The sequence below is a fragment of the Vulpes vulpes genome, chromosome 2 (assembly GCF_048418805.1).
Source record: "Vulpes vulpes isolate BD-2025 chromosome 2, VulVul3, whole genome shotgun sequence".
In the NCBI taxonomy this organism is placed as follows: Eukaryota; Metazoa; Chordata; class Mammalia; order Carnivora; family Canidae; genus Vulpes; species Vulpes vulpes.
Window position 1 is genome coordinate 21,026,309 of NC_132781.1, and position 137,238 is coordinate 21,163,546.

At 49.7% G+C, this 137,238-nt stretch overlaps 9 protein-coding genes across 56 annotated transcripts in view; all 9 read left to right on the forward strand.

The window, feature by feature from the left end:
- The first annotated feature begins 1,057 nt into the window (after positions 1 to 1,057).
- KRT9 (keratin 9) lies at positions 1,058 to 8,378 on the forward strand. The gene is made up of 9 exons (XM_072747213.1): positions 1,058 to 1,651; positions 3,573 to 3,655; positions 3,774 to 3,930; positions 4,207 to 4,368; positions 5,124 to 5,249; positions 5,408 to 5,631; positions 5,994 to 6,157; positions 6,305 to 7,258; positions 8,359 to 8,378. The coding sequence occupies exons 1-9, from the start codon at positions 1,058 to 1,060 to the stop codon at positions 8,376 to 8,378; spliced, it is 2,484 nt and encodes an 827-aa protein (XP_072603314.1).
- Positions 8,379 to 37,977: 29,599 nt separating this feature from the next.
- KRT19 (keratin 19) lies at positions 37,978 to 42,327 on the forward strand. The gene is made up of 6 exons (XM_025987124.2): positions 37,978 to 38,695; positions 40,628 to 40,710; positions 40,949 to 41,105; positions 41,411 to 41,572; positions 41,682 to 41,807; positions 41,937 to 42,327. Exons 1-6 carry the CDS (start codon positions 38,279 to 38,281, stop codon positions 42,189 to 42,191), a joined length of 1,200 nt encoding a protein of 399 aa, XP_025842909.1. The 5' UTR covers positions 37,978 to 38,278; the 3' UTR covers positions 42,192 to 42,327.
- Positions 42,328 to 46,969: 4,642 nt separating this feature from the next.
- KRT15 (keratin 15) lies at positions 46,970 to 51,384 on the forward strand. The gene is made up of 8 exons (XM_025987125.2): positions 46,970 to 47,697; positions 48,577 to 48,659; positions 48,785 to 48,941; positions 49,406 to 49,567; positions 49,653 to 49,778; positions 49,944 to 50,164; positions 50,486 to 50,511; positions 51,027 to 51,384. Exons 1-8 carry the CDS (start codon positions 47,158 to 47,160, stop codon positions 51,116 to 51,118), a joined length of 1,407 nt encoding a protein of 468 aa, XP_025842910.2. The 5' UTR covers positions 46,970 to 47,157; the 3' UTR covers positions 51,119 to 51,384.
- Positions 51,385 to 58,228: 6,844 nt separating this feature from the next.
- On the forward strand, positions 58,229 to 62,588 carry LOC112910765 (keratin, type I cytoskeletal 13). Its single transcript, XM_025987043.2, has 8 exons — positions 58,229 to 58,926; positions 59,978 to 60,060; positions 60,245 to 60,401; positions 60,579 to 60,740; positions 60,829 to 60,954; positions 61,046 to 61,266; positions 61,934 to 61,959; positions 62,262 to 62,588. Exons 1-8 carry the CDS (start codon positions 58,408 to 58,410, stop codon positions 62,324 to 62,326), a joined length of 1,359 nt encoding a protein of 452 aa, XP_025842828.1. The 5' UTR covers positions 58,229 to 58,407; the 3' UTR covers positions 62,327 to 62,588.
- Positions 62,589 to 70,181: 7,593 nt separating this feature from the next.
- KRT36 (keratin 36) lies at positions 70,182 to 79,774 on the forward strand. 48 transcript variants are annotated; one of them, XM_072747256.1, is made up of 13 exons: positions 70,203 to 70,342; positions 73,180 to 73,273; positions 73,669 to 73,866; positions 74,633 to 74,682; positions 75,155 to 75,183; positions 75,610 to 75,664; positions 75,798 to 76,514; positions 77,190 to 77,272; positions 77,522 to 77,678; positions 78,210 to 78,371; positions 78,470 to 78,595; positions 78,779 to 78,999; positions 79,380 to 79,774. In XM_072747256.1, the coding sequence occupies exons 7-13, from the start codon at positions 76,056 to 76,058 to the stop codon at positions 79,573 to 79,575; spliced, it is 1,404 nt and encodes a 467-aa protein (XP_072603357.1). In that variant the 5' UTR covers positions 70,203 to 70,342; positions 73,180 to 73,273; positions 73,669 to 73,866; positions 74,633 to 74,682; positions 75,155 to 75,183; positions 75,610 to 75,664; positions 75,798 to 76,055; the 3' UTR covers positions 79,576 to 79,774. The 48 variants fall into 48 exon arrangements, with proteins under 48 accessions (XP_072603327.1, XP_072603325.1, XP_072603322.1 ...); XM_072747226.1 differs by lacking the exon at positions 75,610 to 75,664 and having other exon boundaries at positions 70,182 to 70,284; positions 73,669 to 74,166; positions 75,870 to 76,514; XM_072747224.1 differs by lacking the exon at positions 74,633 to 74,682 and having other exon boundaries at positions 70,182 to 70,284; positions 73,669 to 74,166.
- Positions 79,775 to 82,590: 2,816 nt separating this feature from the next.
- Positions 82,591 to 89,795, forward strand: KRT35 (keratin 35). Its single transcript, XM_072747264.1, has 7 exons — positions 82,591 to 85,461; positions 86,314 to 86,396; positions 86,592 to 86,748; positions 86,871 to 87,032; positions 87,319 to 87,444; positions 88,774 to 88,994; positions 89,287 to 89,795. Exons 1-7 carry the CDS (start codon positions 84,991 to 84,993, stop codon positions 89,432 to 89,434), a joined length of 1,368 nt encoding a protein of 455 aa, XP_072603365.1. The 5' UTR covers positions 82,591 to 84,990; the 3' UTR covers positions 89,435 to 89,795.
- A 6,850-nt stretch (positions 89,796 to 96,645) lies between these two features.
- KRT32 (keratin 32) lies at positions 96,646 to 103,096 on the forward strand. Its single transcript, XM_025987110.2, has 7 exons — positions 96,646 to 97,172; positions 97,835 to 97,917; positions 98,079 to 98,235; positions 99,493 to 99,654; positions 99,736 to 99,861; positions 100,553 to 100,773; positions 102,659 to 103,096. Exons 1-7 carry the CDS (start codon positions 96,705 to 96,707, stop codon positions 102,786 to 102,788), a joined length of 1,347 nt encoding a protein of 448 aa, XP_025842895.2. The 5' UTR covers positions 96,646 to 96,704; the 3' UTR covers positions 102,789 to 103,096.
- A 14,882-nt stretch (positions 103,097 to 117,978) lies between these two features.
- KRT38 (keratin 38) lies at positions 117,979 to 123,195 on the forward strand. Its single transcript, XM_025987080.2, has 7 exons — positions 117,979 to 118,529; positions 118,721 to 118,803; positions 119,595 to 119,751; positions 120,121 to 120,282; positions 120,369 to 120,494; positions 120,871 to 121,091; positions 121,756 to 123,195. Exons 1-7 carry the CDS (start codon positions 118,038 to 118,040, stop codon positions 121,886 to 121,888), a joined length of 1,374 nt encoding a protein of 457 aa, XP_025842865.2. The 5' UTR covers positions 117,979 to 118,037; the 3' UTR covers positions 121,889 to 123,195.
- Positions 123,196 to 136,339: 13,144 nt separating this feature from the next.
- The window catches only part of LOC112910806 (keratin, type I cuticular Ha8-like), a 4,008-nt gene continuing 3,109 nt past the window's right edge, over positions 136,340 to 137,238 (forward strand). Inside the window, exons 1-2 of the mRNA XM_025987109.2 lie at positions 136,340 to 136,890; positions 137,081 to 137,163. Of these exons, the coding sequence (XP_025842894.2) occupies positions 136,399 to 136,890; positions 137,081 to 137,163 (575 nt within the window). The 5' untranslated portion in view covers positions 136,340 to 136,398. The remainder of the gene's footprint in view (positions 136,891 to 137,080; positions 137,164 to 137,238) is intronic.

The following is a 137,238-nucleotide window of genomic DNA, read 5'->3' on the forward strand; positions in this document are numbered from 1 at the left end:
GACCCACCCCCGCCCCGGCCCCGCTGCCAGCCTCCTCACCTCTGTCTTCTGGCTTTGTTCACCAGAACATGCTTCTGTCTTTCCATCTGGAGCAGGGGGCTTGCAAATTCCAGGAGGACTGGAAAAGCCACACATCTCTGTATCCCTCCCGGGACTCAGGAAAGGCTAGGCAATCAACCAAGGTCAATTCCATACCTGGGCTGAGTTCCTGCTGGGCTCCTGCTGAAGGACCAGGACAGTTGAGGCCCTTGCCTTCCCGCCCAAAGGTCAGTCAACATCAGCACCACTTTATTTCTTCAGTATTCCTCTCTGCATCCTTCGCATGAACCCTACTTTCTGTTTCCAAGCCCTGGTAGGCATGTTGTTTTGTCACCATTGTGGCCTTTGTGTCATGCCACTTGTCTCCTTCATCAACCCAGAGTCTCTGAGAGCCAGGACAGGGCTCCCCAGCAGACTGGGGCTCTGAGAGGGCAGGGGCTGGGCTTCCCACCCTCACTGGTAGCTTTCTGTGGGCAGAGGCGGCGCTTCCCCCATTCTTCAAATAACTCCTTAGTACTCCAGTCCTCGTTCACCCACAGTGGGCACAAGGTGGGAGCAGCAAGGGGCGCAGACAATGATAATCACCAATGGGAGAGATGACTCTACTCCTGGGAGTTTCTATCCCAGAGGGGCTAAGTCTCAGCTAAGTCTCTGCTGTTGGGCCAGCTGGAGACCAAACTCTAGGATCTAGGTCACCCCCTTGGCAGCAGAGGTGATTTATGGTGCCCCTGACAGCCTAATATCACCAAATTACCCCACACAATGGAGAGAGGCTGGGCTGCCTCCTGGCAGTCGCTAAAGGACGCTGAGCCTGGGGCAGCCCTGCCGCCTTCTGATCCCAGACCTCCTTTGGGTCTGTGAGGGAGGGGTCTGGTACAGACAGAGGCACACCCAGGCGTGCCATCATCAACTGGGGGTATAAGTAGGAAGCCTTGGGGACAGCTCTGTACCCTGCACTCGGGAGCCAGTAGCACTCGGACGACTACTTCCTGTCCCACAAGCTGCAGCAGAGCCAGCCATGAATCGCAGACAGTTCTTGTCCTCTCACTGCAGCCGTGACAGCTCTGGGGGTGGTGGGGGCAGCAAGATGTTCTCCTGCAGCCGCAGCAGCTTTTCAGGGGCTGGTGGAGGAGGGGGCCGATTCAGCTCTTCTAGTAGCTTCAGAGGGGGCAGCTCTGGGGCCTGTGGGAGGGGAGGTGGTGGCAGTTTTGGCTCTAGCTACGGTGGAGGATCTGGGGGCGGTTTTAGTGCTGGTAGCTTTGGGGGACATTCTAGGGGCTTCAGTGGTGGTTCTGGAGGAGGCTTTGGGGATGGATTTGGAGGAGGCTTTGGGGGTTTTAGTGGTGGTTCTGGAGGAGGCTTTGGGGGGCCTGGGGGATTTGGCAGTGGCTTTGATAGTGGTGCTGGTGGTATTCTGGGTGCTGATGAGAAGGCCACCATGCAGGACCTCAATTCCCGGCTGGCCTCCTACTTGGATAAGGTGCAGGCACTGGAGGATGCTAACAAGGAACTGGAGAGTAAGATCCGGGAGTGGTATGACAAGCAGGGGCCTAGGGCCTTCCATAGGGATTACTCCCCCTACTATGACACTATTGAAGACCTCAAGAACCAGGTAGGCGGGGAAACTCTGACCCCTTTCTCCTGGTCTCTCTGCCTCACACTCACACACACACACATACACATACACTCACATGGTTTATCTTCCAAAAAAGTCAGATGCTAGACTCTAAGCTTAGCTCATTGTCAAGGAATCCATTTTGTAAAGAAACATTATACTTTCTTTTTTTTTAATTTTTAATTTTTATTTTTATTTATGATAGGCACACAGTGAGAGAGAGAGGCAGAGACATGGGCAGAGGGAGAAGCAGGCTCCATGCACTGGGAGCCCGACATGGGATTTGATCCCGGGCAGGCGCCAAACCGCTGGGCCACCCAGGGATCCCAGAAACATTATACTTTCATCAGAAACAGAGTTTGTTTGGTTCTTGATGGCATCAGGGCTGGGATTTTGGCCTGTGCTCTAGGCTTTTTTTTTTTTTTTTTTTTTTTTTATGATAGTAACAGAGAGAGAGAGAGAGAGAGAGAGGCGCAGAGACATAGGCAGAGGGAGAAGCAGGCTCCATGCACCGGGAGCCCGATGTGGGATTCGATCCCGGGTCTCCAGGATCGCGCCCTGGGCCAAAGGCAGGCGCCAAACCGCTGCGCCACCCAGGGATCCTGTGCTCTAGGCTTTAATCATCATGTTCCCAACTTTCAGAGTCTGAGCAGAGCAGTGAAGAGGCTTAGATTAACATGGGTGAGCCTGGGACTGGATGTGGGGGTCTCCTTTTGGAGACTGGCCAAGAGGTAGTGGGGTAGTGGGGAGGGAATAGAGATGGGGGCACTCCCCTTTATAAGCCAGGGATGTGGTCCTGGGTCTGTCATCAATTCACTATGTGACCTTGGGAAACCTGCTGCCCTCTCTGGACCTGTTCTATGCATTTAATACAGAGGATGGGCAGACCAGCTCTTAGGTCTCTGTTGGTTTAAAACTTCTGTAATCATGCAAAAAAGAGGTAAGAGAGCTGCTGCCCCAAATTGGTAGATCATATGGCTCAAGGGAGGAGAAAATCTGTTCCTGTTTCTCCTCTCACTCCCTAAGAATTTAGAGCAGAAAAACTAGAAGCTGTATCTATTCCTTCCTACCTCTCCTGGGCTCCTATAGAGGCCTGTCTTGATTTTTCCAGTTTTGTTGGACCTAGGTACACATGCTAGTTGTTTAAGTGATAACAGGATCTAGAACTCTGGGGATGGAAGTAATCTATCCACTCTTCCATCTCCCCACACGCTGCCTCCATATACCAATCCTCCCACCATCCATCCATATATCAACTCATCTATCCATCTACATGTCCATCTATCCATTTATTCATTCATTCACTCAACTTAATGAATAACTGCCTTCCATGTTGCCCGTGGCAGACATAGTGATGTACCAGACTTGGTCTCTGTCTTGAGGAGCTCACAGTCTAGCTATAGTTTGCTGTTCCCGCCTATCTCCCTTGCATTTACAACTTCTGCTAAACAGCCTCTAGATATCCTGTTTCTTCTATCCCACACCTCTCCCATCTACTTTATCCATGTGCAATCCTAGCTATCCTTCAGGGATCAATTCTATTGTTACCTCCTCCCTGAAGTCTTTCTTACAGTGCCATAGCCATATGTCATCTCTCCTTTCCTTGAGCTCTTCTATGATACTTTGGATGTGGTAGTTGACTGTGGGTTCCCTGAGGAGCAATATCTCATTGATGTCTAGACCTCACAGTGTTTGTTGTAGTAAATCTTCAAATATTTGTTGAATGAACACTGAACATCCTTGCTGAAGCCTGTGAGAGGTCTGTGCTGTGTACCAGCTTTTGGAAGCTCCTTCTACCTCTTAAGCATCTTCCTGGATGGAGTTCTCATCTCTTATGGCTTTGCCTGGCTTCTTGCCCTCCTAGCAATGAGTCATAGAAAAGGAGCATGAGTTCCATGCCATCTCCTCTTTTTCTTAGATTGTGAACATCACAGCGGACAACAATAAGACCCTCCTGGATCTTGACAACACTCGAATGACATTGGATGACATCAGGATGAAGTGAGCCCTGCTCCCACTCCCTATGCTGTCATCAATCTTCCTCCACCCCCTAGTGCTCTGAAAGTCCCTTTGGGACTGGTGTCCTCTTGCTCATTCCCTACCTGTGGATGTTCTGCAGGTGTGATATAGAGAACAACTTGCGACTAGAAGTGGAAGCTGACATCAATGGCTTGCGGAAGGTGCTGGATGACCTGACCATGCGAAAGTCTGACCTGGAGATGCAGTATGAGTCTCTGCAGGAGGAAATGATTGCCCTCAAGAAGAATCATGAGGATGTATGGTCCTGGCTTCTTATGGCTTATTGAGAAAAAGGAGGAACAGAAGTTGCAGAGACAGTGAAGGGATAGCTATGGGCACTGCCTGGGTGACACCCTTTTCCTGACTTTTGAGGACACTCCCAGTGCCTCCTTAGGAGTGCCTATGGTGGTAGTTGGGCTTTGCCTTCACAACTGTGCCTCCTTTTTGTATCTCTGAGGAAGCAGAGGGGGACGGCTAAGACCTGGTGGAGAGGATCCCACCCTTTGACCTCATATCTCCTTGGTTCCTGGCAGGAGATGAGCCAGCTGACTGGACAGAACTCTGGAGTTGTCAATGTGGAGATGAATGCTGCTCCTGGCAGAGATCTCACCAAGATCCTCAATGACATGCGTGAGGAGTATGAGCGAATCAGTGCTAAGAATCGTAGGGACATTGAGGAGCAATATGAGACTCAGGTGAGAATGGGCTGCCCATTCAACATTCTCTTTCTCTTCCATGGATCTCTCCATTCCTCTACCCCATCTCTCTATTCCCCCATTCCTCCATCTCTTAGTCCAGCTGTTATCTATCCATCTTCATTTATTAACCACAAACACAATTATTAAGTAGCTTGTCAGTGCCAGGTTTTATGTGAAGTCCTGATGTCCCAGAGATGAGCCAAAATGAGACTGCTGTCCTCAAGAGGGTTATTACATATGTGAACAGTTTGTTACATACTGAACATTTACTTTCAATTATCTATTACATTTGTGAATACATATGTGAACAAAGGCCGAGCATGAACAACTCATGTAAGGCTATGTGCCATCAGAATCTAGTAGAGGTACATGGTGTGCCTCTCATGCCACACGGAACCTCCTTGGGCCTCCAATGCCTAGCACAGACCATAGCCCCTGGCCTATGAGAGCATGATCTGTGGTGTGTGTGTGTGTGTGTGTGTGTGTGTGTGTTTGAGGGTCAATTTGAAATAAGGTTAGAAAGGTGGTTTGGGGACAAGTGTGAAGAGTCTTGAAGCCTTGCTAAGAGGGAATGCTAAGTTGAGAGAATTGGATCACCTTAGCTGGCTAGCAGACCCAGAACTCAGGATGATTTGTCCTTAGTTTTGTCTCACTCTTGGCTACAGAGGCAAAGGTCCTGGTGAGTGGGGCAGAACTTTTCCCATTGCAGCCTCTGGTCCAGCCTGATTCTCACTGAGTTCCTGGGTTTTCAGATGAGCCAAATGGAGCAGGAAGTGATGAGTAGTGGCCAGGAGATGGAGTCCAACCACAAGGAGGTGACCCAGCTCCGGCACAGCATCCAGGAGATGGAGATTGAGCTGCAGTCTCAGCTCAGCAAGGTTGGTAGTTCTGCTCTTTTTTTTTTTTTTTTTTTTTTTAGTTCTGCTCTTAGAACCTCTTCCAGGATGGGGCACTGAAGGCATGGTATGATCCCTAGGAGTGGGAAAGGAAGAGCTATGATGTCGCATCCCTCTTATAGCCTCTTCCTGCCTCCTAGAAATCGGCCCTGGAGAAGTCCTTGGAGGACACCAAGAACCACTACTGTGGCCAGCTGCAGCAGTTGCAGGAGCAGATCAGGAGCCTGGAGGGCCAGATCACTGAGATCCGGGGAGAAATTGAGTGCCAGAATCAGGAATACAGCCTTCTGCTCAACATCAAGACATGGCTGGAGCAGGAAATTAAGACCTACCGCAGTCTCCTTGAGGGTGGCCAGGAGGACTTGTAGGTTCCCCAGGACTCTGTGGAATCCCTGTAATTTCTAAGTCCCTGGCACCACATTTTCCCTGGTGTCTGGAGAAGTTCCTGTACACAAGGGTTCTGATGGGTTGGGGACTTCTTCATCCTAGGAGAACCTCAAAGGCTTTGGAAAAGGAAGTTGGTAACAAAGAGAGAAGGGACTAGTCCTTACTCCAGGGAGAGGGAGGCTCTCCTCTTAAACTGTGGTGCCAGCCCAGCCTGTTCTCTGCCTTGCAGAAGGAAAACTTAGGGAGACTCACATTTGGGTCTTGAGTCTGTCCAGATCCACCCTTGAATATGTATGTAGGGTCATTCATTTTTCTCTCTGTGTTATCTTTCCTTCTCAGTGAATCTCATGAATCTGGACAAAGTCATTTTGGAAGTGGCAGAAGTATACAGCAAGGTGGAAGTAGAGGCAGTCATGGAAGAGGATCCAGGGGAGGAAGTGGTGGCAGCTATGGTGGAGGAAGTAGTTCTGGAGGAGGAAGTAGAGGCAGTCATGGAGGAGGAAGTAGTGGCAGCTATGGTGGAGGAAGTAGTTCTGGAGGAGGGAGTGGAGGCAGCCATGGAGGAGGAAGTAGTTTTGGAGGAGGGAGTGGAGGCAGCCATGGAGGAGGAAGTGGTGGCAGCTACGGTGGAGGAAGTAGTTCTGGAGGAGGAAGTGGAGGCAGCTATGGTGGAGGAAGTAGTTCTGGAGGAGGGAGTGGAGGCAAGGGAGGAAGTGGAGGCAGCTATGGTGGAGGAAGTAGTTCTGGAGGAGGAAGTGGAGGCAGCTATGGTGGAGGAAGTAGTTCTGGAGGAGGGAGTGGAGGCAAGGGAGGAAGTGGAGGCAGCTATGGTGGAGGAAGTAGTTCTGGAGGAGGAAGTGGTGGCAGCTATGGTGGAGGAAGTAGTTCTGGAGGAGGAAGTGGAGGCAGGGGAGGAAGTGGTGGCAGCTATGGAGGAGGAAGTGGTTCTGGAGGAGGAAGAGGTGGTGGCTGTGAAGAAGGAAGTGGATCTGGAGGAAGAAGTGGTGGCAGTTATGGAGGAGGAAGTGGATCTGGAGGAAGAAGTGGTGGCAGCTATGGAGGAGGAAGTGGATCTGGAGGAGGAAGTGGTGGCAGCTATGGTGGAGGAAGTCAATCTGGAGGAGGAAGTGGTGGCAGCTATGGTGGAGGAAGTAGTTCTGGAGGAGGGAGTGGAGGCAAGGGAGGAAGTGGAGGCAGCTATGGTGGAGGAAGTAGTTCTGGAGGAGGAAGTGGTGGCAGCTATGGTGGAGGAAGTAGTTCTGGAGGAGGAAGTGGAGGCAGGGGAGGAAGTGGTGGCAGCTATGGAGGAGGAAGTGGTTCTGGAGGAGGAAGAGGTGGTGGCTGTGAAGAAGGAAGTGGATCTGGAGGAAGAAGTGGTGGCAGTTATGGAGGAGGAAGTGGATCTGGAGGAGGAAGTGGTGGCAGCTATGGAGGAGGAAGTGGATCTGGAGGAGGAAATGGTGGCAGCTACGGAGGAGGAAGTCAATCTGGAGGAGGAAGTGGTGGCAGCTACGGAGGAGGAAGTGGATCAAAAGGTGGAAGTGGAAGATCATCTCAGGTCCAGTCCTCTTCCTCCAAATCTGGTGAATGTGATGATACACAAGGTAAGGGACAATTCTAGCTTGTGGGGTCAGGGAGGCACAGATGTTAAGCTGTCAAGGTACCACCCCTTTTTGAGTATCTTTGAGCTTTCCTGGGGAATGCATATTCTGAAGAGTACTAGATTTTAGGGAGGTCACTAGTGAGGTGTCTGACTTGCCCTTGTTTCTGAATTATCATTCATTTTTATTGAGCTTTGGGTGAGGATAGAACAAAATCTACACATGGCTTGAGTCTCAATGGCATAGGAGATGGGTTGGGAGTTGTGCATTATCTTACATACTTCCCACCACATCCTATGAGGTGGGTATTGTTATTATACCCATTTTGGAGATAAGGAAAATGAGTTTCAGAGAAGACATGTAGCTTATTCAAGATAATACAAAAAATAAACAAGGGACTCAGCTTTGTGGGTCTTCACAGCCAGCACTTTTAATCATCACGAGGATGGGGAGATCTGGATCAGCAACAGTTCAAGTAGAAATGAGGTTCAGGTGTTGTCGTCAGTGGTTAGCTCATACAAGTCAGTTATATGGTGCAACCGTCTAAAAGGGCATATACTGAACACAATAATCTCAATGTAGGAGAGTCACACAGTGAAGTGGTCTCCAGCTCAGAGAAAGTTTCCCCTTGTGTATGCTGAAATTTATAAAACAAGAATTTAATGTGAAATTGTAGTAAAAGCCTGGATAACACAACTGGGAATGTTTAGGTCCAAGAAGCCTTCAAGTGCACGGGAGCTGTCCTTCTTTGGGTGGGTGGTGTGATTTTTGTGTGTCAAGTGGCACTGCAGGGCCATGGATGTGCATGTATGGGCTGGGGCCATCCTTGCCTCAATATCTAAGAAATTTACTAATAAATCTGTTGAATGGAGGAGGGACCAGGCTCATGAGCCTTCATCTTCAGAAATGGGAGAGTATCTGTTAGGGCTGCAGGACAGCTTTAGGAATGAGATGGAGGCCACTGGGATCCCAAGGTCCTTCCAACTATTTGAGCTCCAATCTTTTTGCTCCCAGTTTGTCTACCTTTCTTTAAGTCCCAGTCTCCCTGTCTCTTGTTCTAGGTTCTCTCTTCACACTCTTACCTCTCTTCTGTCTCTCCACAGGCTACCACATTCGATACTAGAGCTCCTGTAAACTCTCCTGGCCCTGCCCTAGCCAAGTATTCTCCAGACAGGCAGCCCCCAGATGAAGCCTGCTCATTGTCTTCTGGCATCAGAAATAGCTGGCAACAAGGCCCAGAGCTCATGTGGAACTGGGTTGAGTGGGCATGTGTACCTCTGGCCGCCCATGGGCTCCCTCCCTTGGGAGGGTTGGGGAGATCTCTCTTCAACTGTTTGGTCTGGGGTTGACCCCATTCCCTGCCCGATCTCAAGTTTCTAATAAAGCTTTCCTACTGCAAATCAAACTTGGACTTTGACCCGTTTGTTCTTTGGGATTAAGAAGGGACAGAAAGGAGGTGAAGGGAGAATCAAATGAATGTACTCTGTGTGTTGGTTAGGTTTTCTATCAGTTGACTTTTGCTTTTAACAAAGCAACCCACAATTTAGTGGCTTAAAATGACAACTATTTATTTAGCTCGTGATTTTGCATTTGGCAGTTTAGTCTGGGCAGTTCTATATTCCTGCATGCATCTATGGTCAGCTGCAAATTGGCTAGTGGCTCTGCCTCTGGGGCTTGGCTACATGCTGTTTGAAGGTGCTGGGTGTGAATGAGATACATGACTCTCATCCTCCAGCTGGCTAGCTCAAGCAAGTGTCCCAAGATAATGAGTAGAAGTATGCAAAGTCTCTTGAGGCTTAGGCTCAGAGTAGTCACTTTGGCTGCATCTTGCTGTCCAAAGCAAATCCCAACCTTGGTCAGATTCAGGAGCAGAGGAAATAGATTCTCCTTGATGGGAGGAGCTACAAAGTCACATGGCAAGGACGTGGATATAGAGAGGGCCATAACTGAGGCCAGTTTGTGCCAACAATCTGCCACAGTCTACTAGCAGGTCATGTGCTAGTTACAGAGGAAAACAAGACAAAAAAACAATGTGGTTTTGCTTTGGAAAATTTCATAGATGGTAAAAAATATAGCACAAATAAAATGCTCTAAGCCATAGTAATGAATATTCCATAAGACAGCAGCCAACAATGTTCTCCAAGGATTCTGATTGGGCCTGATACAAAGCTCCTTCCTTGTCCTGACTAGGGACAGATGGCCCCTCAGCCTATGTTCCGGGTTTTACAGCTGCATATCAAAACTTCCCAAAGCTTAGAGGCTTAAAAGAACAATGATGACATCTCAATCACATAAGCTCTTTAAAAGGAAAGAGTTTTCTCTGGCTGGTTATAGAAGAGGAAGTCTGAGAGACACCTGAGTGGCTTAGTGGTTGAGCATCTGTCTTTGGCTCAGGGTGTGATTCCAGAGTCCCGGGATAGAGTCCCACATCGAGCTCCCTGCATGGAGCCTGCTTCTCCCTCTGCCTGTGTCTCTACCTCTTTCTCTGTGTCTCTCATGAATAAATAAATAAAATCTTTAAAAAAAAAGAAAAGGAAGTCTGAGATTTGAAGCACAAGATTTTGATATGCCACTTCCGGCTTGAAGATGAAAGGTGCATGTGGCAAGAAATGTGGGTGGCCTCTAGCAGCTGAGAGCCACCAAGAAAAAGAGAATTTCAGCCCTCCAGTTGCAAAGAACTGAATTTTTCCACGAATAAGAAAGAGTTTGGAAGCAGATTTCTCACCAGAGTCTCCAGATAAGAACTCAGACTGGTAGACACCTTAATTTCAGCCTTGTGAAACAGAGAACACTTCATAGAGAACCCAGTCACACCTGCAGAGCTGTGAACTAATATATGGGTGCTACCTTAAGCTTCTACATTTGCAGTAATTTATTAAGCAGAAATAGAAAACAAGTACAGACCTCATCTCAAGATGGAGGAGTGTCAATGTCACATTGAAGATTGGTATGTGGGAAAAAAAAGGAAGACTGGCATATGGAATGGTATATATTGATCTTTGGAAAACACAATTTGCTATGGATTGGCCAAATTATTGGGGGGGGGGACGTTACATAAGCATAAACTTAGGGCAGTAAGTAGCACAGAAGCTCAGGAAAACTTGAGATCCTGGGATTTATGGAGATGGAAGTTGAATGGCTCTACCAGATTGGTGGAGTGGTGAGAGTTTTTGCTTCTTTCCTTAGTGCTCCACCCCTTACTGCACAGCTGACTACTGTGTTATCTGATTCTCTTCCTGCTACTAGCTGTCTTCCTCTCCTACCACTTTATAGCTTCTCTCTTCTTCTACTTGGAGAACTATCCATCTTGAGTCAGAGGCTCCCCAAGGGAGAAGCTAGAAACTTGCTTTCCCAACCTCCCTTGCAGCAGGGGCAGGAGCACGTGACACAGCTCTGCCAATCAGGTGCTCCCACACAAGACTGATTTGAATGTGAAGGAAGCAGTGGGTGGAATCTAGTATGGCAGGAACAGAGCTAGGGCAGAGACACACAGTTTATTGAGGCTACAGTAATGGTAGCTCTGCAGGGATATGCAGTGCCCAACATCAACAGTTTGACCTGAAGTTTGACCTGCGCAGTAGCAATGGCAGAGGCATCTTCCTGGCACAATCCTTTAGAGTGATGTGGGCAATATTCCTGGTTGCCTATACCCCAAATCTGATTCTCTGCATACCCTGGGAATGATGTACTGCTTTCACTGTAGATGAAAGCAAAGATATTCTGTTATCCTTTGCTTGTTGGGACAAAGAAAAAAAGAGTTTTCCATGTCAGAGACCAGGGACTAAGATGGTCTAGTTTAGTAAGTAGACCAAATCTGGATCAATGATTGCTATTGGAATACCCGTGTGATAAATTGTAAAATGATCATTTCCTAATATCTGTCTGTATTTCACACAGGGAAAACAGCAAGTTAATTGGGAAGTGATCAGAGCCAACAACCTGAATTTATCAAATCTTTTCTGTGGTACTTAATCTCTGTCACTCTCCTAGAGGTGTACTGTTATTGGCTCTTCTTATCACAATAATGCTTACTCTATGGATCAGGGAGCCATTTACTGGCTGTATCTATTCCACTTCAGGCACTAGGAAATAACCATAGGATGGGTCCAGTGCACTATGAGTTCACAAGAAGTAGACTTAAATCAAAACTCCATTTGCTATCTGATTCTTTGTATTGATCAGATTCTCAGTTGCAAACAACAAAGGCTACTCTTTCTATTTTATTTTATTTATTTAAAAAGATTTTATTTATTTATTCATGAGAGACACAGAGAAAGAGAGAGAGAGAGGCAGAGACACAGGCAGAGGGAGAAGCAGGCTCCATGCAGGGAGCCTGACATGGGACTCGATCCTGGGTCTCCAGGAACATACCCTGGGCCGAAGGCAGGCACTAAACTGCTGAACCACCCAGGGATCTCCTACTCTTTCTATTTTAACAAGTAAGGGATTTATAAGAGTTCTAGATAACTTGAAGAATCATTAGGAGGGCTGGAGAAACAAAAATCAAGGCTGAATTTCTAACATCTCCCAAAATGACACAGCAGAATCAATCTGCCAAGGGAGTTGCTGCCTCTGGCATGAGTAGAAGTTTCCAAGTCAGGACGCAGCCTGCTAAATTAAGAAAAAGTGTCCAGGGCAGCCCGAGTGGCTCGGCAGTTTAGCACCGCCTTTGGCCCAGGGTGTGATCCTGGAGACCCGGGATCAAGTCCCATGTTGGGCTCCCTGCATGGAGCCTGCTTCTTCCTCTGCCTGTGTCTCTGCCTCTCTCTCTCTGTGTTTCTCACGAATAAATAAATAAAATCTTAAAAAAAAAAAGAAAAAGTGTCCATAGCTAAGGACTTCAGAACCATACTGTCTCTGCCATCATGCCAGCAAACTGGATGCCCCAAGTAGAGCCCATTTCCTCAGATACCTCCCTTCTAAATTAAGGCTCACATGGTGCAAAACCTCATTTTAGTGGCAAAGGAGCCTGGGAAATGTAGTTTTTGGATGTACCTGGGAAAGAATAGTAATCAAATGACAGATATAATATATACCGACATAAACTTCCAGTTTAACTGGTAAGCCACAGTGTTGTTTTGCTAACCTCCAATTTTCAGAGATTAAAGTTAGTGTGGGGCCAGTGTCCAATAACCCACACAAGTCTGGGTATTTCTCTTCCCCCTACTCTTGCAAATGCCCACAGGTTCCTATGGGGAAGATTTGGAGGTAGACTTACAGTATGTGCTTATGATGTTTTTGCAAAGTCCTTCCTCAAGGATACCTGGACTTCCCTTTATTCAAAGTCCTCTGCATCTCTGAGCTAGTTCTGGTTTTGGAATAGATGAGTCTGTCATTCTCTATTATGGGGCTTAAGACAGGATTCTTTTTGACCTCAAGTTTTCTTTTTGGAGTGTGGGATAGGGAATTGGGGCACTTTTGGAAGACCGACTTGCTCATATGAGTTTCACATTCTTCTAGTGAGCATTCCTGTACTCTAAAGGCTGATACTCTTAGACCTATCTTTCCCAGACTCCCCTACAGCTATGGCTGTAGGTGCAACTTAGTTTTTCCCAGTCACATATGCTTTTGTGGGAGTCAAGTGGTGAGAGGTCTAGAGTGGGGAATGTTTTTGCTGGTATGTATCTACTAGGTACTATATGGTCCTGGGGTCAACAGATCTGGTTCTGGCTTACAGATTCCCAAGCTTTCTGATTGTGGCCGACCAAGAGTTCACTTAAGGGCTGGTTCTATGGTGTTGATCTGAGAGCTATCTCCGGAGGCCCAGTCTAGAGTCTGCTCCTCCAGCCTTCTTATCATTTTGTAAGCACCTAATGTTCTGTATTAAATTCTTTCTGTTAAAAAAGAGAGATTTGTTTTCTGTTACTTAAAATGGAATCCTGACCGAATCAAGACCTTGGTGGGCTACTATATTTTGGTCTTAGAGGCCCATGACCAACGGACCATAATCATAGATCCTTACAGATTTTATCATTCTACCTACTATTCTAGCCTCCAGCATTAAAATACCCCTATTTTTCCTCTGCCACTTAGAATCCTATTGTTATTGAAATAGGGATCTTCATTCAGTGGTAGCATCTCTCACCCACATCCTCAGAGAACACTGCTACTGTGCTTTTCAGAAATGCTGTGCTCCCTCTTGTCTAGGTATTTCTTAATTGCCAGAGTCTACACAATGTCTTCTGGGCTCTTATAGTTGGAGAATCATCGAATGAGTTCCACACGATAACTCTACTCCAACATTTCTGTTTCCATAATTGACTGCTTTCCTTCTTTGTTACAACAGGAATTTTCTGGAAACTCAATTTTATTTTGTATAAGCCACCATTGAGTTCAGTGTCTGCCACCCAACTGAACAAATAATTAGATCCACTCCCAGATACTCAAGCGAGTAGCTGTACTGTGAATCTCTGGGGAATGTCTCCATGTTGATTAATTCAGCTTGATCAAACATTAGAATCAATTCTCAAACCCAGTCTTCTCATTTCTGCTGGTACAGATTAGCAACATCTTGAAATTCTCCTGATGAGTAACCCTTTCTCTCTAAGCTTTAACTTTATAAAGTACTTTCTCTTCCAGAGATAGGATTTATTTACAATTTTGGTGGCAATAAAGGGTGGTAGGGTAGAGTATGAGGATGATTTGGAGTTCAGAGTACTGTAAGTCAGTGAAATTTTCTATATATTTCCACTCCAGTTCTGTGAGTGCCCCTGTTTTTAGATCAGTGGTCTAATTTTTATACAGGAGACTTGGCAAGTTTGTGATTTCAACTGATGATGTGACATGGCAACTTGGGGAATTCTTTTGAGATGAACTCTTAGCTACTTCAGCCTCATAAGTACAGGAGATAAGAGACCTTTTTAGGGTAGCCTTTGAAAGTCCCTGGTCTTCTAACTGCCCATAAAGTCCAGAACTTAGGAATTTGAGCGCACTACACTTTCTCTAGGCTCTCTAGTATTATTAGAAGAAACTAGACAAACGCTAACTAACTCGTCACTGCCTCTGTGGGCCTCCAGAGCTCTCTATTTTAATAATAGTTGGGTTTACATTGGCCCACGTAGGCCAGATAACCATTCTGATTCACATGTTATTCCTTCAACAACACTTATGGAGTAAAAAATGTATTACATTCCTTCTATGCCAGGTACTGTTCATGAACAAAAGAGGCAAAGATTCCTACCTACCCAGAGCTTACATTACAGGTAGGGGGAGGGGAAAACAGTAAGTATAATACATAAATAAATTATGAGGATATATTTTAAGGTCGTACGTGCAAAGAGAAGTAGGGAATGGTGAGGGAGATTGGACTGCTGTGGTAGGTAGGGAGGGAAGGATGGCAAAGTTAAATAAGATGGCTAAGGTCAGGGTCATCAAGAAGGTGAAATATAAGCAATGACCTGAAAGAATGAGGGAGGTAGGCAGGCAAGTACATGGTAGGAGATCAATCTGGGCACAGGGCATGGTGGTGTGAAGATCCTAAGATGGGAAGGGAACATATTTGATATGTTCAAGGATGAGTAAGGAGGCCAAAATAGTTGGAATAGAGGGAGTGAAGGAATAAGCAGTGGAAGGTGTTGTCAGAGAGGTAAGGCAAGGCTACATCACACAGGGATTTGTGGGGGTACTCTAAAGAACTTGGCTTTGATGCTCAGTGAAATGAGGAGCCACTGAAGGCACAGTTGAAAGCAAAGGACTCCAAGATGACAGATGGCAGAGGACAGAAGGAGCCTGGATGCCTGAGTTCATAGTTTGGAGGGGAGCTTTCAGGAGAGGTGCCCAATCATGTTGTTCCTTATGTGAGCAAGTGACAAACGTTCATCACATTAAGCCAGTGAGATTTTTGAGGTCCTTACAGCAGCTAACATTGATAAATCCGACTAACACACAGGGTTTCCAGGAGAGGTGTAGCACCACCTAAGTGATATCTTAAAAGGATCTCTTTGGCTGCTGTTTGGTAAGCCATTGAGGGACCATGGGTAGAAGCAGAGAGACCAGTTTGGAGGGAGGTAATGCAGGTGAGGGACTGTGGCACTCAAAATGGAGATGGTCAGGTCAGTTGGTCCTGGACATAACTTGAAGGTGGCTCCAACAGGATTCTTGAATGATTGCATGTTGGTAGAAAAAAAGGGCATCTAAGATGTCTCTGAATTTCTGGTCTGAGCAACTGGATGAGAGGAGTTGTCATTCACTGAGATGGAAAGGCTCTGAGTGGAGGCGTTGGGGTGGAGGATGAGTCACTTTGGGACCGCTGAATTACAAGGTCTGTTAACACTGTTATGGGTTGAGTTATGTCTCCTCAAATCTGTATATTGAAGCCTTGTCCCTTATTATCTCAGAAGGTGACTGCATTTGGAGATAGGGCCTTTAAGTTGCTAATTAAGTTAAAGCGAAACCATTAAGGTGGACCCTAATCTACTCTGACTGGCATCATTATATAAAGAGAAAGTTTGGATGCCAAAGGGAGACAGCAGAGGTGTGCTCTCACACAGGAAAGATCATGGGATGACACAGCAAGAAGGTGGCCATCAGTAAACTAAGGAGAGAGGCCTCAGAAGAAACCAAACCCATGACACCTTAACTTTGGACTTCTAGCTTCCAGAACTGTGAGAAAATAAGTTTCTGTTGTATAAGCTGCCCAGTCTGTGGTATTTTATATGGCAGCCTGAGCAGACTAAGTCACATATCCAAGCAGAGAATTCTTAGGGGTCTTTTGCCAGCCTTCACTGTTTATTTTATTTTATTTATTTATTTTATTTTATTTTATTTTTAAAATTCTAAATCAATCAAGATTTTTATCTGCACAGACCAGAAGCCACATTCTGAAGTCAGTTTGTTAAGGGATATTAGGTAAGTCAGAGAATCTCTGGGAAAAACTCCCAGAGAATGAAGCTGGCAGACCAGGCAGCTGGAGGAAGCCCCATTCTTGCCACCATCTGTGGACACAGATTCAGTAGCATATTCCACCCGATACTACCGCTAAGGCTCTGGCATCGCTGCTCTGGGTGTCTCTGAGGCCACTCCTGCCAGAGTGGATCCCACGGGGCACCTCCTTCTTTAGGTCATTAACTCTTGGCTTGCAGGCTTATGCAATGTGTTTGGTTGGGGGGGATTCTGGTCACGTGTCTGTGTTCCAGCTGCCAGGGAACCTGGAAGTCTGTGAATTATGGCTTCTACAATGGGGAGGCACGGCCACCACATAGAGCATTTCTTTGCAAAGGAGCTGGGTGACAAGATCAAGAGAAAGGGGCAGGGCCAAACACATATCAAGCATTTACTATGTGCAAGGTGCTGTGCTAAGCGCTTCATATATATCACCTTCCTCAGTCCTCACAGCAATGTCATGATGCTGTTCATATTTTCATTTTATGCATGAGGAAACATGTTTCGAGGTATTAAATGACTTTCCAAAAAGATCCCATAGCTTCTAAGCAGTGGAGCCAGGATGCGAGTCTAGAACTCTTCCAACACAGCAGAGATTGTTATGCCCATTTTCCAGAAGAAGAAACTCTAGTTCAGAGAGGTCAAGCAACTTGTCTGAGGTGACACAGTTTATAAGTACTGAGCAAAGAGTCAAACCCAGTGTGGCCTGGTTCCAAAGATGGTTCTCTTCCTGCCCTGTCTGGCCTCAAGCAATTATTGAGCCCCCTATGAACACAGAGACAAGCAGTGTCCATAAGCAGAAGCTTGTCAGAAATGCCGTATGTGGGAAGCAACAACAGCACAAAGAACTAAGAAGATGAGCAACCTCACACATGTAGGTTCTTTCCTGAGGCCTCAGTTTCCCCCCCGAGAAGGCCCTGGGTCTGTGCTTGCCAAAGAGAAAAATGAGGAAATGAGCCAAGAGTGGAGGAATGAAGAGTGACAGCTGGATGGTCTTGGGAAACCCTTTTGGCTCCAACTGCTCTTGTTCCAACACCTACCAACCTCCAGTGCTTTGATCTCACTGAGGCCCCTGCCCCTGCAAGTCTTTCCTGCAGATGGAGGCTGCTGTTGGCCCTCCTGGCCTGGGGCTCTGGTGCTCTCTCTCCACCTCAGGCCCAGACAGGAACAACCTTCCCTTCTCTGTTCCTCTGGCTAGACTGGAAACCACCAGGTCCGTCTGGGGATTCTCCTGAAGTCAAAGGGAAATTCAAGGAGATGGGCACTGCCACCAGGTACAAGCCAGGAGACACACTACGTGTGAGGTTAGAAGTTAGTGAGGAGGGACACCTGGGTGGCTCTGTCAGTTAAGCATTATATTCATGTTTTTGGCTCAGGTCGTGATCTTAGGGTCGTGAGATTGAGACTCGAGTTGGGCTCTGGGCTCAGTGAAGAGTCTGCTTGGAACTTTTTCTCCTTCTCCCTCTGTCTCTCTCCACTGCACTCTCTTGCTCTCAAATAAATAAATATATCTTTAAAAAAAGTGAGGAAAAGCATGAGGGGAGGTGGGAGTCTCAAAACTGTCTCTATGTAACTGTCACTGGAAGGGCGCCTGGGTGGCTCAGTCAGTTAAGCATCTGCCTTCAGCTCAGGTCATGATCCCTGGGTCCTGGGATCAAGACCCATGTCAGGCTCTCAGCTCAGTAGGGAGCCTGCTACTCCCCCCTGCTTGTGCTCTCTCTGTGTCAAAGAAATAAATAAAATATTATAAAGAAAAAAAAAAGAAACTCTCACTGGAGCTTCCATTTTTATCCCCTCTTCAGATCATTTCATTCATCTGCTGCTTCATTCAACAAATATTGATTGATGACTTTTCTGTATCAGAGCTAGAAGGATATAAAACTATGAGGAAAACAGATGAAGTGTCTTTCCCCATGGGGCTCTCGATCTAGTGCTGGAGGCAGATGCACAGGTTGGTAATTGCAGAATGGTGCCAGGAGCATGGTCCATGGCGGGCCAAGCCCGGGGCCTTGAAAGCACGCCTCCTGCCCCAGCTATGTGGCTGGGGAGGTTCCTATGACAGGTGTGGGATAGAGATGTTCCTTATGTCATTGTTTCTCAGAACACATTATTTCTCACAACAGCCGTGAGAGGTGGATACCATTGCTTCCACTTGCAGATGAGCAAACAGGCTCAGGGAAGGGGAGTCACTTGCTCAAGTCACACATACAAGGTTGGCCTGGCTCTAAGTCTTGGCCTCCCAGTACTCCCCACCTGGCCTCTGACAATTTTTAGAATTTTCTAAGGTCAGAGGTGGGCTTCTGACGAGCAGAGCTGTTTTGAGACAACCATGCAAACAACCAAGAGTGAGCTCTGCAGTCTCTGGCCTCAGTTTCCCCCTGAAGGCGCTTTGTCTTCAAACTTGTTAAAGGAATGACTGAGTGAACAACCAAAGAGGGGAGGAGGGCAGGCACCAAATGGTGTCTAAGGACCCAACTGCTCCTACAGTGCCTGCTTCTGATCTTCATACATTGTCAGATGCCTTTGGTCTTCCTAAGCTTTCTGGAATCTCTCCCCCAGGAATCCATCTTTGCTGCCACCAGTGCCCTCAGCCTCAAGGACTTTACTGCCACCAGTGCCCTCAGCCTCAGGGACATGTCATTCTCACTTGGACTCAGACCAAACTCAGTGGAACACGATCCCTTTCAAGTGTTCCCCTCAGCGTGATTACGGAGTGCTGGGGATTGTTGGAAAGAGCTTCTGTCAAGGCAGAGGGAATCCTCAGGGAAGGGAAGCATGAAGACACAAAACTCATAGGATAGTGTCAAGTCTGACACAGACCCATAGGTGGGGTGGTGGTAGGGAAAAAGTTGGCTCCTCCAGGTCCTTCTCAGCTTATTGGGAGCCCCAATGGAACTCTTATCTACTGTTATTGAATTGTTGACCCCTTCATTCAACAGGTACTCATCGAGGGACTGCTCTGTGCCTGGCATGCTGCTCATTGCTGGGGCACAGTGACCATGCAGGCACAGTCTCTGTCCTGTAGGGTCTTGTGGGGGAGACCAACGAGGACCAGCAACTACAGTGTGGTATGCTGTGTATCTTCTGAGAGAAGTCCAGAGAAGGGGGGGCAGCTTTGGGCACACATGGGGAGTGCCCCACCGAGTCTTGGGAGCCAGAAAACATTCCACGGAGGAAGTGCTGGACTGAGACCTGAGGGATGATTGGGTTTATTCAGGCTGTAGCTGATGGAGGTGCGTTGTGTGTGCCTGCATGTGTACATGCTGGGATGGGGTGAGTATTTGGGGCTGAGAGACCCGCCCCTGTCTAGGCCTGAAGGAGGTTCTGAGTGTGGCACAATGGAGGAACTGGGACTTGCTTCCCTGGGCAGAATGTGAGGAGGGGCTGCTGAGAGGCAAGGGTGGGTTGGTGGAGATGCTGAGGTCCGAGCTTGTTGAACACATGTGCTCAAGTGTGATAGATGCAGGAATGGGGTTGGGGCAGAAGGCTCCTGGTTCTACTGATTAATGATTCTGAAACTCACCAATTTCAAAGAAAACCTGCATTTCCCAAGTTTTCTCCTTCCTGTGGGGCCTCTCATATCTCTCTCCAATGTCTTGGTTCCTCTCCATTGCAGGGAAAGAAAGCTGCTCTAGTTCCGTCTAAGGTCTGAACACCAGGAAAGCAGAATCCTCTTCCCTCTTTGTTTGGTTCCCTTCCTTTCCCTTCGTGTTGATGTCTGAGATGCTTTGGAATTTTCAGAGGGAAAGCTTGGCATCCCATGGAAGGTTTACTAGAAATGAACAAGAAGTATTCAGAGTGGATGTAACCCTATGAGATGGAATCATGCTTGTGAGATTAAGGGTAAAGGAAGACAAGAGTGCTTATCTCCAGTAAAGCCACAATGGGCCTTCAGTCCCCTTCCCGGGTCATTCATGCAGTGGGCAAATATCCTGTGAGCACATGGACCTGTCCCTATGGACCTCACTACCCACCAGGACACACAGCTACCCAGAAACCATGTCCAGTGAGCCAAGGCTGTGATAAAGGAGGAACACAGGCCTGGCAGCTCAGGGCAGGGCATGCAGTTCAGGTTAGGAGAGAGGATTAAGGAGAAGCAGGTGGGATGGGACAGATGTGGAGGTGCTGTTGGTGGGAAGGGCAAATGGAGAGGCCTGAAGCTAAAAGCCAGCCTGGCACATTCAAGAAACTAGAGCAAGTTTGGAGTGGTGAGAGAGAGAAAGCACTGAGGGTTGAAGATGGAGAGGTAGCTGGGCTGGATCCTGAAGGGCTTCGAAAACCATGCCAGAGAGGTGTGCCCCCTGAAGGTCCTGTGTTCATGCTGCGCAATCTTCTAATGTCAAATTTCTCGAAGGCTCCTCCTATGCCCACATTTCCCATTGTGTGAGGCAACTGCTAGGAGAGAGGAGATCTTGATGGAGGGTCCCCTAGTCCAAACACAGACCCCTCCCCCTGCCCCTACTCCAGAGTGTCCCCTCCTATGGGGCAGTTCTGGGAGGTTCAGTGACCTGTCTTAGGATCCATAGCTATGGAGAGACTCACTACCCCCCTGGATTTGAACCCACGGCGGCATGGGATTCCATGACTAGTGGATTTTCTGTCGGCATCCCGTCTCTCCGCCCCTTGCAAAGCATATAGGTCTGTTTCTCTGTCTCAGTGGATATATGCTGCTCTCTGCCCTGCTTTCCATAGCTTGGTCTCCAAGGGTCCCTGATAAACTCTGTTCCCAATAGAACTGAATTAAGGGGATTGTCCTATTCCTGGAGGTTTTTAACCATTCAGGTTACACTGCAATTCCAGCAGGTCTGGTAGTGGGAGGCAGGAGGCTGGACTGAAGCCGCCGTGTGGGTGCTTCACAGCCGTGGCTGCAGCGGCCCCTTGTGGCCATTCTACAGACGAGGAAACAGTGATCTGGGGAGGTACCTTTCCTTAGACAGATGGTCTCCTGCCCTCTGCCCGGAGAAGGAAAGACACATGCCCAGGGTCACAGGGCTGGAATCCAGGTCCTTGGACTTCAGGCCCTCCTGGACTCTCTCTCTTGTACCAGTCTCAGCTCAATGCCCTTTTGCTGTGCGTAGGAGAGCCAGGGAGTAGCCTGGAGTGTAGGGCCTGCCCTTGCCACATAGGTCCCCCCTCCCATCCTTCTGGCTCAGAATTGAGCAGGGTCGGGGGTACAGAAAGAGGGGACTGAGGGCGGGCAGGAGCACGGCCGGGGGCAGGCAGCGTCCCCGCGCGGCCTCTAGAGGGCGCTGCGGCACCGAGTTGGCGGGCCCTGGGCGCCCGCTGCAGGGGCGGAGCGAGCCGGGCTCGCGGAGGACGAGCCTGGGCAGCCTCGGGCCTCCGCGTGGACACCCACGCCCCTTTCTGTGGCTCGGACGCCACGCCTCTGAGCCGCTTCTCCACCCCCTCGTCCACACTACACTTTCCAGAAGCTGCCTCTTCCAGCTGAGTTTCACAGCGTCCAGGGCTGTGGGCCTGCAGGGTCACTGTCCGGGTTACTGGGATGGTGAACAGTTCCAGAGAGGCCGAGGATTGGCCGCGTCCAGCCAGCAGCTAGGGATAGAGCCTGGCCTGGAACCTGAGCTGCAGCCTGGAAATCCAGCCCCGTTTCCTGCACGCTCAGGTTCCCATGAGTTTGGCTCAGGGTTAATGGGAAGGTGTGCTGCTCACGGCAGGGGGCTTTGGAGTCACCTCCACTACTACCTACTTAGGTGGCCTTAGGCAAGTCACTCAACCTTTCTATACCTCCTCTTCTCATCTGTAAAATGGGTGATAATCCTTTCCCTTGGGGAGTGGCTGTAAGAAATGGCCACAAGGCTGTAGAGAGACAGCTGGCACCTGCTCTAGGGTAGCCCGTGTTGTAAATATGGGGGCTGCCGGCTCTGCCTTCTGTATAGCCTTCTCCCTAGGTGTCCAAGCTGGGACTGTTAAGAGCCTTGCTGTGCCTCCCTGAGGCAGGGGTGCGCTGCCCTGGACTCTGGGGTGCAGAGTGTGGGGCAGGCGTTGCTCAGATTGCTGGAGCCAATGCAGAGATGGAGCTGAGAGGGGCCAGGTCTGGCAGGGTCAGGAGCAGGGCATGGGTGTGGGGGTGTGGGGTGAGTCACTCACCAGCCCAGATGCTGTGGAGTGAAGGGGAAGGAGCGTGGGGGCTGGCCAGGCCTGGCGGCACCAGGCACCAGGATACCAGGCAGAGAGGCCGCCCTGCAGCCGGAGGCAGGGGTGTGGCACTGTGCCTGCCCCTCACTGCCAGCTCCTGTCCTGTCCGGTGCACCCCAGGAACGGAGTGGGCCAACGGAGAAAGGTGGTCTGGGACTTGCTGATGTGGGCCCATGCAGGGAGTCGGGTCCCTCCCTGAGCGTGAGGGTCAGGATGCTTGCCTTCCCCAGCTCCATGCCCTCTCCTGTTCTCCACCCTTGCTAAGGCCTTTCTTCCTGTTCCTGTGGCTGGAGTTGGAAGAGAATGCTCTGTGGGCCTCTCCCAGACCCCTAGGGTCATGATCTAAGACAGACAAATGGAGACAGTGTCCACACGTGCATCAGGCCCATTGCTAGTTACACCTGCCTGGGACAGGGTGTCTGTGGGATACTGTGGACTCTCCGGACCAACTGAAAGGACTTTAGGAAAGGAACAAGTTTTAGAAGTGTGGACAGGAGCAGGGATGGGTCCTAACCCGGACTGTGGACTGTGGAGGGGGTGGGAGGGGGTAAGAGGGGGGGCCCGAGGAGCAGCAGGATGCTGAAGGGACAGCTGAGGGAGCAGTGTGATGGTAGCTGGCCAGGGCAGGGGTGGGGAGGGCTGCCCAGGGCGCTTAATAGATACCCCCACCTCCTGCAGCTGCCTCCCATTGGCCCATCAGCCTTCCTCCACCAGAACAGGGTGCGGGGGATGGATCTGGAAGGACCTGGGATAATTATCAGGATGAGGGGACATAAGATGAATAAGCCAGATCCTGCCCTCACCCTGGCTGGAGGAAATAAGAGCCAACCAAACTCACCAGCTGGGAAGAGCACAGTCCCAGGAGAGACAAAGCACAGCGACAGGCCTGGGGGAGGGAAGGAGTCCGTCTAGCTGGGTGGGGCCGGGGATCACAGGGCTTTAAGGAAGAAGCTTCCTTTTGTTGCTGTTACAAGTTGCCATAAATTTAGTGGCCTAAAATGACACCAACCCGGTGGCTTAGAGGTCTAGAGGACAGAAGTCTGAAATGGGTCTTATGGGCCAAAGTCAAGGTGTCAGCAGAACTGTGTTCCTTCTGAAGGTTCTAGGGGAGAGACTGTTTCCTTGTCTTTCCAGCTCTTAGAGGCCGCTGCATGCCTTGGCTCGTGGCCCCTTCCTCCTTCAGGCTGCATCATTCTGCCCATTTCAATGTTCCTGTCTCCTCTCTCTGTCTCTGAGCATCTTGCCTCCTTCTTATGAGGACCTGGTGATTACGTTGAGTCCGCTCAGATAATCCAGGGTAATCTCCTCATTGCAAGATCCTTAACTTAATTGCATCTACAGAGTCCTTTTTTGCTGCCTAAGTTACGGTGTTCAGGTGTTCTGGGGGCAAGCACATCTTTAGGGGGCCATTATTGTGCCCACCATGGGTGGCCCTGGAGGGAGGGTGGGGTTTAGACATGTGAGGACTGAGGGAGGGAATACTGCAGGTGGAGGGGCCAGCCTGAGCGGAGTCCAGGTGCCGATGAAGAAGCAGCATCAGTTGGCACCTGGTGTGTGGTTGCAGGAAGGTGTGGTTTGAGGGGACAGACCTGGGAAAGCTGAAAGGCCAGTTCCACTCCATTTCTAAATAAATCCAGTTGGCTTCCAAGGTGATGAGGAGAACTTGCACCCTCCCCCCTCCCCTGCCAGGGATGAGGGTGCTGGGGGGCTGGGGCAGGACTGTTGGCGCTGCTCTTTTCAGGTATAATGGCCAGAATACCCTTGTGATCGTTTCCCAGGGGTGTCCTCTCCTACCCATGCCAGTCCTGTTGCAGACTTCCTCAGAATCGGTACCACCTCCCCTCATACTCCCCTCCCGCTCTGAATGGCTGATCTGGGCCTGTTTCTTCTCTGTGGGGCCCCCTTCTCCTCTGCCACTACTCAGCCTCTAAGCCTCAGGTCTTGGGAAGACTGCCCCCCTCTTCCCTCCTCTCCACCAAGCACGGAAGCAGTGAGCCGCTTCCACGGGATCTTTGAGGATCGCCTGTGCCTGCTGAGTGGCCGTCCAGTGCAGGGATGACGGACACATCACCCCCAATCCTTCTACTGGTGATAAGAGCTGTTGATTGTTGAAGACTTCCTGTGTGCCAGGCACTGTGCTTGACACATGGTTTCGACTTATCCCCCGACAAAGCCCCTGACACTGATCTTACTGGCTCCACTTCTGACATGAGATTGCTGAAGCCCTAACAGGTAGGTAAGTAACTGGCCTGGAGTGACACGGCTTTAAAATAAATAGTGGATCCATGGATTAAACCCTGGTCTTATTTTATAGGGCAGGGAACTGACGCTTGGGGCGATTCAGTAACTGGGCCAGGCTAAGGAGTGGCTCCCAAACCAAGGTGTGGCTCGTTTCAAAGGCCAAGCTGTCACTGTCTCACTACATGGTCACTCATTAATCTTAACTGCCACACGATGCCACTTAGCCTCTGCTTTGTAGCTGTTTGTACAGATCCCTCCTAAGCCACCTTACCTGGCCATCTTCGGGGTGGGGGAGTGGCCAGGCGCTGGGCCTGGGTCTCTCATCTCTGTTCCGCAAAGGTCCTGCTCAGCACAAGCCTGGCCAGATGAGTGAATGCAGGAGAAAATGATGCTTCCCCAGGTGTGGCTCTGGGTGGAGCGAGCTGCTCAGGGAGGCCACCTGTGGGCATTGAGATCCAGAGGGGCTGCAGGCTCGAGACCGGGCTAGGTGCAGACCTGGGGTTCCAGCCCTCCAAATTTCTTGGCAGATCCAAACATTCAAGTTTGCTTTTTTTTTTTTTTTTTTAACAAATATATTTTATGCATACTTTGAGGAAGAGGTAATACCCGCCCAGTAGAGTACGAAATTGTAAAAGGACAAAGGACATATAACGAAATGGCAGTCTTCCTGCCCCCTTTTGAATCCAGTGTTGCAGCTCCGGCTCCAAGCAGCAGCCCTTACTGTCACTTTCTTTTTCTTTCTTTCCTTTCTTTCTTCCTTTCTTCCTTTTCTTTCTTTCTTTCTTTCTTTCTTCCTTTCTTTCTTCTTTCTTTTTTTTTTTAATATTTTTATTTATTTATTCATGAGAGAGAGAGAGATGGAGAGACAGAGAGGCGCAGAGACACAGGCACAGGGAGAAGCAGGCTCCATGCAGGAAGCCCGATGTGGGACTCTATCCCTGGTCTCCAGGACCATGCCCTGCGCTGAAGGAGGCACCAAACCGCTGAGCCACCCGGGCTGCCCTCTTGTGTGTCTTTCTGAAGATACCCTGCATTTATAAACTTGCACGTTATCTATGTTCTCCCCTGGAACACACACACAAAGGGTAGCAAATGATGCACATGGCACCACAATCTTACTTTTCATTTAATAAAATATTTTGAGGGGCACCGGGGTGGCTCAAAGGTTGAGCGTCTGCCTTTGGCTCAGGTTGTGATCCTGGGGTCCTGGGATGGAGTCCCACATCGGGATCCCTGCAGAAGAGCTCTGCTTCTCCCTCTATGTCTCTGCCTCTCTCTCTCTCTGTCTCTCATGAATAAATAAAATCTTAAAAAAAAATATTTTGAAAACTCTTTCCTATCAGTTCTTTGGATAAATTCTTTCTGAAGGTTGTAAAGTATCCTATTGTATAAGTGGTGTAGTATATTTAAGAGGGTTTCCACTCTTTTGCTACAAATAACGCTGCAGTGACTACCCTAGGACATGATGTCATTTTGCACATGGGTAAAACTACACCCGAAGTATGAAATACCTGTAAGGGAGATTGATAGGTCAAAGAATTAGATTTGGAATCTTGATAGATGATGGCAATCACTATTCATACAGTTTATCCTGATTTTACCTCTACCAACAACGTGTGGGTATCTGTTTCCCCACGTTCTCAACAAATAATAAGATAGCAAACCTTTTCCTCTTTGCCAATCTGACACCTGCAAAAAAAAAAAAAAAGAGAGAGATTTTATGATAGTCTAAATTTGCATTTCTCTTACTGTGAGGCTGAATATTTTCCTCTATTTAAATGCAATTTGCATATTCTTTTCTAGGAGCTGTTTGTGTATATTCTTTGCTCTTTTTCTCCCTCCTGGGTTATTGATCTCTTACTCAGTTATTTGTAGGAGCTCTTTTCTTTTTTTTTTTTTTTTTAGATTTTATTTATTTATTCATGAGAGACACACAGAGAGAGGCAGAGACATAGGCAGAGTGAGAAGCAGGCTCCCTCCAGGGAGCCCGATGTGGGACTCAATTCCAGGACCCCGGAATCATGACCTGAGCCAAAGGCAAATGCTCAACCACTGAGCCACCCAGGCGTCCCTGTAGGAGCTCTTTATATGTGTTAAGCGTATTGGCCTTTGGCCCATGATATAGATTGCAAATATTTTCCCTGTTGTCATTTTCACAAGGTCTGTTGTGAAAGGCCCCCTACTTATCACTTTCCACCTTTGACTCTGGTTACTTGCTTACTTGTCTTATCTCCTCTGTTATTATCTCCCATAGGCTGGGTGTCTTTCACTTGTGTGATCTGGTTTAAATTATAAGCTCCATGCAAGATGAATTCCCATTTCTGTTAGGAGACAATTATCCATGGATCTGTTGCATGTATCCTGCACATCTTGCAACTAGAGGTGCTGAAAGGCTTTCGATGTGGTCCGTCTTTTTAAGGATGTTTTAATAGCCTTGGAGGGTAGAGATAGCATCTCCCACTTGAGCAGAGGCAGGTTATTTTTTCCTGTTCTGTATAATAATGATGATGCTTCCCCGCTTGAGCAAAGACCATATAGGTTTGCTTGCTGCTCATTATAAAAGATTTGGTTTCCCAAAGCTCGGGGGTTTCTCAGCTGTAATTCAAAACCCCTTGCATATGGAGCACCTGGGGGGTCAAGCTCTGTATTGTCCCATGATCCTTGATGAACAGGATGAGAAGAATCAACATAAACATGAAACTTGAATTGCTTGCTTGCTTTGCCTTGAATAATCAGGTCCTTTGTTTCTGACCCAGGAATCTCTTGTCTGCCAGCATCCATAAAACTGTGGATTTATGGATTTGTTAGCTTGCCAAAAGAGTAAATCTCAGACCCTTACAGGTTTTTTTTTAAATTTTTATTTATTTATTCATGAGAGACACAGAGAAAGAAGCAGAGACATAAGCAGAGGGAGAAGCAGGCTCCATGTGGAGACCCCGATGTGGAACTCGATTCTGGGGCCCCTGGGATCACATCCTGAGCCAAAGGCAGACGCTCAACCTTTGAGCCACCCAGGTGCCCCTTAGACCCTTACAGTTCTTGACAGTATGGCAGCTGGACAGTATGAGGCTTTGATCACCTGAGCCACCCAGGTGCCCCTTAGACCCTTACAGTTCTTGACAGTATGGCAGCTGGACAGTATGAGGCTTTGATCACCTGAGCCCAAGGTCACCCAGATAAAAAGTTGCAAAGCTTGGCCTGAGAATTGGGTCTCTTATGTCCCACCCCAAGTTTTGTCTATGCATAGCCTTCCCCTGCTGGCAGGTAAGCTGACCATGGCTAGGCTCTCAAGGCTGATTTATCTTTGTATCTCTCCCACACCTCCTGCATGGTTCCAACAAGGGGGCTTGATGAATCTCATTCTCACACTAGTGGCTATCAAGCTGCAGTGAGTCTCAGAACTGTGAGCATATAGAGGAAGCAGACTTAGTAAAAATATAGGCTCCTCTGCAGAGATTTGATACAGTAACCTGGTGGGCGGCACCCAGGCATCAGCATTTGAAACACACTCCTCAGGTGACGCTGTTGCAGGGGGTCTAAGGACCACAGACGGAGAGTCACTGCTGTGAGCAGGCTGCCACTGCAGGTTCGTGGGCAGAGTGACTTGATCCAAGTTGGCTGGAGACAGAGGAGCCTGGTACTGGGAGAGGCAAGGGAGATCAGCTCTGAGGGAGGCGCCGCTGCTGTTGTTGGTCTTGAGGTGATAAGGCTAGGATTAGGAGGCAGCAGAGGGAAGGAACAAAGGGAGTGTTGAGACACCCAGCTGGGATAACAGCCCTGAATTCCCAGCTTCGGGGTATCCTGCAGCCGGCTCTCTGACTCATCTGACACTTTACCTGTGTCACCTCTTGACTCAAAAGCCATTGTTGCTTCTGCAGGAAAAAAAAAAAAAAGAAAGAAACCCAGTGGTGGCCTGGGCTGCAAGGCCCTTCCTTGTCTGGGTCGAGCCAGCTCTGCAGCCTCTACTGCCCTGATCCTTCTTTACCAACTTTAAGCTTAAGCAAGTTGCTCTCAGTTTCCTAGTCAGTGAAATGGGGATGTTGCTATTCGTCACAATATCTATAGCAGAGGCACTTTGATAATTTAAACAAGCCGGTGTGTGTCGTGCACTTAGAGTCAGGCCTATAGTAAGAACTCAGTAGATAGGGGCTGTTTTTTTTCAGGCTCCTTTATTCCTGGGACTTTCCGCTCTTCTGTCGCCTCTGTGTTCTCATTCCCTTCACTGCTTATGGTGGCTCACCCTGGGCTCTGCTCAGAGCCCCCCTCCTCCAGGAGGCCCTCCCTACTCACCCCAGGCCTCACTCCAGGTGCAGTCCTTCCCTGAGCTCCAGCAGCCCTCTGATTTGCGTCTCTCCTCTGACCCTGGCCTGCCACCTGCTATTGTCAGGAACCTGTAGTGTTTACCTTACTCTTCTATAAGCTCAGATCTTCCCTCGGGGCAGACAGCGTGGATCCAGGACACCTGCCTGTGGGGCTCAGTTCAGCAGGAAACCAGCTGTGTGACTTTGGGCAGGTAGAGTCTCCACTCCTGTATCAGTTTTCTGATCTACAAAGAGATGGAGTTGGGCTAAAGTGCCAGCTACTGAGCTTTGAAAGAGGGAGACCTTCTGCGTAAGCACAGTCCTACAGGAAGCTATGTATGTAAAACCAGCGAGGGCAGAGCTGCTCTGGGGGAGTATGTGTATGAGCAGGTGAGTGCATGAGTAAGCACGTGTGTGTGAGTGTGAGCATGTGAACACATGACTATGAGTGTGGAGAGTATGTGGGGGTGTGTGTGTGCATGGGTGGGGGTGTGCAAGCATGTGTGCATGTATGAGGGTGTGCATGCACGTGTGACTTGAATGTGTGAGAGAATATGTGTGTGGGTGCACGGGTATATGTGACTGAACGCACTAGTGTGTGTGAGTATAGGTGACCAGCGGCTGCTCTGTGCTGAGGGCTCTGTGGGCCACGCTTGGAAACTTCTGGGTAAAGAGGTTTCTACACTCACATCCCACAAGGGTGAGAGTTCTGATCCATTTTGCTAGGCTCACAGCAGATGCCTAATGTCTCTTAGGGTCCGGATGAGGCTAAGGACAAGATAAAATAGGCTTGGCAAAACGGGCAAGTTCTGAGTTCCTGAAGGCTCCCCTCCCCCTTCGGGAGCCCAAAATCTTCCTTCAGAAACTCCAGATACAGATCTCTCTCTGTGTGAAGGTGTTTGTTTGGTTTCTGTGTGCCAGGGGCCCTCGCTGTGTGTTTACTGATCAGGGACTGATGTCTTTGCGGGATGTTCTGGTCTCCACAGGCCCCTGCCCAGTTCCCAGATGAAGCCTGCAGAGGGAATGTCCCCTCCCCATCTCCAGCACGTTCCACTGGAGGGGGGCTGGGCCTCGGGCAGGGACAGGAGGGCTTCCTAGCCCTGTGGCTTCCTAGCTGCTTCCCCAGGCCCCTCTGGTGTTGGCCCAGCCTGATGGCCTCAGGTTGGTGCTCAAGGCACCTTGGCGAGCGCTGCGGCTGGCATCTGATAGGTCCTGCCTGGAATAGCAGTGAGGTGCCCATGGGAGCCAATGAGGCTTTGTCCTCTGATAATGCTCTGTGTGTGTGTGTATCTCGGACAAGGGTGTCTATTTCCTTTCCCGCCCAATCAACTGTCCATTGATCAAAATGCCCCTTGGATTCCGGGCCCCTGGCGAGAGTGGGGCTTCAGCTGCTCTTTGTCTGGGTAAAGGGCATCTCACTCATCAGACCCCAGAAGACCTGGGCACTCCTATTGTTCCCAGCTTCGGCAGTCCACCTTGTTATCAGATTCTTTGTGGCGTCTGCTAATGAATGTTTACCCTGCAGCTGGCTGGAGCCTGGAGGGGCCAGGAGGGGCCAGGAGGGGCCAGGAGGGGCGGGGGTGGGGGGGTGGGGGGGTGCTCAGCCTTCTGTCTCAGGAGCAGCTCTGAAGAATTCCAGCTGCTCTGAAGAATGTCCCTCCTCCTCTCTGACCGTCTTCCTCTCCCAGGAAAGAAGCAGCTTTTCCAGAAACTCAGCTAACCTGACCCTCCTGACCCCAAGCCTGCTGGGCCCCACTTGCCAGCTTGAAGCCCGGGGAGCCTGAGGCAAGTCAAAACTGAAAATATATAATCTCCCCTCACCTCCAATTAGAGAGGTGATACATGTTCATTGTAGCTTTGGTGGGAATTTAGAAAACCGCAGGTCAAAGGTCACCTCCCTACTCCCTACCCCATCAGGGGGCTTGTGAGGGCAGAGCCTGGATGGGCACAGCCTTCAGTCCTTGTCCCTCCCTCATGGGGTGTCAGTGCTGTCAGACTTGGGCACAGTGAGTACTTGGCGAGTAGAACCCAATTGGAACCTAATGCTGCCACATTATCCAGATCCGGGGATGACCCTGGGGTGACCACTGTCTATCTGGAAGAGAATCAGATAAACCATGACCCCAGACCAATCCTCTGACTGCAATGCAAACGCCAGGCTAGGGCCTCAAGCTAAGAGTCACCTGGATGCCTCTTCTTCCCTCTTCTGCAAACAAACCACCAGCCTGACCTGTTGGCTCTGCTTTCAGGACACCCCCAGGCCACTTCTCACACACCCTCCCACAAGTCCCCTGAATAAGCTCTCAGCATCTCTGCCTGGACTTTATAACAGCTTCTTACCAGATGTCCAGCTTCCACCCTTGCCCTCCACCCTCCACCCACCTATCTCCAGAGAGTAGCCCCAGGGCTCCTAGTGCTGCTTTGACCAAAGCTCTCAGGAAGAAGCCCAGCCCTTGAGAATGGGACTGCACCCTTCACACTGTCCTCTCACCTGGCCTCCTCTGGGCCTCCTCTCTTGCACACCCCTCCCCTGGCCTGCCCCTCCCAGCTGGCAGGGCTGGGTGTTCCTGGAACACACCTGGCTCCTTCCGCCTCGGGGAGCTTGCCTCTGCCTTGCCCTCGGCCTGGTTCGCCCAGGGGTCTGCAGGCTCCTTTGCCTCATTGAGGCGTCTCTGTCCCTGTTCGTGGCATTCCTGCAATGGTCTCCCTCTGCTAGTGGCTCTTCACCACTTCCCTGATGAGCTCCTCCCCATGCACCCCTCACTGCTAGAACTACATTGTGTTTGCCGCACCCTGACTGAAAGCTCAGGAGGGCAGCGAGTTTTGGGCCATTTTATTTCTGAAGCCCAGACTCCAAAAGCTACCTGGTACATAAAGGGTGATCCATAATTATTGGTTGAATGAAAAAAAGGGCTTTTCTGTACCGCTTCCCAGCAAACACTCATTAATCATTCACTAAGGGCTGGAGTCAGCCCTGGGACCAGATGCAGTGGAGAAGCTTGGGAGTCTGGTTGGGGAGACAGAGCTGTGCGTCTAATATGGAGAGTTAACAGGGGGTTGTTGGGGGTGGGGGTCAGTAGTGGGAAAAACTGGCCCAGCCTGAGTGCATCAGGGAGGAGGTGCCAGAGGAGGTGATGCCTAAACTGAGTGCTTGGCTTGAAAGAGGAGCTAGAGTTCCTGACATTTAGGGAAAGGGGGGAAGTGGGTAAGGAGGGAGGATTCTCCAGGCCTGAGGAAGGAGGCAGGGATGTTGCCCTCAAGGCCACTTGTCAGCCTCTGGTGCACAGTAGGTGTTTAGTGAAACTGCCCAGGTAGCCCATGTCCTGGAGCCACACCTGATTTTGAGGAAGACAATTTCAGTTGCTGGACAGGAGCCTTAGGGGGGTGAGGTTAGTAAGCAGTCTGCAGAGTCCACCTAGGGATTCACAGGATCAGATGAGTTTTGAAATGGAAAGAGCCCCAATTCCTAGGGCCTTGGTCCCTGAGGGAGGCAGCGCTGCTTCCCTGGAGGGAGGGAAGTGAGCTGGTTATCTGGCTGGAAAGGGAGCCGAGGACCATCTGGGTGGAATCAGGGCAGACACCAGACATTCTTCTTCCTCTCTGTCTGTCCTGTGTCTGGCCCTCCCCGTGTCCCAGCCCAGGTGGGATGGGCTGAGGCTTGGCACGGAGCTCCCAATGGGGCTCCAAGAGCCCAGGGCCAAGACAGAGAGAAGCACCCCTGGCCAGGTGGCCCCCTGGCCCCTCCTTGTGTGCAGAGGAGCCTGTACCCCGTCACGTACACTGAGCCCCTCAGGAGGGAGAGGCACTCTGTCTTCCCAAAGTGTGGAATGTGGCACCTAAGGGGAAGCTGCCCGTCTCCCTTCCCCCACTGCCTGGACAAGGGGCAGTTCCCAAGGACTCAGAGCTTCTTCCCCTCCCCCAGAATTGGCCCTGGTTCCTGTCAGGCTGGTTTTTCTTCCCCTGGGGCTTGAAGAGGAACACCGGGGGGCCATCCTGACCCAGCCTGCCCTGCCCCACCTTTCCTGGGTTCCCACTGGTGGAAAGTGACAGAGATGAGCTGCCACAGAATCAGTCAGACCAGGGCTGCTGGCCTTGGGTCTCTATGACACCACGCACCTGGGCACCAGGCCAGAGCGAGGTCTTGAGCTCCTCGGAGCATGGCCAATATTTATCTCTGTCTCTTACAACCCATGCTCACTGCTAGCACTTAATTCAGGGCCTCTTTATCTGTAACTCGGACTAAATCAGCAGACCCTAAACTGGTTTCCTTTTTTTTTTTTTTTTTTTAAAGATTTTATTTATTTATTCATAGAGACACACACACAGAGAGAGGCAGAGACACAGGCAGAGGGAGAAGCAGGCTCCATGCAGGGAGCCCGACATGGGACTCGATCCCGGGTCTCCAGGATCACACCCCGGGCTGCAGGCAGTGCTAAACCGCTGCACTACCGAGGCTGCCCAAAAGCGCATCCCTAAACTGGTCTCCTTACCCCAGACCACGTCTGCCTCCCTCGTATTGCCAGCCTCCTCATCGCATGGAACCTGCAGTAATTTCTAAAGTATATGTTTGGGGACAAGTGGGTGGCTCAGTCAGTTAAGTGTTTGCATTGGGCTCAGGTCACGATCCCAGAGTCCTGGGATTGAGTCCTGTGTCAGTCTCCCTGCTTAGTAGGAGCCTGCTTCTCCTTCTCCCTCTGCTGCTTTTTTTAAAAACTTAAAAAAATAAATAAAATATTTAAAAAATTAAAAAAAGAAATTATTACCTGTTAATACATAAACACGAAACAGGTTCCGCATAAATATATCCTTGTAAAAATTAGAACAGGAGAGATAAGTGTGGGTTCCCCTTGACTAGGAGCCTTCACCAGGCTCAGAGGCAATCCTTGTCTTCAGTCTGGTGCATTTCCCCCTGCATCTCTGTGCTTCTGTGCATAATCATATGTACATGTAGAAAGAAGTCACCTTTTAAGTGTATGCCAGCATCAATTTATCCTATGTATTGTTCTCCACCTTTATCCAAGACCTCATTTTTCAGGGGTTTTTGTGTCACTGTCTATTGACATTACTCATTGTTTGTTACCCAGTTTTACTCAACTGTCACCAGTGGTTTGTCTTTCCATTCTGACAAATGGTGCTTCAGAGAGCATCCTTTTATGCCTCCTTGAACCTATGACCAAGGAGTTCTTTGGGGTAACCAAGAAAGAGCGAAACTGGTGGCTTGTGAGGTATGTGGATTTTTGTGGGAAGACTGCTAAATCAGCCTGCCAAACGGTCACTACAACTCCCCTCCTGCCATGTTTGAGGGAGTTCCTTTGCCCACAGCTTCCCCAACACTTGACAGGATCGGACTCCGTAATTTTTGCTAGGCTTATGGGAAAGAGTAAAGCTCCTGTCTTCTCCTGACTGCCCTCAGTTGGATGGGGAGTGAGGGTGGGGTGGAGAGGGAGCCTGGTGCTGTTTATGGAAACTTCCAGCCAGACTATTCACAGTCCTATCTTCTACTTCTCTGCTCAGGGCACCTGGTACCCTGGTTCCTGAGCTCTGTGGAGCTCCCTGTGCTCCCAAGCCCTGGTCTCAGCTTCTTCTTGTTTGGGCTTTCAACGTTTTGTGGGAGTTAATCATCTACTGTTGCCTCTTGTTTTGTTCTCCCCAATATTCTTTGTCAGCTTAACAGGGTTTTAGGAAGGAGTGGAAATTAATGTGAGTATTCAATCTAACACACTTCATCAAAACTAATACGTCTCTATAATCCCCTGCCAGATTGTTAGCTTCTTAGAAGCAGCAAAATCTTGCTTCCCTCCTGTATCCCAGCACCTAGTACTATGCCTGGCAGCTAGGGGACAGGCCCAGATACAGGGTCAATGAAGGAAGGCACAGGTTAGAAAGTACCTTGAGCATTCCTCGCTGATGGTCCCCTGGGGGAAGAGGATGGTATCTAGGGAAGGGTTACTACTTTACACAACAAAGTTCTTGTAATCTGCACACTTTTATCTTTCTCTCCTCCAGTTTAGTAATTCTGCTCTATTCACATGCACTCTACCTCCTTAGAGGGGCTGAACTCAGAGCTTTGCTTCAATGACCCATGGACTGACCAAATAAATAATCATGTATTGGAGCAGGGAGGACAAGTTAGGATCTTAACAGGTGACACTCTGCCTTTCCCAGGTTGATGACTCTTGTTCCAGAACAGTGGAAGAAGGGAACCTGACCTCCATCCTATGAGAGGAGCACAGCATTTCTGGTTGGTGCTGTGGCTTTAGGCCATTAAAGATCTGGGCTTGAATGCGGGGTCCACTCTTACTTTCTTTGGGGACCTTGGGTCAAGTTATTAATCTCTTTGAGCCTCAAGTTGATCCTTGGAGTGGATCAGCTTTTCTTGTGACATATGGATTATTAATAGGTGTTACCTGACAAAAGATTCCAGTATCCAGTATACTTGGTAAATGTTGGTCGGACCAAGTCAAATAATAATACTTAGAATAATCTATAATATATAATAATATTTATGATATAAAAATACACATATTTATTATATAATACTTTTAAATATTGTGATATTATTATTTCATGATTAAATTATATAACACAATAACATTTTTTGAGTGCTCACTATGTGTCAGGCACCCTTACAAGCACCATCTTATTTAACCCTCAAAAGAACCCCGTGAACTAGGTTGTTACTATTATTACTATTTTAATTTCTATTTTACAAATGACTCAGGTTATCAGAGCTTTTGGTACCATGCACTGTAACTCTCTAAAAGGGAATCAAAACAAGCAGTGTTTCTGATCTTCTATAACAGTGCCTCCCTTTCCCACTGGGATCTCACAGTGCTAGGGTTCTGCAGACACCAGTGGGGGCCAGAGCTTGGGAAGGGAGCTCCTCCAGTCAAACAGGGGCAGATTGGAGATTGCTGGTTGCGGGCAGTTTGTTACTGAATGTGCAGCAAGCAGCCGCTTGACCCCTTGATTCCATCTCTGGGGAGGGCAGCCTGTTCCGATCATTCTCCTGAGTTCCTGGTGTACCAGAGACCTGGTCATAACCATACAGCTCACAGGGAGGAAGGTGCAGGGCACTGTTCTGGCCAGAGAGTGGGAGTGGGGGATTTTTCCACCTGCATTTAAGTCTGGGGTTTACTGCTTTCAGAGTTGGTATGAGATTCTGGAAACAGGACCCAAAGGAGTTGTTCTGGAGCTGGGACTTCCTTGAAAGGGAAAGCAGCAGCTCTGTCATACTCAGGAACCCTGGCCACGGCCATGGGGCTGAGGGTTGAGAGGCTGGAAGGCATACACCTGGCTGTGGACCCAGCGAGTCATCTCTCCTCTCGGAGCCTCTGTTTTCTCCTGTGTGAAACAGGCTGGGCTGCTGGCTGGGAGGATCCAATGAGACGAGATGTGCAAAGACTGTGAGCTGTACCCCCCTGGGTTGGTTGATCTATGATTATGGCCCTGGGGTGGGCACTGGGACTTGAAGCTTCTCTGGAGTTGAAGGAGCTCACAATCCCTTAATATTTGGGGGTGAGAGTGGGGGACTATTGGTCCTACTCTTGTTTCCTTCCACAAAGTCCCTTCCCAAAGCTTCCTATGAGGCCAGAAAAACAGATTCCAGCTGGGGCTGTGTGTGCGTAGCAACTATCTGGCCCACAAGGAGCAGGCCTCCTTTTCAGGGTCAAATAAAGAGTGACTCACCTCAGACCAGCCCTGGCAGCTACGACCTTTGTGAAGGCCCAGCCCCACCCTGATTTCAGGGCCTGCCTTGGGTCACACTGGCCTTCTTTCCCTTTTGGGCACTTCGGGCCCTCTTGCAGGTCTGATTCACTAGTTTAAACAGCCTCAGGCTGGCCTTCCTGCACGGCTCAGGGCTGTTCCTGGTGAGTTAGGGGGTGTGTAGGTGGTTTCCTGGCCCCCTCTCCTGGATAAGTGGGTGTCTGGGAGGCAGTTTCTTGGGACTGGTTTCAGAGGCTGGGACAAATCTTCCTTTAGCCACAAGTGGACCAGGTGATAGTATGCAGAAAGGAGGGTTGAGATTTCACAGGGGGGAAACTGAGGCCTGTTGCTGGCCTACCTCCCTAACACCATCTCAAAAGGGCATAGGGCCTCTGTCTTGCGACTGGGTGACTGCTCTGACCTAAGGAACCATGGGGACAGTTCTGAGGAGGGGTGAGGTCCTTGAGAACAGCAACTAAGGTGAGGCGCAGGCAGTGTCTGGCAGGGGGCCTGGCCCTTCCAAGTGATCAAAAAGGGTGGGTGGAATTGTTGCACTGGATGAAGAGCAGGGCTGAGGGCTGTGTGCAGGGAGGAGGGCTCCTTCCTCTTATTGTGGAAGTACCCTGGTCGTGCCTAGCAGCTCAGTGTTCATCCAGGTGCTAGGACAGGAAGGACCCTGTCAGGTTCCAGGATTCAGCCTGACACGCTCCTTCCAGATGCTCACAAGGGGGGAGGGATTCTATCCCATTTTTGTCTCTGTGTAGCAAGTGCTAAATGTCTCATGGGCAAGTTATTTGCCTCCTGCAGGCTTGGATTCCCCATCATGATTTCAGTATATCTGTGTTGAACGAATGCATGATTTGGGGGCTGGAGGGTAGAGGTTGCTCTGGAGGGGGTGGGCAGGAAGAAGCCCCAGTGAGGGTCTGCCCCAGGTGGGGTCTGGCTTGAGTTTGGGGTTGCCAAGAAGGCCTTTCCAGTGCAGCTGCAGAAGCCTCCTGGCAGCTGTTCTCAGGAGCCGGTGCTCACCCCAGGGCTTTGCATGGCTCCAGCAGGGCGGGGCAGCTTTGTCTTAGGAGGCCGTGGCCAGAACTCCCTCTCTGGGGGCCTGAGAGGGAGTCAGGGTGTGGGTGATCCCCAAGGGGCAGGTTGTAATTCCAAGTGGGCGTAGGAACCTTCTGAATGTATTGAGGGGAAGTGTTTAACTCCCATCCTAAGGGAGCTGCTTCAGAACATAATTCCAGAAGGGTCTCTGAGTGATGGGGGTTTGGAGAAGGCAGGATGGGGTATAGGAGTCCACTCTCAGAGGGACTTCATTCCTGGGCGGTGTATGTGTGTGTGTGTCAAACTTGGGTTAATCTTAAGGGCTTCATGGGGGAGGGCTGGAATGTGAATGAGGGTGTCTAGGTGTGTGATGGGGGTGAAGAAGGGACAGGAGGTGTGCAGTCCGGCTCCGGAGCCCGCTGGGGTGGGGCAGTTTCCCTGCAGGGCCGCAGGAAGGAAGAGCTGGAGGTAGAGCCACCAAGAACGGACCAATGGGGAGAGTGCCCATATTTGCACTCAGGAGCCTGCAAATTCCTCGGGGCTCAGATATCCGCCCCGACTCCCCCCCTTACCCTCCCCCCCCCACCCCGCCCCGCCTCGGCCCGCCCCAGGCATAAAAGTCTCCAGGTGAGGCCCTCGCCACTCCTCTCGCCCACCGCTGCTCCTGCGACCAGTGTGGCCCGCGTCCTCCTTCGCCATGACTTCCTACAGCTACCGCCACTCGTCCGCCACCTCGTCCTTCGGGGGCCTGGGCGGCGGCTCCCTGCGCCTCGGGCCGGGGGGTGCCTTCCGCGCGCCCAGCATCCACGGGGGCTCGGGCGGCCGCGGCGTGTCTGTGTCCTCCGCCCGCTTCGTGTCCTCGTCCTCCGGGGGCTACGGCGGCGGCTTCACGAGCGGCCTGGGCCGGTCCGATGGGCTGCTGGCGGGCAATGAGAAGCTCACCATGCAGAACCTCAACGACCGCCTGGCCTCCTACCTGGACAAGGTGCGCGCCCTGGAGGAGGCCAACGGCGACCTGGAGGTGAAGATCCGCGACTGGTACCAGAGGCAGGGGCCCGGGCCCGCCCGCGACTACAGCCACTACTTCAAGACCATCGAGGACCTGCGGGACAAGGTGGGCGGCGGCCCAGCTGCGGAAGGTGCACCTGCCGCGCGAACCCAGCCCCGCGGGCCGGGCGAGGCCCGAGGCGGGACGGCAGGCAGCCGAGCCAGCGCCCGGCGGGGCGGGAGCGAGCCCGTTAGGTCGTGGGAGGGCCGCGGGTGGGGCAGGGAGCTGGGGGCAGGTGAGGGGGGCCGGCCGGTGGGGCAGGAAGTGGAGGTCCGGGTGTCAGAGAAGGGGGCGGGTTGGTGGGCGGGGCGCGCGGGTGGGGGGGCCTGGGAGGGGCTTCCGAAAGAGTGGGAGACGGGACGGTGCTTCGAGCCGCCCGGGGACCAGCATCAGTTTGGCCTGGGAGGAATGCAGTCCACCCCGCGCCAGACCCACCCCTGCCGCCCCCGGCGCAGGCCCCTCTGCATTCCTCTTCTCCGCTGGGGCACGTCTGGTTTCCATCACGCTCCAGGCTGAAGCCCCTCCTGCCCCGCCCAGGGAGGGTGGGCTCACCGGACTCGGAACTTCTGGGAAGAACGGGAGGGGGCATATGCTAATGGCCTGCAGACTTGGTTAAGGCGGGCAGCGCCCCCTCCCCGGGGTCCTTCTGGGCAATAGCTCCGTGTGGGTGGAGAGTCCTGGGATTGGGGGTGCTGGAGCTGTAGAGTCTAAGAGGAGCTCCTAAGGGCATGTAGGGTGGGGCTTGGTCTCCACCCTCAGGGAGAAGCTGGGAGCTCTGCCTCCAAGAAATGTATCAGAAGCCAGTGGGACATTTAATGATCCCCACGTGCTGGATCCCCAAACTCGCAGCTCTCCGCGGCCTTGCCCAGTGCCTGCTGTGTGCCCAGCATGGTGCTGGGTGCCAGGTGCCAGGGGCATAGAGCAGACTGACCAGACCTGTGGACAAGGAGGGACAGCCGGAGTTGTAAACAACAAAGTAGGATACTGCTTACACAATTTAAAAATTGTAACCTAACAGTAAGAAATACATTTTACCATGTATCTTCATCCATTCTCTGTCATACACACTCAAAATGGAAGCAAAACTTTTTTTTTTTTTTTTCTTAAGATTTATTTATTTGAGAAAGGAGAGGGGAGAGAGGGACAGGAGAGGGAGAGAGGATCCTCGAGCAGACTCCCCACAGAGTATAGAGCCCTATAGATTAGGACCTGAGCTGAAATCAAGAGTCAGCTGCTTAACCAACTGAGCCACCCAGGTACCCCGGGAACACTTTCTTGAAACAATTCTTACCATACTGTGGGTGATCTCTTTCTATGTTTTGTATTCTGTTCAGGTTCATTAAAAAACTATGCAAATTACCTCCCAGTACAATGATTGATGATGAGTTGTGACTTGCTCTTTGAGAAACATAAACCCAAGTACCTCAGTCAAGGCTGTGAATGTGCACCTCACAGCAGAGGGACCTCAGACAGGTCAAGGAATCCTGAACTTCCATTTCCTGCCTCTCTGAAATAGGCATACCCGCTGACCTGGCATGAAGGATGAGGTGCAAAGTAACTGGCGCATAGCAGATGCTGAACAAATGGGAGTTCCCTTTCCTGAGGCAGAAAGTGCTTTGAATGGGGGGTACAGACAAAGGTACCCCAACACTACATCTGGTTTGCAGATCACTAGAGTCTGCCTCCTGTAAGACCATTTAGAGTTTCCCTGGGTGCAGATCTCAGATACTTTCCTCTCAGACTTCTCTCCTTGCCCTCCCACATCATCCCCTAACCCCTGGCTCAGCGTCCCTGACAATGCTTTCTCCAGCTCCAGCTCCTGGGCATGGATTGATTCCAAGACCTCCCAGAGAGCAGGCCACTGGACAGCTGAGACATGGCTGGGGCTTTGGTCTCTAGGCGGTAGAGGCATATTAATTTGCTCTCTTCTAGGGAGAAAGGGGGCAGGGAGTGCCAGTATGCTGAACTGGTGCCATCTTCCTGCTTCTTATCTTCCAGATTCTTGGTGCCACCATTGAGAACTCCAAGATTGTCCTGCAGATTGACAATGCCCGTCTGGCTGCGGATGACTTCCGAACTAAGTGAGTCTATGTTGGCCTTGGAGACCTGCAGAAGCCGGGGCAGGGAAGGAGGGGCAATCCCAGACCCTTTGGGGCTCAGTGCAGGTGGCAGGGGCTACTGGATTCTGTTCTCACTCACCCCAGCTGGCCTGAAGCAACCCCCAACTCCCCGGACTCCTGAACCCTGGGGGACATGGGAGGGAAGTCTCCAGGGGTTCTGAGGAAATGCTGGTCTGACAACACTCATTTCCTCTGAAAGGTTTGAGACGGAGCAGGCCCTGCGCATGAGTGTGGAGGCTGACATCAATGGCCTGCGCCGGGTGCTGGATGAGCTGACCTTGGCCAGAGCTGATCTGGAGTTGCAGATCGAAGGCCTGAAGGAGGAGCTGGCCTACCTGAAGAAGAACCACGAGGAGGTAGGCTTCAGGCTGGGCTTCTGTCCATTCCACCCCAACTTCCCAGGACTGAGGACACTTGGGTAGCCTGTATCCTCTCAACCATGGTCACCTTGCTGTACCCTTGGCATGGCCTTGGGTGTGGAGCAGGGCTCCCAGGGTTCCAGCAGTGGATGGTGTCCCCCTGGTCTGTCTCCTTGTGCTGGCTCCTTAGTCTTCCCCTGAACTAGCCCCTTTCTGTTTGGGGGATGGGGGAGTGTGACCTGGCCCAGGCCCAGCAGGCTCTGGGCTCAGACATGCCCATCTCCGCTGCTGTGTCTTTCCAGGAAATCAGTGCCCTGAGGGGCCAGGTGGGTGGCCAGGTCAGTGTGGAGGTGGATTCCGCTCCTGGCATTGACCTTGCCAAAATCCTGAGTGACATGAGAAGCCAATATGAAGTCATGGCTGAGAAGAACCGGAAGGATGCTGAAGCCTGGTTCACCAGCCGGGTATGTAGGGGGAAGCAGATTCCCTTTGGGGAGGTGGCAGGGAGAGAGGTCTTCACACTCTCAGGCGAGTTCTGCCTTGGGCTTATTTCTTCTGCCTCTTTTATTGCAGACTGAGGAGCTGAGTCGGGAGGTGGCTGGACACACAGAGCAGCTGCAGATAAGCAAGACGGAGGTCACTGACCTGCGGCGCACCCTCCAGGGTCTGGAGATCGAGCTGCAGTCTCAGCTAAGCATGGTGTGTGCCCCCTGCCCCGTGGGATGCACTGGTGCCCACGTAGCCTTGCACAGCCTGGGTCATGGCTGTGCCCATGCCGTCCCTGGGAACCAGCCTCCGGTTAATCTCGTTCCCTCTCCCTGTCCTCAGAAAGCTGCCCTGGAAGGCACACTGGCGGAAACAGAGGCCCGCTTTGGAGCCCAGCTGGCCCAGATCCAGGCTCTGATCAGCAGCATGGAAGCCCAGCTGAGCGATGTGCGTGCGGACACTGAACGGCAGAACCAGGAGTACCAGCAGCTTATGGACATCAAGTCACGGCTGGAGCAGGAGATTGCCACCTACCGCAGCTTGCTGGAGGGCCAGGACGCCCACTACAACAACCTGCCCACCCCCAAGGCTCTTTGAGTCCAGCAGCCCCCTGGGCTTCCAGCTCTCCTGCGGAGGGGGTGCCCCTGGGTAGGGCCATGGGAGAGGAGGGGAGGGACCCTACTCCTGGCTCTTTCCCTGACCTGCCAATAAAGCTTTATGGCTCCAGGAAGGATGTTGGGTCTGTTTTCTCAGTCCATAAAGATGGGCCAGAACTTGGTCCTGTTTAGGATTTATTTGGATCAGAATACACCCTGTATTCCCAGGAGAGGGAGGGAGGGTGCTCACCAACTCCTACTGTTATGGTAATTCCTGTTTGCAGAACTCTTCTTCATTTATCTAACCTATTCCTTAAAACAAGCTTGTGAAATAAGCATTGCTCCCCTCTTTATTTTTTAAGATTTATTTTATTGATTTAAGAGAGAGATAAAGAGAGAGAGCGTGGGCGTGAGTGAGGAGAGTGGCAGTAGAGAATCCCCAAGCAAGCTCCCTGCTGAGCACAGAGCCCAATGCAGGGCCAGATCCCAGGACCCATGAGATCATGACCTGAGCCAAAACCCAAGAGTTGGACGCTCAATGGACTGAGCCACCCAAGTGCCCTGCATTGCTCCCTTTTTACCAAGGGGTAAACTAAAAGAGAGCTGAAGTCGTTTGTACGTGTAACTGTTCTAAACATGCGGCAGAGGCGGGATTTGAAACTGGGTTTGTTTGTTTGTTTTTCAGATTTAGTTTTCTTTCCACTTTACTCCCTCAAGAGTTGGTGTGTATTTGTGGGTCTGAAATTAATGTTCACTTGAGCACCTAGTATGTACCATTTGATCAAACAACCCTATATGGGTGGCATCTTATAGAGCAGGGAACAGGCTCAGAGAGGTTAAGGAACTTGTCCAAAGTCACACAGAGACTTCATGGCAGAGACAGGACCAGGAGCTAGGTGTCCTGATGATTGGCCCAAGGTGCCACCCCTACCCCAGTCTTCTGGGATTGACACTCCTTGTGCCAGGTCCTTACACCTTCCAGTCTTGCTCCATGTGAGGGCCTAAGACTGGGATCCCCTGAGGCAGTTCATTTGATACATTTCTCTACCTAACTGAGGGAGAACCTGGGCTTTGGGGGTCAGAGCCTGAGTCATGGAGGCGGGCATCCCACCCAGAAGGCTGCAGAGGGTGTGTGTGTGCGTGCACTAACATAGTCATCCATTCCTGGGCAGCCCCACATAAGCCCCTTACACCCACCTGCTCATACCTGGGCCCAGAGCCTGGAGTGGGACCCGGCTGTGACCCAGACCTCCCATATAAGACCCCCAACCTGGCTTTGCCTGCGGCTGGTCCCAGGCCAGCAAAGGAGCATAAGTCTCAGCTTCCTGGTATAATTCTGCCCTTTTGTGGGCATGAGCTTGCCCCTGTGGTTTATAGTTCGGCTGCCAAGAACTGAGGCCAATTAAAGGTATATAAGTAGTTCCACTTCCCCTTGGCTGAGAGTTTCAGGCTGAGTGGGTGTGTTCGGTCCCATGGAGCTGCCTGACCACAGGCCACCCCTGTGCCAGAGGGGAGCAAGTGAGGAAGCCTCAACCCCGGGGCCCCCAGAAGGTCTCCTGTAGGAGAAGGAATGGAACGCTGGCTGCTGTGAGTGCCCAGCGCCGTGCGAAGGAAGCTGTGATCCAGGCATGCCGTGTGCTAATAATCCTGCAGGATGTGCTCTTGCGTGGGAGAGGTTCCTGGGAGACCCCAGAGCCCAGCTCTCGCTTCTCTCCCTGGGCCAGGAGCCCCGTCTGCCACCTCCCTAGCAATTCTGCTGTGACCTCCAGCACCCACAGCGCCTCCACTCCCACTTAATTTCAGAGGCCTGGCCTCACCCCTAGGCTGGGACTGCCCAGAGATTTTTGTCCCCTGTTCATGAAAGCCTCTGTTGTCACAGCTGAAACCCTCCCCTATGCCCCAGAGGCCCCTGGAATGTGGCTGTGGGGCGGGGTCTGAGCCCACACAGGTGGGGCAGGTGACTGGGGCACAGGTCTGGGTGTGAGCAATGAAGCCTGCCTTTGTGTATGTGGTGGGGGGTGGAGAGGCAAGGGCAGAGAAACTTTTCTGTCCCTGGCTGGGAGCTGAAACTAGGGGTACTGGGTTGACAGAAAGGCTGGCACGGAGGAGAAGGAGAGGGAGGGAAGGAGAGAGAAGGGGAGAGGATTCAAGGGGTGAGGCTTTCCATCTCTGCTGGCCACTGTGACCATTTCAGTTTGCAGAGCATTTCCTGTTGGTCGGTGGTCGGTCATATGGCTCTATCCCTATCGGCAGGCGGGACAGTGGTTATATCCATTTTCCAGATTGGCAGACTGAAGCTGAGATGGGCGGCTGGATTACCCAAAGCCATTTACCTAAGAGAGCCACGTACCTGACGGAGGAGGAGTTACCCAGGACCCAGGACTTGTGCTCTCTCCATCCCTAGCATCTCCCTGGGGAGTGGGGGCGGTGAGGGTGGATTTATGGAGACCACACCCCCCATGCATCATTGGATGCTCACTGTGGCCCTGTAGCAGGACTCAGTGCTAATGGCTCCATTTTTCCCCCTTTTTGTTTATCCTGGTAAAATACACATATAATTTACCATCTTAGCTGTTTTTAAATGTATAGTTCTGTGGCATTAAGTCCATTCACATTATTGTGCAACCAGGACCACCAGTGTACGCTCATGACTGTTTCCATCTCGAAACTCAAAATCTGTTAAATAGTAACCCCATCTGTGATTCTAACTACCTCATATAAGTGGGAAAATGGCCTGATTTTAAGTTGGGAACCTGGCTCAGAGAGGCTGAGTCACACGCAGAGGTGGAGTCCAGCCCAGGCTTTCCCACTGGGCTGCACATCCCATCTCCAAGGAAAAAAGGCCTGGGGACGACCTGTCTGCAGTGGGCAAAGGACAGAATCTGGCACATTGTCACAGGTGTGCTACCTGAGGCAGGGCCCTGGGCTGCAGCCTGGGCTGGAGCCAAACAGGGCTACGTCCCCACCCTTGCCCAGCTGCCTAGCTGGTGCTAATGAGCAAGCACCAAAGTGGCCCAGACCTTGAGCTCACAGGAGCTGTTTGCTTTGAAAACAAGGATTGTGACTGCGGTGGCTGCTAAGCCAGCATGAGCCTGATAGTGTTCAACAGCTACCTCTCTGGGGGTGCTAGAGGGGAGTCAGGGTGCAGAAGAGACGGCTGGCTGGGGCCCAGCCCTCCCTCAGCCTGGGGTGATGGTGTGTAATTGTTCATGTGTTAATTGCTGGGGCCGTGATGTCTGCAGAGGCTTTAATGAGCTGTGGCTGATCTGAGTTTGATTATTTTTCTTTCGGAGGAGAAGACAATACCCTCCCACCCACGAGACAATACCGCACTGTCTGTGCCCAGTGCTCAGAGGCCCAGCTCATTTATCCCCACCCACCTAGGCCTGCGGTCCTTCTCACACTGTCCCAGCTCGGACAGGAACCCCAGGTACTGAGCCCCACTGTCTACTTCCTTAGAAGAGAGGAGCCAGGAGGAGGCAGGCTGGGCGCTCTCAGGCCTCTAGAAGCTGAGAGTGCCCCTCACCACAGGAACAGGTCCAAGGGTTCACAGGCAGTAATTGATGGTGCTAGGATTTGAACCTGAGCCTCAGGGACCCGGGAGCTCTACCCACCTCACTGCGCTTCAGCCTTGGACCAGGTATCCTGCTGGCTCTCCAGATCAGCCTTGCCTCCCTCTGCCACCCCTCTGGCTTTCCCCAGGTCCCGCAGCCGGGGCCAGAAGGCCAGGCTGTGCCTCCTCGTGGCACTGCCCACATGTATCACGTATCCCTGGAAGCCGGCCCCTGGGTTGATGGCAGAGCAAAGGGCTCTCCTGAGTGTTCAGCTCCCCTCTCTGTCCTCAGCATCCTGCTCTGTGAAGAGGGTGTCCTCCAGGCTGCCTGCCAGGCCTCCCTATCTCCACCCTCCCAACACTCAGGCACGTAGAGCCCTGGGTCGGGTCCCTCCCCGGCTCCACAGCACCTGACAGGACAAATGGAGTTAATCTGGCCCTGCTATGCAGGGACATGCCTCTCCCTGGAGAAGGCAGGGGCTTCTTGGACCGTGCTCTAGTCTTATCTGCAGAGGTTTGCCCCAACGTGTCCCAGGAGCAAGCAAAGGTTCAATGACATGTGTAGTTGGCAGGTGGTGGGATTATCAGTCAGCTCCTTGTCAGCCCCGAGCCTCCTGGCCTTTGTGAGAGTGCCAGTGCAACTGGGCTGGGGGCTGGGGAGCACTGGGTGGGGAAGGGAAGGGAGGCCGGGAGGAGGAGAGTCCTGCTTTGTCAGGGAAGTAACAGATGTAGGCTTCTCTGATCACCTTAGCTGGAACCTGACCCCCCTCCTGTTCTCAGCCTATCCTCATGGACCCCCAGCCCACCCATCCTCCAGAGGCCACCACTCTGCCTGGGCTCTGCAGGCTCACACATGGAGTTTGTGAGTGGGTCAGCACAGAGCAGTGATGGGGGTAGACTCCTAAACTGAGAGCCTGGGTAGGGTGTGTGGGGCAGGGGGTTGCTGGCTGCTTTGGGGTGAGGGTCGGGGGCTGGTGGCAGCAGAGAAGTCCATGGAGGGTAGATCTGGCCCCAGCTGCTCCAGCCCAGCAGGCGGAGGCCTGGTAGCTGCAGAGGGATCTGAGTTTGCTCCTCCACACGGAGTACAGAGATGAATCTGCATTCGAAGTGTTAAAACCATGGCCCTGGGGCAAAACACCATTCATTCTGAATCATCTCTTTTGTTGCATTAAAAAAAAAAGAAAGAAAAGAGAGATTCCACATCAGCCAGGCAGAGGTGTGCAGGCAGTTGTGTTTGAACACAGGATTTGGCTTCCCTTTGGGGGAGGAGACGAGGTCCCACAACACCCTCTGAGGGGTATATAAGGAGCCCCAGGCTGGGGGGTGACTGGCGGTGCAGTGCTCTGCTTTCAGCCCAGCCTGCACCTGCACCAGCGCCTCTTCTGCTTGCTGAGAGCTCACCAGCTGCCTGGCTATGAGCACCACGTTTCTGCAGACCTCTTCCTCCACCCTTGGGGGTGGCTCTACCCGGGGGGGGTCCCTCTGGGCTGGGGGAGGCGGCTTTGGTGGCGGGAGTCTCCACGGGGGCGGTGGAAACCGCAGTATTTCAGCATCTTCTGCTAGATTTGTCTCCTCGGGGTCAGGAGGGGGCTATGGGGGTGGCATGAGCTGTGGCTTCGGTGGGGGGGCTGGTAGTGGTTTTGGGGGTGGCTTCGGTGGAGGGGCTGGTAGTGGTTTTGGCGGAGGCTTCGGAGGTGGCTTTGGTGGGGGTTTTGGTGGCGGCTTTGGTGACTATGGTGGTGGCGATGGTGGCCTCCTCTCTGGCAATGAGAAGATCACCATGCAGAACCTCAACGACCGCCTGGCCTCCTACCTGGACAAGGTGCGCGCCCTGGAGGAAGCCAACGGCGACCTGGAGGTGAAGATCCGTGACTGGTACCAGAAGCAGAGCCCCAGCAGCCCGGAGCGGGACTACAGCCCCTACTTCAAGACCATTGAGGAACTCCGGGACAAGGTGAGTTCTCAAGTGTCAGAGAGAGGGGCACAGGTAGCTGGTGCCCGCACACGTCTCTAATATCAACATTCCTAATGCCTCAAGGAAACTCCTGCCCAGGCAATGACTGTTGGTGTATAGTTTGGAGAGCAGCGAATGCTTTTCAGGTGCGGATGCAGGCACACCTCCGCTCACTTTGGCAGCATGGGAAGATCCTGAGAATTTGGTCAGGACCACGGGGGTCCGAGGTGGGGGGCAGTTACACACACCCTGCAGGGCTCTGCATAAAGTGCCCCTTTGCTTCTTTTGTAAGAACGGTAAGTGTAGCCTCAGGAGCCCTGAATGCCAGGACCACCTGCCTCACCCTTTGAGGACATTTTTGGTGCCAAAAGCAGTACTAGGGCTTAGGAGACCTGCAACTCATTATGCCAGCCACTTACTCATCCTTTCAACTCACCTGGACCGGTTTCCTCAGCTGTAGAATGCCTTCCTGACCCGCCGTCCAGGTTCCTATGGCTGTGGCATGTTCTGTGGGTCCATGGCTGTGTCAAGGTGTGCAGAAGGCCAGTGACCAGGGGAGGCTGGTGGACTATCCCCGAGAGGGCTGTTGTCAGAGTCCACTGAACTCCACCCCAACCCCTCCCAGCCAGGCAATTCCCATGGGGGAGTCCGGGCACCCCCGCCTCCTTGGTTTTTCAGGCCCTGGAAACAGGAAGGGTGGCATGGGGGTGGATCATTTAGTGGGTACTTGAGATGAGGCTGAGCACCACCCTGCGGAGCCTACTGGCTTCTGTGGCTGGTGTCAGTGGGGAGGTTGTCAGCGAGGGGTCTGACTCAGGGCGCAGGGTGGGGAGAGCATCAGGGGAGACAGAACAGGCACCAAGTCCCTGTCTCCTGCAGATCCTGGCAGCCACCATTGACAACTCCCGCGTCATCCTGGAGATTGACAATGCCAGGCTGGCAGCGGATGACTTCAGACTCAAGTGAGCTCCTGCCTCCCTCTCCCCTTCTGGATTCCCCCCTATTTCTTGGCCTTCTCTCCCTCCTCCAGCTCCAACAGCCCAGGCCTCTTGCTCTTCCTTACTCTGGGCTCCCTCTCTCTTCCCAGGTATGAGAATGAGCTGACCCTGCGCCAGGGCGTGGAGGCCGACATCAATGGCCTGCGCCGGGTGCTGGACGAGCTGACCCTGGCCAAGGCCGACCTGGAGATGCAGATCGAGGGCCTGAATGAGGAGCTGGCCTACCTGAAGAAGAACCATGAGGAGGTGAGGGCTGGCAGGGGCTGCGTGCTGGTGCCGGGAGGCAGAGTAGGGCTACTGGCACCTCCTCCTAGTTGGCTGAAGGGCTCCATGGTTCAGATATGCTCCCCTTCCACCCAAACAGAGGTTTCCATGGAGAGCAAGGGGGACCATCCTTTGGGGACCCAGACCCCTCTCCTTCTCAGACCCATAGCTAGGGCAGGTAGATAGTGTGACCTGCTGTTCTGATTGGGTTCAGGAGCTCAGACAAGGACCCTACTGTCTTGAGGTCCTCCCGTAGGACCCGGCAAGGAAGAGACGTCCTCAGAGCCAAGGGGTCCATGTGATCAAGCCTTGTCATATTCAGCGGGAAACAGAGGCCAGGGGTGGGTGCGCAGGAACTTGGAGGATGTATAGTGACTTGAGGGAGCTCAGACTCTCAGCAATCTCTTCTGCCTTCTGTCCCTAAATGACCCCTGCCCACCTTGCAGGAGATGAAGGAGTTCAGCAGCCAGCTGGCAGGTCAGGTCAACGTGGAGATGGACGCAGCACCTGGCGTGGACCTGACCCGCGTGCTGGCTGAGATGAGGGAGCAGTACGAGGCCATGGCGGAGAAAAACCGGCGGGACGCCGAGGCCTGGTTCTTCAGCAAGGTGGGCCTGACTTTACAGCCCTGCCCTGGCTCCCCAGGACTCCCCAGGCTCCGTGGGCCTCACATGTCATGTGTGTGACCTACAGACAGAGGAGCTGAACAAGGAGGTGGCCTCCAATACAGAGATGATCCAGACCAGCAAGACGGAGATCACAGACCTGAGGCGCACAATGCAGGGACTGGAGATCGAGTTGCAGTCCCAGATCAGCATGGTAGGGCCACCTGCCCCCAGCCCACCCCAGCCCACCCCAGTGTGGCCCAGCCTTTCCCACCGTCAAGGGCTGGTTCTCTGCACTCCGTTCGATGCCTGTCTGCATGCCCACGGCAGCTGCCTTCCTGGCCTGACCTGGTGTCTGCTGATCTATTGCCCCCTCTAGAAAGCTGGGCTGGAGAGTTCGCTGGCAGAGACGGAGTGCCGCTATGCCACGCAGCTGCAGCAGATCCAGGGGCTCATTAGCAGCCTGGAGGCCCAGCTGAGTGAGCTCCGCAGCGAGATGGAGTGCCAGAACCAGGAGTACAAGACGCTCCTGGACATCAAGACGCGGCTGGAGCAGGAGATCGCCACCTACCGCAGCCTGCTGGAGGGCCAGGACGCCAGGCAGGGGCGAGGGTGCAGGGGGAGGAGTGAGGGAGGGGCCCGTTGGGGTTGGGGTGGAGAGTCCTCTTACTCAGACAGCAATGGGACAGCAAAAAGGAAACAGATGGGGTGTTATTGTAGATCAGAATCTATCTGCTTTGGGGTGGCAGGTCTAGACAGGCTTTTGGGATGTCCCAGCCTCTAGAGAAGTCAGATGTGTGGGTGGTGGTGGTGGTGGGGGGCTGCTGTCGAGGATTGCTTAGCCAGCCACCAGAGGGGAGCCTCCCTTAGGGGGACCTGGGCTCATGCCTTTGTCTTACATCTGCTTCCCCTCTCTTTCAGGATGGCTGGCATTGGCACCAGAGAAGGTAAGAAGGCTTTTCCCGAGTGGGTAGCAAGGGGAGCTGGTGAAACCACCACTCCCCCTGGATGGGGTGGAAGGAGAAAGATGCCAAACACGCCAGTGGGGAGGGGACACACTCATACTAGGCGGTATCTCTTCCGCAGGGACCTTCTATCAGCTTCAGGAGAGTGGGGGCTGAAGATTTATTGAGAACCTTCCAGGTTGAGCAGGCTTTGTCCAGAGAATAGATTCCCCTAGGCCCCACCTTCCTGCATTTAATAGTAAGAATCACTTCCTGTTCACCTGCAGTAAAAAACCCCAACTTTCTTGCTCACTGTGGGCATAACTGTTGCTGCCACCACCCACCTCTATGATGAATGATTCCACACCAGACCTCCTGGCCACTCTCAAAGGATTGGCCAGTGGCCATTCTCAGAGATGTTGTCCAGTTCTCCCTGAGCTTCCCAAAGTCCTGCGTGCCTTGGGAAGGAGAACAGCAAGGGTCCCCCACTCTAAAAAGCTTGTTCCTTCTTTCTACAGCCTCCCTGGGAGGTGGTGGTGGCAAAGTTCGCATCAACGTTGAGGAGACAGTGGACGGGAAAGTGGTTTCTTCTCGCAAGAGAGAAGTCTGAATGCCGGGTGCAAGAGAGACGTCCCTTATCATCCCACCCTCCCCAGGCTGAGTGGAGGACTGGCCAGAGGGGCCAGAAGAGCAAACCCCAGTCCCTGCTTTCAGAGAGTCCACTTCTCCTTGTTGGGTGCTTGGCATGCCCCCCCCCTCCAACTTTCCCCATCTGCTTTAGAGCAAGGATGGCCAAGAAGCAACTGTCTTGTGTAACAAGCTCATTTGTACCATGTCTGTCTATGCAATAAAGAATTGCTTGGCCTTTTGCAAATATCTCATGGTAGTATGTCCACTTTTTCTTGTTGGAGGCCTCGTGGGCCTAGGACCCGCATGGTGACATCTCTTCTTATTTTGGCCTCTTCCTTGAATGGTCATAATTGATTCTTTGGGGTGTCCAGGGCGCCTAGGACCAACTCAGGCTGCTCAGGTGACCTGCTGTTCTGGCTTATTCTGTCTAGTGATCATGGAAACAGGAGATGGGGATATTCCTCAGAGAAGTTTGGTGCACCTAGCACAGTACTTGTCACATTGAACAATTATTTACTGAACGATTGACTGTATAGGTTGTATCGGTTCACCGCTCGTGGTTGGCACTTTGCGAGGTGACTCCACCCTTGGGTCTTGTTTAATGCAACTGTAGGTGGTTGGGATTTATGATTCTCATCTTAGAGATGAGGGAGTCAGGGAGGTGAATAACTTTGCCGGGGGCCTCATGGATGGATAGTGAACAACAGGGCTAGGACTGGGCCCCACATCTGCATGACTCAAAGTCTAGTGCTTGTTCCAGGAGCCCAGGCCCTGGCCCTTTACAATTCATTGCCAAGACCTTCCCCCTTGTTTCTGGGCCTCCCACATGTGTCCCTAGAACCTCTCCTCTTTTCCAGTCAGGCACACCTGACCTCTAGAGTGGCTGAGCCAGGTAACATCTCTGCCACCTGCAAAGAGGAACCATATCTACCCCATCACCCCGTGAAGCCACCACCCTCCTTCCCATAAGGCAATTAAAGTGCTCAGAGGGAAAGACAGCAACTCCAGGAAGCCTTCCCTGATTTCTCCGAGCTTAAGTCCAAAGAAACATCAATCCCTTATTGCCCTCCTTAGTCCAAACCCCACTCCTGCTCCTCGGTCTCTAGCATCTCTGCTCTTGGGCTTCTTAGAGCAGCAGCATACACACACACTTAATTTGTTGCCTCTGGTCTGAGGCTGATTCCTCTGGGGTTCATAACCCTGGACAGAGGGCAAGGAATGAGGAAGCAGAGAACTCTGGGTGCTGTGGCTGGGCTGGGCTCTGGTGAGGACTAGGGGGAGAGGGAGAACCCATTTCTTAGTCCTGCTGGGAAGAGGAGGTTGGAGGTGCTTCTGTTCTCCTGAGGATCAGATCATTTTGGGTGAGGATCAAGTCCTCTGAGAGGGCCTCCATGAGTTTTGCTGAGTGAAACTCCTTGCCCAGCAATCCTGGTTCGAGAGATGACCATTCTCAGAGAGGTCCTTATTTTTTTCTGGGGGAGACTTAATCTAGAATGTGCCTTCTGAGTACACAATTTAAGGCCAGACTTCTCTTGGGCTGGGGGAATGAAACAGAATTTGTTAAGTGTCTGCACTATGCAGGGCTCTGGGCAGTGCATTCAATGGACGGTATCTCAGTTTTTCTTCCAGAGGCTTTGTAAAGGTGGGGTCAGTCTGCAGCATCGGTTTTCAGAGAGGAAACTGAGGCACAGGGAAGTTCAGGAACCTGAATGAAGTCCCAAGGCAGGAAATCGTGAGGCTGAGTCTGGGACCGGTCTTTCTGATTTCAGACCCTTGATGTCATGAGGGTGATGGAAACTGGCAACACCTTTCTTAAGAGGGTGTGTGAATCTGAAATCCCTTTCTTAACCTCCGTGGGCAGCCTGTTCAAATGTCATACAGCCATTCCTGTCAGAAAGATAATTCTCATGTCTAACCTTGGTCTCTCATGCCGTGGCTTGAGCTCATGCTGAAGTCCAAAGCATTAGCTGTCATGTCCCTGACATCCTGAGAGTAGCCAGGCCCCTTCCTGAGTCTCTTGGGTCCAAGGCCTGACTGTTGCTTCTGCTTCCCTGGTCTCCGGGCCTTTGTCAAGAAGTCTCAGGTCTTCAAAGCAATCCCAAAAGGGTTTTTTTTTAGCCCATAGTTTGCCAAAATAACCTTTCCAAAGGTGCAAAGAGTAAAGGTGGGGCTCCCCCGCATCCAGTGGGCCTCGTCTCAGGGCCTGACCCTGGGCTGGAGAGGGAAAGCTGCTTCTGTTTCCTTGGAGTGCCCGATCTCCTGGGATTCTGGGGTCAGAGGAGCCGTCAGAGAAGTCCTTGGACTTGCCAAATCCTGTTTTCTGCCTGACCCTGGAGTGAGATGCTCACACCCAGGGATTGCTGGTTCCTGATCGAGCCCTTTAAATAGTCTTTGGGCAAAGTTGGCCCGCCTCCTGCTTGCCCCTGGGCTGAAGTTGGGCTTGGTTGCCAGCCAATCAGGGAGGAAGGCAGCAGGCCTCCCTTTATCCCTGGAGAGGCTAGCTTTGGGACCAGGGATTAGGGCCTTGGGCTAACCTTGGGCGAGGCAAGGTTTCCCAGAGTTGCATGGGGCGTGCCATCCCATCTCCCTGAGGGAAGATCTCAAGGTTTTCTCTTGAGTTGATCTATATCTTAGTATCTCAAGAGGGGAACCTGGCCTGTGAGATGGGTGACAGCAGAGGTTGTGTCTCCTTGCACTGCTGAGCCCTCAATGTGGGAGCTACATAAATATTTGTTGAATTAATGCATGATCTTACTCTTCCTCTGCCTTTTCCTGCCTTATACATGGCTCCAGACATTCACTAGTATCTTGGGTGAGTGTGTACTTGATGACCACTTGTTTCTCAATGGGCAGCTGGCAGCTTTTCCTGTGAGATTCGCAGCTGGGATGACCCCATTGGATGCTATTCTTGGTTGCCATCCCCTCTTCACCTAAAGCCAGCAAAGTATCCCTGAAATGACTTCTGAGGCATTTGACAGCTTCCCTCTGCCAGGAATAGTCTTTGGAGGTACTTAAAGACCTTCTCCCCAGGAAATGTAAAACTGAATTGGGGAAATAAGATAGGAATGCCACCAACTGTCACTTGTCTGGTCCTCGTGGACACCATGCTGGCTGCAGGGACCAGAGAGGGAAGCAGAGCAAACTGGCACAGAATGGAGGCCCAGGACAGGTCATGACACAAGGATGAGCTTGAATTTCCTCATTTGTAAAAGGGAGGGCATAGCAACCTTCTGCCTGCCAAATTTTCTCATGCGTCAGGCGCCTCTCAAATGCGAACTCATCTAATGCCTGGTTTTCAGTTGTGGTCACCAAACCACTGAAAGGTTGAGTAACTTTCCCAAGGTTATACAGCCAGTCAATGGCAGATGTGGGGTTGAAACACAGTTGCACCTAATTCAAAGCCTTTGCCAACCTCATTGGTTTTCTGAGAAGCCTGGGTGGTATGAAAGGGATTTTAGAAAGCTAGGTACTACAGCCATATAAGGACCTGGGGCATTGACCCTGGGACTGATCTCTCTGATTTCAGACCCTTACTTTTCCCTTGATGTCATGAGTGTGGTAGAAACTGACCACACCTTTCTTAAGACGTGTGTTAATCTGAAATCCTTTTTTTTTTTTTTTTGGTATATTTTTTTATTGGAGTTCGATTTGCCAACATATGAAATCCCTTTCTTAACCTCTGTCCGAAGCAACTTTCTGCCTGTCAAATCTGGAGAAGGCTCCTGAATACTGCTACGTGAAACAAGTGTCTCTGAGGGCAAGGGGGGCTGACCAGATGGCCCAGGTTCACTGCCTGGGGAAAGTCTGCTTTTCCTGAGAGGCCCCTTCCCCATGTGAGAGCCTCAAGATGTTTTCAAGGGGGTGCTCAGCCATCCTGGGCTCCAGGCCCTGTATGGTCTAGGGAAAGAGAGAAGAAGGAAAGAGCCTGATCCGAGAGCCAAGCGAGGATCCCCAAATTAGGAGCTGCGGCACAGGATTTAAGCCTCTGTGCACATGAACAATCTGGCAATGCTGTGCAAATCCTTGAGAATCAGAGACTCAGAAAGGCATTTTGCTGAAGGAAACTTAGAAGTCATGTAACATAAGGTCCATGAGTTTGTGGGGAGCTGGAAAGCCACGGATTTCTTTTTGCCTCCATTGCCTTGGGCCTTGGCATTCTGAGTCTCATGTTCGCCACGTGTGAAATGAGGACTTTGGATGGGAAAATTCCTATGACGACTCTGGCTTTGACATTCTGCATTTAGCACCTCGCAAACCCCCGAGTTTTGGGGCCCACACCAGGACAGACAGCAGATAGGCTGACCTGTCAGGCCATCAGCTGCACAGGCTCAGCAGCTGTGGGAACCAGGACCATCTGCCCACTGCGCCTGCAGTGACAGGGAGCCTGGGAGTGCACAGGGCAACTGAGGACGCCCATGCTTGGGCCGTGACGAGGGCCTGAAAGGGCTTTAGTGGGTAGTAGCAAAGAGCACAGACCCTGGAGCTGGAGGTTGGAAGCTTGGGCAACGAATTCAACCTTTCTAGGCCTCTGTGTCCCCAAGTGCATGACAAAAACCGTAGAGTGTTTAACAGAAAGTTCAAGAAATGTTAGCTAGTGTTATTTTATTATCTTTAAGGAATCCAGAATGGAACGCTAAGGGATTATATACTGAGTTCACAGCATGAGTTGGGGTAGAGAGAGCCAGAGACGAGGTTTAAATCTTGAGTTCATGGTGATCTTGAACAAGTAACACAGGATCCCTGGGCTTCAGCTATCTCATCCACAAAATGGGGCCAAGAAAAACCCTCTCCCGTTGTTGTGCGGACTCAGTGACAGTGTGTGAAGCATAGCCTTGTTTTCAGGGTGGTGGGGGTGGGTGTTGAGGGGGGCTGTTCACAAATGCAGCTTTCCCTCCCCTTACTGAAATCAGTGTGGTTTTGTCAGAAAGCAAAGAAGGAAGCTGAAGACCGTGAGCAGGAGTGCCTCAGCCCCGGCACTCCATCCTGCCTCATCAGGAGGAGCAGGGCCGAGAGGCGAAACTGGGGCCCCGGGATGGGTCTCTGCCCAGCTTCCTCCGGGAGGGCCTTGGGGTTCATCATGGGTCAGAGGAAGGCATTCCTGTGTCAAGGCACCATAAGTACCTTCCTGGGAGGGGAGTGGCGGGGAGGGGCCGTGCCCTGACCCTGCAAGGGGAGGCATGTCACGGCCACCCTGTGTTTGTACTACAGGGACTTTGGAGGATCTGTGGCATTGTTCCTCTATGAGGCGTTGGCCTGAACCTGCTGTTAGCCCTTGGAGGGAGGATCATCACTCCAGGCCTGGCAGGTTCTATTAATCACCTTCTTGTCAGTTTTGATCCTCTACTGAGAGAGAGAGGAGAGCCTAAGAGCTCTTGCTTTGGCTGAATCACACAGCTTTTCAGAGAGCAGGCGAGAATGCTGAGCTATTAGTTTGGGGCAGGAGGGCTGGGCAGGGTCAGAGGTCAGCCTGAACCCCTGGCCGCCCTGTGAGACCCCAAACACGCCCTGGCTCTCTTCCTAGTGTTGACACCCGCTGGGTGAAGCACAGGTCGGCTTCCCTACCCAAAGAAAACAAAGGGCAGGATAACCCTGACTCAGAGCCCTCTTTTCTGGCTTGCTGAATCAGCGAAGGGGTTTTTAGGATAACCTGGAGCCTGGGTTACCCCACCCTAGCCCTTAGCCTGGTCCAGACCCCATGGCTGCTGTAGGCCAGCAGGCTTTCCCTTAGAGGCCACCCATGGTAACCCTGGCTCCCTCGGTGAGTGGGTTGCATCCTCCTATATGGCCTCTTGATCAAATGCTCACAAGCTGAGACAGGTGTCCTGTGACCAGGGTTCTAGAAAGAGCCCTGTTAGGCATTATAAGACTTCCTTTCCAGGGGCACCTGCCTTCAGCTCAGGGTGTGGTCTGGGGTTTTGGGATCGAGTCCAGCATCAGAGTCCCTTTGGAGCGCTGCTTCTCCCTCTGCCTGTGTCTCTGCATATCTCTGTGTGTCTCTCATGAATAAATAAATAAAGAAAAAAAATCTGAAAAAAAAAAAAAAAAGACTTTCTTTCTGGATTTGACTCTGCCTCTAAGGCAGCTGGTATAATGGTATGATTGAATACAGAGGTCAGACTGATCCAGGGCTTCTCAACCTCGACACACACTATTGACCTTTTGGGCTGGAGGATTCTTTGTTATGGGGGCTGTCCTCTGCATTGTAGGATATTTAGCAGCATCCCTGGTAATTGTGCTCTAGATACCAGTAGAATCCCCGTGTTCGGATGACTGAAATGTCTGTGGACATTGTCAAATGTTCTCCAGGGAGCAAAAAGAGCCCCTCGCTGAGATCTCTCAATTAACTGATGGGGACAGAAGTGGGATTGTGGTCTCATTAGGTGCATAGGGTGTGGGTAATTGACTGGGAAAAGGTATGAGGAGCTTTATGGAGCGCTAAAAATGGTCCGGGTTAAGGGTACACAGGTGAACACATGCTTGAAGCTTCCTACATAGGTAAAAATGTGTTAAGCTAGACACTAATGGTTTGTGCAATCTACTGTATGAATTATATACCTACAAGAGCAGGCTTTGTATCAGATAGAACCAGACTTGGGTTTTTAGTCCTGACTACCCTTAAAGTCTCGACTTCCTGTGTGTAAAATGGGGCGGCCAGTAGGATCTACATTAGTCCTGGAGCTTTTTTTCCCCCCAGCCTAAATACCTTCAAGGTAGTCGATCCTATAGGACCGAGCAAAGTTCTTCATCATAGTCGCTGGGCGCACTGGAGTAGGTAAAATGCTAACAAGGATGCAGAACATTCTAGTCTGAAGTTTTAGAAATAGAAAGAAGGGAGCTGAGGGCTGCGGTGACTTTGTAAAGCACAGGGCCACCTTGCAGCTCCGTCCCCATTCTAGTGTGGGGTGGAGCTGAGAGCCTGTGGAGTGAGCTCCCTAAGTGCAGACGTGGAATGGAATTCAGCTGTCAAAAGGGTAGTCTCAGGCAGAGCACTGTTCCCTCTGAATCATCCCTTTTGTTAAGGATTTAAAAAAAAAAAAGCCACCCCCAAAGGCACAACCCACCTTGGAGAGCAGAGGTAACTGGGCTTGTGGGAAACAGAAGTGCAGTTGGCACCAGTCAGAGGGTGGGGAAGGGAGGAGAGAAGATGGGGCAATTGTCCAACCTTGTGGAGGGCAGTATAAAAGGCTCCCACTCTGGGGAAGAGCCACAGTCTTCGGCCCAGGCCAAACCCAGCTCCCGTCCACACCTGCTCCTCATCTTGCTCTCACCATGAGCTGTCGCCTGCAGAGCTCCTCTGCCAGCTATGGAGGTGGTTTCGGGGGTGGCTCTTGTCAGCTTGGGGGAGGCCGCAGTATCTCTACTTGCTCAACCCGCTTTGTCTCTGGGGGATCAGCTGGGGGATACGGGGGTGGCATGAGCTGCGGCTTCGGTGGGGGCGCTGGGAGTGGTTTTGGGGGTGGCTTCGGTGGAGGGGCTGGTAGCGGTTTTGGCGGAGGCTTTGGAGGTGGCTTCGGAGGTGGCTTCGGAGGTGGCTTTGGTGGGGGTTTTGGCGGCAGCTTTGGTGACTATGGTGGTGGCGATGGTGGCCTCCTCTCCGGCAATGAGAAGATCACCATGCAGAACCTCAACGACCGCCTGGCCTCCTACTTGGACAAGGTGCGTGCCCTGGAGGAGGCCAACACCGAGCTGGAGGTGAAGATCCGAGACTGGCACCTGAAGCAGAGCCCCAGCAGCCCGGAGCGGGACTACAGCCCCTACTATAAGACCATCGAGGAGCTCCGGGACAAGGTGAGCCCTTGGATGTTGGCGAGCTTTCTTCCAAGCTGGGCAGAGCTGCAGAGGCCAGGGAACACGGTATCCCACAGGACCAGAGGACATTGTGTGGTGGGATCCTCACCTCGCCTGTGGAGGAAAATTCTAGTCTCTTACTACTGAGCGTCTCTACTCCCGATAAGCTTTCTTATGCCACCGCTCCCCAAATGCGTTCTTTCCCATTGTCCATTTTTACTGCTGTTATTAGTCATATCAACATTTTTACTGCTTTCCAAACAGTTATGTTATTAACGACTTGATCCCTATAATTCCAGCCCACTGAGCGGTTTGGAAACCATGACTAAAATCGTCAGAGAAAGGGATATGTGTTCACTCATTGGTCTGGGAATACTAGTTGCTTTTGTAGGGGCCCCATTCACACTGTTATTCTCAAGTGGCTGTGAGGTGTGGGAGGTGGAGGCAGAGGCTTAGGCTGGGTTAAGCGGAGCTGAGATTCCTTCATCACGGCTTGTCTGTCACACTGGGGTCCCAGCTTGTTGGAACAGAAATCCACCTGCCTGGGCTGGGTCCCAGCTATGTGCGGTAGATTTTAACCACTTCAGAATATGAGAGTTTAGACAAGAAACTCAAATGGATGGGAATATGTATTGGCTCTTCCTTCTGCTCAGCCCGGAGGCCAGCTCCAGTGAGCCTACTATGAGCTGTGTGGACCCAGGCTGACCCCCGCCCCCCCTTAAGGAATAGGCTGTCATGATGATAAACTAGAGAGATGGCTAGTCTGAGGCTTTCAGGACATGACTAACCAAAGATACCCTGGGCAGGGTCATTCCTCTGCAATGTACATTCCCACCTTCCCCATCACGGCCGGACACAGAATGCCCGAGTGATAGAGCCCGAGGAAGGACCTGCCCCGCCCCTCACTTTACCAGGGCCCAGAGAGAAGGGCCTTATCCCAGCTCACAGGGACAGGTGCCGAGGCAGTTTTGGACAACAGTCTTGCCTGTGTTTTCTCTTCCTCCTCCCCAAGCTCGTGGACCCTCCAGTGCTCACCTTCTGTATTTTGTAGATCCTGGCGGCCACCATCGACAATAACCGGGTCATTCTGGAGATTGACAACGCCAGGCTGGCGGCAGACGACTTCAGGCTCAAGTGAGTTCATTTTCCTCGCTGGCCTTTTCAAACTCTTTTATTTGAGACAAATGCTCGTCTCAATGGTGAAATCGGAGCATCCCAGGAGTGAAGGTTTTGGAGAAGTAGTGGAGTCCAGTGCAGAAGTAGGGGAGTGTCTAATATAATTTCTGTGTTGCTTTTTCAATTAAAAAATATCCTTTAGGTATGAGAACGAGCTGACCCTGCGCCAGAGCGTGGAGGCCGACATCAATGGCCTGCGCCGGGTGCTGGACGAGCTGACCCTGTCCAAGACCGATCTGGAGATGCAGATTGAGAGCCTGAATGAGGAGCTAGCCTACCTGAAGAAGAACCATGAGGAGGTGAGGGCTGGCAGGGGCCTTCCATGGCTGAAACGCTTCCAGTGATAAAGGGGAGCAGCCAGATTTAGCTCTCTGCTGTGGGACCTGGAAGCACTTCTCAGCACATGCTGGTAGCCCTCAGAGCCAAGAAGAGGGGGTATGAGGAGCTTCACACATCTCCTACTTCCATCCCTATAGGAGATGAAGGAGTTCAGCAACCAGATGGTAGGCCAGGTCAACGTGGAGATGGATGCCACCCCGGGCATTGACCTGACCCGTGTGCTGGCGGAGATGAGGGAGCAGTACGAGGCCATGGCGGAGAAGAACCGACGGGACGCCGAGGAATGGTTCCACAGCAAGGTACCCGGCCTTCTTACTCCGTGGAGCTGGGGGATGCCGGGGTGTCCCATTGGGCTCCTCTCTAACCTTCTTCCTGCTCTAATTTCAGAGTGCAGAGCTGAACAAGGAGGTGTCTACTAACACTGCCATGATTCAGACCAGCAAGACAGAGATCACGGAGCTCAGGCGTACGCTCCAGGGCCTGGAGATCGAGCTGCAGTCCCAGCTCAGCATGGTACACCTGCTGCCCCCTGCCCAGTGGCTGCCACCTCTTGCCCTCTCTGCCTGGCCTGGCTCCCCTCATCACTTCTTTGTTGTCCCACCAGAAAGCCGGGCTGGAGAGCACGCTGGCGGATACGGAGTGCCGCTATGCACTGCAGCTGCAGCAGATCCAGGGGCTCATTAGCAGCATCGAGGCCCAGCTGAGTGAGCTCCGCAGCGAGATGGAGTGCCAGAACCAGGAGTACAAGATGCTGCTGGACATCAAGACGCGGCTGGAGCAGGAGATCGCCACCTACCGCAGCCTGCTGGAGGGCCAGGATGCCAGGTAGGTCCTCTCAAGTCTCTCTCTTGGGAAGGTGACCACAGGACCCCTGGACATCCAAGCTGGCAGGGCCTTAGGTCCTCATGGCCTGCATGAAAGGGAACCTTCTGAACTTCAATGGATTGGATGAAGATCCAGGACCAAAACTCCCTGTTTTCTAGAATCGGTGGGGGCATTTCCTCAGCAGGCTGCGGGGCAGTACCTTTAAACTTTCTAGTTTGGGCCTTTGGATTAGACTGGCAGGAGTAGGGGCCATGCACAGAACATCTCATATTGGAGAATTTTTACCTTGGGTTCAGGTCAGCTGAACAAAGCTATAAATGTGGTGATTTAACTGCCTTCAGACCATTTGCAGGGATCAGGCAATCCTTGTGAGCTCAGGGTGAGTGCTGGGGGGTGGTAGTGGTACCAAATACACCCGAAAGAGGACTAAACTTCTGGCAAATGTCCTGGATTTGGGGCCAGTAATATCTCCTCCTGAGGCTTCACAGTCAGACAGACAGCAGGCAGGCCTAGTGGGCAACAGCTGCTGCCCCTTGGGCTGGGGGGCTCAGTTTGTCAATAAAAGCCCAGCTCAGGGGCTCTGAATGATCTGAGTCACTCCATGAGGACAGGTGAGCAGCTGTCTTCAGGTGCCTTTTGCTCATGTGACCTTTCTTCTTTCTCCCAGGATGGCTGGCTTAACTTCCTCAGGAGGTAAGGAAACAACCCTGGAAGGGGAGAGGAGAGTCCGGCACCTGTTCACTGCCCTAGGGGGCTATGGTGGAGGTGGTCATTTGCTCCTCTGTTTTCTTTTCAAAATAGCTGGCTCTGCCCCATAGAGCCACGGGGATACTTTGGAGAGAGCCAGTTTTGGGAATAGTAACATGAGAGTCCCTACCAACCAACTTCTAACCTGACCCAGGGAGGGGCTTAGGGCCTTTCTGGGAGTGGGATGTCTGACATGCTGAGGTGGGTCTTCTCCAGCCTGAGTGTCTCTTGCTCCCTCTATTTCTCAGGAAGCACCAGCGTCTCCATCACCACCACCTCTTCCAGCCGTACTTCAGACACCCGCAGGCCTTAGATCCACCGGGCTTCCTCTCCCTCTGTCCTCAGCATCCACGGGAGAGAGCTGATGGGTCCCTGTAGGAGAGAAGGAGAGACCACAGGATGCTCAGTCACTCCTGCTCTAGGCCCCCCTGCCTTGCACTATCCAGAGGGCAGGCCTTCATGCTTCTCTCCTGGTGTGCTTCCTCTTCTCCCTCACCTGGCTACTCTGATTTCTCAGCTTCTCTACTAAAGAGAAAAGTTAATCCAATAAAGTTTCCTGCCTTTTTGCAAATGTATTTTTGATTCTGGCCTGGTTTCTGAGGGTAGCACCTGCCAAGGCCCTGATTTGGGGCGGTGGGTGAATGGGTGCTGTTGGGCCATGAGACTCACCATGACAAGGTCTGGCCCAGGGAGCTCCCAGCTGGGAAGGACACAAGTCACCTGGACCAACCATCAGGACACAAACATGGGGGAGATGGGTGTCTCATGGATGATGGTGCTCAACAAACATGGACAAATGGGGCAAACTGGAGACATGGGGGGGCGGTATATGAGCCAGCTCAGCACCCTGTAGGATATAAGGCAGCAATGGGGTTCTAGTAGAGTCAGGTGATGGGGAGATGCAGGGGGCATCTGGGGCAGGCTTCAAAGGGCCAGTGCAGGGCTGACAATTAGCTCAACTTGCTGCCTTCCTGTTTTCTGCAGAGCCCTTGAATTTGTTTCCAGATTATTTGTTTGAGAGAGTGAGAAAGAGGAGAGAGAGAGAGAGAGAGAGAGAGAGAGAATATGAGTGAGGGGAAGAACAGAGGGAGAGGGAGAAGCAGGCTCCTTGTTGAGCAGAGAGCTCCCACATGGGGCTCGATCCCAGGACCCCAGGATCTTGACCTGAGCTGAAGGCAGATCCTTAACCGACTGAGCCACCCAGGTGCCCTAGAGCCTTTCCTTTTAAGCTGGTGGACTTCCAGACCTACACTTCCTCCCAACCCCCTGGACAGCCCCAAGGTCCTGTCATTCCAGCTCACTCAATGAATCAGCCGCATGACTTGATGAGTGGCCTTAATTTGGGCTGACCTTCCTTCCCAATTCCCCTCTGCACCCCTGTGCCCCCTGACTCTCTCGATGTCCCAGCTCAGACTTGCAGCCTCCTCTTGCTTGGCTCCCTCCTTACATGGAGGCTGGTCCTCTGGATTCTGGCACAGGTACACTTCTCTTTCTCCTTTTCATTTTCCCCTTGGCCCATCTGGGTCATATCTGTAGTCACAATTGCCAATACATGCTGATGACACTCCAGTGAGGCTCCTCTCCTATTGCCAGACTCTCATGCCCAACTGCACTGGTCATTGCCTCCTCAAAACTGCTTGTTGGAAGGAGCACCCCTCATTCCACCAGCTTTTCCTGGTGCCTCACCCCAGAGGACCTGGAAACCCAAGCCAGGAGCCCAACGAGTCACCTTGGCCTCCTCTCTCCCTCCCAAGCCCATCCTACGGATGCTGTTAGCTACAATGTCCTCACAGCCTCCTTGGCCTCCCTGCCTCCAGTTTGAGCTTCCCCTGCCTGCATCCTTGCTACACAGTCCAGTGGGGACAATTGCTGGAAATGGAAAGTCTTCCTCCTGGCTTAGTGATACTTCCATTGCTGCCCTTGGTCACTGAGGAAAACACTGACGCCTCCCTGGCAGAGAGGCCACCTTCCTGCCTCTCTCCAACCCTGAATTCTTTTTAAAAAAGATTTTATTTAAATTCAATGAATTAACATTAATGTATTATTGGTTTCAGAGGTAGAGGTCAGTGACTCATCAGTCTTACATAACACCCAGTGCTCATTACATTATGTGCCCTCCTTAATGCCCATCACCCAGTTACCCCATCCTTCCACCCCCCTCCCCTTCAGCAATCCTGTTTCCTATGATTAAGAGTTTCTTAGGGTTTGTGTCCCTTTCTGATTTTGTCTTGTTTTATTTTTCTCTCCCTTCCCCTATGACCCTCTGTTTCCTTTCTTAAATTCCACATATGAGTGAGATTGTATGATACTCGTCTTTCTCTGATTGACTTATTTTGCTCAGCATAATATCCTCTAGTTCCATCCACATCATTGCAAACGGCAAGATTTCATTTTTTTGATGGCTGAGTAGTAGTCCACTGTGTGGTGTCTGTGTCTGTGTCTGTGTATCACATCTTCTTTATCCATTCATCTGTCGATGAACATCTGGGCTCTTTCCTTAACTTGGCTTATTGTGGACATTGCTGCTATAAATGTTGGGGTGTAGGTGCCTCTTCGGGTCACTACATTTGTATATTTGGGGTAAATACCTAGCAGTGCAATTGCTAGGTTGTAGGGTAGCTCTGTTTTCAACTTTTTGAGGAACTTCCATATTGTTTTCCAGAGCGGCTGCACCAGCTTGCATTCTTGCCAACAGCGTAAGAGGGGTCTCCTTTCTCTGCATCCTCGCCAACATCTGTCATTTCCTAATTTGTTAATTTTAGCCATTTTTAAAAAAATTTATTTATTTATTTATTTAATTTTAGCCATTCTGACTGGTGTCAGATGGTATCTCATTGTGGTGTTGATTTGTATTTCTCTGATGCCATGTGATGTTGAGCATTTTTTTCATTGGTCTGTTGGCCATTTGTATGTCTTCTTTTTAAAAAAAGATTTAAAAAATTTATTTGAGAGAGAGAGACAGAGAAAGCAACAGAGAACATGAGCAGGAAGGAGAGGGAGAAGCAGACTCTTTGCTGAGCAGGGAGCCCAGTGTGGACTTGAGCCTCAGATGCTGGGATCATGACCTGAGCCAAAGGTAGATGCTCAACCCACTGAACCACTCTGGTGCTCCTGTATGTCTTCTTTGGAGAAATGTCTGTTCATGTCTTCTGCCCATTTTTTGACTGGATTATTTGTTTTTTGGGTATTAACTTTGATAAGTTCTTTTTTTAAATAAAGATTTTATTTATTTATTCATGAGAGAGAGAGAGAGAGAGAGAGAGAGAGAGAGGCAGAGACACAGGCAGAGGGAGAAGCAGGCTCCACGCAAGGGAGCCCGATGTGGGATTCGATCCCAGGACTCCAGGATCACGCCTGGGCCTAAGGCAGGTGCCCCAACTGCTGAGTCACCCAGGTGTCCCAAGTTTGATAAGTTCTTTATAGATTTTGGATACCTGCCCTTTATCTGATACGTCATTTGCAAATATCTTCTCCCATTCTGTGGGTTGCATTTTGGTTTTGTTGACTGTTTCCTTTGCTGTGCAGAAGCTTTTTATCTTTTTTTTTTTCAGAAGCTTTTTATCTTGATGAAGTCCCAATAGTTCATTTTTGCCTTTGTTTCCCTGGCCTTTGGAGACGTGTCTAGTGAGAAGTTGCTGTGGCCGAGGCCACAGAGGTTGCTGCCTGTGTTCTCCTTTAGGATTTTGATGGACTCTTGTCTCACTTTTAGGTCTTTCACCAACCCTGAATTTTATAATAGCCTCCTCTCACACCCTGGGGTCCTGCCACTGCAAACAGCTCTCGGTGACCCAGCCCTGTGGCTGAGAACCTCAGGCTCGTATTCAATGAGTGACTGCAGTGTGATCTGCCCTTCCTCCCCTCTTTCTCTCTGCACTTGCAACATTTTGTTGTGGGAGACTACCAGGTTTTTATTCAACCTTCAGGCTGAGATGAATACCCCCTTCTCTGTGGCCCCTGGATAGTGCGGGGTGTGTTCAGGTGTGTGCAGGTCCATACCTGCACAGCATTGACCATATGCTTGGAGGGGAGGGGCTGTCTTTGTGTGTCAGGGCCAGCCTGCTGCCGGGGCTCCGTCCTGCTTACTGGAGGGACAGGTGGATGGATGACTGGGCAGTGTCTGTCAGATGCCATCTAGTTTCTGTCATGGGGTTTAGGCTGGAACATAGATGGGCTCTCTGCCCTCTCCTTATTTTCCCTCTCTTCCCCTCCCCAGACCCTTGCATAGTTTATTTCCCTCGTTCTCTGTCTTCTTCCTCCTCCTCCAATCCCCAGTCTGCTGCGGGCTCAGGTGGTTGGCTTAGTCCCACAAGGATCACTCAGACATGGCCCACCCAGCTGACGAAGCCAGGTGGTTCCAGATGTCTCTCCCGTGTGGCAGACCAGGTGGGGCTGGGTTCTAGCTCACATGTCCAGAACCATGCTAGGAGCTGAGGCACCAGAGAGAAACAGGACCTGGCCTCCCCTCCCTAAAACTTTGTACCTGTCTATGACTCGGTTTGGTCAACAGTTGTTTATTGAGTGCCTGCTGTGTGACAGGCACTGTATGGGGGCCTGGACAGAGGGCAAAAGGTGGTGTCTGTCTTCAAGGAGTCCATGGACTGATTGCCCTGCAGAGGGAGGAGGCACCCCCAACAATAAGCGATTGCAACCTTTGAAGCTCAGCTCATGCTACACCTTCTCTGGTCATCCCCCACCACTCCCAGCATTCTCCATCTGTTACCAAGGTCTCCAGTGTCCCCAGCATCCCTGTATATTGATGACCATCACAGCAATTATTGGAGAGCAGGGCATAAGGGCCACAGGCTCTGGAGCAACAGCCCCCTTCTGCCTGTCCCGGCTCTGCCACATGTTTTGTTCATAACCCTGGCCAAGAGACTTATTTTGTGGACTCGCTTTCCTCACCCACCCAATGCTACCTCCTTTGGAGTGTATGAAAGTCAGGTGGTGAGGGCAGTCTCCGGCACATAGTAAGTGCTCAGTAAACGAGAGCTTTCCGACTCTCTTCCCTAACTGTGAGTTCTTTCAGAGCAGGCACAGTTTTGTAGTCCTCCTCATTCATACCCCGAATATTCTAGGAGCCCAATAAACGTGCTGGATGGAGGATGAGAGAGCAGATAGAGATGAGTTGTGGGGATGAAAGAGGTAAGGAAGCACATTCCACTGAGAGTGCCAAGAGAAGGGGTGTCCCCAGGCTGAGGGAGGGGCCAGGGCCAGAGGAGCTCCTCAAAGCTGAAACTTATAGCTGGTCCAAGGGCCCCTGGGGTCCATCCATATCCCAGGCTGGCTGGGTCGGGAGCAGCCCCTCCCCATGAGACCCAGGCCAAGGCTCTTTAGGGGGCAGCCTGTTCCTTTCCTGAGCTTGTGTTGACGAGCCTGGTGGGGTTTGAGGTGAGTGGTCCATGGGGAGCAGTGAGCTGACCCCTGGGCCTGGTGGGGGCTCTGGCCTGAGGCCCTTTCACCCAGCCCGGGGATGATGCTGAGAGGCTGGACTCCATATAAGCACCTCTGTGGCCCTATTGGGAGTCTCCAGGAAGCCAGGAGGGAAGCCCAGGAGGGGCTCTGCAAGCCAACCAGGAGCCTTCCAGAACTGGAAGCATATGGTCACCTCAGTGACACTGTCTGATGGGTGGGACTTTTCACCTGGGATTCAATTTCCTCCCCTGTCATCTGTAGGGGGTGGCCATGTGAGGGAGGGCAGTTTTATCAGGACTGCTGGGTCCCTATTTCCTTCCCCTGTTGGCTAGGTGCCCACGTCCACCCCAGGCTCACACCCCAGCTTCCCAGGGCTGTGGCTATGAGCCTCTGGCTAGTCTCTATGTTGTGATGGCCACTGAGGACATGTGAAGGCAAGAAATGCCAACACAGAAGGGATGAAAATAAAGGGGGAAAGGAACAATGTGTCTAGCACTTGACTCTTTACAGAGCTCCCTTTCCTTCTTTATTTCATCTTGGTAACAAGTCCATGAGTTGGCACCATTGTGCTCATTTTACACATCTGAAGACTGAGGCCCAGACTGGTGAAGGGGGCTGCCTACCGTGAGAGCGGGGATCCGTGTTCCAAGGTGCTTTCCAAGACTGTGGTCGGCCTTCTGTCGAAGGTAAGCGTTCATGGATGCCTGGATGGCTCAGCGGTTGAGCGTCTGCCTTTGGCTTGGGGTTGTGACCCCGAGGTCCTGGGATCAAGTCCTGCATCGGGATCCCTGCAGGGAGCCTGCTTCTCCCTCTGCCTGTGTCTCTGCCTCTCTCTCTGTGTGTCTCTCATGAATAGATAAAGAAAAACTTTTAAAAAACAAACAAAACAAAAAAACCCAAGACAAAATCAAGCGTTCAGCCCTGGGAATCTAGGGAAAGAAATGAGGCTCTTTCCTAAGCCCCAGTGCTTAGGGTTGGGGCTATTCCTGGGAATGTTCCTGTGGTGTCCCAGTGCCGCAGAGCTAGTCAGACTCGGGAGGCAAGCGCCTCCACATGGTAGGTGCTGCGCAAGCGAGGCCAATTGCTGTGTCGCCTCTGTGACTCCTGGCTGCTCCCGGTCACCTAGCTCCTTACCTGCAGCAAAAGGTGCCTCCCTCTCCCTCAGGCTCCACCCCCTGGATGCGGCAGCGAACTTCTGCCCTACCTGATGGCGTTGCATGGCCTGCCTGGGCCCTGCAGGGGGCATGCTCACTCCAGGAAGCAGATCTGTTCCTCTCAGGCCACCTGCGGGTGGCCCAGGGTGGAGGGACAGAGCCCTAGACCCGATCCTACTGGGCGTGGTCTCAACATGAGGCCCTGGCCAGTCCCCAGCCTCTTGTTGGGCCGCTGGGCACTCTGGGGAGCAGGGCACGGCTGAGGGTAGGACTGTACCCCTGAGACTCCTTGGGTGCCTGTTGTCTCTGTTTTGGGTGGCAACCTTTGAGAGTCTATGAAAGACCCAGAGTGTGAGATGAAGGGTGCCTGGGGCTTTCTGGGAGGGGGAAATCTCATGGTCTGTCCCAAGGGAAGAGAAGGAAGGACTGTCACGGGAAGGCTGTGGTGTTGGGCCCAAGATTGCCAACCCGAGAAACCACCAAGGAGCCGACACCAATGCAAACACACGAGGGTTTATTTACAAGCTCGAGCTTGGGTCCAAGTAAACCACACAGCAGAGCAGGGGCTTGGACCCCAAAATAGGTTACAGCTGGGTTTTTTATGAACTGGTCTAGGGGATTTTCAGAAGGGGTGGAGGAATTTTTTCCATTCCAGTATGGGGGAAAGGGTGGGGGAGTTTCTTAAGATCTGATATGGGATTCTCTGCCGAGGACATTCTGAGCTCTGTTGTCTTTCTGATATGGGATTTCCTGTCAAGGACATTCTGCAGTTTTTCCTGTAAAGTTCAGCTCTTATTCACAGGGGCCTAAGATGGCTGTACTTGTGCTAATGCTAAACTTGAGGTGGAATGGCCTTAATTTTCTCGGCCTCCACAGTGGTTAATGATGTGTGAATATGCTCAGCTCCATCTTTCCCAGGTCAGCCGCTGGAGCTTCTTGTCTCCCTGCCTGGGTCAGGGCATCTCAGGGCTGCCCAGGGCCCTGCCCCCTGTCGGATGGTGTTCCTGGGGCTGTTAGTGGCTGGAGTGGAGCAGGGTATAGGGGAGGCCTCCCTTTGAGCCGTTCCTCTGGGCGGTTCTGCACACATGAGACTCCATCCTCCTGCAGAAGTTGGGAGGGATCAGGTTGGTGGGTGGCTGCTGAGACCCATACAGGCACCTGCTGGGGATGGAAATAGGGGGCAGCTGGCAAGGAGCTGGCATCCAGTTTTCTGGGCCAGTTTTATGAACAGCCATTACGACTCTGTGGCTTCTTTCATCCAAGGATCTCAGACTGGTTTGAAAGTGGACTCCACAGCAGAAAGCAGTTAATTACAACCCGGAGCCCACAGTCTAGTTTGCAGACACGCTGTTGTGAGTAGGAGGCACTGAGACCAAGTGCACACCAGGCCCCGTAAATGTGGACGACGGAATCCAATTAAACTGGGTGTTTGGGAAATTTGCTTTGTAGTTCGGTTAAGTGGTACCTAAATCAAGGGGACGCGGGAGACTGAGGTACTGCTTCTTTCTCCCAGTGGGCTTGGCTGTGTGTCTCCCACAAACCACAGGTTCTCTAGGCACATCAGGGAGAGCACCGACAGCTCTGGAAATTTCCATAAAAGCTGGGTGGGGGGAGTCAGGGGCCGAGTGCATCTGAGCAGGAGGCCCTGGACTCTTTCAGATGGAGCTGTCAGCCGACACAGGTGTGCAGGAGGAGCTGGCTCTAGGTGAGGGAAGTGGGCCCTGGGCTGCAGGAGGCAGAGCCTGGTGAGAGAGACCGGAGAGGTATGGCTGAAGATTGGGGTCAGGGTGGCTCTCTGGGCCTCCCTCGAGGGCACAGCAGTTTAGAAAGAATCCCGAAGGCCTGGGCAATTGCTGAAATTATACCCCCATGGGGAGAAAGAAAGTACCTTGGTATGTTGAGGGAAATGAGGAGAGTTCTAGTTCTGGTGAAGTGGGAGTTTCAAGGCCTAATCTGGGTGAGGTCCAGGCCCAGTGGGGATTCAGGGCCATGAAGAAGCCACATCTCCAGGAGCCTTGTAGAGCCCTGGAGACTCAGAAGGAGCCACAGATCAGGGCAATGGCCTACTCATCAGCTCTCCTGAGGCCCCTGAGCACAGGCTCTGGGGCCTGTAGAGGGGCAGCCAAGGAGTGGGGAAAGATCCCCTTGGTCACTTAGTGTGTGTCTAGACTGTCCTAACCCTGGTGAGGGCTGGCAACAGCAGGGGGTAGGTGTAGGCTTGGACCAAGCTGGGGGAGTGGAAATGAGCATGGAGGGACCTGTCAAATCTTGCCTAAGAAGATCTGAGTCATGTTGCTCAAGGAAGCTGCTATGAGGAAGGTCAGGAAGGCCTCACTGAGGTGGCCAGGACAAGAGAGAGGACCGCCTAGCAGGGTATGTCTGGGTCCTGCTCACTGTTGCCTCTGAGGGCAAAGATGGCAGCCCTGCCCAGTTACTTTGGAATTGCAGATAGACAATGAATAATTTTTGGCACACGTATGTCCCAGTATTGTGTGGATTTTTATTTGCTACATCTGGCAACCCTATCCTTGGCAGGTCTGGTAATAGCTCTGAGTCTCTGATCATCAAGACTAAGGAAGGGAGACCTTTCTCTGATTTTTTTTAACAAACCAAATTGGTGGCTCAAAATGTCTTAATTGAAGTTTTTTCCCCTCCCACAACGCTTCCTTCAACTTGATGTACCTGTGACTGCATGTCTGGACTAGAACCTAACAGCTGGCAGCAGATTTGGCACGAGTTTTTGATGTGGTTAATGGCCACAGAATATATAGTAACCATGCTTTTCTGGGAGGGGCCTTGTTGCTTGAATAAATGGAAAAAGCAGTTGTGTGGGGGAAGAAATGAAGATCAGTGTAGGTGTCCCTGTTTCTGGGCGGGTGGGTGTTGGATAGGGTCTAAGGGGTTGAAGACTTGGCATTTCTCTTTTTAAAAGTTATTTTTATTTAATTTTTAAAAAGTTTTTATTTATTTAAGTAATCTCTACACCCAATATGGGGCTCAAACACATGACCCGGAGGTCAAGAGTCACACACTCTTCTAACTGAGCCAGCCAGGCATTCCTGGGATCAGTGTTTCTTAGATGCCTTATCTTATAGTGGGAAACTCTGCAGGACCTGTGTGTATGGACGTCAGAGATCAAATAGGTATGAGGGGAAAACCAGGAAGTTCAAGCCTAAGCCAGCAGTCCACTCTGAGAGAGAGAGAGAGAGAGACATTGTGCTTCTGGAATGACCTTGTTCCTTTTGGTGCCCATTTGTAGGTGACCTGGCTGCCCCATGGCCCATTGTCTGCTTGCTCTGATGCCTTTGGGGCACTCTGTGGTGGTGGTGACTGGCATCTTTGAACCACAGCCCTGAGAAGCAGGAAAGAGGGACCCTGATTTCTTCCTTGGGTACACTGTGACAGGCTGTGCCTGGTCCCTTCTGTGTTGAGGGGATTGATCCGCTGGGAAGGAGACTCAGACTTGATTTCTTGGGTCTTTGCCTACAGAGAACCTTGGCTTTTAGAGGGAAGCTCATTAGAGAATGGAAATTTCTTTTTATCAAAGAAGGACCCACAAACCCAGTGGTTGATTTTGAATTTGGTGGCCTTCCAAGATGGGCTTGGGAAAAGCCAGGGTGTTTTATGCTCCTGCAGCAGCATCTCACCTTTTCCCCTTGCCCCTGAAGCTGGAGCCATGGTGGGCAGAGAGCATCCTATCAGCTCTGTAGCCCTAAAACCAGCACTTGTGCCAGCAGGAAGTGGGGGTGGCTTTTGGAAGCTGCTAGAATAAGGGTCAGAGGCCCTATCTTTCCTTGCACAGCTGTACTAGGCCAGTATTCTAGGAAACCAGGGCAAGTGGTTTGTGCCCTTAGACATAGCATTTTACTGAGGCTTACATTAGATGGGTTCCTTTTTAAAAAATTTTATTTATTTGAAAGAGAGCACAAGTAGGGGAAGGGCAGAAGGAGAGGGAGAAGTAGATCTCCACTGAGCAGGGAGCCCTATGTGGGACTCCATCCCAGAACCCTGGGATCAAGCTGAAGGGAGATGCTTAAACCACTGAGCCACTCAGATGTGATTCCCTAGACTAGATGGGTTCTAAGAGCAGTTTTGATCTCTTAAATCCATGACACCAGTTCCTTTTTATCAAGCATGTTTCCATTTACTTCTCACAGTCCTGGGTGAATGCAGTGCCTCTTGAGGAAATCTGAGGCTCAGAGTGACTGAGTAGCTTGAACTAAGGTCTGACTGAATTCAGGCCCAGGGCCCCCACTGTCCAGCCTGACACTATCTGAGCCCCTTCTTTTGCAAAGCCATGTCCCTGGCTCAGTTGGCTGGAGATGTCATTTCAGCTGGGATATTCACTTAATATCCTGGTGACACTGTGCCTCTGAATGGGGGCTTCTGGGGAACAGCCCTGGGAGTGGGTTAATGTGGCCTCTGCTTATGATTGAAGGCCAGGAGGAAGCCCAAGCCATTGCTCTTTTTGTGTGGAGGTGTAGAGGCAGAGGGCTACCTGGGGTCCGAGGGAGTTTGCAGAAACAAAATAACAAGAAAAGAAAATTCTACGTCATGGGCCGGAGCCTCTGTAACTCTTTTTTATTCTTTTTTTCTATAGGTCAGACACAAAGAAGGGATGGTGGCTGTGGTGGATAGTGAATGAGTCACAGACTGACAGGTGACTTCTGGCCCCATCCACAGGAAATGCCCAGGTAGGCCTCAAATCCTGTAATGCCTGAGATGGAAGGGCCTCAAGCTTGTTTTGTTTAGGCCCTTCCTGTTCAGACTGGGGCTCTGGGGCCCAGAGTGAATGGGCTCACTTGGGGAGTTTGGGGTCAAGCTTGGCCTGGAATCCAGGCCCCTGACCACCTGACCTTTAGCCCAGTGTATTTCAGGTTAATTTTAGAAAGCATGGTCTCAGAATAGGGCTCTATTTTGAAATGAAACTGGATGAATGGGCACTCCTGGTTTACTTAACATCACTTAACACAGAACAGGTGGATTTTCTCCAGGGTTGGGCCACCATGGGGAGCCAGGTGGGCAGCTGGCTGGTGCTGTGCTGGGAGATGAGCAGCTCTGTGAGTTCTGGGTTCTCTTCCCTATACAGGTAGAGCATCTGTTCCATGTGGGCCTCACTTCATCGTGTTATGGTCCAGGCTTCCAGGTGGAAGAAAGCAGAGGAATTCCTCCATAAGGCTCTCTCCATACTTCCTTGTGTCCACAGTCCACAACATGGAGAAAAAGCAGGGGACCAAGAGTGACCAAGGGCCCTTCTCTGGCCCTCTTGTCACTTGCTCCAGGGAAGGTATGCACCTCACCTCATAGCCTGGAAGACACCTGCCTGGACACTGGCCCATGTTGGGCCTCCCAATCCATAGGCTGAGAGTGATGGAACAGCCAGAGAAGCAGATACCTGCCTCCTTACTTGCCCTGAAAGAAACCCAGAATCATCTTTAGATAGGGATTACACAGCGGAGGGGTTTAAAGACCTCAGAGAACGAGAACTTTAACTTGAGATGCCTGGCAGTCAGAGGCCCCAGAGAAGAGCTGTGCCGGGGCCCAGTAAGGGCTGCCCTGAGGATGAGCACGTTGTGTCACAAATGAGGTAAATTGAAGCATGGGTGCCTTAAGGACTTGCCTGAGTGGGCCTCACGGTGACAGCAAGATTCTGTTACTAGTTTTCCTAGAAAAGAAAGGGAGATGTTTATAGGAGTCTGGTCAGAGGCCCCATCCCTGTCCTGATGGTCCAGTGGTTCTCAAAACCGGGCTGGTTTTGCTTCCCAGGGGACATTTGGTACTGTCTGGAGACATTTTTGGTTGTCACCGCTGGGGGAAGGAGGTTGCTACTGGCATCTGGTGATGGAATCCAGGGATGCCGCCAACATGTTACAAGGCAAAGAAAGCCCCTACCACAAAGAATTATGTAGTCTATGATGTCAACAGTGCTGAGGTTGAGAAACTCTGGCACAGCCCCATCTTCCAGGAGAGCAGGGAAGATGCAGCTGCTGTAAGGAACTGGCCCCATGGCAGCCAGCACTCTGGAGGCCTGATGTCCCTACTCTCACCTGCAGGACCAGCTGCTCTTAGGCATCCTGTCGAAGTGGCCACTGTACTGGGTGAGGTGTGTGCACCACAGCCAGTCCTCCTGAGTAATGCCAGAGAGAAGCTTATAAAGCATTTTAAGAGGTTGCTAAATTGCACCTTCAGAAGCACATGAATGCTTCCATAAATGCCAGTCTTGCAAACCAAGTCTGTGTGGGAGAAGAGTGAGCAGGTTGCCTGAGCCTTGGGAAATCCCACTTTGGGAGGCGGAAGAAGGAATTTACCTGTGGTGGTTAATTCTCAGGTGCTCCTCCCAGCTTGCTAACTACCTGGCAGTGCTTCGTTTGTTCTTACTCCTTCCCTGTCCAAAGAGTCTGCATTGACACTTTCTGGTCACCTGCATTGATGTATCTCTCAGGGGATCCATGTAGGCTGCCCCAGGATCCCAACTCCACTCTCCTAGGTTCAGAGACCTGCAGGTCTCAAAGGAAACTGCCCCCCCAGAGCAGCCCCTTTGAGGGCTCACACTCATGATCCTCTGCTGTCCACAGCCATAAACCAGCATCAAAGACCATCCTGTGTAAGCAATATACCTATGGTGCCCAATGGCTTTCAAAACACTTTTACTTCTGTTCTGTTTGACTCTCCTCATATCTGCGTGAGGCAGGCAGCAGGGTGATGCCCTCCTCTGTCCTAGGTCTCCGGTCCCTAAATTCTGGGTGCCTGCATTTGCCCTTGGTTATATGAGGGAAGCAGTGGGACAAGAGTATAGGATTTGGGGTCTGAGAGCCCTGTTCTCAGTTCCGGGCTCTGTCATTCACTGATCACCTTGGAGCAAGCTTATTTTGAGCTGTGTTGGATGGCATGTCTGCTTCCATGTTGGTGAAATGGAGATATATTGGCCACCTCCCAGGACTGTCATGAGATGTAAAGAAAGTAACCAGGAATCTGGCCTAGAGTAACTCCATGAATCGTAGTTCCCTTTGCTCCCTTTCCACCATCCCAGGGGCCCAGGCATCTGTGAGCACCTGTGAGCACCGAGAAGTGGATGGGGGTGACAAGTGAGCAGACCAGGATGCTCAGGGGCGGGCACCTGGAGAGAGCAGGAAACAAATGTCATTTGTGAGGCCACTCCCGGTTTATGGGATCTGGTGCAAAGACTTTGAAGAGGCAATAAAATTCATATTCTGCTAGGAAATGACAACAGAGAAGAGTCCTGACTTAGCAAACAAAATTCGAAAAAAAAAATTTTTTTTTTTTTACAAGGTAAGAAATTCTGGGTGAGTAGCAAAAATCACATTCTAATGAGATTAGCTTTCTGCAAGAGGAATAGGCTTTCCCAAGAGTAACATGCCAACACCCCATGGAGAGTGTATATAAACACTCCAGAGAGGCCTTGAGAGTCTAGAACTTGCGCTCCTTGCTGAACTGCGACCTGCTTCTGCTAGGATCATGGCCACCCAGGGCTGCTCCCCGGTCTTCTCCTCTGGGTCTGTCAAGGGCCTGTGTGGCACAGCAGGTGGCCTCTCTCGGGTATCCTCTGTCCGTTCTGTGGGCTCCTGCAGGGTCCCCAGTCTTGCTGGTGCTGTGGGGTCTGTCTCCTCTGTCAGGCTGGGCCTGTCCAGCCTCGGGAGCTGCTTGCCAGGCTCCTACCTGTCTGCTGGGTGCTACCCCTCTGGCTTTGTTGGGAGTGGGGGCTGGTTCTGCGAGGGCTCCTTCAATGGCAGCGAGAAGGAGACCATGCAGTTCCTGAACGACCGCCTGGCCAACTACCTGGAGAAGGTGCGCCAGCTGGAGCGGGAGAATGCGGAGCTGGAGAGACGTATCCGGGAGTGGTATGAGTCTCAGATCCCATACATCTGCCCAGACTACCAGTCCTATTTCAAGACCATTGAGGAGCTCCAGCAGAAGGTAATGGGGACCTGGCCCCTCTCCAGCATCCCTAGCCCTGGTGGGGTGGGTGGTTTGTCACATCCCAAGGGACTACCCACTGATGTAGCTCTCAGGGAATTCTCTGTCCAGGGCAAGCTTTTCTGTCTGGGGTCTTGGTTTCCTGGGGAACCCAGACCTCTCTCTATGAGTCTTTTGCTTGCTTATAACTATGCCAGTCATCCCTCTCCTCCCCTAGCTGTCTCAGCTCTAGGAAGGGCAATAACATATACCCAGGCCATACTGGATGCAGGCACTGTGCCTGACATTTCTTATCCATTGGATTATTTATGCCTCATCTTGGAGAGATGGGTATTACTGGACCCATTTTATCAGATGCTGATAGTTAAATATCAGGGAGGTTCAGCAACTTGCTCAAGATTGCAGAGCCTCTGAATGTTAGATGCAGAACCTGAATCCAGGTTGGCCTGGTTCTTTGCATCTCTCACCCTGAGGCATCCCACTGTGCCAGTCTGGGGCCTACTCCTAGTGATGCCCCTCCTGGACTGATGCTTCCTCCATACCTGGGCTCAGGGCTCAGGGCTAGAGGTGCTAAAGGTACTGGTGCTGAAGGCCTCTGTGAGCTGGGCGATCCCTGCCCCCCCACCCCCCACTGCTGGGCTTTTTCTAGCTCACAGGATGCCCCTTGTTCCTCAGATCCTGCTGACCAAGGCTGAGAACGCCAGGCTAGTCCTGCAGATTGACAACGCCAAGCTGGCTGCTGACGACTTTCGGACCAAGTGAGTGGGCTTCATCGGGGAAGGTCTGTTGGGCTTTCCCTCATCTCTGTCCCCAGCCTTGGATGCTAGGGAGGCAGGAGTAAGGCCAGGTGGAACCATATGTGGGAATACAGCATAGGCCCTGGATCCCTTCTGGGTCCAAGGAAAGGCTCACCATGCTGTTGACCCCAGATCAGCCCCTGCAGCTGATGGAGGGCAACCTGTGCCCGGGTCCTTCCCAACAGACTCAGCAGGGCTCTGTGTGAACAGGTACGAGACGGAGCTGTCCATGCGGCAGCTGGTGGAGGCTGACACCAACGGCCTGCGCAGGATCCTGGATGAGCTGACCCTGTGCAAGGCGGACCTGGAGTCCCAGGTGGAGTCTCTGAAGGAGGAGCTGCTCTGCCTCAAGAAAAACCATGAGGAGGTGAGGTGGTGCCGTGCGATCTTCCAGTGTTCCCTATCTAGCAGGGAACCCCCCCCCCCCCCGGTGACCCTTGGGCATAACGGTGACCCCTGCTCCCACAGAAACTCCAGCTGACATTTGTATGCCGGGAACTATCTGAAATGCTTTGCATTTTGCTCTCACTTCATTTCATCCTCATAATAACCCCATTTTACAAATGAGAAAAATGAGGCACAGAGAAGTTAAGTCGCTAGCCTGTGGTCACACTGATCCCACTCTCCTGCCCATGACACAAAATCTCCCTCTGGATGCTAGTGCCTGATAACTAGATGTATTCTAGTTGCCTGATGTTCGCATCATCTCAATTTACTCTCCTGATTCCCCAGAAGAGGGAAGTAAATGTCCCGGAGGGGACTGAGGCCCAGAGAAGTTAAGAGTCAGTCTGAGGTTACACAGCCGGCACCTGAGGGAGGAGGATTTGAACCCAGCTACTTGAATCCTCCATCTGGCATCCTTTCTGCAACCTCATGGCTCTGTGCCTCCTCTCCGCAGGAAGTCAACACCCTCCGTTGCCAGCTCGGGGACCGACTGAATGTGGAGGTGGATGCTGCCCCCCCAGTGGATCTCAACAAGATCCTGGATGATATGAGATGCCAGTATGAGGCCCTGGTGGAGAATAACCGTAGAGACGTGGAGACCTGGTTCAACACTCAGGTGGGGTTGGGGCAGCCCGGGACCACAGGCTCCTGGGGCAGGGCTTCTCCTTGCAAGTAGCTTCCCTGGGTCTGACCATGGGCTCTCTTGCGTTTCAGACCGAGGAGCTGAACCAGCAGGTGGTGTCCAGCTCAGAGCAGCTACAGTGCTGCCAGACAGAGATCATCGAGCTGAGACGCAACGTCAACGCCCTGGAGATCGAGCTGCAGGCCCAGCATAGCATGGTGAGTGGCCCCTGCCTGAGTGACCGGCCGCGGCTCCTGGCAAGCCCTGACTCCCCGACCTCAGCATGGGGCTTCTCGCGGGGCATGATCACACAGGATATGCAGATACTCAGGGCTATGGGATGGGGGCTCTAGGTAGGGGGGTCTCCTTCCATGAGCAGCTCTTCCTCTTTCCCCTTGCAGAGGAATTCCCTGGAATCTACCCTGGCGGAGACCGAGGCCCGCTACGGCTCCCAGCTGGCCCAGATGCAGTGCCTGATTGGCAACGTGGAGGCCCAGTTGGCCGAGATCAGGTGTGATCTGGAGCGGCAGAACCAGGAGTACCAGGTGCTGCTGGACGTCAAGGCCCGGCTGGAGTCAGAGATCGCCACCTACCGCCGCCTGCTGGAGGGCGAGGACTGCAAGTGAGTGGCTGTGGGCCCCGGAGAGCCAGGTGTGGGGACAGGGCTCCCTGGACCAGCTGTTGTCGGTGCCTCGGAGAGGGTGTCAGTCCCTGCAGAGGTCATTGCACAAATGACAGGGATCGACCTGAAGCCTGTCTCTTGAGATTCCTTCTGGTCCCAGCTTGGTCATCCCCGGGGGATAAGCTGACCCCTCTCCCAGTGCTTTCCTAATCATCATGCTTGGCTGGGAGTTCCTGGTCTCCCTCCATGCAGCCCTTTCAGGTCAGAGCACTGAAGCGATTACCCCCCTATAATCGCTCTATCCCCTAAATCCTTTGAACAGGAATCTCAGTCCCATGCCCCGATGCCAAATGCACTCTGATATGATTTCATGTCCTCAGGCTGCCGGCTCACCCTTGTGCCACTGAAGGCAAGCCTTCGATTAGGGTGCCTTATGTCTCCACCGTGCCCTGTGCTCCGGCTGTGCCCTGTGGCCCAGCTCCCCAGGTCAGCACCCAGATCCGCACCATCACAGAGGAGATCAGAGATGGGAAAGTCGTCTCCTCCAGGGAACACCTGCAGCCCTGCTCACTGTAGCCAGCCCCTAGAAGGACACTCCTGTCACTCCCGACTCTACATGACCCCCTATTCCCTAGAGGGGCTCCCCGCTCAGCAGATTTTTTTCTACCAAAATACTTCTTAGATTGTGTTTCTGGACTTAATTGCTTTTGTGCTATGCAAACCTAGGTTCCCCTGGAAATATACCCAATAAAGTGTATTCTCTTGGCATTGCAAACTTGACTCTGTCTATTCTCATGAGGTTAGTTAGTGGGGATGTTTGATCAAGGGTCACAGTAAAGTTGTGGGTTTTGGTTTCAGGTCTGTCTTCTTTGGGTCTAAGCAGTGGGAAGTGACAGGGTGATGAAAAACATTTAAAAATGGTGATACCTCCGGCCCTGGCCCACAAGAACAGATGGGTATAGCCATCACCTATAGGCTTGGCCCTGCCCATGGGTACCCACCTGGGGTGGCCCCACAAGGGGCAAAGACTCCCAAGCCAGCCTTCCTCGGTTGCCCTGCCTGGATCTGGTGGTTACCTGTCCTTCCCTTCAAGCTTCTCCTCCTTTGTCTAGCTTTTATCACCCTGCTGGCTCACCCCCTGGCCTGACACTGGTGGTGGTTTAGGGGACAGGTTTCCAGGATCAGCCAGGGAGCAGCAAACATCGGGCAGCCAGCTTGAGGAGACCACCTCAGGGAGGGGAGCTGGGAGATGAAGGCAGGAGGGCCAAGTGACTCCCTGTCCCTAGTGCTGGATACAGGGATGAAGTGAGAGGCAGTGACAATGAAGTGTGGGGGATCAGACATGGAGCGGGACGGCGGGGGGGCGGTAAGGAACTTCACTGTGGGGCAGAGGTCAGAGTGCCCCAGATCCTACTGGCTGGGCTGTGTGCTTCTGGGCATCCAGCCTAACTGTACTGGGCCCCGGACACCCCTCTGATTGGAGAAGCATGGCCTATGAGGACTCTGAGGGCCCCATGCCTTCTTTGTCCCTCTGATTTATTCTTTAGTTGAGAACACAGGCCCAGAGAGGACAGCAACTTGCCCCAGACCACACAGCAGTGAGTGGCAGAGAAGAGGCCTTTGTCCTACTATTCAGAATCTGACTCTGGTGCTCTTCCCAGTGTACAGTGTCTCTCTTTCCCCCTCCACAACCTGAATCATTACTACCTGCTGGACAAAGCCAGAGGTGTAGCCCTGGTCTGCTCTGCTTCTCTCTGTGCTCCACACTGCTCTGGGGCCTGAGGTCTGTCTCTTCCCACTCTGGCCTGAGGCTGCAGAGAGGCGAGGTGGGCCGCCAGGGGTGCACAGAGCGCATCCCACCCGATTGCTGGTGCTTGGATACAGCCAGGAATCAGGCAGGGGACTGAGCCTTCTATTTTTTTTTTTTTTTTTTTTTTGGGACTGAGCCTTCTATTCGAGCTGCCCTGCTACTGCAGGCAGACAGACCACACAGGGTTGTGTCCCGACAAATAATCACACTGTCAACTCCTCACACTGCACAGTGTGTTCCCTTTCTCGGTGCACTCTACAGTTTATGACGTGCCTCATCTTGGGGTCTCAGACTGCCCTGTGTGATTGTAGGTGCTTTCTTCATGTAGCTTTGCCTAGTTTTTAATGAAATTTTCAGGGCATCTGCACCGGTTAAGGAAGCCTTCCTATTCTCAACCTCACACACCTTGTTAGCTGAGTTCCAGTTTAAATCACTCACTGTGGTGTTGGCCAGAACTTAACCCTGCTGGGGATCCACCCTGGCATAGCCAGTGGCAGACTTAGGAAATGCCCTCTGAAATTTTTTGATGCCTGTGTCTTGCTCTTTTCTTGACATCAAGAAAGACATGATATAAAACATTACATTTTTATAAAATTTCCCTAGAGTGAACATAACACTTTATTTCAAGGTGGTTCTGATCTTGTTCATACTTTCCTGAGAGGCTATCTGGCTATCTTTCTCATTCACACACACTCAAATCAATTAGTCAGTCAACAGATGTGTACCGAAACAGATGTACCCCATGCATGAAAAGCCCAGTGCTAATGCAGAGGTGCGTCTAGGGAGAAGTGGGGGCACCAGGGAAGCAACTGGACCCAGTGTGGGATCACAGGCTCAGTCCTCAAGAAGCTAATAACCCAGCTGGGGAGACAACCGCCCCCGCTGCTACGCAGCACTAGGGATGGCAAGTGTGGGTGTGGGGCAGGCTGTCAGGTTCTCAGGGTGGGGATAGACCATTGAGAGCTGGGGATTTAGGGAAGATTTGGAATTACTGGGGTCCTTGAAGGATGGGCAGAGCAGGAAGGAGGAGGATGAAGGGTATTTTAGAGTATGGCCGGGAGTACTCATGGCATGTTCTGGGGATGAAGCAGACCCCATCTCAGCAGAGTCCACAGGTCCTGGGGGGAAATAATTAGCATACTTACTACACAAGATCAGTTCTTGTTGATAAGGGGTTCCAGGTAATTATTTGGTTAATAAAAAGAGGGCTAAGAAGAATGGAAATAGACCAGAATGACTTAGAGGCTACTTCAGAGCTTAAAAATATTACTTATAGGTTTGTTTCTAAAGATTTATTTGAGAGAGAGAGAGAGAGTACGAAAGCACAAGCAGGGGGAGGAGCAGAGGGAAAAGGAGGATCTCAAACAGACACTCCGCAGACACCCTAGATCCCGATACGGGGTTTGATCTCATGACCCTGATATTACGACCTGAGCTGAAATCAAGAATTGGACTCTCAAATGACTGAGCCACCGGGTGCCCCTAAAAATATCATTTATATGTCTTATAAAATTACCTAAAAAAACTTATCAAGAATTTTTAGCTATGCCTTGAGCACAGAATTGGCTTGTGGGCTTGGCTCCCTCTGGCAGAATGGCTTTTGGCCCAGAGAACACTTTCTTAGGGTTAGTGTGGGCGGGCGCTGCTCCCCTACACAGAGCAGCCTGATTTCTTTAGTTTGGCATCCATAGCAGTAGGGATAGTAAGACTGATTTTGGAAATGTCTTTCCCTCCCAGCTCCCTACCCACTTTTTTTCTCCTTCCTTCCTTATTCCTTTTTTTTTTTTTTTTTTTTTTACATTCTCCTTCTCTCAAAATTTCTTATTTAGCACAATTCACTCCGGGCAAAGCATTCATTCATTTACCCTTTCCTTCTGAGACATCTGGAAGCCAGCACTGTGCTTGCACAATAGAGATTTCAAGAGGAGTAGGAGGTCTGTCCTTGCCTCCAAGAACTTATAGTCTCCCTGGAAAGACTGGGCTCAAACAGCATATAATCTGAGGACATCAGTGAAGGGAGGGCCAACAGATCAGCCATCGGTCACTGCCACGGGCATTCAGAGCTGGGAGGGCAAAGCAGGGCTGGAGCAGGGGTAGGTTTCTGAAGCATTCCAAGCCTCAGTTTACTCATCTACTAAATGATGATGCCAATCTCATGAGATTGTTCTGAGCAGTGAATGAGAGAATGTCTGCAGAGAGCTCAGCATGGGGCCTGGCAGTCCTAAGTGCTTAGTGGCTGGTGGCTGGTACCATTAGCCTTGCCATTAATTGGGCAGTATGGAGGAAGACAAACCCATTCCGGGCAGCACAGGCGTGGAGCCCTGCCTAGGAACCCATGTGACCCCCACGGCTGTATAAACAGCATGGGGCTTCCTGGGCTTTGGCTGCTGTTGGGTTCTCCAGATCCTGTGGATCCAGATGGCCCTCATCGAACCCATACCATGGGAAGCTATAGCTTAGCAGGGCTTTGGTGGAGCCCTGTACTCACATGGATAGAAAACACGAACACCAAAGGAGGCTCCTCCAGGCTCTCAGCTGGGCTGTGTCCTTTGCACTGGGACACAGTAGATTTCTAGGGAGGAGAAGGTGAGGCAGCCAGTGGGCCTGGGGTTACTGCTGGGCAGATGCTGGTCACAACAGGCTCTTAGGTGTGGGAGGGTATGATGACTCATGAGAGTTCTATATCTGAGGGTCCCCAAACACATGCACCTGGCCTGTGGGATGATGGCCTAGGGGCTCAGCGCCCATCTCCACTCCCTAGTGACAGCTGCTTAGCACTCACAGTTTAAGTACAGCAAGACTCCACCCATGTGGGGACTGGTAATCACAGTGGTTGCCATTCCCGAGCACTCACCAGGCGCAGGCACTGTTCTAGATGTTTCCTTATCTCAGAGGTGGGGGTAACAAGCCTAGGCTCACAGGGCAGCATGAAGGTGAAGTGAGACCATGCACGGGACAGCAGTGAGCGTTGCATCAGGAAAGCTGCTGGCACTCACCTCATGGCCATTCTCCTGACAGGAAGGTAAAACCTGTCCCTAGAAGAGTAAGTGGGACCCCAAACCACAGGGCAGACTGGAAGGCGAGTTGCGTGGGGCTCCACACAATGAGGTCCCATCTATAGCTTCACCTGCTCTCTGGCTCAGTTCTCAGCCCCTCGTCCAGGCCTCTCTCACTTGGCATTGGGTTTTCTGGAAAAATATCTCACCCTTGTCAAACTTTTGGACATCAGCCCAGATGACTCCCATAGCAGAGATAAAACTCTGGAGTTCAGACTGTGTCTTCTGAGGAGGTCTGTGATCATGCCCCCACACTCCACCTCAGCCCTGAAAGCAGCCAGCAGGAAAGGATTCTCTGCTTTTCAGCCAGGGCCTGGGAAGACATACCTTTCTGTACATGGTAAGTGTCACCATGGGCAGGTGCTCAGTTAGCTGACCTCTAGTTGTTTTGGCTGATGTGGGGGCTATACAACCAGCCGGATTTCCTGGTTGAGGGAGGGAGGGAGTGGGGGGTTTGTCCACCGAGGCTCTGCTCTGCCTGGGGCGACCAATTTTCCCATTTTGCATGGGACTGAGGGGTTCCCAGGGCTATGCGGGTATTGACACTAAAACCAGAACTGTCCTGCAGAAACTGGGATAGTTGGTCACTATAGCCATATTGCCAGGACCATTCTGGAACCTTCTGTGTCTCCTTGGGCATGAGGTTTCTGCTTCCTGCAACAACCAGGCTTGCTCTTCCATTGCCCAGGGGCCAAACTAGAGGCCTCCTCTACTTCCTTGGGCCCATAAAAGGAGATAATGCTGAAGAAAGCCGAGACCGTGGCTGTGGATTCCCACACCTCCTAATGCAGAGGCTGAGGTCTGGGCTTGGATGACAGGCCGCTTTGAAGAACTGATGGATACTTGGTCTTCTGTGCAACAGGGGGCGGAGGAGACGTCTCGACATAGCCATCAGTTCAACGGGCTCCCGTTTTACGAGGCCAGGAAATGTTCACGGGAAGATAAATAACAGGGTAATGAGGGGTTCTTATAGAAAGTGGTATTAACTTTAATGAGGAGAAAACCCTTTGTAAAGGCCAACGCCCACTGGAGCGGAGATATAAACCCGGGGTGAGGAGCTGCTTCTCCGCATCGGGGGGCACCGGGGCTCGAAGACCTATCACTTGTGTCCGGGCTGCTGAGGCCATGGCTTCTAAGTGCCTCAAGGCCAGCTTCTCTTCGGGGTCTCTCAAGGGTCTGGGCGGGGCCAGCGGGGGCTCTGCTCGAGTGTCGGCGATGTACTCCAGCAGCTCTTGCAAGCTCCCGAGCCTCTCCCGAGGGGCCCGGAGTTTCTCCGCGTGCTCGGTCGGGCCTACCAGGATCAGCTGCAGGCCTGCCAGCTGCCTCCCTGCTCTCTGCCTCCCACCCGGAGGCTTTGCCACCAGCTACAGCCTGGGCGGGGGCTGGTTTGGGGAGAGTGTCCTCACTGGCAGCGAGAAGGAGACCATGCAGTCCCTGAACGACCGCCTGGCCAGCTACCTGGAGAAGGTGCGCCAGCTGGAGCAGGAGAATGCCAGCCTGGAGAGCCGCATCCGGGAGTGGTGTGAGCAGCAGGTGCCCTACCTGTGCCCCGACTACCAGTCTTACTTCCGGACCATCGAGGAGCTCCAGAAGAAGGTAAGAGGTTTAGGGTGAGGGTGGCTCTGGCTGCCCAGGAGTCTGATGTCATGAGCACTGGACTGGAAGCCAGATTACTTGTGGTAGTAGCTTGCTCCCGTGGGACACTCCAGAGGGCACAGAGAGTGTTCACATTTGCGGCTTCATTTGCTCCTCCCAGTCATCTGGTGAGGGAGCTATCATCAGCTCAATTTACAGATGAGAACATCAAAGCTCAGGCTGGTTAAGTGATTTATTCCAGGTGGTCCAGCTGGCAGGTGGGGGAGCCAGAGCTTGAACACAGGCTCTATGAACTAACTGGCTGCATAACCTTTGCTAGCATGGTCTACCTCTATTAGTTTTAATTTCTTCTTTTTTTTTCGTTTTTTTAAGATGAGGAGACTGGACTTGATTTTTTGGTGCATATCATGTTTTCTATAAAGAACTCAGAGAAGGAAAAGCCCATCAGAAATTTCCTTCTTGCCCAGGCCACATCCCCTGAGGGTCCCTGCTGGCTCCTGGGAGAGACCAATTCTGACCAAGGAATCACAGAGTATGCTGTGATTGAGTGCCCAGTGGCCTGGGAGATAGGAAGATAAGAGGCAACCACCATGCCAGTCTTTGCTGCAGGATTTCCACATCTCCCCCTCTACGCCAGGTTACAGGACCCAGAGGCACTGCCCTGGGAGGAGCTGCAGAAGCTTCCTTGTCCGATCCCTACTGCATGCCTGTAAGCCTTCATTGGAGCCTCAGATGCTGGAAATCCAGGGATGGTTGACTCCCTCCCTCTGGAGGTGGCCCTTGCCAGTTTTGAGGAGCTCTAGCCAGCAGATTGTCCTTCCTTTCACTGATGCCACTCCTTTATTTCCCCAGACCCTGTGCACCAAAGCAGAGAATGCCAGGTTGGTGGTGCAGATCGACAATGCCAAGTTGGCTGCAGACGACTTCAGAACCAAGTGAGTGTCCTGCTTGCTCCTTGGTTGGGGGCCGGAGGAATTGGACATTGGTGGTGCTGGGATGCAGGGTTTTGGCTGCACTAAGTCACTGAGGCATTAAGGCAGGACACACAGAACCAGGACAACCTGGGATGGGATCTGACTTGGACACAAAAAGGAAATGTACCTTCAGGCATCCTGTTATGTACTTGCCAGGTATGAGACGGAGGTGTCCATGCGGCAGCTGGTGGAGTCAGACATGAATGGTCTGCGCAGGATCCTGGATGATCTGACCCTGTGCAAATCTGACCTGGAGGCCCAGGTGGAGTCCCTGAAGGAGGAGCTGCTGTGCCTCAAGAAGAACCATGAGGAGGTGAGCACAGGGGAGGAGGTGAGCAAGTAAGCACAGGGAGGAGGTGAATGGGGGAACAGGAGAGGAGGGTGGGTGAGGCAGTCAGCTGGGAAAGTTCGTGCTGACCCTGATCTGTGCCATAGGAAGTAAACTCGCTGCGCTGCCAGCTTGGTGACCGGCTCAATGTTGAGGTGGACGCTGCCCCGCCAGTTGACCTGAACCGTGTCCTGGATGAGATGAGGTGTCAGTATGAGACCCTGGTGGAGAATAACCGCCGGGATGCTGAAGAATGGTTCAACACTCAGGTAGGTACCTGCAAACAGTACACCAGAGACACAAGGTGGGTCAAACAGAATTGAACTTGGGGCTCCGAGTCAAGAAACTGAGCTTGAGCCTTGGCTCTGTTTCAATGTTGTGCTGTGCGCCTTGGGCAGGTTGCTGTCCTCTAAGCAGAATGTCCTCAGGGATGAAATGAATGGGTTGGACTGGGTGTTCTGGAAGATCCTTCTTGGCTCATGATTCTATGTGGCCTCTGTAGACCTCTGAAGCTGAGTCCTGAGGTTCCTGACCAGTCCTGTGTGTATGTTTCAGACCGAGGAGCTGAACCAGCAGGTGGTGTCCAGCTCAGAGCAGCTGCAGTCCTGCCAGGCGGAGATCATTGAGCTGAGGCGCACGGTCAACGCCCTGGAGATCGAGCTGCAGGCCCAGCAGAGCATGGTGAGCCCGAGGCTTGAGGAGGGCTGCTGGGTGACCAGACTCAGCAGCACATGAGCCCCTGCGCCTCCAGGCTCTGACCACAGAGGCAGGCTCCAGGGGTTCAAGTTCTTGAGCATCAGGGATTTTCTGAGTAGAGGGAATGAGGTCCCAGCCTCCATTCACAAATGTCCCAGTGGTAAAACACGGGAGACCTATAGCAACTGACATGTCCTGGCAGCAGCTCTTATGCTTGTATAAGTAGATTCATTCTGAGTAATTATCACTTCCTTAGAGATATTATTAACCAGGAGATAACTCTCTAGATCAAGGAGGCTACAGGGGCTATCTGCCATCTCAAATGAGATGTCTGATTGTGGTGTATCCTGCTTCAAAGTGATTCCTGGACCTTCTGTTCTTGGATTCTGAGGACTCGCTGAGATCCACGTGGATTAAGTGCATCTCTCTGACCTCTCACTTTCATCTTTTTTTTAATAAATTAATTTTTTATTGGTGTTCAATTTACCAACATACAGAATAACACCCAGTGCTCATCCCGTCAAGTGCCCCCCTCAGTGCCCGCCACCCAGTGCCCCCCCCCGCCCTCCTCCTCTTCCACCACCCCTAGTTCGTTTCCCAGAGTTAGGAGTCTTTATGTTCTGTCTCCCTTTCTGATATTTCCCACACATTTCTTCTCCCTTCCCTTCTATTCCCTTTCACTATTATTTATATTCCCCAAATGAATGAGAACATATAATGTTTGCCTTTCTCCAATTGACTTACTTCACTCACCATAATACCCTCCAGTTCCATCCACGTTGAAGCAAATGGTGGGTATTGTCGTTTTTAATGGCTGAGTAATATTCCATTGTATACATAAACCACATCTTCTTTATCCATTCATCTTTCGATGGACACCAAGGCTCCTTCCACAGTTTGGCTATTGTGGACATTGCTGCTATAAACATCGGGGTGCAGGTGTCCCGGCGTTTCATTGCATCTGAATCTTTGGGGTAAATCCCCAACAGTGCAATTGCTGGGTCGTAGGGCAGGTCTATTTTTAACTCTTTGAGGAACCTCCACACAGTTTTCCAGAGTGGCTGCACCAGTTCACATTCCCACCAACAGCTTAAGAGGGTTCCCTTTTCTCCACATCCTCTCCAACATTTGTTGTTTCCTGCCTTGTTAATTTTCCCCATTCTCACTGGTGTGAGGTGGGATCTCTTTGTGGTTTTGATTTGTATTTCCCTGATGGCAAGTGATGCGGAGCATTTTCTCATGTGCATGTTGGCCATGTCTATGTCTTCCTCTGCTCTCACCTTCATCTTGCCTACCCAACCCTTACCCTCACAGCGAGATGCTTTGGAATCCACCCTGGCGGAGACAGAGGCGCGCTACAGCTCTCAGCTGGCCCAGATGCAGTGCCTGATTGGCAACGTGGAGGCGCAGCTGGCCGAGATCCGGGCTGACCTGGAGCGGCAGAACCAGGAGTACCAGGTGCTGCTGGACGTGCGGGCCCGGCTGGAGGGCGAGATCAACACGTACCGGGGCCTGCTGGAGAGCGAGGAGGGCAAGTGAGTGTCGCTGCATTCTCCCTCGTCTTCCCGATTGAGTCTACCAAGTTCTGGGGAGACTGCCTGGTGCCTGGCAAGAGCCCAGCATCTGCCTTCAGGAGCCCTGGGGTTTTCATTCCGGTCTTAGCACAAATGCATTGTGTGACCCTGGCAGTCCTTTTTCTCCCTGGGTGTCTATTTTCCCCCCATTGGTAAAACAAGGGGGCAGGACTAAGTGATTTTTAAGGTGCTCTGAGCTATTGAAAACAGCAATGGGAAAATCACCGTAACCAGAACTTTCTCTTTCTCTTAGGCTGCCTGGTAACCCGTGTGCCCCTGACCACTCGCCAGCCAAGTCGTGCCTCCCCTGTCTTCCTGCAGTCTCCTGCGGTCCTGCTGCAGTCCGTAACACCTGCAGCCCCCGCCCCATTTGTGTGCCCTGCCCGGGGGGCCGGTTCTGAGAGTGACCGGCCCAGAAAGCCGAGGCCATTGTCTCCAGGGCCTGTACTTGGCCTTTTTTCAACCCTAACCCTAAAGCCCCATCCCCTCTCTCTGTGCAGAGCCCAGGGTGCTGGAGCCGGGCTCCGAGGGGGCTCACTGCAACTAATATCCCTCAGTCTCTCCAAGCCTGTCACTAAGGCTGGCCATCTCGGAAAGCCTCCTCATCATTTCAGTGGGTGTCAGCCATGCTCTCTGTTCTCAGGCTGCCTCCTGGGTCAGGTTTTCTTTCCGGGTGCTCTTTAGTGGGTTCTGGAATGCAACAGAGAGCTTTTGTGGGCAGAATAATAAAGTGTATTGGCTTTGGCTCTCGCCTAACTGGCACCGTGCTGGTATCCCTGTTTTGTGTCTCTGTGGGGTGAAGAGGGGTGACTCCTGGGCAGATGAACTGAGATGTTTGACCACATTTGACCCTGGGGATGACAGGGTCCCTGTGGCCCTGTTTGGGGTGGCTAAGGGCCTCCAGTGGGGCTTTTTATTGAGCTGCTCAGCTTTCCTGATGAAGATGTTTCTCCAAGATTCCCCTGTGGTGAACTGTATTTTCAGACCTCTCCTATGTCCCTTCTTATTCTACATGGCCACCCTGGCATCCCAGAGGAGGTGATAAAGCTGAGGCTAGTACAGCATTTCAGGCTGCTTTTCATTTTATGCCTGTGGTTCTCATATCCAGGTATTTCCATTTCACTCCTTCCACCGCAATACTTTCACAGAGCTCCCCAGCTCAGCAGATTGCCCCCAAACTCACACCCCTGCAGGTGGGAGACTGAGCCTGCCATTGTGAGCTCCACCCACAATTCAGAGATTCTTGTCCATAAGAGACTCATCATGTTCTCTGTGTCTTTGGCATCTGATGCCACACACGGTGTCTTTGGGTACAAGAGCATTTCCACATGGAGGTGAGAGCTCTTGGCATCTTGGCCCAAAGGCTCTCATTTATGTCCAGACTGTCCTCCCTTAACAGACCAGACAAATGTCAAGCTCCATGGATCCCGATGGGAAATGGAGATGAAGGTAAAACTTTCTCAGGTAGAAAGAGAGGTGGTTTTTCTCCAGATAGCCTTGTGCTCTTCATAAGATGTCAAGAGCACCACTATGGAATTTACTGATTAAAAAAAAAAAAAGATTTTATTTATTCATTCCTGAGAGAGAGAGAGATAGAGAGAGAGAGAGAGAGAGAGGCAGAGACACAGGCAGAGGGAGAAGCAGGCTCCACGCAGGGAACCCAACATGAGACTCGATCCCGGGACTCCAGGATCGCACCCCGGACCGAAGGCTGATGCCAAACTGCTGAGCCATCCAGGGGTCCCAGGAATTTTAGTGATGTTAAGAGAGTTGTGGGCTGCCTGGGTGGCTCAGTCAGTTAAGCATCTGACTATTGGTTTCAGCTCAGGTCATGATCTCAGGGTTATTAGATCGAGCCCTGTGTATGGTTCTGCACTCAGTGTGTGGAGTCTGCTTGGGATTCTTTCCCATGTCCTCTCCCTCCACCCACTCTCTCTCTCTTAAACATAACAGTGCACAACAGTGCACAAAATGTAACAGTGCACAAAATGGAGAACTGTTTGGGGAAATATGCTAACCAAGGTGGGCCTGAGACTCCCACCCCTTAAGGGGGCCTGGTATAACTCACCCTGATTCAACTTTAGAGTCATCCCCTTCCTAACTCCCCATTAAAGGAGGGCCTGGGTCTTTGGTTTCTCCTAGTCCCCTCGCTCCTGGCATCCCATACCACCTCAGCTTTGGTCTTCTTGCAACACTGTAGCTAGTTCTGTTGAGACTCAGATGCCTGAAGAGAATGATGGTCCCATGATCATTCAGTTCATTCAACAAACCATCTCTAAGCACCTCCCTGGGCCAGGCAGTGTGTCAGGTGCCAGAAGCAGGACTGACCCTCATCAGAGGGAGGCCTTGGGGTGAGAAAGGAAGGTCACCCACTCCCTGCCTCAGTGATAGGAGGAGGCCTGCTGAAGGGGTCATGGCATTAGTGTCATGAAGACAGGCTCGAAATGTGGAGTCAGATTGAACCAGGTTCAAATCCTGACCCCACCACTTTCTGCTGGTGGGAGCGTTAAGCAGTGGGTAGTCCCTTGCTGAGTGTCAGTTTCCTCGTCAGTAAAACAGAGGCCATGATGCTAACCATACTATGCGGTCCATGCTGCTTGGCTGAGCATATGCTGGGCCTTTGAAAATGGCTCAGTGTAGTTGACTGTCTATCTTAGCTGGAGGCCTGGATTGCTCTGAGGCTGCCTTTTCCCTGCCCAGAGTTTCATTTCTGAGCTCTCCTTCCAGACAGAAATGCCTAGCAGCCAAAGTAGAGATGCAGTTCCATGGTTTACTGTCTTTTCTGACTTGGAGGAAAGCTAGGCATGGGCGAACCACAGTCAGCAAGCAGTGCAAGAGTGCTCTCTTGAGCACATGGCTCCGGTTGACTCCATTTCACATCAGCCACACTTCCTCTGTGTAACATCCTTTGTGGTTCAAACCCCTTCCAAACCTATCTTACTTCCCTCCAAGATGCAGCGAACCAGATCCTGCATAGCCTCGCCACTTATTTACTTCATCTGTTTGTGCTCTTTGAGTATTATGCTCTTCCCATTGAGTCAGAGATTCTCAACCTTGGCCGCACATTGGAATGATCTGGAGAGCATATGGATGCCTAGTCTGACCCCCAGCATTCTTGATGTAGCTGGTCTGGGATATGGCCTGGTGTTGGGGTTTTAAAAAGCTATCCAGTGTGCAGCCAGAGTTGGGGGCTCCTTCATTGGGGGAGGACCTTCTGGGATGGCAGCAGCATTGGGGGGCGGTGGAGGGTTCAGGGCCTCAGGCAGCTCTGGCATTGCTTAGTGCTAGCAGATCCCTGAACAGTGCTTTAGACTATTATCTCAGCTCTGGCTTTTTTCTCTCCTTTAATTTCAAACATCTGCACTGAACTTTAAATTTCAGTTATCATATTTTTAATTCCAAAGGGTTATTTTTTTGTTCCCTGTTCCTCTTTTATAACATCTAGCTCTTGTTTCACGACTGCCATTCTTATCTCTGAGGTTATTGAGAAACACACACCCATGTATATACATATTAATAGATTATCTTAGATTCTGCATTTTTCTGTTTCTCCCAATTCCCCATTCACTGTTTTGTTTGTTTGCTTGTTTTGTTTCATCTCTATGATGTTGGAAGCTTCCCTCAAATGTCTGGAGAGCCTTCTACTTATGTTTGATGACACAACACTATGGGCAGGTTGGCAAACTGGCTTTTTGGATGATAGAACTACCTAAATTCAACTTTGATAAGTCTTTAATCTGGAGTCAATCTTGTTTTTCAAAGGATGGAGGGAAGGAGACAGTCTAGGGCCAGACCCCTGTGGGCATCCTACCCCGAGTCCCACATCGGGCTTCCCGTGGGGAGTCTGCTTCTCCCTCTGCCTTTGTCTCTGCCTCTCTCATGAATACATAAATAAAATCTTTAAAAAAATTTAAATTCAGTTTGCCTACATATAGTATAACACCCAGTGCTCATCCCATCAAGTGCCCTCCTCAGTGCCCATCACTCAGCTACCCCATCCCCCCATCCACCTCCTCCTCTGCAACCCTTTATTTGTTTCCCGGAGTTAGGAGTCTCTCGTGGTTTGTCTCCATCTCTAATTTTTCCCACTCAGTTTCCCTCCTTTCCCTTATAATCCCTTTCAATATTTTTTATATTACATGTATGAGTGAAACCACATGTGATTGTCCTTCTCTGATTGACTTATTTCACTCAGCATAAAACCTCCAGTTCCATCCTTGTTGAAGAAAATGGAGGGTATTAGTCTTTTCTGATGGCTGAATAATATTTCATTGTATATATATACCACATGTTTATCCATTCATCTGTCAAAGGGCATCGTGGCTCCTTCCACAGCTTGACTATTGTGGACATTGCTGCTATGAACATTTGGGTGCAGGTATCCTGGCATTTCACTACATCAGTATCTTTGGGGTAAATACTATTGACTGTTTTTTAAAGAAAGATTTTATTTATTTGAGGGAGAGAAAGAGAGAGAGAACAAGCAGGGGGAACAACAGAGGGAGAGGGAGAAGCAGGCTCCCCGCTGAGCAGGGAGCCCGATGTGGGGCTCAATCCCAGAACCCTGGGATCATGACCTAAGCTGAAGGCACCGAACCAACTGAGCCACCCAGGTGCCTCCTACCTATCTTGTTTACATGGGCCCTCCACTCTGGACATCACCCCCAGCTCTCACTGGTGTTTTTCCATGTCTACTCCCATTTCCTTGCCCCTCTCTGAGTGACTTCCCTTCTCTCTCCTTTTTCAAATATACTACTTGGCCAGGAGTTGGCTTTGGTCTCAGAGGCATTGGGGTACAGTGGATAGGCTTTGGACTCAGACAGAGCTGGGTTTGAGACCCGGCTGTGTATCTTACCACCCTGGGGCCACCCATCCCCATCCAGTTGGGGCTTTGAATCCCGCTGTCCTCCTTTTCCACATGAGTGGAATGGAGTTTCCTTTTCCTCCTTGTCCTTCTACTCGGACATGAGATCCAGTCTTTCCTCTGTCATGTGAATTGGTGTTTGTGCCAAGCATTAGAGTTTAGTGGATTTTGCTGGAGGTCTCGCAGACACTGTGGAGTGGGACTGCATGCCACAGCACAGACCCTCATCTTCTTTCTGGTGTCTGTCTTCCTCACTCCTGCAATCTTCTCTCCTTCACCCTTTGCTTCCATGATTGTCCTGGGAACTTGGAGTTCCTCTCCCCTTTCTCCCTCTGGTGTCTTGCCAGCCAACAACTTCCAGACACTTGGGGTCCCATCTTCTACAACAAGAACTTAATGTATTTTTTTCAAGTAAAAACAGTTATCTTTGCAAGAGGAATTCTGGTGGCAAGATATAGATGTTCCTACACCTTAGAGGCTTTCAAACCCACCTAGAGACCTCGTTTAACACAGGTGGCTGGGCCCCATCCTCAGAATTTCTGATTCAGGTGGTCTGAGGTAGACCTGAGGAATTGCATCTCTAACATGTTCCTGAGTGTTACAGGAGGCCACACTTTGAGAACCTACTGCTATGCCTTATTACAATAACAATTATTTTATAATTTCTTGGGTAAGGATTAAGTGGACAAATTAATGCCAAGCACCCAGCACAGTGCCTAGTACTTGCAGAGATTCAATAAATGCTGGTTATGATTTTGAAGGCTGGTCTGGTGAGTCTCATTCCATGTAGTTGGTAATGCCATCATAACCTCCTTCCATCTGTTGCCATTGTCTTCTCTAAATAGTTACTCCAGACAAAGGAATGGGAATTTATGTGACATATTTCAGGGAACAGGGCTGCATGGTGTTTCCTCTTCCCTGGTCTTCTGCCAACACTTCTAGTAATAGATGAAAAAAAATAAGACAGGGCATCCCCGGTGACACAGTGGTTTAGTGCCGCCTGCAGCCCAGGGCATGATCCTGGAGACCCTGGATTGAGTCCCATGTCAGGCTCTCTGCATAGTGCCTGCTTCTCTCTCTGCCTGTGTCTCTGCCTCTCCCTCCCTCTCTCTCTCTCTCTCTCTGTCTCTATGAATAAATAAAGTCTTTAAAAAAATTAAAACAAATAGAAAAAAATAAGACAAGTACTTATACCCTAATATTATTTTGGGAAGATTAATGAGTAAACAGTGATTCTCTGACCCCACATATTAAACATGAAGTATGTGAATCCATGGATATATTGTAGGCAGGACTGAACACCACTGGTTTTGCTTATTGCTTTCTTTTTTTTAAAGATTCATTTATTTTATTTTAAAAAAGATTTTATTTATTTATTCATGAGACACACATACACACCCCCCCCCCCCCCCCACACACACAGAGGCAGAGACAGGCAGAGAGAGAAGCAGGCTCCATGCAGGGAGTCCGATGTGGGATTCAATCCCGGGACTCCAGGGTCACGCCTTGGGCTGAAGGCAGGTGCTCAACTGCTGAGCCACCCAGGTGTCTCAAGATTCATTTATTTTGAGAGAGAGAGAGAGAGAGAGAGAGAGTGAGCAAGCGAGCACAGGGATGGGGCAGAGAGAGAGAGAGAGAATCCTAAGCAGGTTCCACACTCAGCGTGGAGCCCGACTCGGGGCTCGATTTCATGACCCTGAGATCATGACCAAAGCCAAAATCAAGAGTTGGACACCACCTGAGTCACCCAGACACCCCTTGCCTATTGCTTTCTTAAGGAACGCCCAACGCTTCTATAATTGGAGACATCTGCTCCAGTTTCCCCCTCACCCAACCCACCAGCTTAGCTCATCCCAGAGCTGCAGAGTGTCAATTCTCAAGAGAGCTGATTCACACTGCTTCTCGTCTCTGAGGTCCCAAAGTGAGACCCTCCGTTGCAGAAAGTGAAAGTAGAGCCTGTTCTAGCCTATTTACCCCTGTCCTTTGAAAAAACAATCATGGAACTCCTGACATGTCTGTAATGTGGAGCAGTGATAAATGAAGGAAGGATCCAGAGATGGTCAAGATAGAGTGTCTGCCTCACGGAGATTGTCATGACACTGATGTCCTTTTCTGGGAGTGGGGTCCTCATGTCTCTCTTTCTTACTAGCATGCAGCTGAAAAGATGCCCCTGATTCTTAGGCTTTCTGTCTGTGTCTCCCCTGGGTGGGAAGGTGATACAGGTTTAGAAACCTCAGAGGTTCTGTTTCCTGACTCCTTGGATCTATACCACTGCCTGTATCTTTGCGGCTTCTGGCACCCACACATTTCCTCCTTGGGGGGCCAGCATCTGCCCACAGGGAATGTTCTCATTAAAAGGAATAACTGCTGCCCCATGGAACTCCAGCCTTTCTCAGGGCCTGAGAAGGCAGAGGGTGCCACGGGCAAGGCCATTGACAGCATAGGGGCAGGTGCTGTGGTCTCCTGGCAGCCCCACCCTGGTAATGAGGGCCCAGGCACCGAGCTGATCCTTTGAAGATGTGTCCTGAAGCTTTCCCCTGGTGGTCAATGATAGGAGCCCAGTGTCCTGCTTTAGCCAAATGACTAGCTTGGCCTCTTTTATGAGGAAAGGAACTTCTTATTGGAAACCAAATTATAAATTAATTAGCAGATTCCTCTGGGGCTGAGTATAAACATCAACACCACCCCGTGATGACTTTCTAGCATGAACCCCCTCATTCCAGGGGGTATAAAAAGGCCTGAGCCTTGGGGTCTGTAGACACTGGTAATCCAGGTGGCTGCAGCTGAGGAGAAAGGGCCTTCCCGACATGACATCCAACTGTTCACCAGCTTTCATCAAGGGCTGCCAGCGGCCCTCCTCTGTCTGTTCCAGCAGCATGAGCTGCCGGCCCGAGCTGTGCCTGGGTTACATCTGCCAGCCCATGACATGCGTGCCTTCTGTCTGCATGCCCACTACCTACCGGCCTGCCAGCTGCCTCTCCAAGACCTACCTATCCAGCTCCTGCTGGCCTAGCAGCTGCCGGCCAACGAGTGGCATCTCCAGCTCCTCGGGGACCTGCAGCTGGTACTGTGAAGGCTCCTTCAATGGCAACGAGAAAGAGACCATGCAGTTCCTGAATGACCGCCTGGCCAGCTACCTGGAGAAGGTGCGCCAGCTGGAGCGGGAGAACGCGGAGCTGGAGAGCAAGATTCAAGAGGCCTGTCGGTCTCAAGTGCCCACCATGTGTCCCGACTACCAGTCTTATTTCAGGACCATTGAGGAGCTCCAGCAGAAGGTGAGGGCAATCAGTGAACAGACTCACAGGTCAGGCAACCAGAAGAGTTAGTGTTCCAGATATGAATCGTGTTAATTAAGCCACATTTGGGGAAAAGAGACTTCCCTAGGGCATAGGATTATCTCATTATTTGGGCGTTCAGCCCTTCCTTAACATGGAGGAGGTCTGGGATCTAGTCTCTGTTCTACCACTGCATGACTTTAGGAGGGCTCTTCCTTTCCCTAGACCTCAGTTTCCTCATCTGTAAAGTGGGGGTGATAAGGGTTCTCACCTAGTGGGGCTGTCAAGAGGATTCCACAAGTTGATGCAGGTCAAGTGTTTAACACAGCCTCTGGTACCTGGTGAGTTTTCAGTAGATGCTAGCGCTTGTTAAGGACCTGTCTGTCCCATGAATGACTTTGGACGAGATTCTTTCCTTCCACATTGCTCATTGCAACCAAATGGAGCATTTGTATTTATAAGACCTAGGTGCTTAAAAACTAAATCCCATGTTCTCCAAGGACTAGCAGTTCACCAAAATATTCCCCAGGGCTCCAGGGGAACGGGGCTTCTTCAGGGATGGCTACCAGGCTACTGAGCCCCGTCAGCTACCGGCTTCTCATTTGGGTTCTTTTTCCTTTTTCTGGTCCTGGATTAACCCCCTCTTGTGCCTCGGCCCCCAGGTTCTGTGCACCAAGGCAGAGAATGCCAGGATGGTCGTGCACATTGATAATGCCAAGTTGGCTGCAGACGACTTCAGGACCAAGTGAGTTTGGCCAGGGGATGGAGGCACCCCCTGTCCCTGCACATCTTTGGGGCAGATTTTCATTAGTTTCTGAGAGGGCTAGAGAAGCGCCAGTGGCTCCAGGGCTTCCCTGAATTCTTTGTACAGCTTCAGTCCTCAGTTATGACCCTGTCCTTGCACAGGTACGAGACAGAGGTGGCCATGCGGCAGTTGGTGGAGGCTGACACCAACGGCCTTCGCAGGATACTGGATGAGCTGACCCTGTGCAAGGCGGACCTGGAGGCCCAGGTGGAGTCCCTGAAGGAGGAGCTGCTGTGTCTCAAGAAAAACCACGAAGAGGTGAGCCCTTAAGTCAAGTTGACTTGGCCCGGGGAAGCAGAGCGGGAAGAATGTGAGGTTTTGGGCTGGATAGACATGGGTTGAAATTCCCAGGGGTACCATGTACTGTTTCTATGAATTGCCCAATTTATTGAAACTTCCTAAGCTTTCTTGTCTGTGCTAGAGCAGCACCATCACACAGAATGCTGTGAGCTTTAATGCAGGCCATGAGCATGAAACACCTGTCGCTTGGTCTGTGCTCAGAGGCACGAGCAACCTTCTCTTCTGCGTTGTGGTCTTGTGTGTGAGGGCCAGGCTTGCAGTGACTGCACGTGTTTTTCTCATGGGAGCCATATTCTGGGAGTAGAGTGGTGCCTGCAGACCAGAGGGGGTCATGTTCCAGAACTTGCATTGAATAGCCTGTCCATCTCTGTGAGTCTGGGCTGCTGGGGGTGACCCGCATTTCTTCCAAAGGAGGGCCAAGTGCAGTGGTTTTCTTTTTTCTGTTCTCACCGTTCTTCTTCTACTCTTTTGTTTGTACATAATATACTTAATTCAAAAGCCATTGCTCAACCTTTTATTTTCTGACATCTCCCCCTCATCTCCTGCAGGTCCTTAGAGAGAAATTCCTCTACCCTGGGCATCTGTGTGCTGCAAAGCCCACCAGAGCCCTGGGGTCTTGCCCCTCCTTCTCTGGGTTGACTCTCAACCTCTTGACTTGGGATTTGAAAGAACAAGTGCCTCTGAATCTTGGCTGGGTTTCCTTAGGCTTCAATGTAAAGTAATAATCAGTCACCAGATACTCACTGAATGCCCTGAGGTGGCTGACTCATCCTACTTAAATCAGAGAACTAGAAACCGCACTAATGAGGTGTTATCACACACTCTGGGCAGCCTCTGAGACAACTTTCTCTCCTTGGCAGTCAAGCCTGGGGAGGTGCCAGCGCTCACTCTGGCCTCGCATCTGCCGGATGAACACAGGCTGGGAGGGTGGCTGGGAATACAGGGTTGCAGGCTTCCCTCTTTAGCTCAAGGAGAGCCAATAAATCCTGATGATAGTCTTGGCTTCTGCCAAAGTGACAGGAGGTGTGATGGAGTGCTTTTGCCTTTGCGAGGGTGTCCGGCTGGAGCCCAAAGACCAGAGGGATGTTGCAGAGTGTACTGCGTTCCCCAAAGAGCCCCTCTAACGTAGACATCTTAGCATCTTCTGTTCCATCATTTTATGTCTCCCTTGGGTTGTGAGCAGACTATGTGACTTCACGCCTTGTGCCTTTTCAGGAAGTCAGTGCCCTCCGATGCCAGCTGGGGGACCGTCTTAACATTGAGGTAGACGCTGCACCCCCTGTGGACCTAAACAGGATGCTGGAGGAGATGCGGTGTCAGTATGAGACTGTGGTGGAGACCAACCTCAGGGACGTGGAGGAATGGTTCAACACACAGGTGAGCCTCTTGCAGGTGGGCCGGGCTCCCTAGTGTCCCTGAGAATGGACTCCTGCCCTTCTTCTGTCTTCCTCATTGCAGATGGAGGAGCTTAATCAACAGGTGGCCACAAGCTCTGAGCAGCTTCAGAGCTACCAGTCGGACATCATTGATCTGAGACGCACGGTCAACACACTGGAGATCGAGCTCCAGGCCCAGCACAGCCTGGTGGGTGTGGATCCCAGGTGGCATTGCGCTTGGGTGCATCCAGGAGGGAGGAGGAGGCCCAGATTCAGCCACCACGGATGCTTACTCAGCTAATATCTTCTAGGGGGAGGTTTCTCCCCAGACCCAGCACAGAGATCAAAGGGGCACGTCTCAAATCTGACATGGGTTGGGTGGGCACTGTCGAACACAACTCTCCAGGAAGGCTTGTTATCTGCTTGGTCTGTCATTCCAAACCCATGCTTCCTATTGGAGTTTTAACACTTCCTAATTTCACGTTCCTCTCTGGATGAGTGAAATCAGAGCCTCTGGAGGTGGGGCCTAGGCACAAGGATTTTTAAAAGGCTCTCATGTGACTCTAACTGGCAGCCAGGGCTTAAGGTCACAGATCTAAATGATGCCATAGGGGACAAACCTGATAAACCTCAGATCCAAAGTCTAAAGGCAGACAGAGGCTGAAGAAGGAATAAGGGGTTTAGGATCACATGGACCTGGGTTCAAATTCTAGTCTTGCAACCCATCAGCTGCTTAAACTTGAATAAGTCATTTAGCCTTTCTGGGCTTAGTTTCCACAGTGGCTTAGATAGGGAGGGGTCATTCCCAACCCCAAGGAGACACTTGGCCTTTCTTGGTTCTTTCTGGACCAGGAAAATAGGTCTACTCCTCAGGTATTTGGTCTTTCCCTTTGCCTTAGAGGGACTCTCTGGAAAATACCCTGGCGGAGACTGAGGCACGTTACAGCTCCCAGCTGGCCCAGATGCAGTGCATGATCACCAACGTGGAGTCCCAGCTGGCTGAGATCCGCTGTGACCTGGAGCGGCAGAACCAGGAGTATAAGGTGCTGCTGGACGTTAAGGCCCGGCTGGAGTGTGAGATCAACACGTACAGAGGCCTGCTGGAGAGCGAGGATTGCAAGTGAGTGGGCCTGGCTGAGTCTGTACAGGTGTGGGCAAGGGTTGGAGGAGGCCACGGGTAGCAACTGAGGCTATGCAGGAGACAGAGCCCTGTCATGATTAAGAAGTAGTTGGGAAGCTGGTGTGATCCAAAGGAAGTCAGGTGGGTGTTCCTGCTGCCATCCCAAACCTGGCCTTTCCGTGTTAGCAAACTCTTTCCAAGGGCTCCCCATGTGCTGGGCGCCATGGGGGATGTGGGGATAGATGGTGACAAGTCATCTGCTCTCAGGTTGTTTCCATCTGTTTAGCGAGACAGAAAAGAAACTGGAGATCATACTTGGGGGAAAGGTTCTCTACACTTGGGAGGACAAAGGAGTAGCTTAATGTGATTGAGTTGCAGTGGGAAGGAAGACAGGAGAGGTCAGGGGGGCCCATTCTTGGAGAACCATGAAGGCTGTGCTGGGGTGGCAGGGCTGTATTTCATAGGCAATTGAGAAACCTGATTTTTTTTTTTTGAGAAGGAAATGATAGTCTTTGTTTAACTGCCTATCTCCCCACTGAGATGGTAAACCCCTAGAACTCAGAGACATTATTGATTATTTTTATCTCCTGCACCTGGCACGTAGTAAATGCTCAGTAAATGTTTCTTCACTGAGTCAGTGAAAGCTCAAAGCTTCTCTTCAGGAAGATGGCACAGATGGGCCACAGGAAGGACAGAGTAGAGGGAGGAGGATTCAGACAAGGGAAGTGTTCAGGAGGCCCTGGCCATGGTCGGAAGCTGGACGGCGCAGGGAGGCTCCACAGGGCCTGGTGGTCACCTAGACGCAGGACACACCTTGGGACACCTGTGGACACCTGGTGGGCTGATTACCATTGTAGGCAGTTTCTTATTCTGCATTCAGTCCTGCTTTCCTGTCATTTGGTCTCACCCTCTGTGGCAAGAGTTGCAAAATCAAATGCTTTTCAAGGAGCAGGCTGTGAATGCACATGAGTGACATGGGTCACTGTGGGAGCTGGGGAGAACCAGAGGGCTATGCCTAGTCCAGTGAGGGCACTGCCCCTCTCAGGACCATTTCTAACATGTGGGATACAGCTCCAGTATTATTGGATCTTTTGATCGTTCAAGAGAAGTTGGGAACCTGGATGTTTTTTAAATATTAAATTCTTCTGATTTTTACATATTTTTTAACCAATTAAAGAAAACACACACACAAAAAAACCACAGTGCCAGCCATACAAAACAGATTTCAGGCTGGATGTGGTCCTTAGGTGCCTGTCCAGTTTCTGGGTTCTCTGGCTCTCATCTATTGTCCAGTGTGTTGTTTCTGGTTTTGAGCCCACACCTGTCAGTCTCTGAGATCATCCTTTCCCCTTTTGCCATGTATTCCTTCTGTATTAATTACTTAGTTCATCTTATTCAACACATTCTTATTATGTGCCTGCTCCAGGCCAGGTTGGCAGGGTGTGCATATGTGCATGGCTGTGACCTCACTGTTTAATGGGGAGATGGACCATAACAGGATAATCACGCATCACTCTGGGAGGAGGCACATGGTACCACTGGGGGACTTGATACAGAGAGATCAGGGAGGGCTTCCAGGAGGATGTGACAGTTGTGTGGAAGGAAGCTGCTCTTTGTCATGGCCCACTTGGAAGTTTTCATGGCCCATTGAAAGTTTTAGGCAGGGAGGGGCACGCTTATATTTGTGTTTGTAGAAGTTGGCTCAGGCCATGAAATTGATGGTGGTTAGGAAGGGCAAGAGAGGGGCTGGGGATGATAGAGGTGGACTAAGGAGCTGGGTGGAGAAGGTGAGCAGTGGGCACGTTTGAGAGCCATCTGGAGGGGCAGAACTGCCGCACCTGTTGCTGAGTTGGATTTTTTTGTCACATATGCCTTTCTTCCACAGGTTGCCCTCTAACCCCTGCTCCACTCCCACCTGTCCCCCTTGTGCACCTTCCCCCAGTGTGTCCCGCACCATCTGTGTGCCCCGCACTGTCTGTGTGCCTTGCATGCCCTGCCCTCCGGGCCGCTACTGAAGTCCCTCAGCATTGGTGGATCTCGGAGAGACTGGGGCTGGGTAGCTGGAGCGTCACCCAGCAGCATCTGACCACCACCATCAGGGGCCTGCAAGGAAGCCCTCCAGCAGCGGCGCTGGGCAGTGGGCTGCGAGCAACACGCTCTGATCTGCAGGGGGTGCCCTGGTCCCCTCTTCTTACAAATTGCCTCTTGCTTCCACCTGCCAATTGCTCTCTTTGCTGATGTTTCTGGTTGTCTATGCCGCCTCATGTTGTCTGTGCTTAGTTAACTGACAAATAAAGCCTCATCCAGGGGCCCTGCAAGCACAGCTTTCTCTGTTTGTCTCTTTGTTGCTGTATCCACCAGCCAGTTCTACTCAGCTGGGGTCAAGAGGAACGTGGTCAAATTCTATATTTATTTTTATGCCCCTCTGCTTCCACAGAAGCTTGGGGGTCACTCGCTAGAAAGGCCCGCATGCCATAAACTAGTTAAAGGCAATCCAGGCAATCAGTCTGGAGCCAAGTAATAAAAGAATAAAGAGAAGAGGGAGATAATTATGCCAGAAATCCAAGCCAAACTACTGTAATTGAGAATAATACTGTTATAACCCCACACCTCTACCTCATTACAACTGCCACAATGGGATCTTTCATTCATTCATTCATTCATTCATTCATTCATTCAAAAAATCATGAAAGACTCCTAACTCTGGGAAATGAACTAGAGGTGGTAGAAGGGGAGGTGGGTGGGGGGTGGGGGTGACTGGGTGATGGGCACTGAGGTGGGCACTTGACGGGATGAGCACTGGGTGTTATTCTATATGTTGGCAAATTGAACACCAATAAAAAATAAATTTATATAAAAAAAATCTTCACTGATGGCCTCCTACATGCAGATTCGGCCTTAGGGCCTGGCTAAACCCCAGGTAGTCCTTCAGATATTTTTTTTTAAATTTTTTTAAAATTTATTTATTTATGATAGTCACACAGAGAGAGAGAGAGAGAGAGAGGCAGAGACACAGGCAGAGGGAGAAGCAGGCTCCATGCACTGGGAGCCCGATGTGGGATTCAATCCCGTGTCTCCAGGATCGCGCCCTGGGCCAAAGGCAGGCGCTAAACCACTGCGCCACCCAGGGATCCCCCTTCAGATATTTTTTTAAGTGCCCCGTTTGCACCTTGCAACAATATGTGAGAAAGGTACCTTTATTTTCTCTTTGTAAATGAGAAAACTGAGGCACAGAGAGGTTAAGAAACTTGCTCAAGGTCACACAACTAGCAAGTGGGTGACCCAGGACTCAATATAGGCAGTTATGAAGCAATTTGCAATTCTGATCCTCATATTTGCAAACTACAGCTGGGTGCAGGAGCTACAGAAAAAATGCAAGTGATCTCCACTGTCCAGTTGCCTATGACTAGAGAGGGGGCTGAGGCCAGTGTAGGTAAGTCCTCATCCTTCCTCACAAAGGGACAGATAACAATAACAACAATAATAATGACCACTTACTGAGCACTTAGTGCACCTGGTACCGTGCTGAGCACATTACATAAACCAACCTATGCAGCTTGCACAACCACCATGTAAGGTAGGCATCGTGTCCATTTTAGCGGAGGATGGGTTAGTCAATTGCCCAAAGTTACATGCAAGGACAAAGGTTTGAACAGGCCCAGCTGCTTCCACTGAAGCATTTATTCTGACCACTCTGCTAGCAGCCAAATTTCTACCTAAAAAGAGCACACACTCACAAAGACTGAGAGAAAGCACTAGCCTGGGGAGAGCAGGAAAGCCTTCATGCAGCTGGTGGCATTTGAGATGGGCCTGAGAGTCTACCAAGCGAAGGAGAGGTAGACGTGTGTGTGGCCTGCCTGGGAGCAGGGGTGGTGCTCAAGAGACCTTGAGTGGCCTTGGAGCAGCAGGTCTGCCTGTGGAATACTGGTGGGAATAAAGCTTATGTGGTAGGAAATTATCAGACCCTGGTGGGGGGCGGGGCTTGGATACTCCACAAAGAGCCTGGACTCTATCTTGAAGACAGGGGGAGGGCTGCTGTAGGTTCTGAGCCCAATGATGGCATAGCCAGAGTAGTATTTTAGGACATTTCGCCAAGGAGTGCCAAAAGGATGGCTGAGGGGCAGGGGGGAAGCTGATACAAGTGTGTGGAAGGAGCTAATGGGACTTCAACTCAGGTTGTGACAGTAGGAAGGTCAATGTGAGAGGTTCAGCAAAGGAGCCGACTTGGCAAGACTGGTCATGGCAGATTAAGAGGAGAGAGTCAGAAATGGAATCTCATACACCTTTCTGAACCTCAACCTTCAAACATGCTGTTCTTCCTTAATGAGCTGAGATGATGTTTCTATTAAAGATCTCCTCTCTGGACTAGCCAAGAAATGACGAGAGATGGATTGGCTCCTGAGGCTGCCTGGGGCTCTCGGACATGATTCTGCATGCAGGTCTGGCAGGCAGGGCCGTGAGTCTGACAGGAGACACAAACACACTGCTTAGCCAGCTGTGGTTCTTGAGCGTGGAGGTGAGGGTAACATTTCAGCGAGCTGGAATACCAAGGCAGAGGAGCTTCTGGCCAACTGGATATCCTCATAACTGAGTATAAACCAGTGGTCCTTCCTGATTTCAGTCCCTGTGCAAATTTGCCTAGAAGGTGCTTAGCTTGATAAACCCAATAGATGGAACAGAACCAGATCTTATTTCTAACATCCTCGGCCTGTTCTGTCCAATATGGTAGCTAAAAATTACAAATTGGCTATTGAATTTTTAATTTTTTTTAAAGATTTATTTATTCATGAGAGACAGAGAGAGAGAGAGAGAGAGAGAGAGAGAGAGAGATTGAGGCAGAGACACAGGCAGAGAGAGAAGCAGGCTCCATGCAGGGAACCTGATGTGGGACTCGATCCTGGACCCTGGGATCATGCCCTGAGTCAAAGGCAGATGCTCAACCACTGAGCCACCCAGGCATCCCTGAATTTTTAATTAAATAAAATTGATAATTCAGTTCCTCAGGTGCACTAGCCACATTTCAAATGCTCAATATCTAAATGTGGCTAGGGGTACCATACTGGATAGTGCAGATGTAGAATATTTCCATTATTCTAGAAAGTTCTATTCTCTAGCACTGTCCTAAACTGTCAGAATCATAAGGAGCCTTCCAGATGATCTGACCCAGGTTCTTCCACGTACGGATGGGGAGCTTAAGGGCCAGAGAGTTGGAAAGATGTGTTCACAAACATACAACCAACAGGTGGGGATCAAAGTAAGTGTCCTGATGCCAAGTCTACCAGGTCTCTCTGAGGTCTTTATATTTTCTCCAAATACAAGGTTTATTATTATTTCAGGCCAATAAATATTTTTCCTTTCTCCTCCTTTCATGTCCCCTAAGAACAGAAACATTTTCTCTGAGATGCTCAAACTCCATACCGGAACTATAGTTCGCCTTTAAAAAAGTAACTGGAAACCACCAAACTCAGAATCTCCTTATTCTTGGAGCACGAGGCTCAGTAAGAGCACAGACCTCAGGCTGTGACCAGAGCTGTAGCAATCACATAGGAGTTGCAGGCCAGGAGTCCAGGCCTCTGGACCCTTTGGGGCCTCTGTAGGCTCCTTTTCCCTCAGATATACTGTCCAATTCAACTGGGTCCCTGTTTCCACCCTGGTGTCATCTGACTTGCCAAGACCCGTCTGGCCACCCAAATGCCTGTTAAAGCTTTTTATATGATACCAAGCCTCACAGCTCAGGGCCAGGAGTGCTGCCCCCTCTGCTGGACATGGATGGACACCATCTTCTGTGTTTGGATGGTACGTCTAAGCTGGAGAGGTTGCGAGCTATCCTCCAGCCTTGCCCATGTCTCTTTTTTGATGGATGACAAAGCCATGGTTGTAGACCTTGGGAAATATTTATGCCCACCAGCACCAGGGCCTCCTGGAACATGGACCCAGTGCTACACATATTAGGATTCCCAGAGGAACTCTGTCTTCATATATCAAAGCATTTGGATTTAATTAACTCCAGTTTATAGGGAAACTTACCCAGGACCACAGTAAAGTAATAAAATGTCTGGCTTATTTGATGTTTGGGAGAAACTCCCACAGGTAGCAGGATCCTCCTGGAGTGGGGACTGGAAAAGCAAGGATGTGTGTTTCAAAGATGTGACTTTCCCTGAGGCCTTTAAGGAGACTGGTGCACAGCCTTGGGCCTGCCTCTCGATGTCTTAGAGCAAGGCCTCCTTCTTGGGGTGGGAGTGAGGGCCCATCGAGGCAGAGCTGGGTTCAGGGAAGCTTCCAGAGAGAAAGGCCCAGCTGCCAGACACACTGACTGGGAGAATCACCAGGACAGTTTGTGGACTGAATTACACTGAATGGTACTCTCCCTAGGATATTGGGAAAACTTTAGCAATATGGTTTGAAAAGGAGATGCCAAAAAAAAAAAAAAAAAAAAAAAAAAAAAGGAGATGCCAGGTGATAACTGGGAACATTGTGAACAACAAAACAATTTTTTTGTGTGTGTTTCATAGATTTTAGCATATGTATGCAATGATCTCATTCTTGCTGAAAATAGAAGTTTCCTAAGGTCATTTGAATTTTATCTTTTTGAACAATTGGTTAAGATCAATTTATTTCCCAAAAGTCTTCTCCTTAAGCCCTAAATAAGTAGCCAAATACATCACTGAACCTTTTGCCATAATAGGAAACCATCAGCAACTTGGGCTTCAGAAAGCCAGTGCTGGGATCCCAGTCCTGCTGCCACTAGCTGTGCGATTGTGGCGGGCCTCCGAACCCCGAGCATTGCAGTCTCCTTCTCCCTGTGGAAAGGGGGGTGAGTCTACCTCCTTCACAGGGTCAGTGGGACAGAACGCATCTCAACTGTCCATGTCTGGCATATCCTAAGTGCTCGATTAATGTTGGTTAAAAAAAAATCTCCGTTGGTAACATTCTCCCTGTCTTGTGACTTCTCCCAGTGACTATGGTAGCTGAGTCACTTTTCAGAGCCATTTCACACCCAAGTTTCAGAAAGAACAGGAGTAGCAGCACCAGCGATGTCAACCACCTTTGCTTTGCTCTGAGGTTAAAAAGTATCTGGAAGGACTCCTGGTCTTGGCCTAAATGCATTGGTAAAGAGGAGGGTCCAGTGTCCAGAGTCCAGTGTCCACTTCTGGAGTTCACCTGGGTGAGGCCCTTCCCTTGCCCCAGCCCTCTGGCTTCCAGGGCAGGCTAACAGTCCCCCCACTGGCTCTGAGGGATCCAATTTTTAGGCCTCATTCATTGTGCTGCATAGAGCAGGGTTGGCAAGCTACAGCTCACAGGTCACCTCCAGCTGCTGCCTGTTTTAGTAGATAAAATTTTATTGGAACACAGCCCTACCCATTCACTTCCACACCATCTAGGTCTGCCCTGTGCCACACAGTGAAGTTGTGTAGCTGTAGTGCAAACAGCCTATATGGCCTGCAAAGACTAAAATAGTTACCATTTGGCCTTTTAATAAGAAAGATTTGGTGTAAAGAGAATGTGCTGGAGTCAGGAACCCTGGGCCGAATTCCAAAACCTGTGGTTGACTTGCTCTGAGCCCTTGAGGAGCCCACAGCCCCTCTTGTTTCCAGTTGAATCATGAAGGGGCTGAAGTCACTCTAATTTTAATTTCCTTTAGTTCCAACACCTTTGCACCCCTCTATTCTATTGCATGGCCTCTCTGGGGCTCTGGCGCTGAGACTGGAGGCCCCCATGCCCAGTGAACTCTACCTCTCTACCCCTTTGAGAGATCTATTGCATCTTCAAAGCCATGCATCTTTCCAGGAAGATGCCAGATGGTCACTCAGGGAACAGAGCTTAACTTCTCCAAAGAAATAACCTGAAACCTCCATTTTAGCAACAAAGGGCAGTGACAAGGAGTGCAGTTCACCCTCTCTTATTTGAAGTGGCGAGATCTTATGGAGACTGCTCACTGCCTAATTGCTGTTCTGCACGACAGGGCTGGGTCTTCACTGTCACTGTAACTGGCTGTGATCCAGCTACTGATCGGCAGCATGGAGGAGCTGCTGGCCCAGATCCGGGCTGATTTAGAGCAGCAGAACCAAGTACTAGGTGCTGCTGGACGTCAAAACGTGGCTGGAGGGTGAGATAGCCACATACTGGAACTTTCTGGAGAGGGAGGATTGCAAGTATGTATGAGGCCCTGGAGGGTCCTCATGTCTAAGTGCCAGTGTTCTTAATATCTCCAGGATGCTGATGCATGCATTGCGACCATTCTACATCACACACCTGCTCAGAGCACTTGTACTCCTTCTTTCTCAGCCATGGGTGCCTACCTGTCCCGGCAGACACTTGGCCTTTGCTTCCTCAGGGTGCCCAACTGCTCTCATGCCTGACTCTTAATTTTGCTTCTTTCATTTTAGTCAGTGACCTTGGGCCATAAGCAGGGTGAGGAAGAAGGAGGAATATATGTGGCTGGCATATTTATGATGCACTGGGCACTTTGTATTCCTTCACTAAAGCCATGCTACATTATAAGGCCTACCTTAACTTAAAAAAAAAAAACCAAATATTGCTTTTCTTAAATTAAAAAAGAAGAAAATATGACTGGACCCCCCTTGCTCTCCCATCAGGCCTAGAGTCAATTTTGGTTGTGCCATAGCTGAAGTAGTATGTGGGGCTCTAGGGGGTCCTATTTTGTAGGCAAGGAAACTGAGTCTCAGAGAACTCACGTGGCAGTCAAGTATTTGGAGCGTGTGTGTGTGATAAGATCAGCAAAGTGTGAACAGAAGACCTGATCTTCTCTGATGAGCCCTGTTGTCTCTCTTCCCACAGATTGCAGCATTAATTCCTCTAAGACTTAATTAACAAGCTGTGTGGTTAACATTGCTGTCCTTATTATTGCAGACGAAGATATAAGGGCTCAAAGAATGTAATTTGCTCCGGGGCCTGAGCTAGTAAGGTAGGAGGGGCAGAGACTGAGGCCAGGTCTGCCTTTACTTAGCTGCTGCACTCTGAGACTTCTGTGTTGGAGGACGGACCATCTCTGTGTGTCTGGGCTGCAGAATGTCTTTGATCCACATGCCTCTCCCTCAGGCAACACACAAGGACATCCTGGGACTTGTATCCCATGAGCCTCCCATAGCACCTCCTTCTTGAGCTGACCCTGTGCACCCACCAGAGGCTGCCGGGGCAGCAGTGGGTCCTGTACACGGGGAAATGGGGATCCTCCTGTCTCCACAGATGAGAGGGATGCAGGAAGTCAGACACTTACCTATGGCTGACGCCCACTTACAAGCGGCTCATCTCTGAGGTGGGGCGTCCCTGCGGCTCTGCAGCTTCTGTGTTTTGGCTTTCAAATTTTCTTAGTGGGGCCACTTTTCTTCTGTAGCACTTGGGGAGCTGCGTCTCTCTTCTGGATCCTGGTCAATAAATTAAATGCATAAATTATTAAGTGATGTTGCCTATTGAGTGTGTCTACCATTGTCAGGTTTTTCATTAAATTACAGTGGTCATGGGGCAGTGTATTGTAAACTATGGCTGTGACTCATTAATGGTCTGTGAAGTCATTTTAGTGGATTTTGATCAGCCCGAGAGAGAGAGAGAGAGAGAGAGAACAGAATAGAAAATAATATGTATGTGTGTGTTGGGTTGCAAAATGTGCAGTATAATTCTTACTTGGGTTGTGCTCAAGAGTTCAAGTGCATGGTCTGTTCCAGACCTTGCTTTTCAGTAGGGAACCGGGCACCTGAAGAACTGGCTAACTTGCTTTGGGCCCCCTAGCTAGTGAGGGGCAGTGCTAGGAGCAGAGACTGTCTAGAAACACCCTTTCCTTAAATGAGAACAAATTCCCAGCCCCAGAGATGCTTGAGTGGCTCAGTGGTTGAGCATCTGTCTTCAGCTCAGGGTGTGTTCTTGGAGTCCTGGAATCAAGTCCCACATTGGGTTCCCTGTGAGGAGCCTGCTTTTCCCTCTGCCTATGCCTCTGCCTTTCTCTCTGTGTCTTTCATGGATAAATGAATAAAATCTAAACAAAACAAAACAAAACAAAAAAACAAAAACCCAGTCCTGCCTTGTCAGCCCTAGAAGGAGGCTCTCCTGGGGCCATATAATTTGGTTCTGCCTTCTGGGTCACCTGCCCTTAGGGACTGTCACTAAGTACTACAGCAAGGACTTGGGAGCCTTCTCTCACTCAGAAAATGGTCAGTAGTGAATAAAATACCCCAGATTCCCTGTCACTGGGTGGAGGATGGGTGGTTGAGAGGGAATTCAGCTCCATGTTGATGACAGCAAAAAGGATCAATGGATCATGAGTTTAGATGACCGAGCTCACAGCTTGCTTGTGGGACATGAAGACCTGTCCTAATCTCATGGTTCTATGAGAAAAGTGATCTTGTCTGAGATCTTCTACTTCTAGTTCCTGTTTCCCTCTGTTTTCTGGACACCATATCCAGCCCCTGGGCTTCCAGAAGCTCCTTCCCAGATGCTAGGCCAAGGAGGATCTGAGCCCTTGAAGTGCTTCTTTTCTTTCTGTGAATGCCCCTCCTCTGCAGGTGCTAAAGGTGTTGGATGGGTGCCCACATAGCACAGGGGTGTGGCTCTACCTTCACAGACTTCAATCACACACCAGATTCAACATTTTAATCCTGGCATTCACTAGAAAGATGCCTGAAGAGCATGAGAAGGTAGATTCCTTACAGAGCCCAACTGGCGGGGAGTTCTTTCTCCCAGACCTCTGATGGCTGTGGGGGAGACCTGTGAACAAACTTCTTACCGATTCTGTCATGAAGTATATGGATAGTTCTACTAAATGGGATAAATAAACACTAGACAAAGACAAGTTAGGAGAGAACTTGGCTTTTCAGAATGTTTTAGATTTCAGAATTGCAGATAAGGCCTTATGGCCTTGTCCTGCTTTATTAGAAGTAATTTCATTAGCAACTGAACTCTGTTTTCAGGGTGTGAATCCTCCCAAATAACTCCCAGGGCAGATTTTATAACCTTCACTCTCCACAGGAGAAAATGCAAGCTCCATGGCTTCAAAACCTTAGCAGAGCCAGAACCTGCACCTGTGCAACTCCAAAGTGCTGCTTTTCAAATGCCACAATGGTTTTCCCATTTTCTTTTTCCTTGTTTTTCTAAGTCACTGCTTCTTAGCCTTGACTGCACACTGGACCCAGCTGGGAAGATTTAAAAAATACTGATGTCTGAAGAAGGACAAAGTGGGAGACATGACATCCCTTGATTCCAGGTTATATTATAAAGCTGTAGACAAAAAGAGCATGGCACTGGGATAAAAATAGACACACAGACCAATGGAACAGAATCAAGAACCCAGAGCTAAGCCCATGTATATACAGCCAATTAATATTTGACAATGCAGCCAAGAATACTCAATGGAGAAAAGATAGTCTCTTCCATAAATGGTCTGAGAAAACATGGCCATTCACCCATCTCTTATACCACTCACCAACATTAACCTTAGCAGAGCCAGAACCTGCACCTGTGCAACTCCAAAGTGCTGGTTTTCAAATGCCACAATGGTTTTCCCATTTTACAGGTTTAATTATTTTACATTTAAAGACTTAAATGTAAGACCTGACCCGTAAAACTCCCTGAAGAAAATATGGGGAAAAATGGGTCTTGGGACAATTTCTTGGATATGACGCATAAAGCACAAGCAACAAAATAAAAAATAAACAAATGGGACTACACCAAAAAGCTAGCATACATCCATGTATTTATAAGCCATATGATTTTTATTTTTCTCAAAACACTAAGCTTTTTAAAGGGGGTGGTGGAGACCCTGAAGGGGAAGGGAACTGACATTTATTCAGCGCCTACCATGTACTAGTAGCCATTATGTTAGGAATTCGGTCGTCCTGGCATCCTTCACTCTTACCAGTAGCCCTCAGTGTAAATATCATTGTAAATGTTCATAGGAGAAAACAGATGCATTTAAAGGTTATGTAACTTGGTGGAGGTCAGGCAGCTCAGAAATCAAAGTTTGGGTATTTTCTATTCCCACTGCTTTGAAAATTATTGTGTATTTTGGTCTGTGCCCCCCGTTCCTGGCAGAGAACTCCTAAAACCCTCATAATTTTCTAAGTGATAAGAACACTAGGAACATCTTTTGTTCTAGTATTTGGTTTTTAACCCCATTCCTGACACAGAGCTCCCAAATCCTTTGGGATTTCCTGGGTGTTAGGAATGTCTTTTGTTCTAATGAAGCCACTCTTGGTGGGCTCCTGGTTGGTGGCTGGTCACCACAAAGACCAAGCTATGATTAGAATCTTGGCATTTTCTACCTCATTGCCCATCCTCTGGGAAGGGGAGAGGGACTGGAGACTGGGCTAATAATAGATCATGCCTACATGATAATGCCTCCATAAAAATCCCCAAAGTACAGTGTTCACAGAGCTTTTGGGTTGGTGAACATGTGGAGGTGTAAATAGTATGGCTTGTTCAGAGAGAGTTCTGCATCTCTTCCCACTATCTTGCCCTATGTGTCTCTTTAACAGGCTATTCATCTGAGTCCTTTATCATATCCTTTATAATAGACTGGTAAATATAAGTGTTTCCCTGAGTTCTATGAACCATTATAGTAAATTGTCAAACCCAAGGAAGGGGTCATGGGAACCCTGATGTATAGCCAGTCATTCAGAAGTACAGGTGACAACCTGGACTTGTGATCAGTATCTGAAGTAGGAGCAGTCTTGTGGGACTAAGCCCTTACCTTGTGGGATCTGATGCTAAATTGAAGTAGATAATGTCAGAATTAAATGGAATTATAGAACACTCAGCTGGTGTCACAGAGAATTGCTTGGTGTACAGAATAAACGGTTGTGGAGGAAAAGTAGATTCTGCTCTTGGGCCATCAACAGGATAATGGGAAAAAATATGGTGACATGTCTGCAGACCTCAGAATGAGTGTGGCACCACCCCAATATGCCACTGTGGTGCCTTGTCACAAATGTCTCCCTCACTCTAAGTCAGGAACTGTGTCTTTTGTAGCTGCACTCCCAGTGTCTATGGTATGTCACAGTAAAAGGAAAACAACATCGATAAGTGAATAAACTTTGTGGATTATGGGGCTGGATCTAAGAAACCTGATGGTAAAATTCTAATTTGGATAAAAGTGTGCCTTTTCCATTTGTCAAAGCCTCAAGAGTTGCATACCTAGAATAATAAATTGATTATTTCTCACTATTATTATTTATTACTCTTCTGTTAAGAATCTTCATGATTTTCTTGACCTACAATTTTCTCTGGCACCATTATCTAACACCTAAGAGACATGGCATTATGAGCTCCATACACAGGAGCTGTCTTTAACCTTTGCATCCAACGTTACATGATGGATAATGTTCCTTTTATTTTTTTTTTTTAAGATTTTATTTATTCATGAGAGACACAGAGAGAAAGAAAGAGGCAGAGACACAGGCAGAGGGAGAAGCAGGCTCCATGCAGGGAGCCCGACATGGGACTTGATCCCTGGTCTCCAGGATCACACCCTGGGCTGAAGGCGGCGCCAAACCACTGAGCCACCCAGGCTGCCAGATAATGTTCCTATACAAGTCTTGAACTCTTGGATGCTCCATGACATAGAAAGGTAGGCTGTGGGTTAGGCACAATTTCTGGGTGCTAGCCTTCAAGTCCACACCTTTCCCTCCCACTGGTTGAGATACATCCATCTGTAACAACACCATGTTTGAAAATAGCATCTCAAGGCTGCAGCTTTGGCTTTCTGTCTATAGTAGGTTTCCTGCCTCTAGAGACTGGTATTTCTAAAGTCAGAATCAGTGAGAGAACTTTGTGCACACAGGTGAGTGAAGGAGGGCTAAAGGTTCCTGTCTCTCGCACTCTGTTTTCACCACTTCTTGTCACTAAATCTGGCTCATATTTGGTCATCAAGGGCCATAAGGACTCTTCTCGAAAGGTCAGGAAGAAGGCAGTCTTACGTAAGAGGGCAGGCATTCTCACCCTACACTAACCTCTTTTGAGAAAAATGCAAATCAGTGGAACCAAGCAACTTTACAAAGAGACTTGCAACATCAGCGTCATTATGCAAAACAGCAGACTCAGTAGAGGCCCTCACCAGGACTGTGAGGAAGCTTCCTTGGAGAGGCGCGTCACCCAGACATAGAAAGCCACAGCACTGCTGGGGATTTACCCCAAAGATACAGATGCAGTGAAACGCCGGGACCCCTGCACCCCGATGTTTCTAGCAGCAATGTCCACAATAGCCAAACTGTGGAAGGAGCCTCAGTGTCCATCGGAAGATGAATGGATAAAGAAGATGTGGTCTATGTATACAATGGAATATTCCTCAGCCATTAGAAACGACAAATACCCACCATTTGCTTCAATGTGGATGGAACTGGAGGGTATTATGCTGAGTGAAATAAGTCGATCGGAGAAGGACAAACATTATACGTTCTCATTCATTTGGGGAATATAAATAATAGTGAAAGGGAATAGAAGGGAAGGGCGAAGAAATGGGTAGGAAATATCAGAAAGGGAGACAGAACATGAAGACTCCTAACTCTGGGAAATGAACCAGGGGTGGTGGAAGGGGAGGAGGGCAGGGGGTGGGGGTGAATGGGTGACGGGCATTGAGGGGGGCACTTGATGGGATGAGCACTGGGTGTTATTCTGTATGTTGGCAAATTGAACACCAATAAAAAATAAATTTATTATTAAAAAAAAAACCTTGAAGCTCTTCAAATGTCCACAATACCTAGGTTATGCAAACCTTTAACTTGAGGTCTGGAATGATGTACTTTCCAAGTAACTTCATTAAATTGTGATGATGAAATAAGACAATGCTTGTCAGTTGTTTGGTGCCCATCATATAGTAAGTGCTCAATAAACACTAGCTTTCATAAAAAAACAAAACAAACAAACAAACAAAAAAAGCAAGCCACAGCAGTGACATTATGAAGTAACAAGTGTTGTGTATTTTGAGATGGAAGAAATCATGAGTTTTAGCTAAAGGACTGAATCTTGCCAGTCCATTGACTGGCAAGTCCAATAGACTTGAATAAGGCCAAAAGATGGGTTCTACTTAGTGAGTCAAATGAAATGACTTTATAAGTCTAGTTCTCTGATTTATTGAGAAGCTTGTTGCTATGTGATGAGGCAGAGGAGGGTAACAAAGGGATGTTTGAAGATGTAACCTAAGCAGATTGCACCCAGAGGCCTCTGAAGGATGAGATGGCCTTGCCTGGTGATGTCTTCTAATTATGATGTCTATAAAGAGTTATTCATTGATGAGCTCTGAGTAAACTTTAGAACAGAGATGACCACTAGTTACCTTTCTTGGGAAACCCAATCTGGGCAGAAGTCTCAAATTCTGTATTGCTTCTTGATAGAAGTCCAACAGCTTATGTTTCACAGATACATATCTGGTCCCTGTAGAAATGTCTGTTCAGCTTTTGCTCAATGCTCAGAGGACTGGAAAATATTCATTTTCACAAAGATATAGTTATAACCACTTTGGGGGGAATCTTACTCCACATTAGGTATTTTTTTAGTCCTAGGGGACAAACTATCTCCTGCCACAAATTTTGAGAGAAAACTTTTGGGACCTTAGTATTCAGCTGTCTTGGTTTCCTAGTACCAAGAGCTACTGGGGTGTGGGATATAGTATAATAATTTGGAGATGGAATTTTCTCTTGAGCATCTTTCTGAATGGTCCTTAGAGAAACCCTGCTGCCCCTTTGAATTGATATTCCAACATTTGTGTTTTCTGAGATGCAAAGAATAGTATTAAATGTTAGATTCTTGTTTTATCAACTATCAATTTCAACTTCTTGTCCAGTATCTAGACCTTATAGTTTTTCTTAGTTCTGGCAGTGACACAGTTGTTCTCCTATTGGGGACTGGGATAGAGGGATGTGGTGGTAGTAAGGTGAAGAGAACAAGAGTAGGCTCTGGAGTCTAAAGACACTGATACTGAGAACAGGCTTTGCAACTTCATAATGGGGTAGATCGTAGAAAAACAACTTCATGTCTCTAGTCTTCAATGTCTTCTTTATTTCTTTTGTAAAATTAAGAATATCCACTTTACAGAATGGTAGGATTAAACAATATTTTTGATAAATCCCCTAACACATACGGTAAGTGCTCAGTGAAGAACCTTAGAATCAAGGAAGTAAGGTAGGAAGAACTCCCCCATACTGACTCTGATAATACTGACTGATAACTCAGTGTCCATTGAATTTCATGGCCAAGTTCTTATTTGGGATTAAAAAAATGTTATTGTTAATTTTTATTTGTTTCTAGCTTATTGAACTCACCTTTCCTGGTCCAGATCAGGCAAGGTTCAGGGTCATCCTCAACTGATGAGATTCTCAGACAACCTATTTAAAACATCCATGGCTACCCAAGTTTGGGTTGCTTCTTTATGGGCAGAAACTATATCAGGCTTAAGTAACTTTATGGCATGTGTGTGGCACAGTGCTTGGCACATAGGATGTGCCAGGAGATGTGTGCTGAATGAATGGACTTATCAAAGTTTTATTGACCCTAAAACTGAGTTTGAGGGGCACCTACGTGGCTCAGTAGGTTACATGGTATGCTTTCCTCTCCGGTTATGATCCCAGGGCTCTAAGATTGAGCCCCATGTTGGGCTTCCTACTCAGCAGGGAGTCTGCTTCTTCCCCAGTTTATGCTCTCTCTCTTTCAAATAAATAAATAAACAAAATCTTAAAGAAATTCCTTAGTTTGAAAAACAGAAAACTAAATAAGAAATGTGAAAATTTTGATAATCAAAACCTATAGCATCTATCAGCAAAGAAGCAGTCTTTTCCCTGAATAGCGAAGGCTGGGTTAGTTTTAGCCCAGGTGAGCACCACTGTGGTCATAGGGGTTTATCTCTTCTGACACTTCAATGACCAACAGGAACAGTCATGACTTCAGTGTGGGCACATCAACAAGGAGGCCAACTATAGTCAAGGAATAAACCTCTGATGGCTAAAAGGATTTTGTTCTTTGAAAAAATAAAAAGCTTCTGACTTTCTATTAACAGACAACTTAATATCAAAAAGCAAAGGGCACCTCAACTTCATCAACATTCCTTTAATGAGGTGAGGAACTCTTAATGGTAAACTCAACAGCTGAGTAACAGGATGACGGTACAACAATAGGTAGAGAATCAAGGCCCTGAGGTCAAAGCATGGAGCCAACACCCACCTGGGATGGGGTATAAAAGGCCCAGGAGGATAGGGGATTGTCACACTCAGTGGCTTGGCCTTCCCAGCTGCTCTGAACCTTCTGTGCACCCTCAGTCCAACACCATGACTTCCTGCTACATCAACTCATCCCACTGTCTGGGCAGCACCAAGATGTCTACAGCAACAAATGTCTGTGGCCCCTGCACTGACATTGGAGGCCAGCCTGGGTCAGAGGCCAAGGCTGCATCCCTGTGCCTGTCGGCCACTATTGCACATGCCAACCGACCGCGTGTTGGGTCAACCCCTCTGGGCCAGCCCAGCCTCTGTATGCCCCACAGCTGCCAAACTGCTTGCCCCTTGCCAGGGACCCGCAACATTCCTGGCAACATTGGAGTCTGTGAGAACTATGGGGAAGGCGCTCCCAATGGCCATGAGAAGGTGACCATGCAGTTCCTGAATGATCGCCTGGCCAACTACCTGGAGAAGGTACGCCAGCTGGAGAGGGACAATGAGGAGCTGGAGACCAAGATCCGAGAGTCAAGCAAATGCCATGAGTCCACTGTGTGTCCAGACTACCAGTCCTACTTCCAGACGATTGAGGAGCTCCAGCAGAAGGTGAGGTTTGGAGTAGCTTGGGAGGTGCTGGGTCTGAGGAAAGTGATAGGGCCTGGCAGGCAAGAAGCCACTGAAGTTTCAGGGAGCTTTGGGTTCTTGGATTCCCTTGAGTGTGAGTGTACTGCCACCTGTAGAGCTGGGGCCCAGGTTATGATGTTTTGTGTGTGAACTGTCTTCTTGGTTTTCCTCAGATCCTGTGTAGCAAGGCTGAAAATACCAGGCTGATTATCCAAGTGGACAATGCCAAGCTGGCTGCTGATGACTTTAGAATCAAGTAAGTAGGGCCTGAAGAAGGCTCAGAGTGACTCCTTCTTCCACCCTAAGTCCCAAAGGCCAAACACCTGATTGACTGAATTACTGTCCTGTTTCTTCTTTCCTAAATTCTCCAAATAGAAATTTTTATTACAAACAAAATGAGTAGAAGGATGAGAAAGAATACAACCAAATTCACTGTGTATGGTGTAGCCCAGAGTTAGTCCTCCTTCATTTATTTTCCTAAAATTAAAGATAAGGCTGCTTGAGCTCACTAACTAGGGGCAGAATAAGGTGATTTCAAGAATAGACTGAGTAAGGACAGTTGTTGAATTTCTTACATAAGTTAGACGATCCCCTTACAGATGGGTCAAAGTCCAGATTTACGTATGGGGTCTTCAGGTACCAGGTGTTTCTACTAAACAAAGATCAGATATAGAGAAATAGCCCAACACAAGCATGAAGGGGGCAAATCACTGACGTGGTGCTTGGTTGTTGCTTAACCTGGTTAAAGGAGAGCTCACACAGCAGTGTGAGCCCTGTCCTGGATGCTAAGATACATTGTAGGCAAGCCAGTTAATCTTCTGGCATTAAAGGTGCTTCAAGCCCAATGATAAAATGATATCTGTTATGAGTGCTTTGCTAGACCGTGAGCCAATTGAGTAGAGGGACTGAGTCTAATTCATCTCTGAGGCCAGAGTTGAGCACAGTGAGCAAATGAGAATCCCAGTTGGTGAAGGAAATGGAAACTAGGGGCAGCTGAGAGGGGCTGTCTTTGGCATCCTGCTAACCTTGCATCTCCTGTGCTCGCAGGCACGAAAGTGAGCTCTCCCTGCGCCAGATGGTAGAGGCGGACATGTGTGGGATGCACAAGCTCATGGATGACCTGAGCCTGGCCAAGGCTGACCTGGAGGCCCAGCAGGAGTCCCTGAAGGAGGAGCTGCTCTGCCTCAAGAGGAACCACGAACAGGTGTGGTCCTGGGGATGCAGACCCATGGGGAGGGCACTGGCCAGGAAAGGGAGCACTGCTCACCCTGGGGCTCTAGGGTTAAACCTGGGGTTCACTTGGCATCAGGATGAAGGGTTGATCCAGGTCTGGCAGTCAGACTGATTGTGTGGGATGTAGCAGAGGGGGAGTTTCTGGTCTGTAAAGATTTGCCTTGTCTATATAGGAAGGTGTCCAAATGGATTCTCCCCGTGGACCATGGGCAAGACCTCTCATGTCAGTGCATGAGTGGGGTCGCCTCTCATGCTGCTTGTTTGGGGAGGGGTTCAGGTGTCATCTGCTCTGTCAAAAAGCCTTTCCTCACTCAGGGTGTGGATCTTTCTGTTCCTACAGGAAGTGAGCATTCTGAGGGGCCAGCTGGGGGACAAGCTCCAGATTAAGCTGGATGTTGAGCCCACCGTGGACCTGGGCAGGGTGCTGGAGGACATGAGGTGCCACTATGAGGCCATGGTGCAGACCAGCCGCAATGATGTGGAGGAGTGGTTCCAAGATCAGGTGAGGGTGCTGCCTCGGAGCAGGGAGGGACCCGGGCTTCCACACGGGCAGGCTGCTGATCATGTCTCTGTGCACTTGTGCTTCAGTCTGAGAGCATCAGCCAGCAGGACATGTCCTGCTCCGAGGAGCTGCGGTGCTGCCAGTCGGAGATCCTGGAGCTGAGACGCACGGTGAACGCCCTGGAGGTGGAGCTTCAGGCCCAGCACACACTGGTGAGCTCCATTGCACACCTGGAAAACTCAGCCTGGTTCCCATTCCCAAGAGCAGTTCCTGATTCAGTCCCTGCCTCCCTTAAGTATAGACCAGGACACAGTTCAAACCCCGACTTCTTTGCCTTTGCAAGAACTTTCTCATAGATGTGGCTGCTGAAGGAATGAACATTCCTTCAGATGAGCGAGGTCCTGCAAATTTATCCTGAGGTCTACAATGATGAGCAATGGCACGTCATTAGTTCTTCCAGCTGAGGAGTGCTAACAGGAACTAGGTTGTTCTCCAGGCCTGGCAACACCTTGGGGTGTCACAGTCTTACTGGAGAGACTGGGGCTGCAGTCCACGATTCTCCATCTGCTTCTGTCTTTGGTATTACAGAAAGACTGTCTGCAGAACTCTCTGTGTGAAGCCGATGCCCGTTTTGGCACGGAGCTGGCCCAGATGCAGATCCTGATCAGCAACGTGGAGGAGCAGCTGTCTGAGATCCGGGGTGACCTGGAGCGGCAGAACCAGGAGTACCAGGTGCTGCTGGACGTTAAGGCTCGGTTGGAGTGTGAGATCAACACATACCGGAAACTTCTGGAGAGCGAGGATTGCAAGTAGGTGTGATCTAGGCACTTGGCCAAGTCATTTGCTCAATTCAAATGAGACTCTCAGGGTAATAGCTGTGCTGTGTACAAAGAGGAAGGTGGTGTATGCTTCTGCTGAATGACCCATTGCCCTTTACTCTCCTCACTCTGTGCATCATTGACATAGTGTTAAGGGAGAGACTGTCCATTCAGACCATTGCCAGGTCTCCAGTGGGGCTACTTGGTGTAGCCGTTGACTGGGGAGAGAAGACATATAACTGTTCCTTGAGTAGGAGATTTGCATATAGAACCCAACAAATTTTGGACTTGATTTTGCTCTCTTGTCAATCATTCTTTGTATTTTATATCTATAGGAGAGAATCTGATTCTCATATAGAATATCTGATTGGGGAAGGCATTTTAAGATCACTCAGTCTAGTTGTAAGGGTGCATAGTAGAGATCAATGGCCAGGGGTTCCACTGGGTCATTGTCCTATAGTTTTATTTATTTTATTTAAATTCAATATGCCAACATATAGTATAACACCCAGTGCTCATCTCATCTTGTGCCCTCCTTTATGCCTGCCACCCGGTTTGTCCTGTGGTTTTGGAGTGGGGACTCCTTCTTTGTGCTCCATCACATATCACTCATTTCTCACCCCTAACTTTTTTCACCTTCTCTATCTCTCCACAGACTCCCCTGCAATCCATGCTCCACTGCTGCCTCCTGTATCACATCCCCCTGTGCAACTCGTCCAAGCTGTGCCCCCTGCCCCACTTTTGTGTCCGGGTCAGCCTGTGGAGCCAACACCGGGAGCCGGTTTTGAATGCCCACGCACCAGCAGGGGCAGTTAAAGCAAGGGGATGCCCAAGGAGAAATGCTTTTATATATGCAGGCACTCAGTTTCTAACTATTGCTGACTTTTTGTACGTAGAGGCCTTTCCAAAGGTGACAGAATATCAGGAGAAGTGGAATCTTGGTTGGGAGGCTTCCTTCTCAGTTCCAGATTTTCCCAGATAAGTTTCATGACCTCAGTGGCTGGATCCCAACCACCAGTGGTGGCTTGGGAATATCTACATTGAAGATACTTAGGCATAGGATCAGATTGAAGAAGTATCTTGGTGTGAGGTTGGGGTGGGACCTGAAATTGCATTTGCGTTTCAAAACACCAATTTTAGTTTGAAAATTTTCCAGTTTGTGGCCAGGAAAGTGAAGAACAAACTTCACTGTTTGGGATTCCCTCCAATGTACTGATTCTGTCTAACATCTGCAGCTTCAGATAATGGCTCCAGAGAGGGGGCAAAGGAACTAAATACTACATTTCTGACCACTTCCTCTTCTATTTCCTTTCTCCTTTCCTCCTGCCTCCCTGCCTTTGAAGTGGCTCCATTTCCTCTCTAGGGTAAGTTAAGAGCTTCGCTTGTATCAGATCTCAGCTCTCTCCACTCAGAGTCCTATCTGACCAAAGGACCGGTCTTGCCTCTTGCTCTGTAAAGGGAACTTTCAGATTAAAAAAATCTCTCTTCTCTAGAAATCTTGACTCTCTTAACTATTGGCTGGCTGTACCTCTCTTCATCTAATTTGATAGTAACATTTGAACAATGACTTTATATTTTCTAGTACTTTCTCCTGAAATATTAAAACCTATTGATTCAATAGACCACACTGTTGGGCATGATGATTTAGGGTAATGGAAAATATATCTACAATATTTCCAAAATTTTTCTTCTTGCTTACCTTATGTGCTCCCACCTTATGTCTTACCACTCTTTCCCTTCCTCATCACGATGCCGCCACATTGTCCAGTGCATTCCTTGGATGTCCCTGAGACTGGTCCCTGTTTTTCCTCCTCCCTAGAATGCTTTCTTTCTCCTTACTACTCAGAGCTCAGAAGAAATGTCACTCCCTCCAAGAGCTCCTGCTTGGCCATCCGTCCACAATGATTACAGCCTTGTCACTCTCTGTCCTGCTTACTGTCACCATGGTAGCCCTCAACAGCTAAAATTGCCTGCTTCTCCATTGTTTTCTCATTAAAATGCTTCCTGGAGATTAGCATTGTACACTGCTGCTTCCCCAGAGCCTAGCTCACTGCTTGATAAAGTGTAGATGCTTAATAAACATCTGTTAAAAGAATGAATGTGTCTTCCTGACTTTATCTCTGACTTGTTATGGGCCTTGAGAATCATCACTTAATTCAGCATTTTTCCCTGCTATAAAATGAAGGGCATGTCATTTTTCCTACTTACATTCTAGATCTGTCATGGATTCTATGGGTAAATGAGATGGCAGAAATTTAAAAAGCCTGAAAAGGAGACAGTACCATATTAGCCTCATTTTGAGCCAATGTCATATACTTAGGAATGTGAAAGCTGAGCCAGACTGCTCAGAGTTCACCCATGGCTTCAGACTTTTTCCTCTGGGCAGCTAAAATTAATTTCCTCTAGAAGTTAAATGCAATCAGAAATGAGATGGTGCACTTAATAATTTGCTTTCCAGAGCAAATTTTATTTGAGTATTTGCATTAGTTCAAAGCATGAGAAAACTTTGCTTCAAAGGGGCAGAGCCTTCTTAGCAACTCCCTAATATTGAATCCACCCATGGAGAGGGGGCCCAATTTTATGGATCCTCTCATTTCCTTTTTCTCCCTTTGGATCCACCAGTGTTGAAGTGATGGGACAATACACCCTTGACCTCAGAGGCACTCATTAATTCTACAGGTCACTGTGATTCTTGTAGAACTCCATTTTGGAGGTTTTGTTTTTTAGGAATGCAGATTATGTTCATTTGCAGTCTGATTTCTAAATGTGGTTAACAGCTGGTTGAAAAAAATAGCTTCTTCAGCCTCACTGCTTCTCAGGCCTTGTTCCATCATACGAGAAAAAGCAGCAGGGAGAAATGAAGTCACTTAAACCACCCACATCAGAGTAAAGACTGGGATAGTTCAGGGCAGCCTAGTCTCCATGGGGACAAACTGCCTGTTGGCATATAGGGGCTACAGCTTCCAGTTCTGAGTGTGGTCCTGATGGCGATGGGAGACCTTCAGGAAGGACTTCTCATGATAAGTTGCCATTTTGTCTGAAGTGGATTGACTGACTTGTGTTGGGAGCAGAAGGAGAAACAGGAGTCTTGCCATAAACTGGCTTGGTTTTTTCCCTCATGATCTGAGCTGGAAAGCTTCCTCTGCAGCTTTGACTTTTTCTGAGAAGTGAAATGAATGAGATGGGACCTGCCGAGTTGGTGCCCACCTCTGAAGCACTGCCTTTTGGGAAAGACCCAGGCTTCTGCTTTTGACCAGCTTCAGTCCCTGATGCTGTGCCTGGTGCATTTCTTTCTTTCCTGTGAACAGCAACATCTACATCGCACAGAGCCTGCTTTGCTCTCTCCCTCTTCGATGGTTAAACATTTGTATATAACTGCTCAGTTTTAAAATGGAGTTTTACATGAAAGACACCTAACTCTGGGAAATGAACAAGGGGTAGTGGAAGGGGAGGTGGGTGGGGGTTTGGGGTGACTGGGTGATGGGCACTGAGGGGAGCTCTTGGCGGGATGAGCCTGGGTGTTATGCTATATGTTGGCAAATTGAACTCCAATAAAACAATTAAAAAATAAAAAAATAAAATGGAGTTTTATATATTGCTGGCTTCCCCTTGCCTGATAGTAAGTGCTATCTCTTCTTCCTGGGAGCAGAATGTCATGCTCTAGCATTCTTATAGTGAGACATTATAACTGCTTTTAAGATATGAAGCAGTGAAGCTCCCAGAAGTTAAATAGCTTGATTACAGATATGATTTGGCAAGTGGCTGAGCCAGGACTGAGACCTAAATTGCACTGGCTGCAAAGCAACTCTCATTGTATCACCTAACGTATTTATCCTCTGCTTCTTTGAGTGATTGAGCTGCTTTTTAAAGAGGGACCATTGTGTATGGTGTAAGAGAATGGTCTAGTTTCATTCTTCTGCATGTGGCTGTCCAATTTTCCCAGGACCATTTATTGAAGAGACTGTCTTTTTTCCAGTGGATAGTCTTTCCTGCTTTGTTAAATATTAGTTGACCATAAAGTTGAGGGTCTACTTCTGGAGTCTCTATTCTTCTGTTCCATTGATATATGTGTTTGTTTTTGTGCCAGTACCACACTGTCTTGATGACCACAGCTTTGTAGTACAACCTGAAATCTGGCATTGTGATGCCCCCAGCTATGGTTTTCTTTTTTAATACTCCTATGGCTATTTGGGGTCTTTTCTGATTCTCTTACACCATACACAAAGATAAACTCAAAATGGATGAAAGATCTAAATGTGAGACAAGATTCCATCAAAATCCTAGAGGAGAACACAGGCAACACCCTTTTTGAACTTGGCCACAGCAACTTCTTGCAAGATACATCCATGAAGGCAAATGAAACAAAAGCAAAAATGAATTATTGGGACTTCATCAAGATGAGAAGCTTCTGCACAGCAAAAGAAACAGTCAGCAAAACTAAAAGACAACCTACAGAATGGGAGAAGATATTTGCAAATGACATATCAGATAAAGGGCTAGTTTCCAAAATCTATAAAGAACTTCTTAAACTCAACAGCAAAGAAACAAACAATCCAATCATGAAATGGGCAAAAGACATGAACAGTAATCTCACAGAGGAAGACATAGACATGGCCAACATGCACATGAGAAAATGCTCTGCATCACTTGCCATCAGGGAAATACAAATCAAAACCACAATGAGATACCACCTCACACCGATGAGAATGGGGAAAATTAACAAGGCAGGAAACCACAAATGTTGGAGAGGATGCGGAGAAAGGGGAACCCTTTTGCACTGTTGGTGGGAATGTGAACTGGTGCAGCCACTCTGGAAAACTGTGTGGAGGTTCCTCAAAGAGTTAAAAATAGATCTGCCCTATGACCCAGCAATTGCACTGCTGGGGATTTACCCCAAAGATGCAGATGCAATGAAACGCCGGGACACCTGCACCCCGATGTTTCTAGCAGCAATGTCCACAATGGCCAAACTGTGGAAGGAGCCTTGGTGTCCATCGAAAGATGAATGGATAAAGAAGATGTGTTCTATGTATACAATGGAATATTACTCAGCCATTAGAAACGACAAATACCCACTATTTGTTTCAATGTGGAGGGACCTGGAGGGTATTAAGCTGAGTGAAATAAGTCAATCGGAGAAGGACAAACATTATGTGGTCTCATTCATTTGGGGAATATGAAAATTATGAAAAGGAAAAAAAAGAAAATTATGAAAAGGAATAAAGGGAAAGAAGAGAAAATGAGTGAAAATATCAGTGAAAGTGACACAACATGAAAGACACCTAACTCTGGGAAATGAAAAAGGGGTAGTGGAAGGGGAAGTGGGTGGAGGGTTGGGGTGACTAGGTGATGGGCACTGAGGGGGGCACTTGGCAGGATAAACACTGGGTGTTATGCTATATGTTGGCAAATTGAACTCCAATAAAAAATAAAAAAAATAAAAAAATAAAGAGGGACCTTCTTTCCTTAAAAAATTAAAAACAGAATCATCATATGATGCAATAGTTCCATTACTGGGTATTTACCCCAAGAAAGGGAAAACACTAATTTGAAAAGATATATGCACCCTTTTTTTTTTTTTTTTATGATAGTCACACAGAGAGAGAGAGAGAGGCAGAGACACAGGCAGAGGGAGAAGCAGGCTCCATGCACCGGGAGCCCGACGTGGGATTCGATCCTGGGTCTCCAGGATCGCGCCCTGGGCCAAAGGCAGGCGCCAAACCGCTGCGCCACCCAGGGATCCCAGATATATGCACCCTTACGTTTATTGCAGCATTATCTATACTAGCCAAGATATGGAAGCAACCCAAGTGTCCATCGATAGATGAATGGATAAAGAAGAGGTGGTAACTCAGCCAGAAAAAGAATGAGATCTTGCTATTGCAACAATAATGGTTGGACCTAGAGGGTATAACGCTAAGTGAAATGTCAGTCTGAGAAAGACAAATACTGTATGATTTCACTCATATGTGGAGGTTAAGAAACAAAACAAATGAACAAAGGGAAAAAAAGACAAACAGAAAAATCTGACTCTTAAATACAGAGAATAAACTAGTGGTTGTCAGAGGGCATATAGATGGGAAGACAGGTAAAATAGATAAAGGGGATTAGGAGTACACTTATCATGAGGAGCTGAGTAATGTATAGAATTGTTGAATTACTCTATTATAAACCTGGAACTAATATTACATTGTATGTTAACTATACTTGAATAATAATAAAAAAAAGACACAGGGAGATCTTGTAATGTGAGCCTTGGGTGTCCCGGTTTTTCATACTTAAGATCACTGACATAATGTAATTTGGAAAGGGTCATCGAAATTGTGTAATTTGTTTGATTTATTTAGTACAAACTTTATGGGACAGTGTATTGTTAGTTCCTGAATAAGCTAGTCTGCCCCCATGTTACTGCTGTCTAACTCCTCCTAAATGCCTTGTCTGTGTTGAACATTTCATGCATCAAATCAGTATCTGAGAAGGGATAAAGGATGGCTTTTGAGGGGAGATTATGTCATTAGCAGAGAAGGATTGACTATTCCCAGTAAAACCAAAGCAATTGGTTCTGTCATAAATAATTCTAAGCTTTTCCCAAAAGGACATGGGTTAAACATATAATTCAGTGTGATCTACATTTCAAAGGTCTGTAGGACTTTTAAATGAATTATGTTCCTAGATGAAAACAAATGTTATCCTAATTCTGATTTGATTTAGGACTACAGGGTTTAGAAGTCAAGGATTTTCCTTTTTTTTTTTTTTTTTAAAGATTTTATTTATTTATGAGAGAGAGAGAGAGAGAAAGAGAGAGAGAGAGAGAGAGAGAGAGAGACAGGCGGAGACATAGGTAGAGGGAGAAGCAGGTTCCTTCAGGGGAACCTGATGTGGGACTCGATCCTGGCACCCCAGGATCATGCCCTGAGCCAAAGGCAAATGCTCAACCACTGAGCCACCCAGGTGTCCCAGAAGTCAAGGATTTTCTATCATTGGAGCAACAAGCATCACCATGCACCAAGCACTGTGGAGGATAAAACTGAGTATGATTTGCTCTATAGCTGAGCTCATTTAGTTTTTTCTTTCACGTTTTCATTGATTGAGTATTACCTGTGAGTCAGATGCTCTGTTGGGAATTACAGAGATAAGCAAGACAAAAATAATAAGGCAAAATCCCTGGTTCTGAGCGTCTTCCACATAAAACAACAAAGCCCACTATGAAGAGGGCTACGTTTAAGGTAAACTGAGGATTCAGTGTGAGTGGAGACGAGGAACTGATCAAATGCCCTATAAAGCGGGAGGAAGCTTCCACTTGAAGGCAACTCTTTTTTTTTTTTTTTTGAAGGCAACTCTTGAGTTGAGGAACATGAACCCTCAGGGTTATACTTGACCTTCAGAATGTTTCAGAGTTAGGGTATTTAATAATAGATTGTCAATGTGCAAAATAATGCAGTGTCAATATTTCTCTAATTAAAAAAAAAGATTTATTTGTTTGAGAGAGAGAGAGTGAGAGTGCACACATGTGTGTGAACAGGGGGAAGGGCAGAGGGAGAGAGAGAGAGAGGGAGGAGGGACAAGGAGATTCCATGCAGAACACAGAGCCCGATGCAGGGCTCAATCTCACAACCCTGAGATCAAGGCCTGAGCTGAAATTAAGAGTCAAACGCTCAACTGACAGAGCCACCCAGGCACACCAATATTTCCTTATCTATATTGCATAAAATCTATGAAATAGGCCAAATAAATAATTCTATAAGGGTTTATTCAGAAATTCAAGTGGGCCAAATAAATGGTTTGACAATGACTTAGAATTTCATATTTTCCTGACTTCCTGATCATCCACTCTACAATTTTCTATATTGCATTGTTCTCCTTTCCATTAAACATACCTTTGTCCCAGGACCATCTCCAGCCAGGTCAGTGAGAGATTTGTTAACTTTACATCCATAGGATATGGTCCCCTGAGAAGCTCAGAGGAATAGACTCCTAACATTGAGGGGAAATCCACAAGCTTATCGGGGCACAGGTTGGAGGAGATGGTGCCTAGTTCAATGTCCCAGGGACCTCCTCATCCAGAGTCATCACTCAAACATGAGGCTGTGGAGGGCAAAGGGGCTTCTGAACACTGGGCCAGAACAACATCTGAACCCAACCAGTTGAGTACAAAAGTCATAGACTTCTGAAAGGGGAAATGGAACCCAAGGGTGTCCAAACTCACAAAATACCAAGCATTTTTTGTTTGTAGAAAAGCTTCTTTAAAATATTGCTTACAAAAATTATACACATAGAACATACATTCTGTAAAAACTTGAAACATAAGTGAAGCCTACACCATGCAAATAGTCCTCCTCCACAAATTAGTTTCCGTATCTATCCGAGGGAGGAGGGGGAATATTTTGAGGTTCTAACAGATGGTCCTCAATATATTTCCTTGTACTCTGGGGCTCTTCTAATAGCTGTAGCCCAAGCAGCACTCAGTGATTAGGGAGAGGGTTGGCATAGCAGAAGGCAGGGAAGAGGTTTTGAGTCTCATGAGGCCAATCCCCGAGTTGATGAGAGAATGGACTTGGATGAGACAAGTATGGGGAAACATCGCACCCTCTGGTTAGAGGAAGGCATGCTGGGGTCTGGGAATGAAGAGGAGGGGAAGGGAAGAGAATTTAGATGCTGGTGGATCCCCTGCTTGTCCTACCCCTTTATCCCAGACTGGGATACAGAGTCAAGGGCAGGAGGATAATAGGTTGAGGGATGTAGGACCAGAGGGTATCTGTTCTTCATTTCCCAAATAGAGCCTGGAGAGGTACCAAGACCCCAGGGGAGTCTGCACAGAAGGGACAAAGAAAATGTCATAGACAATCCTGAGGCCCAGAGTGTTATCAAAGCTGAAATAAGACTCTGTGCATCAGAGAGGATCATGGACAGAGCAAAGGGAAGCCTGAGAGCTCAAGACCATGTGGGTGATGATGATGATGCCCTAGCATCACTGGGTGTTCTGGTAGCTGAGAACCCACATGGGTCTCTTCTGCAGTGTGGATGGAGGGAAATCCAAGGGCCCATCCCTACCCACCTCCTGTCTCCCAATATTCTGGGAAAAAGGTCTCTGGAACATGGGTCAGCCTCTTGAAATGGGATCCTTGAGATAACAAGATTAAGGTTCTGCCAGCTGGAATTAATACTGTGAAAATGTCAATGTTACCCAGGGCAATTTACACGTTTAATGCAATCCCTATCAAAATACCATGGACTTTCTTCAGAGAGTTAGAACAAATTATTTTAAAATTTGTGTGGAATCAGAAAAGACCCCGAATAGCCAGGGGAATTTTAAAAAAGAAAACCATAGCTGGGGGCATCACAATGCCAGATTTCAGGTTGTACTACAAAGCTGTGGTCATCAAAACAGTGTGGTACTGGCACAAAAACAGACACATACATCAATGGAACAGAATAGAGAATCCAGGAGTGGACCCTCAACTTTATGGTCAACTAATATTCGATAAAGGAGGAAAGACTATCCACTGGAAGAAAGACAGTCTCTTCAATAAATGGTGCTGGGAAAATTGGACATCCACATGCAGAAGAATGAAACTAGACCACTCTCTTGCACCATACACAAAGATAAACTCAAAATGGATGAAAGACCTAAATGTGAGACAAGATTCCATCAAAATCCTAGAGGAGAACACAGGCAACACCCTTTTTGAACTTGGCCACAGTAACTTCTTGCAAGATACATCCATGAAGGCAAAAGAAACAAAAGAAAAAATGAACTATTGGGACTTCATCAAGATAAGAAGTTTTTGCACAGCAAAGGACACAGTCAACAAAACTAAAAGGCAACCTACAGAATGGGAGAAGATATTTGCAAATGACATATCAGATAAAGGGCTAGTTTCCAAAATCTATAAAGAACTTATTAAACTCAACAGCAAAGAAACAAACAATCCAATCATGAAATGGGCAAAAGACATGAACAGAAATCTCACAGAGGAAGACATAGACATGGCCAACATGCACATGAGAAAATGCTCCGCATCACTTGCCATCAGGGAAATACAAATCAAAACCACAATGAGATACCACCTCACACTAGTGAGAATGGGGAAAATTAACAAAGCAGGAAACAACAAATGTTGGAGAGGATGCGGAGAAAAGGGAACCCTCTTGCACTGTTGGTGGGAATGTGAACTGTGCAGCCACTCTGGAAAACTGTGTAGAGGATCCTCAAAGAATTAAAAATAGACCTGCCCTACGACCCAGCAATTGCACTGCTGGGGATTTACCCCAAAGATGCAGATGCAATGAAACGCCGGGACACCTGCACCCCGATGTTTCTAGCAGCAATGGCCACAATAGCCAAACTGTGGAAGGTGCCTCGTTGTCCATTGAAAGATGAATGGATAAAGAAGATGTGGTCTATGTATACAATGGAATATTACTCAGCCATTAGAAACGACAAATACCCACCATTTGCTTCAACGTTGATGGAACTGGAGGGTATTATGCTGAGTGAAATAAGTCAATCGAAGAAGGACAAACATTATATGTTCTCATTCATTTGGGGAATATAAATAATAGTGAAAGGGAATAGAAGGGAAGGGTGAAGAAATGGGTAGGAAATATCAGAAAGGGAGACAGAACATGAAGACTCCTAACTCTGGGAAACGAACCAGGGGTGGTGGAAGGGGAGGAGGGCAGGAGGTGGGGGTGAATGGGTGACGGGCACTGAGGGGGGCACTTGACGGGATGAGCACTGGGTGTTATTCTGTACGTTGGCAAATTGAACACCAATGAAAAATAAATTTATTATTAAAAAAAAAAGGTTCTGCCAGCCGGTGTCGTGTGGGATGAAGATTGAAAATACAATTTAGTTCAAACACAAGAAAATAAAGTTATATATTTTTCACACCTGACTTTATGGTCTGAGATTCCTTCTCCCCATAAATGTAAGCCTACATTGACCCCCCTTTGGGTAAATATAAAAAGTAGCCTACCAGGCATCTCGTTCTGCATTTGGCCCTTTCTTCACTGAAACTTACACTGTAGGTGCCATTTCTATGTTAGTATATCTATATATCTATCTATACCTACCTCATTCTGTGCAGGGGCTGCAAACTTTTTCACTATATGCATGTACTACAATGCACTTAACCAGGCTTCTTTTGGTGAGTGTCCCATTTCTCTTGAGTCTGCCATGACTTCCTAGATATTGCAATAAATATTTTTATTATCCTTGTACATGTGTCTATGTAAGTGCGTCTGGGATAATTTCTGGAAGTGGAATCATTGGGTCATCGAGTATGGGCAGCTGTCTTTTGCATAAGTGCTGCTAAACTGCCTCGAAGAGGCTGCATGGTTTACTGCCCCCTCCTTCTACAGTGTTTGACAATACCTGTTTTTTCTATACTTTGCCAACATCGTGACATTAACCTTTTTGATCTTTGCTAATTTAAATAGGTACAAAAGGGTAATTTAATAAGCATTTTTGAATTTTAAATGATGTGTGCTTCTAAACCGATGATTAAAGGCCACTTGAAAAAAAACCCAGCTAACACTTATTTATAGTGTTTCCTGTGCCATGTGCTGGACATTATTTTAAATGATTTACAGATCATTTAAATATTAAATATCAGATTCTTTAACAATTAAAACAAATCTATGAGCTAGATGCTATGACTGCTTCCATTTTGCATGTGTGGAAACCACAGCACAGAGAGGTCAAGCCACCAGGCCAAGTTTTCACAGAACCCGATTCTGAATCCAGGCAGGCTGGCTCCAGAGTTCTTGGCTTTCACCATGCTACTATCCTACATTAAAGGCTTTGTAATGCGCCCGGGTAGGAGATAAACAAGGTCAAATGTGCTGCCCTAGAATGAGGATAAAGGAACCCTGGCATCAGAGGATGATGGGATGAGGAAGTGCAGACAATTGTTTTTGTCAGCTAGTTTCTGATGACCTGGAGACCCGTGTCAAGAATAAAGCAGACTACTACTAATAAAGACCCTTAAAATCAGTCTAAAGATTTCTAAGAAATCATATCATAAAATCCCACCTAATAGAGAAGATGATGTCAGCTTTCTGTCTTTTTCAAAGCTTCTCAGTGTGGACTCTTGAGATCACAAAGAACCATGAGGATGTCAGTCGTGGAACCCCTGTCTCCTTGCCCAGAGCATCTGAGGGTGTACAGGCACAGCTGTGTCAGGTGGGATCACCTGTTGTGGTCTGTCAACCTCTTCCTGGTGCAACACACGCAGTGAACACTGTGTGTGGACAATGCCTGCTTTCTTAGATACTCTCAGAATCTCCCCCTTGCAACAGGTGAAATGGCTGCAGACCAGACCCGAATCCCATGGGCTACTCCGACTTCACTGCTTTCTTTTTCACACAGAGTTGTCTCAGTAGGTCCCAATATCATGGCATTGAATGATGCTGTTCTGGACTCAGTGTCCCACCTCCCCCTGAAGACAAACTGCAAATCCAAAACTTTGACTCCAGAAGAGATGTGATGGCCCCTGTGAATGGAGGGCTGCTGGAGTTCATCTCTCTTCATTCTTCATCTCCAGGACTTCTTTAAGGCAACCTGGCTCGTACGTTGTTCTCAGGGGCCAGGGACCCTTTATAGGGGGTGAAAGGAGGCAGCCTGGGATGTCAAGGATGGGCTCCTTCCCAGCTGGCACAGCAGAGTGTGTCTCAAACACCTGCCTCATGCCTTCCACTTCCTGCCAGTTCCTTTGAGACAAAAGAAAATCAGCAGAATCCACTTCTTTAAGAGCAACAGGTGGCATCAGTGTCATTATGCAGAACAGATCATGCTGAGCCCAAGTCAGGGCTTTAGAGAGGGGTGTCAGTGAGGGCATCAACACTCCAGTTGTGAAGCCTAAGAAGTAATAAGTGGTGTGTGTCCTGAGATGGAAGGAACCATAATTTCAGTCAAGAGGACAAATCCTGCCAGGGGATAGAGCCAAAAGGTGGAGCCTACTTAGCAAATCAAAGGAAATGATTGTAATGGTCCAATTCTCTGGATTAAAGTGATGCATGGTGATGAGGCAAGAGAGAAATAAAGGGGTGTTTGAAGATGTAACATATGCAGATTGCACCCAGAGGCCTCTGAAGGATGAGAAGGCCAGGTCTGGTGATGTCTTCTAATTACAGTGTTTGTAAGGGGTCAGTGGTGACCTCAGGATAACTGGCACTGACCCCAGAGTGGGTTTTCTCTTTAGGAAGAATTCCAGATTTCTTTATTTCTTTTTGAGAGAATTCTAAGAGCCCAGGTTTTACCAATACTCACATCCACTGCCTCCCATTTGGTTTTCTTGGAGAAAGTTGTTCTTGAATTTAGAGATTAGAGAAGATACCTAATTATACTCTTCTGGGGTGCTATCTGATTAGCTTTTCCTCTGTCTATGGGTCCCTCTACTTTCCTTCCAGCACTCTGGAAGGGCAACTCCTGACCCCACAGCACATGGTTGCTTTGGTCCCTTGGCTCTAACAAAAATCTCCGGGATGTGAGGTCTATTTTGGACTTGATTTTGAGTATGACTTTTCTATGTGCAATTTTTTTTGTCCTCTCTGTTCCATGTCTAAATATCTTCTCTTGCTAGAATGCAAAGACATTTTATTTCTTTTTTTCAGATATTTTATTTCTTTTTTTCAGATTTTATTTATTTATTCATGAGACACACACACACACACACACACACACACACACACACACACACACACATAGGCAGAGGGAGAAGCAGGCTCTCTGCCGGGAACCCCATGTGGGACTCGATTCCAGGACCGCGTGATCACGACCTGAGCCAAAAGCAGATGCTCAACCACTGAGCCACCCAGGTGCTCCCAGATATTTTATTTCTTTTCACTCAGCTTCTTGCCAACAACTAAGTCTCCTGTAACAAAGCAACAGCACAGGCAGGCAGCACACAGGTTGTTCTAACTGGGGGTCATGGCGGTGTGGCAAGAAAATAAATGGACTCTATAGACATGAGACTGAATCAAGCTCTTGCCAATTTATTCCTCTGTGAATCAGAAGATGGACTTTAGTTTCTTCATTTGCATGCCCAGGATATGTCTAGCTGCCTCCCAGTAGTAAGGATTAAGTAGGAAAGAATACTATACAATAGCTGTTACACCTTACATCCTCATAAATGTTGGTTCTTGAAGTTTTCTTTAAATATCTCTTGAACTCTGGTCCCAGTTCCTTTTTCTAGATCAAATAAAGTTTTTTGTTTGTTTATCAGTAGCTTCTCTCTAGATACATCCTTGGTCAGGACCATGGATCCTCTCTTTCACCAACTCTTTGGTCTATGGCTCTCATTCAATTTTGTTTAAGACTTCCTGAGATTTCTAGGGTACTGTTTTCTCCTGATGAACAGGGGCCATTGCATATTCAAGAACCAGCACACTCCTCGAGTTCTAGGGGATGTTCTGGAAACATGCTGAACAGGTGAATGATTGAAAATGAATTCTGACTAGTCAACCAAAACTTAGCTAGCGCAAAAGATTCTGGATGCATTGATGCTTTAAAGCTTCTCAAGGGGAGTGTGCAGTATAAAGGAGAGAAGAAAGAAGAAATGGGACTTGACAATAATTAAGTATCTGTAGACTTACCAGTTTTATAAACTGGTGTTTCTGTTCAAAGGAAACACTGTGCGGGGGCACCTGTGTGGCTCATGGTTGAGCATCTGCCTTTGGCTCAGGTGTGATTCCGGGGTCCTGGGATCAAGTCCTGTATCAGGCTCCCTGTAGGGAGCCTGCTTCTCCCTCTGCCTGTGTTTCTGCCTCTCTCTCTGTGTCTCATGAACAAATAAATAAAATCTTAACAAAACCCCCCAAAACAAAGGAAAGGCTGGGTGAATCTAAGCACAGGTGATAGATTCATTTTCCCTCCTGCTACACAATCACTGACCAAAAGATTTAATCCTTAAGTGTGGCCAAATCCACAGAGACACTGGCCCAGTCCAGAAAGAGGACATCTGGCAGTTGAATTAACTGCTAGTGATTGTTAAGTAGTAATATAAATCTCTGACCTTAACCTCAATAGACAACTAAAATCAAAAAGCAAAGGGCACCTTAACTTCGTCAACATTCCTTTAATGAGGTGAGGAACTCTTAATGGTAAACTCAACAGCTGAGTAACAGGATGATGGTACAACAATAGGTAGAGAATCAAGGCCCTGAGGTCAAAGCATGGAGCCAACACCCACCTGGGATGGGGTATAAAAGGCCCAGGAGGATAGGGGATTGTCACACTCAGTGGCTTGGCCTTCCCAGCTGCTCTGAACCTTCTGTGCACCCTCAGCCCAACACCATGACTTCCTGCTACATCAACTCATCCCACTGTCTGGGCAGCACCAAGATGCCTCCAGCAACAAATGTCTGTGGCCCCTGCACTGACATTGGAGGCCAGCCTGGGTCAGAGGGCAACGCTGCATCTCTGTGCCTGTTGGCCACCATCGCACATGCCAACCGACCGCGTGTTGGGGCAACCCCTCTGGGCCAACCCAGCCTCTGTATGCCCCACAGCTGCCAAACTGCCTGCCCCTTGCCAGGGACCCGCAACATTCCTGGCAACATTGGAGTCTGTGAGAACTATGGGGAAGGCGCTCCCAATGGCCATGAGAAGGTGACCATGCAGTTCCTGAATGATCGCCTGGCCAACTACCTGGAGAAGGTGCGCCAGCTGGAGAGGGACAATGAGGAGCTGGAGACCAAGATCCGAGAGTCAAGCAAATGCCATGAGTCCACTGTGTGTCCAGACTACCAGTCCTACTTTCAGACCATCAAGGAGCTCCAGCAGAAGGTGAGGTTTGGAGTAGCTTGGAGGTGCTGGGTCTGAGGAAGGTGGTAGGGCCTGGCAGGCAAGAAGCCACTGAAGTTTCAGGGAGCTTTGGGTTCTTGGATTCCCTTGAGTGTGAGTGTACTGCCACCTGTAGAGCTGGGGCCCAGGTTATGATGTTTTGTGGATGAACTGTCTTCCTGGTTTTCCTCAGATCCTGTGTAGCAAGGCTGAGAATACCAGAATGGTTATCCAAATTGACAATGCCAAGCTGGCTGCTGATGACTTTAGAATCAAGTAAGTCGGGCTGGAAGAGAGTTCAAAGTGACTCCTTTTATCTGTTCTATTTCTAGCTGCCCACCATGGTACTGG

What these genes read in the sequence shown, in the direction of transcription:
- KRT19 (XM_025987124.2), top strand. Translation starts at nt 38,279, where the DNA reads ATGACTTCCTACAGCTACCGCCACTCGTCCGCCACCTCGTCCTTCGGG. An exon ending in GCGGATGACTTCCGAACTAA is followed by an intron (nt 40,711 to 40,948) that starts GTGAGTCTATGT and finishes TTCCTCTGAAAG; the next exon opens with GTTTGAGACGGAGCAGGCCC. An exon ending in TGAAGAAGAACCACGAGGAG is followed by an intron (nt 41,106 to 41,410) that starts GTAGGCTTCAGG and finishes GTGTCTTTCCAG; the next exon opens with GAAATCAGTGCCCTGAGGGG.
- KRT38 (XM_025987080.2), top strand. Translation starts at nt 118,038, where the DNA reads ATGACTTCCTGCTACATCAACTCATCCCACTGTCTGGGCAGCACCAAG. An exon ending in GCTGATGACTTTAGAATCAA is followed by an intron (nt 118,804 to 119,594) that starts GTAAGTAGGGCC and finishes CTGTGCTCGCAG; the next exon opens with GCACGAAAGTGAGCTCTCCC. An exon ending in AGGAGTGGTTCCAAGATCAG is followed by an intron (nt 120,283 to 120,368) that starts GTGAGGGTGCTG and finishes CTTGTGCTTCAG; the next exon opens with TCTGAGAGCATCAGCCAGCA.
- KRT32 (XM_025987110.2), top strand. Translation starts at nt 96,705, where the DNA reads ATGACATCCAACTGTTCACCAGCTTTCATCAAGGGCTGCCAGCGGCCC. An exon ending in TCAAGAAAAACCACGAAGAG is followed by an intron (nt 98,236 to 99,492) that starts GTGAGCCCTTAA and finishes GTGCCTTTTCAG; the next exon opens with GAAGTCAGTGCCCTCCGATG. An exon ending in TCCAGGCCCAGCACAGCCTG is followed by an intron (nt 99,862 to 100,552) that starts GTGGGTGTGGAT and finishes CCTTTGCCTTAG; the next exon opens with AGGGACTCTCTGGAAAATAC.
- KRT15 (XM_025987125.2), top strand. Translation starts at nt 47,158, where the DNA reads ATGAGCACCACGTTTCTGCAGACCTCTTCCTCCACCCTTGGGGGTGGC. An exon ending in AGGCCTGGTTCTTCAGCAAG is followed by an intron (nt 49,568 to 49,652) that starts GTGGGCCTGACT and finishes TGTGACCTACAG; the next exon opens with ACAGAGGAGCTGAACAAGGA. An exon ending in TGGCATTGGCACCAGAGAAG is followed by an intron (nt 50,512 to 51,026) that starts GTAAGAAGGCTT and finishes TTCTTTCTACAG; the next exon opens with CCTCCCTGGGAGGTGGTGGT.
- KRT36 (XM_072747226.1), top strand. Translation starts at nt 76,056, where the DNA reads ATGGCCACCCAGGGCTGCTCCCCGGTCTTCTCCTCTGGGTCTGTCAAG. An exon ending in TGCAGGCCCAGCATAGCATG is followed by an intron (nt 78,596 to 78,778) that starts GTGAGTGGCCCC and finishes TTCCCCTTGCAG; the next exon opens with AGGAATTCCCTGGAATCTAC. An exon ending in CTGGAGGGCGAGGACTGCAA is followed by an intron (nt 79,000 to 79,379) that starts GTGAGTGGCTGT and finishes TCATGTCCTCAG; the next exon opens with GCTGCCGGCTCACCCTTGTG.
- KRT35 (XM_072747264.1), top strand. Translation starts at nt 84,991, where the DNA reads ATGGCTTCTAAGTGCCTCAAGGCCAGCTTCTCTTCGGGGTCTCTCAAG. An exon ending in TCGAGGAGCTCCAGAAGAAG is followed by an intron (nt 85,462 to 86,313) that starts GTAAGAGGTTTA and finishes TTATTTCCCCAG; the next exon opens with ACCCTGTGCACCAAAGCAGA. An exon ending in CTGGAGAGCGAGGAGGGCAA is followed by an intron (nt 88,995 to 89,286) that starts GTGAGTGTCGCT and finishes TCTTTCTCTTAG; the next exon opens with GCTGCCTGGTAACCCGTGTG.
- LOC112910765 (XM_025987043.2), top strand. Translation starts at nt 58,408, where the DNA reads ATGAGCTGTCGCCTGCAGAGCTCCTCTGCCAGCTATGGAGGTGGTTTC. An exon ending in TCGAGGAGCTCCGGGACAAG is followed by an intron (nt 58,927 to 59,977) that starts GTGAGCCCTTGG and finishes TGTATTTTGTAG; the next exon opens with ATCCTGGCGGCCACCATCGA. An exon ending in TGAAGAAGAACCATGAGGAG is followed by an intron (nt 60,402 to 60,578) that starts GTGAGGGCTGGC and finishes CCATCCCTATAG; the next exon opens with GAGATGAAGGAGTTCAGCAA.
- KRT9 (XM_072747213.1), top strand. Translation starts at nt 1,058, where the DNA reads ATGAATCGCAGACAGTTCTTGTCCTCTCACTGCAGCCGTGACAGCTCT. An exon ending in TTGAAGACCTCAAGAACCAG is followed by an intron (nt 1,652 to 3,572) that starts GTAGGCGGGGAA and finishes TCTTTTTCTTAG; the next exon opens with ATTGTGAACATCACAGCGGA. An exon ending in TTGGATGACATCAGGATGAA is followed by an intron (nt 3,656 to 3,773) that starts GTGAGCCCTGCT and finishes GATGTTCTGCAG; the next exon opens with GTGTGATATAGAGAACAACT.